This window comes from Elgaria multicarinata, chromosome 5, assembly GCF_023053635.1.
Source record: "Elgaria multicarinata webbii isolate HBS135686 ecotype San Diego chromosome 5, rElgMul1.1.pri, whole genome shotgun sequence".
Classification (NCBI taxonomy): Eukaryota; Metazoa; Chordata; class Lepidosauria; order Squamata; family Anguidae; genus Elgaria; species Elgaria multicarinata.
The window spans coordinates 44,708,271-44,827,380 of NC_086175.1; the positions used below are offsets into that span (position 1 = coordinate 44,708,271).

The 119,110-nt window shown below is 41.6% G+C and overlaps 3 protein-coding genes across 6 annotated transcripts; 1 reads left to right on the forward strand and 2 right to left on the reverse strand.

Annotated features, from left to right (window-relative positions):
- The first annotated feature begins 48,904 nt into the window (after nucleotides 1-48,904).
- On the forward strand, nucleotides 48,905-67,109 carry LOC134398754 (acetylserotonin O-methyltransferase-like). 2 transcript variants are annotated; one of them, XM_063126239.1, is made up of 9 exons: nucleotides 48,905-48,987; nucleotides 49,286-49,495; nucleotides 57,945-58,116; nucleotides 60,183-60,312; nucleotides 61,196-61,264; nucleotides 61,833-61,951; nucleotides 63,398-63,538; nucleotides 64,784-64,906; nucleotides 66,048-67,109. In XM_063126239.1, exons 2-9 carry the CDS (start codon nucleotides 49,439-49,441, stop codon nucleotides 66,254-66,256), a joined length of 1,020 nt encoding a protein of 339 aa, XP_062982309.1. In that variant the 5' UTR covers nucleotides 48,905-48,987; nucleotides 49,286-49,438; the 3' UTR covers nucleotides 66,257-67,109. The 2 variants fall into 2 exon arrangements, with proteins under 2 accessions (XP_062982309.1, XP_062982308.1); XM_063126238.1 differs by having other exon boundaries at nucleotides 48,920-48,987; nucleotides 49,269-49,495.
- Nucleotides 67,110-75,716: 8,607 nt separating this feature from the next.
- LOC134398759 (acetylserotonin O-methyltransferase-like) lies at nucleotides 75,717-97,814 on the reverse strand. 3 transcript variants are annotated; one of them, XM_063126246.1, is made up of 10 exons: nucleotides 97,735-97,814; nucleotides 93,474-93,691; nucleotides 92,959-93,185; nucleotides 89,076-89,247; nucleotides 86,401-86,530; nucleotides 84,229-84,297; nucleotides 83,543-83,661; nucleotides 81,808-81,948; nucleotides 79,912-80,034; nucleotides 75,717-75,985 (listed from the first exon to the last, which is right to left on the reverse strand). In XM_063126246.1, exons 3-10 carry the CDS (start codon nucleotides 93,013-93,015, stop codon nucleotides 75,777-75,779), a joined length of 1,020 nt encoding a protein of 339 aa, XP_062982316.1. In that variant the 5' UTR covers nucleotides 93,016-93,185; nucleotides 93,474-93,691; nucleotides 97,735-97,814; the 3' UTR covers nucleotides 75,717-75,776. The 3 variants fall into 3 exon arrangements, with proteins under 3 accessions (XP_062982316.1, XP_062982317.1, XP_062982318.1); XM_063126247.1 differs by lacking the exon at nucleotides 93,474-93,691; XM_063126248.1 differs by lacking the exon at nucleotides 93,474-93,691 and having other exon boundaries at nucleotides 97,717-97,800.
- Nucleotides 97,815-99,912: 2,098 nt separating this feature from the next.
- LOC134399590 (acetylserotonin O-methyltransferase-like) lies at nucleotides 99,913-116,606 on the reverse strand. The gene is made up of 8 exons (XM_063127673.1): nucleotides 116,499-116,606; nucleotides 113,986-114,160; nucleotides 112,544-112,673; nucleotides 111,369-111,437; nucleotides 105,315-105,433; nucleotides 105,053-105,193; nucleotides 101,343-101,465; nucleotides 99,913-100,121 (listed from the first exon to the last, which is right to left on the reverse strand). Exons 1-8 carry the CDS (start codon nucleotides 116,604-116,606, stop codon nucleotides 99,913-99,915), a joined length of 1,074 nt encoding a protein of 357 aa, XP_062983743.1.
- Between the last annotated feature and the right edge of the window lie 2,504 nt (nucleotides 116,607-119,110).

The following is a 119,110-nucleotide window of genomic DNA, read 5'->3' on the forward strand; positions in this document are numbered from 1 at the left end:
CCAATCAAACTGCCTTCGCTGTCGCTGCTGCTGCTGCTGCTCCTTCGTCCGGAGTTGTCTCCACCAAAGAAAGGAAAACGCCACCGCAAAAGCTCAATCGGCCGCAGGGGCTAAAAACAAACGCCCAGAAGAGGTGGGTATAGTAAGGCAAGAGCCTCGTGGAGCCCTAGGCAAACAGCCTCCTCTCCCGTTCGCTGCCAGACCCGCTGCCGATTTGCTCGCTGCTCTCTCTCACACACGCGCGCTGAAATGCAGCCGAAAACGAAAGAGGCTGAGGACACGTGCAGGGTTGCCTTTTATAGGCGCGTCCCTGCCCAGGCTACACAAGGCTCCCGGCTTGAGCCTTGTGAGCTTCTTCCCCTGGTGCCGCCCTGGCTACAAACCTCTGCCTCCCACCCAAACCGTTGGTTGGGCGGGAAGCGTCTTTATCTCTTTAAACACCATTTTCCACATTTTTTGAACAAATACACTTTCCCACCACATATGTAAATACGTTCCTTTTTCTTTACATCCTCTCCAACAATTTGCTGAATGCAGCTTGTTTATTTTATTTAATCTCACCGGGGTTAGATACTAGGCATGTGCTCCGCTCCGATTAGGAGCGGAGAAGCAGTAGCGAATTGGCCTGCTCCGCCTTACCCAGAGGTGGAGTAGAAGCGGACCGCGGACCCCTAGAAGCAAGGCGAAGAGAAGCGGCCATTTTTCGGAGCTCCTATTTCAGGCGGAGCGCTCCGATCGCCATCTTGAAAACATTTCGCCCATAGGATTGCATTGCGGAAAATAATTGCGGATAACTGGGTTGTTTTTGAAGCTATCGTTCTGAAAATTCTTGTGCTCAGAGAGTCGTGGATGGGGGTCATTTTGAGACTACTCTCAGCTCTCTGCGTCGTGCGGGTCGCGTGCTAGAATTTTTTAAAAATCGGGTAAACAAACGGACAGCGCGGGTCAAACAGCGGTTTTCGCCCATAGGATTGCATTGAGGAAAAGAATTGGGGATAACTGGGTTGTTTTTTAAGCTATCATTCTGAAAATTCTTGTGCACAGAGAGTCGTGGATGGGGTCATTTTGAGACTACTCTCACCTCTCTGCGTGGTGCGGGTCGCGCGCTAGAATTTTTTTAAAAATCGGCGGGAAAAATACCTTTTTCAAAGGGCTGAGGGGCAGAGTCAGCTCCCGGTCATGATGATCCCAAAGTTGGAGATGGGGATAGGCAAAACGGGTAGCTTGGGATTCTGGGAAACTTCTCTTTCTTAATCTGAACGGACTTTTCCCAGTGTTTTTTAACACAGTAGCCCCACCAAATGCACAAACACAACCTGAAATCATATAGTAAGCCAATAATAAGAGATAGAAACACAGCACTGCTACCCACCCTAACTTTGGGGAACAACTGAAAAGATGTGGTGCAAGGGGATGAGCTCCCCTAGGGCATCTCATTGTGGACGTGCCCCCACTCTCTCCTGTACTGGAAGGCCATCAGAGCCTTCCAAAGAGAGTAACCCGGTAGAGCAATGCCTATCATGAGTCGAAGTGAGCGTTCTACTTCTCTTAGTGGTGGAGCAATGCCTATTATGAGTTGAAGTGAGCGTTTACTTCTCAGAGCTGTTGGTGAAGCAATGGCTTTCATGAACTGAACTGGCAGCTGCTTCCCTCTCCCCCAGGCACGTCCCCCTATTACTGGTAAAAGACAGATATAGCCTTTTTTTTAAAAGTTCTTCTTGTTGTTTATTCAGCAACACTGCTGCTTTTAATTCCACCCCTCCTTTGTTTATTTATTTATTTATTCCATTTTATATGCATTACTGGCTTATCCTTGGCTCACTTCCTTATCCCCCCAGAAATGTCAGCTGCATGCCTACCTGCCTTCCTCCCTCCTCCCCTGCCCACCTCGCAGGGATGTTGTGTGTGTGTGGCTTTGACTCAGGGGAGAAGTCCTTCCTGCGCTCACTTGGAGTTTTGGAAGTTCCAAATTTTGCAGGTTTAAGCCCCGCCAAAAAACAGGGAATGATGGGACTGCCTTGAGTCTCGGCGTGCGTATGTATCCCTGGATAAGCTTTCATGGTGGTGAGTTTGAGGGGTTTTTTTAACGTGCAAAATTGACAGAGCTATGGAAAGGGGTGTTGGATTTTCATAAATTCCCCAAAAATCAGGGGATGATGGGACTGCTTTGAGTGTGGGCGTCCATGTGGACACATGGATAAGCTGTCCTGGTGCCGAGTTTGAGGTTTCTAACGTGCAAATTGACAGAGCTATCCCAAGGGGTGTGAACAGGGTGCCCGATTTTCAAAATTTCCCCAAAAATCAGGGGATGATGGGATTGCCTTGAAACTTGGCGTGCGTGTGGACACGTGGATAAGCTTTCATGGTGCTGAGTTTGAGGTTTCTAACATGCAAATTGACAGAGCTATCCCAAGGGGTGTGAATGGGGTGCCCAATTTTCAAAAATTCCCCAAAAATCAGGGGATGATGGGATTGCCTTGAAACTTGGCGTCCATGTGGACACATGGATAAGCTATCATGGTGCCAAGTTTGAGGTTTCTAACGTGCAAATTGACGGAGCCATCGAAAGGGGGGTTATGGGTGGTGCGTTAGAGGTTAGAGCTGCGCCAAAAATCAGGGGATGATGGGATTGTCTTGAGTCTGGGCGTCCATGTGGACACATGGATAAGCTTTCATGGTGCCGAGTTTGAGGTTTCTAACATGCAAATTGACGGAGCTATCCCAAGGGGTCTGAATGGGGTGCCCGATTTTCAAAAATTCCCCAAAAATCAGGGGATGATGGGATTGCCTTGAAACTTGGCGTGCGTGTGTATACGTCCATGAGGTGTCATGGTGCCAAATGTGAGGTTTCTAACTTGAACAGAAAAAAAGTTGTATAATTTTTTAGCTTTCAATGCAACCCTATGGGGGGAAAAAACGGAGCTCCGATCCGGATCCAGAGCTCCGAGCGGAGCAGAGCGGAAGTGGGCGGAGCGGGGGCGGGGCGAAGCGGCCCGCTCTGAAAATCGCAGATCTGCAAGTGAAGCACACCCCTATTAGATACCACCTCCATAAAATCTTGTAATAGTTCTCTTTTATGATAACTGACATACTCCTCAACACTCTATGTCTCCATATTCCCTCCCAACTCTGTTGCCCTATTTGTATCTTCAAATCCATTTCCCACACCATCTTACCCATATTTTCTGACTCCCCCTTCCCAATCAATATTCTATATATTTCACTTGTTAAACCTTTTATCATTTTATTTTCTCCTTTCTCAGTTTCTCTTTTTAAAATCATCTCCTCAAATTTCATTAATTCTCTACACCCTCCATTATCCTTTAACCATTTCTTCGTCCATTGCTCTAATTGAAAATAATTTAACCATGTTAAATTCTTCTCCTTTAACACCTCTTCTATTTCCTCTCGAGTATTCATCCTCCTTAACCAATTTTTTAATTTCATTATATCCGTCTCTATTAATATTTCCCCTAATTTATCTTTTAAATTCCCTGGAAATTTCCCTAACATTATCACTGGTGTTATGGGAGAAATACTCGGAAGTAACTCCTTTTTATATACATGCCATATTTCCCAGTGATTTTTTAGAATGGGGTTCTCTATTTCTTACCCCCATTTTTTATTATATTCTCTAAAAAATATGTTTTCCAATTTCCACTCTTTGTCCATTCCTTTTCTATCCTCTAACCAACTTAAATCTCCCACTCCTAACATACTTTCTACTACATGTCTTAATCTATTTGCTACATAATATAACTTTATATTTGGGAGTCCTAATCCTCCTTCTTTTTTTGTTAAATACCACCTTTTTTATTTATTCTAGCTTTCTTATTCCCATTGGAATAATTATTTAAAATATTTTACCAACTTTTTAACTCTTTTTCAGATATTCTTATTGGTAACATTCTAAACACAAAATTTACCTTTGGTAATATCTTCATTTTTACTAAAGCTATTCTTCCAAACCACGATAAATTTAATCCTCTATATTTTTCTAACTTATCTATAACTTCTTTTTTTAAATTAATTAAATTCTCCTTTTCTAAATCCTCTAAATCTTTTGTAATTTTAATTCCCAAATATTTAATCCTTCCCTTCCTTTTTAGTATAATTAAATAACATCATCTCTGATTTTGTCCAATTTATTCTCAATCCTGTGATTCTTCGAAATCCTTCAGATGATACTTAATTCTTTCCATTTTTTCTAATGGATTCTTAATTGTCAATAAAGTATCATCTGCGCATATTTATTTTTATTATTTTATTATTATTACAACCTACTCCCTCTATAATGTCATCTTCTCTTATCACATTTGCCAATAGTTCTATAACCAATACAAATAGGACCAGTGAGAGTGGGCATCCTTGTCTGGTCCATCGAGCCAATTGTATTTTTTCTGTAACTCCGAGATTTATCACCACTGAAGCTGTGTTTTGTGAGTATAATTGCTCAATTATACCTTTGAATCTATTTCCAAATCCTTCACTATCCCTATGGAGTTCTTTAACTTTTCCTTTTGTGTGAGTCTTGCTAGCACCTTTGAGTTTTTATTACTATTCTCAAAATACTCTCTTTTCATATAAATCAAATTCTTCTGTACTTCTTCTAAATTCTTGTTTTCTAATTCTTTCATTTTTACTTGTAATTCTAACAATATTTGTTTATTTCTGCTTTGCAAATACTCTTTTTCCAGCTTCTTGATACCTTCTTCTAATTTTTTCTGTATTCCCTCTTGTTGCCTCCTTAAATTACACGTTTCTCGAATACAGATCCCTCTAGTCACAGCCTTCATTATATCCCACACAACTGATAGTGAGCTTCCCCCATTTTCGTTAATTTCCCATATTTCCGACATTTCTTTCTGCATTCTTTCTACAACCTTATCATATTTTAAAATTCTAGTGTTTATCTTCCATCTATTTGCTTCCTTACAATCGCTCTTTACTTTGAAATCAAGGCTTACCAATGCATGGTCAGTTACTTTAATTACCCCTACTTTCATATTACTCACCTTTATTGCTAAATCCTTTGAGACAAAAATATGATCTATCCTGGAAAAAGTTTTGTGCACTGGAGAATAATACGTGAAGCCAGGATCCCCCCTACTGATTAAACACCACCCATCCACATAATCCTTCTCCTTTATCATTTTATTTAAAAATGTAATATTATTTCTTATCTCAAACCTGGTAGGGTTGGACCTATCTACCCTATTATCCATAACCATATTAAAATCTCCAGCTAAAAAAACATAACCTCTTTTAAATTCATCTATTTCCTTAAACAATTCTTTAAAAAATTCCTTTTGTCTCTCATTTGGGGCATATACATTTATTAAAGTATAATAATTACCTTCCAATTGCCCTTGTAACGTAATAAATCTCCCTTTATCATCCTTTTTACTCTTTTCCATATTAAATCCACTTTTTTTCGAGATTATTATAGCTACCCCATTTATTTTTTTTAAGTCCCAAGGGACTTTTCATAACCCCCTGACCATTTTACACTTATTTCATTCATACCCTCCTTAGCTTGATGTGTTTCCTGTAGAAAGATAAAGTCGGCCCCTTCTTTATTTAATAGTTGCTCAATTCTCTTCCTTTTAACAATTGCCCTCAGACCTTTGACATTGAGTGTTGAGATTTGTATCGTCTTATCCATATGCTTTTTGATTAGGTTCTTTTGGATCCCGTGTGCCCCCCCACGTTTGTAACAAAAACATAATTTTTAACATGTAACAACACATAAACACTACTTTGATACCCACCCCTCCCCTTCCCACCATCAAACCCCCTCCCTCTCCTTCCCTCTCCCCCCCTTTCCCCCCTTCTCTACTCCATGAGTGTAACACCCCGGTCATGGTCAACCAACCCTAAGGGGGGGGTGATGGAGCCCACTGTTCCGATACGGCAAGCCCTTTACTCATTTTATTATTATTATTATCTCCCTTTTATTAACGCTTTGTTTCCCACTTGAGCCTGGACCTTCTCCCTCTCCTTCTTCTTGCTGAGATGAAGTATCATTGTCCATCCCCAGACTTCTCAGCAGCTCCAATCCCTGCTCCAGCGATGTTACTATATGCTGTTTTCCATCTCGCGTGATTCTCAGGAACACCGGATAACCCCAAGAGTAAACAATACCCACTCGCTTAAGCTTTGCCAAAATTGGTTTTATGCTTCTCCTCCACAGAATAGTTTGCTGACAAAGATTGTTATAAATTTGGACTGGTGTTTCTTGAAACTTCAGCGTTGTTATTGATCTCAATTTCTTCATCAGTTGCTCCTTCTTATAATAATTGCCAAATTTAACCAGAATATCTCTTGGCATAGCTCTTGATCTGTTTCCAGCCACTCTATGAATTCTATCTATATATTGTTGATTTATATCTGAATCTGGAACCAGAGATTTGAACCATTCTAGAATACTGGATCTCAAATTTTCTCCTTGCATTTCTGGGAGATATTTAATTCGAATATTCCCTCTTCGTTCTTGATCTTCCAGACGAATCAGCCTCTTCTCATTCAGATCAAATTTAATATTCTGGTCAGTTAGCTGTTGTTCATTCAAATCCACTTTTTTTGATATTTGATTAATTTCTGTTTTAATCTAACATCTTTCTCTACTTTCACAACTGAAGTATGCAGATTTTCCATCTTTTTACACACATCTTCCTTTATTGATTTCATTTCTTGAAGCATTGCTTCATTATTACTTTTAATAAATTCTTTCAAATTCTTCTGCAGCTCATCAAGTGCTGATTTTGGCCCAATGCCAGCTTCTGGCACCAGCTTCTCACTCTGCTGTTGTTCACTGTTTTGTTTATTTCCCAGCCCGTTTTCTTCCCCATTACTGTTACTGGGGGTGTCAATTTTAAACAACCTGGCTGCTGAATGATCTGAGGAGTGTGGCTTTTCTCTCACCCAAGAGGGATTTTTAGATTTATTCTTTCTTTTAGGCATTAATCCTCCAGCACCCTTTTGTTTACTGGGCGGAAGCCGATCATATCACCAACGCACAACTTTACTTCGCCTCAGTAAACTTCGCCTCAGAGTTATTTATGGCTTATATCTTTATTATTTGTAGATAGTAAATAGTTACTGTCTCTACCTCTGATAACGCTGTGATTTATTTCTTGAAATTCCCTCTTTGAAGCTGCCCGGAAACTTTGAAAGTGAAACTAATCCTTCGCAGCTTGCTGAGAGATATTTCAACTTGTCCACTTACAGAAATATTTCATCATTTAGTATTAAAGACAGTACTCACATAATTGCCCATTAGAAAGAGATTTAGAAAGAGATAATTACGCTTCTCAGCTTGCTTCTCTGGAACTGAGCAAAAAGCCTATCGCTCCATGGAACTGTCAGGCTCCGCCCCCCAGGTGTCATTTGTATATATGAGGAACCTGGTGAAATTTCCTGTTCATCACAACAGTTAAAGCTGCAGGTGCCCTGCCCTCTTCTAAATCTGGTCACAGTATAGCTGCAGCCCTGTCCTCCTTTTCATATGGCCACTCTAAGTGGGTGTGGAAGCCGGCAACTGCAATCCTGGAGCCCAATGGGAGGAATACAAGGGAGGCAGAACAAAGGAGAGGTCTCACTCTGGCAGGTCTGCCTCTTTGGCCACACCCGCTCATCGAGCTGATTGGCTCAGCAGCCCCCTCCTGGGAAGGAGATGCTGCTGCTGGGTCTTAGCTGCTGCAGTGGCTGTACTACCACACCGCTCTCCACCAGGCTTTCTCCCTTTGCTGCCGGCCAGCGTGCCTCACTGTCCACTGTTCCCCGTTAAGGGAGGAACTTGGCTTGTGCTGCCACCAACACAGGGCTTGTTCCATTTATAAAATGGCCACCGCCATGTGCCCTGCCCCTTTCCAATGGTGGCTGCCAGCCAAATGCTGTATCAAGTGTGTGTGTGTGTGTGTGTGTGTGTGTGTGTGTGTGTGATTCTACCCTTTGCCTTCAGCCTGGCTGACCTGGCAAGGGGGGATAATATGTTGCTTCCTCAACAGGAGGAAACAGAAACTCATGGTCTGTTGCTGGCCTAGTTGCTCATTTGCAGCCTCATACCCTTCAGCTTCCTTTCCCCCTCAGGGCCACCTCCCTCCTCTGCTCTTTGATCTCCAAACCTCCTAGCAAACAGGCAAGTTTGCTCTTCCTACAAGAAGGCAGCTCTGTGTCTTACCCATTTGGCATTTTGAGGCCTTTTGCCTGCTCCTCCTTTGTGGGCAGGGTTGGGGGCTTGCGCCTCATCAAGCCCATCTTGTGGAACTCTTTTGCGAGCTCAGTGATCTCTTTCCCTATGGATTTACTCTTGGGGAAGTCAGCAACAGCAACTGCAATCCTGGAGATGCATGGGAGGTTTGCCTTTGGGAGCCTCAAGTTGAACTGGAGGCAGAACAAAGGAGTGACCTCACTCTGCTGGGTCCGCCTCTTTGGCCCCACCCCATCATTGTGCTGCTTGGCCCCAGCCATCATTGTGCTGCTGCTCTTTACCAGCCCTTCTCACTTCACTGCCAGCCTGCTCACCCATATGATAAACTGCTCCTTGTTAAGGGAAGGAACTTGCTTTTTAACATTTTTCTGCCTTTGTTTCCAGATCATGTTTACTGCCTCTGAGTTGGGTGTATTTGATTTGCTGAAGTCAGAGAAACTCCTGACTGCAGGAACTATTGCTGAACGTCTGGGCACCAGCCCCACTGGAATGGAGAGGCTGCTGGATGCTTGTGTGGGATTCAAGTTCCTGAGAGTGGAGAGGAAGGAGAAGGAAGGTAACCATGTAGGAAGAAGGAAGCAATTCCATTTGTTTTAACATTATGACTTAGTGGCTGAAGATGAAAGCTTTCAGTGATGTTTTCTACCAAAGTTCATCCATACCAGCAGCTTTTGTGTGTAATTTGCTGCACAAGTACTTTGATATTTGTGTTTCCTCTCCTGTCTGTTTTGTCTACCTGTGTTCCACCTTAAAGACAACATCCAATTGTTATTCTCCATTGAAGTCTTTCTTTGGTCATCCTTCAGAAACCCGTTTGGGTGTGTGTGTTAATGCTGTGAGCCCTCATCTTTTGCTCTGCCTACATCTGTGTGTAAATTAACCTTACATCACAGAAACACCATATGTCCCCAGTGACTGCCTTCAAAGGAAACTGAACTCTGGGTAAATGCTGGATCCCTTGAAAGCCTCACCACCTGAAAAATGCTTAGCAGGGCAGGGATGGGGAAAGTGGGGCCCTCTAGATGTTGAACTGCAACCCTCATTAGATCTACCCAGCATAGTTGTAGTCCCACAACATCTGCATTGGCACACATTCCCCATCCCTGTGCTTCAGGGTAAGGCTTTCACAGTGGGACTTCCTTCTGAGTTCTAGGCTTGAGTTACAAGTCCCCAATTCCAGAAGGAGGAAGCAAACTCACATAGCAAATATGCAAAGACTTATATTTGGACAAGTAACAAAACACAGGGACTCAGAGCATCTCTACATCACGCTTTTATCATGCACCTTAACTGGGGCTTCCACTTCTGGATTCTTTGCAGGATTAAGGCCAGTTCTTTTACACATGCTTATGTGTGCTTTCCGTTCCGGGATATCCTTTCTCTGCAAGTTCTGTATGTTTCACTATAAACCCTCTATATGCGCAGCAGTATAGCTATGATATAGCAGTGTTATGCAGTTACATGGAACCGTTGGAAACAGTGCATTTTCCCCTGTAAGAAAAAAGTGTTGGAATTATGGTAAAGAGCCATGGCAGAAAAATTGGCATACTAATTGAAACTAGCTAAAGTCAAAACATCAGACTTTTATAAAACATGGCAGGATTTTATTCTATATACCGATCAGGGACATACAAAGCAGTATTTTTCAAACCTTTCCTTGGATTATGGAAAAGAGACTAAATATAAGTTTGAAATACAGAAGAATTATAAAGTAAACTTTTAAGCAGCTCATGGATTCCACATATGTCTCAGACTGTAAAATAAAGCAGAAAAATATGAAGAGTTTACATGTGCTGCCCTCTGTCAATAATTTAATTCAATGTAAATTCAGTTCATTTATTTTTATTTATTATTTCCTTTCTTATTCTCTCTCTCTCTCTCTCTCTCTCTCTCTCTCTCTCTCTCTCTCTCTCTCTGTTGATTCTCCGCTGTGGCACCCCGGTTGTGGAACGAGCTCCCCAGAGAGGTCCGCTTGGCGCCTACACTGTACTGCTTTCGTCGCCAGCTGAAGACCTTTTTATTCACTCAGTATTTTAACACTTAATTTTAACTTAAATTTAAATTTTACTGTTTTAACTCTGTATTTTAATCCTATATCAACTTTGCTGTGTGGTTTTATCCTGGTTGCGCTTTTTATACTGTATTTCGTAATTGTGTTTTAAACTGTTGGGTGTTTTACTGTGGTTTTAATTTTTGTGAACCGCCCAGAGAGCTTCGGCTATTGGGCGGTATAGAAATGTAATAAATAAATAAATAAAAATAAATAAATAAATTGATTTTGTTTTTGAAAAATAATAAAATCTTTTAAGAAGAAAGCAAAAAGTCAGAATGAAGGTTTCCATGGCCACGGAGGTTGAGGACGTCAAGTAAAGGACCCACAAACTTCCTTGAGTGACCAATCACAAGTGCACTATGGAAGCCTCATATAGAGAAATGCCATAAGACAAAAATGCAGTATTTTGACAGAAGATGCTTTCCAGCTCTAGTATTAATAAATATAACTAAAATAAATGAAATGCAATAGCAGCTAATGAATATCATGCTTTGCTCCTTTACAAAGAATTGCTGGTTTGTGGGGAAAAGGTGTATTTTAGAAGGGCTTTTCATCAATCTGTTATCCTAATATTTTCTGGGGTTTTAAGCATTATATTTTGTCCCCTTCATTTTAAGGACTTTACGGAAACACAGACCTCGCTGATATGTGCCTTGCTAAAACAAGCCCGAAGTCTCAGTATAATTACATGAAGTTCTGCTCTGAATTTGCCTATCCGAGTATGCAGTACCTTCCTAATGCTGTGAGGTGAGGAGTAGAGCTGGAGCTAGTAGTCTCCATCTCATAGGACTAGGGCTGGTCATCTCCATTTCTAGGAAGCAACTAGGTTGTTCACTCTGTTCATTCATCTTATCATTGTTCTCCTGTTGTTCCCTCAAGAGTTCTTCTGACTTTTTCAGCCTATAGAAAATCAAACTTCAGTGAAGAAACAAAATAGGGGTGCAATTTAGCATTATTCTTCATGCTTTCCAAGAGGCATAGCTTTGATGAGTGTGGTGATGTATGGGACAGTGAACATATAGCAAAAAGCAACTTCACTATAGCCCTTTACATGGCTGTCATTTTGTCACGAAATTTTTTAGCAATCTTTTAACTAGAGCTGAAAAACGTTTTCATCTCTCCCTCCCTCTCTCTCTTGTTTATGATATTGATGTGTTTCCTACAAGAAAAAGTTATGGGCAGGTCCCACAATACATTTAAAATTAAAATATTTGCACAATAATGCTTAAATGAAAGTGCTAGAGCTTTAATTATATAATGTATTTTTAATACAAAAAAAGCGCTGCCCCTTTCCATTCACCATCATTTCAGCAACCTTTATTCTCTCAGTATTTTAACACTTAACGTTAACGTAAATTTAAATTTTACTGTTCTAACTCTGTATTTTAATCTTATATCAATTTTTTCTATGTGGTTTTATCCTGGTTGTGCATTTTATACTGTATTTTATATTTGTGTTTTTAAACTGTTGGTTGTTTAATTATGGTTTTAATTTTTGTGAACCGCCCAGAGAGCTTCGGCTATTGGGCGGTATAAAAATGTAATAAATAAATAAAATAAATAAATTCAATTTGGCTCCTTTGCTGCCTAATATTCATACAATTAAAACAAATGTTCTGTTCCAGGGAAGGAAAAAACCAGAGTGAATTAATACATGGCATTTCATCAAATCATATATTTGATGCCTTTTCCAGGTAAAAAAATAGCATTTTTCTCTTTTTTGTTTTTGTTTTTGTAGTGAGCAGCTCCCACCCCCAGTCTAGGGCTGGGGGCTGGGTATTGCTGTGCTTTGTAGGGTAATATGTAAGTCAGATGCTGTTTCCAGACATGCTCTGTCTGCTTCCTACCAGCCAATCAGGGTGGACTGATGTAACTCAAGGCAATTTAAATCATGTTTAAAATGCAAACCAGCTCTGTGTCTTTTTACATGTGATTTTTGTTATTAAAACTAAACATCCACAACTTTCAAGAAGCAACAGCAGTTAGGTCGGATAGAGCCATTTTCATGAGATGTAAAACTGAAATGAATGCCAATGTTTGTTTGATAGGGAAATTCAGTTCTATGAGACTGTAGATGTTGATTTAGCATGTTTATAATAACATTTAATTGTAACTCTTATTAAGTTATAAAGCAATTTCCTATTTTATTTATGGTGTTTTAAAAATAAATAAAAATCAATTTAAATAAAATAACCTATTTAGATTTAAAGATCCATTTTTTGAAATTGATTTTTATCCACCCTTTTGAATTTCTAGGTCAGAGGAAGGGTTGCAAAACTTCATTGATGGCCTGGGTGATAGTTGGAGTCTGTATGGTAAAGAAGTATTGTCTGCATTTGATCTTTCTAATTTCCCACTCGTTTGTGATGTGGGAGGTAAGTACCACACATTCTCAGAAGTCTTTCTTTATGTGGAGCTAGAGATTTTCTTGTTACATGGTTTTGGGGTTGGGCTGGTTGGCCTCATAGGTTCCCTTCCAGCCCTGTTATTCTGTGATCATCAAAGGACTGGTTAAGTGGTGATGTCTAGCCTTCGTTATCTCCTTCGTTTGTGAGAGTTACTGATTTACTAGAAAATGGCTGGAGGTTGTTCTAGAAAGGGAGAGCCATGTTGGAACAGGTGATAGAGTTAGATTTAATTAACTCTGTGATTCTAGCAGTTGATCAGGCCGGGAGAACCTGGATCTTATGAGGTGGAGACAGGAAACACAGACAATGCTTTAATGAATGAAAGGGAGGAGTTTATTGAAAGCACTACTTATGCAAAACAGAGCAAAACACCAAATACATCTGATGGTGTTCAGCTAACATCTAGTTCACCTCCAACAGCCTAACCAAATATGCTGGATAAAAAAAGTGCTCAATGACTCAACAGGACTAATATCCTGTTAGCCTTGCTGGCTGTGTCAGTCTACACAGGATACTGGCTACACAGCCTTCTAGCTACACAAACTCCCAAATTGCAAGTATGCAAGTATAACCCCTACTTTTCCTGCCTGAGCAAGGTCAGCATGGTTCTCTCACTGTCTGTTCTTGCTGCAGGGGTGTTCTCAAAGAACACCACCCAAAGAACCACAGTTACAGGTAAGCAATCTGTCCCTCATTGATGTATTTCTTTGAATCACATTAGCCCTGTTCAGAGAACACACTAAACCATGGTTAGGTGGCTAACCCTTTTGTAGTAAATGGTCAGTGTGTTTAAACCATGGTTATGTAGCTACTATGGTTAGGAATGGTTCACACGACATGCTAAGCCATAATATTTAGCTCAAAATGCTTAACCGCCATGGCTTAGTGTGTCATCTGAACAGGGCCTCTATTCAGTGTAGTCCAGTCATATGTAAACTCATAGGGGAAAATAGCTGTCAGAAATAATGGAGGCAACTAGAGTCTTCTTGCTCTACAGCAAATCAAGTTTTTAACAAGAGGGCAGAAACTATTAACCTGTCCTCTCCACTCCTATTTAGAACACTCTCCTATGGCTGTAGTCTACAATATATTCTTTTGGCTGCTTCTAATCTGGATAGTATGTCCTCACTATGTTTTGCTAGCCTACCCTTGCTCTTATATCCACTAACTCACATTCTAGACTATCAAACCCTAAGAGATATTAAGTGGTAAACTCTTCATTTTGCCCTGTCTATGAAAGCAATGTATAGCCAGTGCCACCTATCTGATGCAGTACTCTGACATGCTACACAGGAAAAATTGTAAGAAGTGTAAAATTCATAGCATATTAATTTCCCCCTCAAATTCCCCCTCTTTTTGTTCTTTCTTTAAGGAGCTGTTGGTGCCTTGGCTAAGGAATGCATTTCCTTGTATCCCAAATCTACTGTGACAATTTTTGACCTACCTGAAGTAGTAGAAAGAGTAAAGAAGCATGTTGTGTTCCCACAAGAATACCAGATTACTTTCCAAGAAGGTAAAATATACTTAGTTCTGACAATTCATTTTTTATTTTTATTTATTTATTTATGGATTTTTATGCCGCCATTCAGCCAAAAAAGGCTCTCACGGCGGCTTACAAAAGTATTTCTTGACAGTCCCTGCCCACAGGCTTACAATCTAAAAGACATGATACAAAAGGAAAGGGGATTGGGAGGGAGAAGGAGGAGGGGGAAAAGGAAAGCAAACTCAGGCACTACAATCTTAGTTGCAAAGTTCAGCAGTTACAGGTGACAGCAGGAGGGAGGGGGCTCTCAGCTGGAGCTGGACCCAGGCATGGTGGAGAGGTGCCTGGCTGCTGCTTCCTCCCTCACTGGTGGCCTCTGCAGAGACAGTTGGTAGCAGGAGGGAGGGGGCTCTCAGCTGGAGCTGGACCCAGGCATGGTGGAGAGGTGCCTGGCTGCTGCTTCCTCCCTCACTGGTGGCCTCTGCAGAGACAATTTATGGCCCCGTTTACACATTATGCTAATCCATGGTATAGGGTTTTTAATACTGTGTTGCTGTCATATGAGAACCCACCTGCGCTAACAAACCGTATACTTCGTTTTGACAATTTATGGCCTGGTTTACACATCATGCGAATCCATGGTATAGGTTTTTTTTAAATTCTGTGTTGCTGTCACGTGAGAACCCACCTTTGCTAACAAACCATCGCTTATTAAGCACAAACAACCCAGAAAGAAAAAAACATGGGCCCAGTTCCCACATAATGACAACCCATGGCTTGTTCAAAACATGGCTTGTTGAGGCCAAACACAAGTGAGCATGCTGCCTCCTGCCTGCTCACCACTTCCACTTTGAATCTGCTTTGCTAAACAACTCAGGAACATAACATTCCTGGGTTGTTAGGCATAATGTTTGAATCCAGTTGTTAGTTGTGGCATCCAAACCCACAAAAACCCAGAGTTTGAACCAGCAGATTTCAATGACCCAACTAAAACTGTTTAGGAACGCAGATGCAAACCAAAGAGGCAAGTGAGTAAGAGGCAGCACTCTGCTAATTCTTACAAGGCACCACCATTTAATATGTTGTTTTAACCACGAATTGCTGTAACATGTGATCCAGGTCAGGGTTTGTTGCTGGGTTGTTAATTCTGGATTGTTTAAACCATGGGTTGTCTCTACATGTGAACCCAGAATTGTGGGTTGTCCATGATTTGTTTTTTCCAGGCTATAGAGGCAGTGGGCAAGAGTAGTAAAAAAGAAAAGAAAGCTGCTCTACCTGCCAGTACTACAGTACTGCAAAGTCTTCTTGCTCTACAGCAAATCAAGTTTTTAACAAGAGGGCAGAAACTATTAACCTGTCCTCTCCACTCCTATTTAGAACACTCTCCTATGGCTACAGGGAGATACAGGGAGGCAGTGGGTGAAGGAAGAGGGAAACAAACAACCCCAGGACTAAGAAAACAAACAATGGTTTGTTCAATTGTCTGCCAGACAAACCCTGGCTAGGCCAGCGAACTATGGGTTAAGTAAACTATGGGTTAAGTAAACTGTGGGTTAGTGTTATATGTGAACCAGGTCTAGATAGGCTTACGTAATGCTTGGCTTACCAAGCAAGATGGCCATGCACTTGGAGCAACAGCAGACAGCAGTGTATATCTTATTATAACTGGTGATTATAGGTGAAACATTATTCTCCTGGTAAGACAATATGATTACTTTAAAAAATCTCAACCTATTTTATTTCAGGTAATTTTTTTAAAGATCCAGTTCCTGAAGCTGACCTATATCTTTTGGCTCGGATCCTGCATGACTGGGATGATGAGAAGTGTGTGCAGCTGCTAACTAAACTGTACAAGGCCTGCAAACCTGGTAGGTGTACTTCTGTAGCAGAAGCTGCAATTTGCATGCTCGGGCTCACCATATGCATTGCCTTTTAATTTACTTATAGGACCCTCATGTTTCGTGGGATTTATTTATGTATTTATTTCTAAAATGTATTACCTGCTTTTCAGTATACAAAGCTGGGTACATTAAAAATAAAAGTTATAAAATGCAATAAAATCCTACCATCAAAACATCAGTAAACAGTATAATAACAAAACACAGAAAAATACATATCAGATAAAGAGCGATTAACAAAACACAGCAACACAGATTCAGTGGCTTGGTTAGCACATAGGCTGGGTCTACACCAGACATTTATTTCAGGATGATATTGAACTCGTCCCTACTGGGCCACATGACACACAGCTGATCCCACTGTGATCTCGGCTCCACCACTCCATTATTCCGGGGTTTCGCTGACTGCTTTTGTAGTGGTTTTGCTGACTCTCTCAGTACAACCCTGAAGTTCGCGGCTGGTGTGCCCCTGCCTTTATAAAGCTGTTGCTGTTCAACATGAGCTCCTGGCTCAGCGAACAGCCAACCTGCTGTCTGGAGCATGTCCAGCAGTTTCGGAGGTTAGTGGAATGGTGCCGTCCACCATTTTTGCACATGTTTTGATTGTTCTTGGTGTGTTTTGGCGCCAATCTTGTGTTTTGTTTTTTTTAAAAAAAACCACAAATCTCTGCACAAGGGCGCATATTCAACACAGTGCTTATCCCTCCTTGTGTTGCTGTGTATTTGCACTACTGCACATCTCTGAAGCGTTATTAAAAAAATGCACACTTCTCTCAGTGTGGAGATTTCTGCAACTGCACAGTGTGAATAGAGGAGTTCTATTCTGGTTCATGAATTACACCTCCATTGAACAGACTGCTGGTATCCAATGTGGAAGGACGCGTGGGGGAGAAGATATAAGCAACAAACGATAGTGGGATTTGGTCTATAATTACTATTCAAAGCTACTTTGCTTTCATCATGGACTGCATTTATATGTTGGTGCTACTCATGTTAAATTGTATTACCTTTAACTTGAGAAATTGAAAAATTAAGTTATATTCTTCAAATTGCTATTTAAAAAGTAATGGTATCTTCTTTTTTCTAAATCAATGAAATATCTTTTGAAACAGGTGGTGGAGTGTTAGTCTCAGAAATGGTTCTCGATGAAGATAGAACTGGGCCTTTAGCAGCCCATCTATACTCCATGATGATAATGATTTTTACTGAAGGAAAAGAGCGGACCGCATCAGAGTACAATGGGCTCCTCAGTGCTGCTGGCTTCAAGGACATTCAAGTAAAGAAAGGAAGCCTCTTTGATGCCATTTTAGGAAGAAAATAATGTTGCCCCTATTTCAAGGCTAGGCAGACTTCAATGTTTAAAGACGCTAGAATAATAAAACTTTGACTGATTGATTAATTGCATTTATATCCCACCCTTCCTCCAAGGTCCTCAGCATAGCATAGACAGGACTTTTCTTTCTCTTCCATTTTATCCGGACAACAAGACAGTGACGTTGTCAGTTTTGGACAGACTTAAGAGGCCTTTCCTAACATGAGAAGCCTGCTTTATATTTTAGATGGCTTGCTCAGGATAGATAGATTATATATGTTTTTGAAATAGGCCAAAGGCTGAAGAAAAATGGGTGGTTTCCAAGACAGATGGAATTTCTGAGGAACAACAAGCACATCCCCAAGTGCACTCTCAATTTATTTAAAGACAGACAAATGGCACATAAAAGAAAAAACAAAGCAACGTTTTCATTGGTGAGAGTATTATATACTGTTACACTGTTTGCCACTGATTTTATACCAGCCTTATAATGCTAGATGAAAAGCCAGCAGCAAGATTTTACAGCTCATCAATACCCTTTATGCCATTGCAGAGTAAGTTTTGTCTAACCACACTTAAGACAAAAGACAACTGCAAGCTTTAAACAGGCCTTTTGCTTAATAAGAACATGCATCTTTTCTTCTTACAATTAAAGCAGGAAAAGTAAAGTAGGCAAAACTGAAACCAAAATATGTATTAATCATTTAGTGACTTTTCAACCAGTTATTTCTCCCTCCATACAATAGCTTCAACAAATGGCTGTTGCTTATTCCAACGTCTCTAGCCAAGGGATTTAACTTAAGCATAAACTTCACCCCTTTTCAATGAAAGTTCCAAATGTGGAATGTCATCAACTCAGGGGGAAAGTTAGTAATGATATAATTAAATTCCATGCACAGCTTTCTTTAACTTGTGGGAGAAGAAAGAGAGTGGAAAGAAAAACAAAACAACAATAGGCTGCTCCTTTCACCCTCACTGTATCACCATTATCATCCATTATTGTCATCATTATATTACCATCATCATCAATTATCAGCATCATTATTATCACCACCCACCAAGCAGCCAGCTTGCACAGTCGCTGGACATCAACAAAGGGGTTACATTGCTGCAGGCCCAGGCAGGCCCAAAAAAACCAAGCTTCGTGCGCCACACAACTGAGGTAAAGGATGAGCTGGGAACCCTGGGCTGCCCAGGCAGTGAAAACCAAGCCACATGCGCCACACAGCTGAGAATGGCTGTGCTGCTGGCCATGTACCTTCATGGTGGTGCTGCTGCAGGCCTGGTCCTGCTGCTTGCTCCGCTGCTCGTTGTCATCATCTTATTCCTCCTCACACCTGTTCTGCTGCTGCTCTTTGCACTGCTCATTCTCCCACTGCCTTGTTGCAATGGCTGGCTACTGTTTCTGCGCAGTTCAGCCAGCCAGCCGGGGACTGTTTTGTCACACTCTGGAATCACGCGAGATCTCAGCTCAGTACTGGGCTGGCCTGGGAAGTCTTGCGAGACTTTCTGGGAAAGAAGGCCAGTCCGCCAGGGAAACAAGGCCTACCGCAACCACCGGGCTGGGCACCCCCATTTTCCCAGTAAGTGGGCCCTCAGCTCCGGCTGGCCTTATTTCCCCAGAGGAATCCGGACTTCCCCAGGTGGTATGGTCAACAAAGAAGGGACTTTGCCAGCCTTCAAAATTTCTCCTCTGTCCCAACACCCACAGCTTGAAACTGGTCAGGTTATTCTGTGTGAATTGCATAAGTAGGTTATGCTTGCTATGCATTAGGGATCAATTATGTGCTTGTGGTTGCTTTGATGTTGCACGTATGACTATGTTTATGTTAATAAATGTTACATGAATAGTGCTTAAACTCAAACCCTTGTGTCAACTCTCATTTTTTATTTAAAAAGGACCTGATATCTTGGGGCTAATAACTTGTCTAACTTCCCAGCAAGGTTAGAATAAGAAAGTTAAAGTATCTGAATTCAATCACACTTAAATCATCCCAACATGCTTTAGGAACGAAAGGAGGAATGAATTGAGACAACTGTATGAAAGTGTGTGTGTGTGTGTACAGGATGAGCCAAAATGACTTTAACACAATGAACCACTTCTCTGTATATAAGGAGAGGTGAGAAAATAGCACCTGGTGGCACCCCTAAATAACCCCAAGATTTTAAATATCACAAGGCAGCTTAGGCTGAATGGGGAGTTCAGAGGCTAGGACATTATTTCATAAATGTAAACATTCCTTGTCAGTCAATCTAGAAGAATGAGCTGAAAAGAAACAGGATGGTGTAGTGTTTAGAGCAGAGCTTTCCAAACTGTGTGTCGTGACACATTTGTGTGTCGGCTGCAGTGTGTAGGTGTGTCGCGTGAACATAATGAAAAACCTCTGAGTCTGTGTGAAATAAGCAATACCAACTTGCATGCATTTTTATGCAGCAAAGGTGCCAATTAGTATAGTGCACTACCTTTATCATTGGTGCACTCCTGCACACATGGCCCCTTTAAGATATAAAACAAAATGGCCGACACGACGGGGCTTTCCTTTTCCCCGTCGCATTGATGTGTGGATAGGAGCGACAGCCAGTGCTCCTTCTAGCGCGGACTGGCCCTTCCACACGCCCAGATTTTAAGGTAGGTCTAGCAAGGCCCTTAGACAGCTTTTGGATTCGCATTTCAAAAAAGCATCCAAACATAAGTAAAAAAGCATTAAAAATTCTTCTACAGTTTTCTACTACATACATTTGTGAAGTATCCTTTTCAGCGATGACAAACTTAAAGACACTGAAACGTGCAAGTTTAAAAATGCTTGATGACGAAATGCTAGTGTCTTATCTAATATTCCACCAAATATTCAAAAGCTGTGTTCATCCCATCAACCTCATACATCTCATTAAAATGGTAAGTAGTTATTGGTGTTATTCAATTTTTAAAAAAATTCTTGCACATATTTACATATTGTTACTCATAAATGACAACAACCTTGGAAATGTATGTTATTATCTTACAAATCATATATTTTTAAAAATATAAATGAAAGGTTTTCATGAGATATGTTGTGTCCCCATACATTTCGCTATTACAATTTATGTATGTGTCTGTATCTCTTATAAGGGTTTGGTTTAACCTCCGGTTTGCTAGTAAAACTGAATTACTGTGTCGCGAAATGATGCATGTCTAAAAAGTATGTCACCAACATGAAAAGTTTGGAAAGCTTTGGTTTAGAGTGTCAAAGTCAGAGTAGGGAAACTCAGGCCTTAGCTAGATGGGGCTTTATCCTGGGGTGAACCCTGAAATCGTTTGTGACTGTCTATGCTGTTCAGCGGACCTTAAAGGAAAAATGGGATACACATGTAATCAATCATCAATCAAAGTTTTATTATTCTAGATTCCTCTAAGCATTGAAGTTTGCCCAACCCTGAAGAAGGGGCAACATTATTTTCTTCCTAAAATAGTATCATAGATGCTTCCTTTCTTTACTTGAATGTCCTTGAAACACCACCTGTTTCAAAAGACATGTCATTGATTTAACAAAGAGAAGGTATCATTACTTAATAATAATAATAATAATAATAATGAATTTATTTATTTCTTACTCGCCTCTCCCTCTGGATCGAGGAGGGGAATAACATCAAATACAAAAATACTATAAAATACATAAAACTTATTAAAAACATATAAAAACTAATACATTATTAAAATAACAGCCAGACATCTTAAAATTTGACTGGGTAATCCTGCCGGAAGAGATCAGTCTTTATAGCTTTTTTAAATTCATTTTTTTTATATATATAATTTTTTTTATTTTCTACAATACTTAAACATACACATTACATTCACATAAAAACAACAACAACAACAACATACTGCATAATGTTCAATTTTGAATACAAAATATCTTATCTTAATAACATAATCAAATAAGCTTTTTTAAATTCAGAAAGACTGTTAAGTTGGCAAATCTCTCCTGGCAGGCCATTCAAGTCTGGGAGCAGCAGAAGAGAAGGTCCTCTGGATATTATTATTATTATTATTATTATTATTATTATTATTATTATTTATAAACTGCCATCAATTTTTATGGCGCTGTACAGAATAAAATAAAACAAGACAATCTGCTATATGGCTTACAATCTAAAATCACTGTAACAGACAGGGGAGGGAGGGGAAAAACCAATAGGGGTAGGGGACATTAAAACTAAATATAGACTAGTAAGACCACACTACGGTTAAAAAGCTTTTGAGAAAAGAAATGTTTTCAAGTGAGATTTAGAAACAGAAATTAACGTCGTGGTCCGCAAATGCACTGGAAGAGAATTACAGGCATAAGGGGCAGCGAGCGAGAATGGGCAAAGACGAGTGAGAGATGTGGAAACTCTTGGGAAGGTAAGAGACATGGTGTTATTGGAGCGGAGGGCACGGGCAGGGCGATGAAGTGAAATAAGGGACAAAAGGTAGGGAGGAGACAGATCGTGACAGGCTTTAAAAGTAAGAAGAAGAAGCTTGTATTGGATTCTATAAGAGATAGGAAGCCAGTGGAGGGATTTTAAAAGTGGGGTGACATGATCAAAATGACGAGCGAAGAAAATAATCCTAGCCGCCAAATGATGAATGGAGACCAGTGGAGACAAATGAGAAGAAGGAACACCGGTCAACAAAAATTACAATAATCCAGGCGAGAAATAACCAAAGCATGAACAAGGGTCTTGGCGGAAGAGACCGATAGCAACGTTCGAATTCTAGTGATGTTGTACAAGAAAATGGATGTCAACCTAGTTTTCGCTGACTGAAGTAAATTCTTCCCAGAGGACCTAAGTGTGCGGGGCAGGTTGTATGGGAGAAGGTGATCCCTAGGTAACCTGGACCCAAACCATGTAGGGCTTTAAAGGTAATAACCAACACTTTATACTTTGTATGGAAACTATTCGGCAGCCAGTGAAGTGATTTTAAAATTGGTGTAATATGGTCACCCCTAGGTGTCCTGGTGACCAACCTGGCTGCCAATTTTCCAGACTAGGCATAAAGGTAGCTCTATGTACAGCACATTGCAGAAGTCGAGCCTTGAAGTTACCAGCACGTGCACTACCGTCTTTAAGTCTTCCAACTCTAGGAAGAGGTGCAGCTGGCATGTCAGACAAAGCTGATAGTAGGCACTGTGCCACGACACAGACTCTTTACAACAGGCCTGTCTGCGGACACTCCCTGCTCAAGCTAAGCGCCACCACTTTATGAGCCTGAGGTGAGGGACAAACACCACCTTTCTACAAACTATGTGGAGAAAGGGGTTAAACAGGAATAATTTCAGGGATAAAATAATGTGCTGTGAATTATTGTTGGATCCTGGATTGGATCTGGTTTTTATTTTTCCACTATTTTTACTATTACCTGGAGACCTGAAGAAAGTGAGGATTCAGCAGAACGTATTCTCTTAAATGTCAAAGTCTCAGCTGGACACTTATTGAATTATTGTATGGAAGCATTTTTCTGCAATTAATCAATTAGTGATTGCATCATTGTATAGGACTGCCTATATAAGTAGCTGTGTTTTTCATGTTTATTATTCCTTCAACTTACCCCATCTTGCTGTATGCTGCTATGTATTGAACGTCTGTGAGTATTTGTATATATGCTGCCATAACTAAAATTATTTCAACTGTCAGTAAAGGATTTGCTTTTAACTTACAAAGAATCCTTTGCCTCATTTTGTCTTTGCTGCGTCCTAAACTGAGAGCCACTGCTACTTCTGCTCAACTCAGGTTCAGAGTGTGATTTAAACAGGAATAATTTCAGGGATAAAATAATGTGCTGTGAATTATATGTGCTGATGGTGAATTAATGTCAGAACGGGTGTTATATGTATATAACTGCAGATGATAAATGCCAAGGAGACATGTGGGATTTTTGTGGTAGTAAAAAAAAACTGAATAAAAATTTATTTCAATGTTCACAAACTTTGTTTCATAATAAAACTTTTCAGCCCCTTGTTAAAACCTCTCACCCAATCCTTTCTGTCTTCTCATACACACTTTCCTTTCTCTCACACCTTCACTCTTGAACTTTCTTTATTATCAGGATTGTTTAATATACACCAACTGACTATCTGCAACCTGCACACAAAAGACAACCCTCTTTACCCTGATCCTCTAATTCTCCCTCGAACCAAAGTACTTAAAAAAAACCACCCTATCACCTCTGTCATTCTGTTATATATGCTCCTCCCCCTCCTAAGATATTCAATCTCCACCCACTCAGGTCAACATTCTAAACACAATAGACTTACAAATTCTAGACATACATTAGGGAACTGACTTGTGGGGTGTAACGCCACAGGCACTCCTGGCCATCGCATCTCTCTGGGCTGTCATTCGGAGCAACATTTTAACAGCACTTGAAGAGTACAATTTAATTATCCAAATATATTTCAAGTTAAAGGACATGCAGTTTAACCTGAGTGGTACTGAGATATAAGGACAGTCCGGCTTACAAGCAGAGTAGCTTTGTACGATAATTATGGACCAAATCCCACTAACGTTTGCTGCTTATATCTTCTCCCCCAGTGGCCTTCCACTTTGGATACCAGCAGTCTGTTCACCGGAGAAGTGTAACCGATGAACCAGAATGGAACTGCTCTATTTTCACCTTGCAGTTGCAGAAATCGCCACAGTGAAAGAAGTTTGGACACAGATGCTGTTGCAGCAGCTTGAATAGGGTGACCATATGGAAAGGAGGACAGGGCTCCTTTATCTTTAACAGTTGTATAAAAAAGGGAATTTCAGCATGTGTCATTTGTATGCATGAAGCATCTGGTGAAATTCCCTCATCATCACAACAGGTAAAGCTGCAGGAGCTATACTAGAGTGATCAGATACAAAAGTGGCCAGGGCTCCTGCAGCTTTAACTGTTGTGATGAAGCGGGAATTTCATCAGGTGCTGCATGAATACAAATGGCACCTGCTGAAATTCCCTTTTCTATGCAACTGTTAAAGATACAGGAGCCCGGTCCTCCTTTCCATATGGTCATCCTAAGCTTGCACCCCTTGAGCTCCTAACTCTCCTCACCCCCAACTCCCATTAAGAATCCAGGGAGTTGTAGTCCATAACATCTGGAGGGCACCAGGTTGGGGAAGGCAGTCCTAGCTTATCAGTACTTTCCTGGCTTTTAGAAATGGTGTGAAGACACATCTTTTTAATTTCACCTTTTAAATAATGTCATTTTAACATTCTTGTTTTTGTATACATTAAGGTTTTTTGTTTTAGATTGTTGTACCCTGCCTTGATTGCTTTTTAGCAAATAAAGCAGTATAAAAGTTAATAATAAATAGATAGATAACTGCCTCTTTCTATCAGAGAAAAAGGCACATGTTTTTTGGGTGAAGAAAAACATAGGAGTGCCCGACTATGGTTTTGCTGAACACCTCCTTGTGGGAGAAATTGAGAAATGTTGTACCAGTGCATAAGTAATGTCTGAATGATAATAATAATAAAAAAGCAAGACAAGTGGTCCTGAATACTCCCTTCTACTTCTCTCCCTTTCTGCAGAGGTTGTGCCGGAGCTCAGCTCTAGAATGGATTTGGAAAGAATCCATGATAGTGGATTTCAAATGTAGCTGAGTAACCACAGAAAGTCCACATATGTCATGATATGGGAAACAGGCCTTCCAGATCAGTATGAAACTATGTTTTTTCCCCCAGCTTCCTTCTAGACAAGTCTTTTATTATGCAATCACTCTGCCTCATTCATGGAACTTTACAAGCGGACTATATGACAACATCCTCCATGGTAACCCCCTCTCTTGTTCTCCCACTGCTGCTTCTGTTTTTTCTCTTACCAAAAAAAAAAAAAACGGCTAAGGAATGGAAGATAGAATAGCTGCATAATTACTTTTGATTGGTAGCATTCGGATTAAGTGTGAAAGCATACCAGAAGAACTATTACACTGTTCTGAAAGAGTTGCATTGGATTTAGGGATGTCACACGCACTACCCATCGGCCCACACTCTTTACGGCCGCCATTTATACAATGGGAAAATAAGCAATTTCCGGAGCCTCCATTGTTGCACACAGTTTTGGCTCCGGATGAGGGCAGAAGTGCTAATTAGTTGAAGTGCTAATATTGTCCTGAAATGCACTATCTCCTTTATTTCTGAAGGATTTTGTGGTTGAGGTTTAACTTTACAAATTTCCTAAAAAAGCTTCTTTCCACATGCTTCTCCTTGATTTTTTGTGGGATTTTCCTTAGTCTGTGAGTTCTATATGTTTCATTAAACAGCCACTAGATGGCAATCGCACACTTACACACAGCAATATTGCCCTTTCCAGATTTAATCCTACATTTTCCCATTTAATGAAAAAGAGATGATATTGGTCACAAAGGACAGGAGAGGCCCTGGAGGCTGATGATGTAATGTAAAGGACCTGAAAACTTCCATGAGTGACCGATCACAAGCACCCAATAAAATCCTTATATAGAGAAGCTCTTATGTGTTTCATCTCTTGCTATCCAAATATATCTGCACATTTGCCATGTTTACTTGCTTCCTCCCCCCTCAATTGGGGAATGGCAGCTCAAGCCTAGACATGCTTACTCAGAAGTAAGTTCCACCTGAAGTAAGCCTGCATGGGGCTTATTCCCTGGTAGGGGTGTACAGAGTGGGTCTTCTCCACCCCGAAATTTGGGGTGGAGCTCCATTGAGTTGATTCTCTGCCCTAATTTTGGAAAGGCTCCCCTTACTCCGCCCCATTGGATTACTCGTTGGAGAACCGGTTGTTCTGCAACGGGTTACCCGCTCTAATCAATAGAAATTAAGCAAATGCGTACAGCTCCCTCATTTTTAAAGATAAAGAGATGAAACTTGGCACAGTGGTAGCTCTTAAGTAGGGATTTCAGCATACAAAGTTGGAAGCAGATCCCTTCATGCCTTGATTTTAAGGATTTTTTATTTTCCCCCCTCAAACCATTTCCATCCCCCTTAAACACACACACACACACACACACACACGTTAATTCTCCCCTGCGCATTTATGGAGGGAGTTTTTATCCTTTACTTTGCTGATGCAGAGCTCCACTGCTGCTGGTGGAAGTTTCTACTCCAGCTTTTTCCAACCTGGTGCCCTCCAGATCTATTGGATGGAGCCCCTACCCTGCACTGGAAGCCCAGCCAGCCAATAGCAGTAATAGTTTAACTGAAATATAGAGCCTGCCTGACTCAGATGTAGAAGCTTGCTCACTCACGGTGCCAGCCCAGCAGCACTTTGGATGACTTCTATGAGTCCGAGCAGAAATGTGCAACCAAAGAGCCCTGCACTCCCTCTCCCCCCGTGGCCAGAGCCAGCAGCCAGTTAGTGTTTCCCACTCCCCCGAACACTGCAATTGGAAGAGCACACAGTCACAGACAGTGCTTTGACAATTCCTAATTTGTTAGCCACAGATTTCAATATCAATTATCAAAAATACCCCACTCCATCACCCCCATGTTCCTTATTGGGCCATACCACACACACACACACACACACACACACACACTAAATGGTTGAATAATTTCAGAGACATTAGAAGCTCCGATTGGGCACACCTCCACTCTGAAATTATTCAATGGGTTTGGAAGTGCCCAGTCTCCACTCTCGAAGATCAAATTCTCCACGGATGTTCGCGGTTACCAGATCTTTCTGGTGCAGAGCACACACCTCTACTCCTAAGCGTAGGGATAGAGAATGTGTGCCTGTTGTAAGACTGCAACGATGCTGGCTAAGCCTGATGGGAGTTGCACTCCAACAACATCTAGAGGTTCCCACTTTCCCCACCCTTCCCCTACTAAGCATGTTTCGGCATGGATGAATCTGGTAGAAAACATGGCTAAAGGCTTTCATCTTTAGCTACTAAGTCAGAACTTTAAAACAACTTGACTTGCTTCCTCCTTCCAACATGGTTACCTTCATTCTCCTTCCTCTCCACTCTCAGGAACTTGAACCCCACGCAAGCATCCAGTAGCTTCTCCATTCCAGTGGGGCTGGTGCCCAGACGTTCAGCAATAGTTTTTGCATTTAAGAATTTCGTTGATTTCAACAGATCAAATACTCCCAACTCAGAGGCAGTAAACATTATCTGTAAACAGAGGCAGAAAAATGCAAAAAAGCAGAGTTCACATAATCAACACTCATGAAGATTACTTATTTATTTTATATATCTATCCATCAGCAAATATTCTCTGGTTTTCACAGAACAGTAGAGTTGGAAGGGGCCTATAAGGTCATTGAGTCCAAACCCCTACTCAATCCAGGAATCCACATTAATGCATACGTGACAGATGGCTGTCCAGCTGCATCTTGAATGCTTTTAGTGTGGGAGAGCCCACGACCTCCCTAGGTCATTGGTTCCGTTATTGTACTGCTCTAACAGTCAGGACGTTTTTCCTGATATCCAGCTGGAATCTGGCTTCTTGTAACTTGAGCCCATTATTCCAACATTGTTATCTTTTTGGCGTCAGGTTAAGCCTTTCTTTTTCTTCCAGACATTCAACAGCATATGCTGAGTTTTAACTGACTCCAATAGCTTTGGATTGGCTTAGTGTTTTAAAAAAATGTTTTAAATATTAACTGTTTTTTATGTTTTTAAATTTTGTATATTGCTTTTTAATGTTCATTCTTTTTAATCCAATCTTTTTAATCTTTGTAAACCACCCAGAGAGCTTCAGCTATTGGGCTGTATATAAATGTAATAAATAAAATAAATAAAAATAAATAAATAAACCTTTCAAGTCCTTGAAGAGTGCTATCATGTCTCCCCTCAGTCTTCTCTTCTCAAGACTAAACATGCCCAGTTTTTTCAGTCTCTCCTCATAGGGCTTTTTTTACAGACCCCTAATCATCTGTGTTGCCCCTCCTCTGAACCCCCTCCAGCTTGTCTGCATCCTTCTTGAAGTGTGGTATCCAAAACTGGATGCAGTACTCAAGACGAGACGTAATCAGTGCCAAATAGAGAGGAACCAGTACCTAGCACGATTTGGAAGCTATATTTCTATTAATGGAGCCTAAAATAGCATTTGCTTTTTTTGCAGCCACATCAAACTGTTGGCTATTATTCATTATCATCATCATCATCATCATCTATTACATTTATATACCACCCCAAGCTGAAGCTCTCTGGGTGGCTTACAATGCTTGTGATCTACAACAATTCCAAGATCCTTCTCATTTGTAGTATTGCTGAGCCAAGTATCCCCCATCTTGAACCCTATTAAATTTCATTCTGTTGTTTTCTGCCCAGTGCTTCAGACTTTCAAGACCACTTTGAAGTTTGCTTCTGTCTTCCTGGGGGTCAAGGAAATGTGTGAATGGGCTGTTTTGTCTGTGCCCACCCTGTTTTGATGAAAGCCCTTTCTATTAGAAATTAAGTTCTATAGCAATTTGACCCAAACTGTAATCGAAAATATATTGAGTAACACTTGCTCAACCAAAAAGAAGTATTGACACATTAGTCAGAGTGTGAATCTCCCAGTAGGGACAGGAAGAGTAGTAAGCACAAAGGAATAGATGTTCCAGGATTGCAATACCCATCTACGTGTTGTTTTTCTAGTCTTAGAATTATCTGCACTCTGCACATGCATAAATGCCTTGTTTATCATTGGTTACTGTATTGCAAAACTGTATTATGATTGGTTTATTATATGAGGAAGTTCTGTTGTTGCTTCTGAGGATGCTACCCTATAAGTATCTTAGCGTTGCCTACAACTAGTGGGCAGTCCTTCAGATCTTCTATGGTTTGCCACCTTGCAGCACTGCAGGCTGCTCATAATAAAACTTTTCCAAGATGAGAGAAATTGTGTCTTGAGAGTCTTTGACTGCCACTCAGCGAACCAAGGGAACCTGCCCTTTCAGGTTCCACAATTTTGGCGACGAGAAGGGATGAGTGGTACACCGGAGACCCCCTGCTTCATGGAGATGTGACACAGGAAATCCTCCAACGTGCACACAAATGGAGCGGGTGAGTAGGTACCCTATTAAAAAAAAATCTTACTAGAGGAGGGCTTTCCTGTAGTCAACTCTCTCTGAGGCTGGAGATTTCTAGTGGTAAGTGTCATTTAAAGTCAGTGACGCCTGTTTTAGGGCATTCTCTCCCCTTGAGAGGGAATTTTTGGAGATCCAGAGAACAACAGCTGGGAAGTGAGACTTGCATAAAAAGCAAGTCAAATAATCTTGGAAACGTGGTTTATAAGACCTCGTGAGTCGAGGCAGATGAGAAAATTTGAAGTCTGTTATCCAAGAAGGACAGATGGACGTGTGTGGAACGCTCTAAGACCTAGGCATGCGGGGGTTCCTCTGACAAGGATCCTAAAAGGTGCAGTGACGCTAAACTGGTGGAGAGTAGATCGCTCCTAAAAGGTCATAGCGGTCCATAGTGGACCCTGAGAGGATAAGACCTCTATGGAGGCACCAGTCAAGACTGGGGTAGCACCCCAGCCTGGGTAGAAAACCCAGTCCAGCCAAGAAAACAGAAAAACAGAAAAATAGGGGAAAAGGGGAAAGGAACAGGAAAACAGAGGAATAAGCCTCTGAAAGAGCTCTAAAATAGTAAAACCCTAACAACAGGGACACATATAAGGAAGACACATGTAACTGAGACACTTAACATGTTTGTCTGTCTGTCTGTCTGTCTGTCTGTTTTTTCCCTACCCTAATTCCAACTATGAGCCTGGAAAATAACAGGACTCCTACATAAGTCATACCAGTGTTATGTGTTATATGTCATGTCTGAATGAGTTGCCCTGAATAAGTGGACTTCTTTCCTATTACCCTCCAATTATGAACTGTGCTGGTCAAGCTCTATCTATTGTGCCTTCCCTTGAGTAGGGACAGAGCCACTAGAGGAGCGAGAGAAGCATAGACACCCTATACTAAGCCAGTCCTTGTGTGAAAATCCTGTGTGCCTGTGCCAAAGCCCGGAAATTGCCATGTATGAAAGCCCTGTATGTGGTTTGATGGTGGTTGTGAGAACATCGCAGCTAGATTATAAGCAGAAACACTTTCAAGGCAGCCAACAAGATTATTCTGTTAAGCAAGTTACAATGGGAAGCTCTGGGTTAAAGTCAGGCTGCCCAGAAACAGCAAAAATCCTGTAAGGAAAATGTGTAAGATCTATAAGATTTGTATGTCATCTAGGTTGAAGTTAAAAAGATTAGTGACTTTGTGCAAAGAAAATTGGCCATTCTTCACCAGATATCAACCCACATTACCGTGGCCTGCCGAGGGTACATTCAAGGCTCACGCACTTGAAACATTATTTAGAAGGGGGGAAACCCTCTTAAATAGCATACTGGTTTTTGTGGAAGGATCAAATGTCCAATTTGTGAGCAGAAAGCATAATAGCCAGCTAGAAAAATAGTTTGAACATGCTAAAACAACAGTTGTGACTAGCAGCCAGTCAAGTGGCTACTACCCCTTTGCTACTGTCTCAGTATGACCACACGTTGTTCGCAGGCACATCTCACATTATGCCTGGGACGGCTGGGTTCCCAGAGGCCCCATGGCATTTGTTATGATGCCCCATAGATCCCCTGGAAGACATTCTGCCGTGTAGTATTTCAGCATCAAGGCAGCCAGCCCCTTTTCCTGTACTAGCAGCAGTTGTGGTTAGACCACCAGAAGTGGCAAGACTTCAGGCTGACGTGCCAACCCCCAGAAATGAAAGTTCTGGGTTGTTTGCTATCCCTTCGTCCATGGGAGTTCGAAGGTTAAGCATACCCGATTTGAGTAGGGCAGATCCAGATCATGGAGAACATCACTTGTCTGGACATGTGGCCCAGCCAAATGTGATGAACTACGGGGGGCGGAGCCTGACGGTTCAATGGAGCGGTAAGCCTTTTTCTCGGTTCCTGAGAAGAGACCAAGAAACGTAACTATCTCCACTTAATTGGCAAATATGTGAGTACTGTCTTTAATAATGAATAGTGAAATATCTCTGCAAGTGGACAAGATTGAAATGTTTCCCAGAGAGCTATAAGACTGTTTGTTTTTTACTTTGGTTTTTGAAATCCGCGTAACAGCTTCAAGGGAAACTTTCATGCTGTAATCACTGCATTATCGGAGGCAGAGACAGTAACTAATCACTATCTAGAAGAACTAAGATGAAAGTATTAAATGTATTAAATCATTACTGAGGCTAAGGAAGGATCAAAGAGCTGTGATTTATTGATGTGATCGACTTCCGCCCAGTAATTAGAAGAGTCTCGGGAGATTAAATGCCAAAAAGGAAAAATAAATCCAGAAATTCCATTTGGGTGAGATCCCACCCGTCAGACAAATCAGCAGCAAGATTGACAAAAGCTGATACCCCCAGTAATAGCAACGGGGAAGAAAACGGTTTGGAAAATAAACAAAACAGCGAACAACAACAAAGCCAAAAGATGGCGGCAGAAGCTGGCATTGGGCCAAAATCAGCACTTGATGAACTGCGGAACAATCTGAAAGAATTTATTAAAAGTAATAATGAAGCAATGCTTCAAGAAATGAAATCGATTAAGGAAGAAGTTTTTAAAAAGATGGAAAACTTACACACTTCAGTTGTAAAAGCTGAGAAAGATGTTAAAGAGATTAAAACAGAAATTAATCAAATATCAAAAAAGTGGATTTGAATGAACAACAGTTAACTCAGCACAATATCAAATTTGATCTGTATGAGAAGAGGCTGATTCGTCTGGAAGACAAGAAAGACGAGGAAATATTCGAATTAAATATTTTCCAGAAATACAAGGAGAAAATTTGAGATCTGTAGTATCCCTCAGGCATAGGGACCATACGGGTGAGCTTACCTGCTCAGCCTGCCACTTGCCCCTAGACTACCAGGCAATAACTTCAGAGTCTTTTCCTTGCTGGATTCCTTTATTACTAAAACCTCCTAGAACAGTGACACTCCAAAACCCTGTAGCAAGGCCCACACCACCAAGTGGCTGAAACAGAGGCCCCGCCCAGGCCTTCGATGAGGACCTGGAGACTAGCAGCTACAGGCCTCTTAAAGGTAGATACATCCACATATCATATCCCCCCTTCTCCATAAAAACAATAACTTTTGTTCAATTAAATCTTAACTCGTCAATCTCAGCTCTTCACCACTATCCCATAACATAGTCCTTAAACTTTGCTGGTAGTCTCACTTCTCGCCCACTCCGTGTCCGTTCGATTCCATCTGCTGTTCCATCTGACGAAAGCTCCAGCTCACCTTGAGGTCCTTCTGGCAAGACCACTGCCTCAGGGGATGCCAGCTCCTCTGCAACCCCTAGATCCACATTGGTTGCACCCACAGGGGAAAAGCAATCCCTCCGGAGGTGCCCCCTGTTCCTTCTATAAGTTTGACCTTGGGGAGTCAACTACATATGAGCGTGGCTCTCTTCTTTTCTGAGCTACTGATGCTGGCATCCAACCTAAAGCTGTTTTCAACCTGACCCTATCTCCTACTTGCAAAGGTGGAAGAGGTGCTGTGTGCTTGTCATAATATGCTTTCTGCTGCCTCTGTGCGCTCTCTAGTCTAGGATGGTTCAAAGAGCTGGTTCCTGATATGGATAAAACACAACATGATTGGATATAACACAACATATAACACAAAATTCACAGAGTAGCTGGAAACAGATCAAGAGCCATGCCAAGAGATATTCTGGTCAAATTCGGCAATTATTATAAGGAGCAATTGATGAAAAAATTGAGATCAATAACAACGCTGAAGTTTCAAGAAACGCCAGTCCAAATCTACAATGATCTTTGTCAGCAAACCATTCTCTGGAGGAGCAGCGTAAAACCAGTTTTGGCAGAGCTTAAGCGGGAGGGCATTGCTTACTCATGGGGTTATCCGGTGTTCCTGAGATTTACGCGAGATGGAAAACAGCACAGAGTAACATCGCTGGAGCAGGGATTGGAGCTGCTGAGAAGTCTGGGGTTGGATAGTGATACTCTATCCCAGCAAGAAGGAGGAGAGGGAGAAGGTCCAGGCCCAAGTGGGGAATAAAGCGTTAATATAAGGGAGATAATAACAATAAATTAAAAAATGAGTAGAAGGCTTGCCGTCTCAGAACTGTGGGCTTCATCACCCCACCCCCCTTAAGGTTGGTTGGCCATGACTGGAGTGTTGCACCCACGGAGCAGTAGAAGGGGGGGAAGTGGGGGAGAGAGGAGGGAGGGAGGGAGGTTGAGGGGGGAAAGGGGAGGGGGGAATTAAAAAATGTTTTTATGTCGTTATATGTTAAAATTTATGTTTTTGTTAATAATGTGGGTGTGCACAAGGGATCTAAAAGAATTCAAACAAAAAGATTATGGATAAGAAGATACGAATTTCAACACTCAATGTCAAAGGTTTGGGGGCAGTTGTTAAAAGGAAGATAATTGAGCAATTATTAAATAAAGAAGGGGCCGACTTTATCTTTCTACAGGAAACCCATCAAGCTAAGGAAGGTATGAATGAATTACTTTAAAATGGTCAGGGTATTACGAAAAGTCCCTGGGGACTTCAAAAAAAAATGGGGTTGCTATAATAATTTCGAAGAAAAGTGGATTTAATATAGAAAAGAGTAAAAAGGATGAGAAAGGGAGATATATTATGATACAAGGGCAATTGGAAGGTAATTATTATACCTTAATTAATTTATACACACTAAATGAGAGACAAAAAGAATTTTTTAAAGAATTATTTAGGGAAATAGAGGAATTCAAAAGAGGATATGTTATTTTAGCTGGAGATTTTAATATGGTTATGGATAATAGAGTAGATAGGTCCAACCCTACTTGGTTTGAAATAAGAAATATTACAATTTTAAATAAAATGATAGAAGAGAAGGATTATGTTGATGGGTGGCGTTTAACTAGAATGGGGGAACCAGGCTTCACATATTATTCTCCAGTCCACAAAACCTTTTCTAGGATAGATTATATTTTTGTCTCAAAGGATTTAGCAACAAGGGTATGTAATATGAAACTAGGGGTAATTAAAGTAACTGACCATGCATTAGTAAGTCTTGACTTTAAAGTAAAAAGAGATTATAGGGAAGCAAATAGATGGAAGATGAATACTAGGATCTTAAAATATGATAAGATTGTAGAAAAAACGCAGAAAGAAATGTCGGAAATATGGGAAATTAACGAAAATGGGGGAAGTTCACCATCAGTTGTGTGGGACACAATGAAGGCTGTGATTAGAGGGATCTGTATTCGAGAAACGTGTAATTTAAGGAGGCAACAAGAGGAAATGCAGAAAAATTTAGAAGAAGGGATTAAGAAGTTGGAAAAAGAGTATTTACAAAGTAGAAGCAAACAATTATTGATAGAATTACAAGCAAAACAGAAAGAATTAGAGAATAAGAATATAGAAGATGTACAGAAGAATTTGATTTATATGAAAAGAGAGTATTTTGAGAATAGTAATAAAAATTCAAAGGTGCTAGCGAGGCTCACACAAAAGGAAAAGTCAAAGAATTCGATAGGGATAGTGAAGGATAAATTAGGAAAGCCATGTAGTATCATGAAAGAGAAAATAAAGATATTTCAGGAATTCTATCAAGAATTATACAAAGAGAGTGACACACTTAAGATAAAGATGGAGATATATATATAGATAAATATATAAAGAAGGGTCTAATAGAAGAGGATAAAGATTTAATGGAGAAGGATATATCTCAAAGGGAAATAGAGGAAGCTATTGAGAAATTGAAAGGGGGTAAATCCCCCAGGTTAGATGGGTTGGGATCTGAATATTATAAAATATTTTTTAAAATGTTGGTACCAAAATTATTGAAATTATATAATGGAATAATAAAAGGAGAGAAGATACCACCATCATGGGAACAATAATTAATTATATTAATTCCAAAGCCGGATAAGGACTTAACAGTCCCAGATTCCTATAGACCTATTTCATTAATAAATCAGGACGCAAAAAATTTTTCAGCTATATTGGCAAGGAGGATGAAAACTTTTATAGGTAATTATATTGGGGAGGATCAGTGGCTTTGTGGCGGGTAGACAAATGTCTAACTTAGTTGGAAGCGTTTTAAACATGGTACAAGAGGTAAAAAAGATAAAGACAAAAGCAGGAATAATAGCGTTGGATATATTTAAGGCTTTTGATTGTGTGAGCTGGCAAGCACTAAAGAGGATAATAGAAAAAATGGGGTTTGGAGATAGATTTAAAGGTTTAATTGAACAATTATACTCACAAAACACAGCTTCAGTGGTGATAAACGATGGAGTCACAGAAAAGATACAACTGGCCCGAGGAACTAGACAAGGATGCCCACTCTCACCGGTCCTATTTGTATTGGTTATAGAACTATTGGCAAATGCGATAAGAGAAGATGATAACATAGAGGGAGTAGGATGTAATAAAAATAATAATAATAAATATGTTTGCAGATGACACACTGTTGACAATTAAGAATCCATTAGAAAAAATTGAAAGAATCAAGCATCATCTGAGGGATTTTGAAGAAGTTACGGGATTGAGAGTAAACTGGAAAAAATCATAGATGATGTTGCTTAACTATACTAAAAAGGAAGGGAAAGATTGGGAAAGTAAGGAGAAGAATATGAAAATTAAAGAGATGATTAAATATTTCGGAATTAAAATTACAAAAGATTTAGAGGATTTAGAAAAGGAGAACTTAAATAACTTGAAAAAAGAAGTAATAGATAAATTAGAAAAATATAAAGGATTAAATTTATCTTGGTTTGGAAGAATAGCTTTAGTAAAAATGAAGATATTACCAAAGGTAAATTTTGTGTTTAGAATGTTACCAATAAGAAAATCTGAAAAAGAGATAAAAAGTTGGCAAAATATTTTAAATAATTATTGTAATGGGAATAGGAAAGCGAGAATAAATAAAAAAAGGTGGTATTTAACACAAAAAGGAGGAGGATTAGGACTCCCAAATATAAAATTATATTATGTAGCAAATAGATTAAGACACATAGTAGAAAGTATGTTAGGAGTTGGCGATTTAAGTTGGTTAGAGGACAGAAAAGGAATGGACAAAGACTGGAAATTGGAAAATATATTTTTTAGAGAATATAATAAAAAATGGGGGGAAGAAATAGAAAAACCCCTTCTAAGAAATCATTGGAAAATATGTCGTGTATATAAAAAGGATTTACTTCCAAGTATTTCTCCAATAACACCAGTGATAATGTTAGGAAAATTTCCAGGGAATCTAAAAGACAAATTAGGGAAAATATTAATAGAGAAGGATATAATGAAATTAAAAAATTGGTTAAGGAGGATGAACACTCGAGAAGAATTAGAAGAGGTATTAAAGGAGAAGAACTTAACATGGTTAAATTATTATCAATTAGAGCAATGGACGAAGAAATGGTTAAAGGATAATGGGGAATGTAGAGAAATGACAAAATTTGAGGAGTTGATCTTAAAGAGAGTGGAGAAAGGAGAAAATAAAATGATAAAAGGTTTAACAAGTGAAATATATAGAGTATTGGTTGGGAAGGGGGAGTCAGAAAACATGGGCAAGATGGTGTGGGAAACTGACTTGAAGATACAAATAGGGCAACAGAGTTGGGAGGGAATATGGAGACAAAGAGTGTTGAGAAGTATGTCAGTGAGGATAAAAGAGAACTACTATAAGATTGTATGGAGGTGGTATTTAACCCCGGTGAGATTAAATAAAATAAATAAACTGAATTCAGCAAATTGCTGGAGAGGATGTAAAAAAAAAGGAACGTATTTACATATGTGGTGGGAATGTGAATATGTTCAAAAATTGTGGGAAATGGTGTTTAAAGAGATAAATGATATTGTTGGAATGGAGATTGAAGAGACACCTACAGTGGCATTGCTATCATTATATGGAGATTTAAAATGTAATAAAGAATTAAAAGAATTGATAGCGAATTTGCTGACAGTAGCAAGGTTGATCATATCTAGGAACTGGAAGGTACAAGGAGATTATCATGTCGAGGATTGGTATAAAGAGATTTGGGATATTGCTATAAATGATAAATTGACATGTAATATAAAAGTAAGAAGAGGGATAACAAAAACGAATGTTTTTGAGGGAATTTGGAATCAGTTCCTAGAATATGTATTATCTAAGGGGAGTGGAAAACCACCTCCAGAAGAAACAATGAGATTTTGGAAACAGGAATAGATCAGGGGGTGTGTGTGCACTTTATGTTATGGGAGGAGTTAAAAATATTAAATTAGAAATGTTATAAGGTTATGCAGTCCTATGTATTATGATTTATTTTTTATATTTTCATACTTTTTGTTGTGGTTACTGTATTACTGTATTATTGTATTATATTATAGATGTGTTTAAGTTCAATTTTAAAAAAATTAAAAATGTGATGGACTACTTGAACAGTGAGCTTGAAGGGTCTTTGAAAGACAAGTGCAAGTATTTTAAAGTAGTAGAAGTAAAGAGAGCAATAAATAAAGTGGTTCTCCAAGAAACATTTGTTCCTCCAAAAGGAGTATCCACTGTGCATAGCCTATTTGGACTTGTCCTTGCTAAAGTCCTTAACCCCAAATCCAGAGAGCCTTGATAGAAAAAGTGAGAAGTTTACTAGATTCTGGCGTTGAAAATACTCCCAGTAAATTGTTTCCTCTGCGCACTTACCCAAATGTTGTTGCCCCAAATCAAGCTCCGTTCAGAGCTTACCAGCTTTGGAATTCAGCTAATAATTAGAATTTTAAACAGAGATTACCTAGCCCTTACGGTCCAGCCAGAAAACCCTTCCCCACTGGAGAACTCACTTTAACAGAAGCAGACCTCCAGCGTGATAAGACAAGAAAGAGAAACCAGTTGTCAGATTTGTGAAAAAGGAACAAATGTGACTGCCATTTAAGATACAAAACAGTTTAAGGATGAAAGCACATCTAAAAACAAACTTGGCTGGAATGTGCTATCAACCTATACCCAGGTGATCCACAGAACACCTGGCAAATAACTGATTTGCTCCTGAATGAGCTTCTCAGTGAAATTTTAGAGAAAATTAGGACTACTATCATCAAGTACTGGAAAGCTTTGCCAGAAGCCACCCAATACTAGGATGACATGTGAGAAGAAAAAGAACAGTTGGAAACAAAGCTGTTAACTAAGCAATTGCAACAGCTTCAAACCTCTTGGGAAAAGCCCCAAAGAAGCTGAAGAGATAGACCTAAATGTTATTACTGTGGAAAGAAAGGCCATTTCCAAAACTAGTGCAGACTGAAGCAGAAAAAGGGAGGTCAAAGTAAATACTGTCCTGAGACACAAGCTCCAGAGCCAAGAGATAAGCAATCCCGAACCCCAAAGACTACACCCTCCAGTTTGGAGTGTTAGCATTTAACATGGTTAAAGTGAACTTGTGGTTGAAGTAAAACACCCCAAACCCCTACATTGAGCTTGCCAACTTACAAAAAATGTTTTCTTTTGTATTGTCATAGCTGACTGTAGTGTGATTACTCAACAGCAGCCAGTGGCATGTTTCCATATGCTTTGTCTATGAGCGAATGCCGCATCTGCTTTGCATGTAAAAAAGTTTTTATCAAATCAGAGATTGACTCAATATGAACAGATATTGCATGGAGAATCCAGATAAATTTACTACCTTGAATCCAGGTATCTTGTTTTCTTTGTAGAAGACAACATATCTGAGATCCACATGATTGAGAAGTTGAAATTTAGGAGTTAGCCACTCCCAGGCAAGACTGAAATTGCCTTGACAATACCAGATTGCAAAAGACATACCCTGAGAAAAAATTGTAACAGGAAGTATTGTGGTTTCACGCCAAGCTGACAGAAAAGAAGAAGTAAATCTTGTAATGGGGAAAGTTTTGTCCTGTCCCAGGTATGAAGCACAGAATGTTTTGTTTGTTTTGACAAGCAAAGGGCTTATCCATCAATATCCACACTAGTGTTCAACGTTCCTTCTCAATTTGCTACGTAGCTAGAAGAATCTGTAAACCTGAGAATTTCATGAAAGCTGTGGGAGGCCCAGTGGCCAATGGCCCTCTCATTGCGAAATGGCTTGAAGGAATCTTAATTTAAAAGATGTAGCTGTCAAAGAAAAGATGGGGAAGTTGAAAAATAAAGTATGGATATCTTATGATGCTAAGGCAATTGCACCCTGAGACTTAGTTGAAAATTGTGTAACATGTATGGAATTTTCAAAAGCATAAAGAAAACCTAGAGTTGCAAGTTGGTTTCATTGAATTTACTAATGTTGTAGAGAGATTTAAATGCTACTTGATTGTTGTATACACCTTTAGTAGAATGCATTTCCTATAAGGCCTGCAATAGCATGTGACTGCAGAGTCTAATGTAAAATGTCTAATAAGAGAAGCAGTTACCTTAGCTACCTTGCTAAGAATTAGAATCATAGAATCATAGAATAGCAGACTTGGAAGGGGCCTACAAGGCCATCGAGTCCAACCCCCTGCTCAATGCAGGAATCCACCCTAAAGCATCCCTGACAGATGCTTGTCCAGCTGCCTCTTGAAGGCCTCTAGTGTGGGAGAGCCCACAACCTCCCTAGGTAACTGATTCCACCGTCGCACTGCTGTAACAGTCAGGAAAACTTCCTGATGTCCAGCCGGAATCTGGCTTCCTTTAACTTGAGCCCGTTATTCCGTGTCCTGCACTCTGGGAGGATCGAGAAGAGATCCTGGCCCTCCTCTGTGTGACAACCTTTTAAGTATTTGAAGAGTGCTATCATGTCTCCCCTCAATCTTCTCTTCTCCAGGCTAAACATGCCCAGTTCTTTCAGTCTCTCTTCATAGGGCTTTGTTTCCAGACCCCTGATCTTCCTGGTTGCCCTCCTCTGAACACGCTCCAGCTTGTCTGCGTCCTTCTTGAATTGTGGAGCCCAGAACTGGATGCAATACTCTAGATGAGGCCTAACCAGGGCCGAATAGAGAGGAACCAGTACCTCACGTGATTTGGAAGCTATACTTCTATTAATGCAGCCCAAAATAGCATTGGCCTTTCTTGCAGCCATATCGCACTGTTGGCTCATATTCAGCTTGCAATCTACAACAATTCCAAGATCCTTCTCGTTTGTAGTATTGCTGAGCCAAGTATCCCCCATCTTGTAACTGTGTCTTTGCTTTCTATTTCCTAAATGTAGAACTTGGCATTTATCCCTATTAAATTTCATCCTGTTGTTTTCAGCCCAGCACTCCAGCCTATCAAGATCACTTTGAAGTTTGTTTCTGTCTTCTGGGGTATTAGCTATCCCACCCAATTTTGTGTCATCTGCAAATTTGATCAGCGTTCCCTGCACCTCCTCGTCCAAATCACTAATAAAAATGTTGAAGAGCAGGGGGCCCAGGACTGAGCCCTGCGGTACCCCACTCATTGCCTCTCCCCAGTTTGAGAAGGTTCAATTGATAAGTACTCTTTGAGTCCAATTCTGTAGCCAACTGTGAATCCACCTAATAGTTGTTCCATTGAGCCCACTTTTAGCTAGTTTGTTAATCAGAATGTCATGTGATACTTTGTCAAAAGCTTTAATGAAGTCAGGATATATGACGTCCACAGCATTCCCACGGTCCACAAGAGAGGTTACCTTATCAAAAAATAAGAACAAATTTGTCTGACAGGACTTGTTCTTGACAAATCCATGTTGGCTTCTAGTGATCACCGCATTGATTTCAAGGTGTTTACAGATTGACTTCTTTATAATCTGCTCCAGAATTTTCCCAGGGATGGATGTCAGACTGACTGGTCTGTAGTTCCCAGGTTCCTCCTTTTTGCCCTTTTTGAAGATAGGGACAACGTTAGCCCTCCTCCAGTTGTCCGACACTTCACCCATTCTCCATGATTTCGCAAAGATAATGGACAGTGGTTCTGAGAGTTCTTCCGCCAGGATGCAATTCATCAGGCCCTGGAGATTTGTGCTTGTTCAAAGTAATTAGGTGTTGCTTGACCATTCAGCTTGTACTACGTTTGCCAGGGTGGGTGGGTCATAGACCCTCTTTTGGGAGAAGACTGAGCCAAAGTAGGAATTGAACACTTCTGCCTTTTCTTGGTCATCTGTTATCATTTTGCCATCCTCATTAAGCAGTTGAACCACCATTCTAACCCAGCTGGGCTAGATTAATCCAGTAACCACAATATAACCCCATTAAAATTTTGAGGTTCAGAGATTTTCCCTGCTGATATGTGATCTTGTGGTATTGGATTAACATAATCATTTAGGTAGACATTCTGATTCTTGCACAAACCTTTTTAGGGGCTATTTTCAAAATGGTGCACAGTTTTCTTTAGATCACTAATTTTCGTCAATCACAGAAGTAACTGTCCTGTGTTTGGTATCAAATCATAGGTTTTCAGGGTCAAGGAGTTCAAAGAATATGTTATATTAATTGTCAGAGTAATCCTTCTGCCATTTTCCAAGATGGCATTGAAATGTTGTCTCATTTTATCATTTTCTCAACAAATCAATATGCACATGTGATTTTGGCTTTAAAATATAGGTTTTTGGGGTTGAACAGGTCAACAATGACATTAATTTTGATGGAAACATAGTCCTTCCACCATGTTTAAAAATGGCGCTCAAGTGTCGATTTAATTATTTACTACATTTTTATACCACCCAATAGCTGAAGCTTTCTGGGCATAGATATATGCAATCTATAGATATATGCAATCAGATATTTTTCCTTCTTGTCCAAAAGAATTCCCTGATCTGTATCACATGATGGGCATGTTCCACATTAAGGTGTGCAGGAAAACACATCAGTGGAAGTGGCATGGATGATGCCCTTATTGAAGTAGAATTTTTTGTCAGTAAAACTATGCAGTCAATACTGAATGGATGTCATTATGTTCAGCCTTTCCATAGTATGATAATAATATCAGAGGCAATACAAACACTGTTGTGGAATACTTTTTGGTGCAGAGAGGACAAATCAGTATTTTTGGAAGTCATTCAAGAGGTAAAAAAGCTGCAGAATGTACTTAACCTAACAGACCAAAAAAAACCCCTCACAAAAAGTTTGATGTGCTAAGTGGGAAGGTTGTATAACTGAGAACCAAGTTTGAAGCTTTAGTTAAAGAATGTGGAGAGAAATCTGAACTATGTAGGTACTGGGAAATCCTCCTCAAGCAAATTTCACTAGTGAAAAATTTGATTGCTGCTGATCGTAATGGTAACTTGAATCTGCATGTTGACACTGTTGAGTCTTTACTTCCCAGTTTTCGTGAGTTTGACTGCACCAATTACCTTCAGTATGGCAGCTGGTACCTGGAGAGAGTAAAGAAAGTGGAGCATAAGAACCTCTTTGTTTACCAAAAATTCATTGAAGGATATTTTGTTGTGAAGGATAAAGAGGGGAGCTTCAGTGCTGTAGCACCTGATATGAAGTTGGAGCAAACCATTCAAAGATACCAGAAAAGTTCAAAAGGTATTGTCAGGCTTTGATGTCTGATTCTCTCTCCCCACCCACCCACTCACCCCCATCTGATGATGCTCTTAAACTCACGTGTTTCTGCCAAGATGTTCACATCTGTATCCTAGGGATCAATCCTTTCTCCTTCCTTCTGGGTTCTGGTAAAGAATTTCTGTCATTTATAAATCACAACCATAATCAGCTGGTGGGCTACTCAACGTACATGGGGGTAATGTCAACATACCCAAGCGGGGCTGGCATTTGGCCAAGGGCATGAATAGAAGGGAATTTTTTGGAAGGGAATACAACCAAGGGAAATGCCAGAGGGACCCATTGCAAATTCAGTCATGATAGTGATAGCTGCATGGGCTCTCATCCTAGACTGTCCTGTCCTAGAGGGGAGGCAGAGTTCTTTTCGAGGCAACTGCCCTGCCAACCTACCAGTCAGAAAGCGAGAAGGAAATGCAGCTGGAAACCAAGCACCTTGCAGTTCCCAAAGAAACTAGTGGGGCAATGCAGAGGAAGGAAGGCCTGGGGCTGGCTAGCACCCCCATCCAGCCAGATGACATCAGCAGGTAGAGTGGCAAATCTATTGTTCATCCCACTCCTTCCCAACCTCCAAGTCTCTCCACTGGGAATAGTGCCATAGAAAACACCAGCCAACTGTTGCCTTATCCACCATTTGTCATACCCAAAAAAGCCCTCTGTTAATGATGCCATCCCACCTGAGCTCATAGCTATACATTATGTCATTTGAGCATGAAGCTGGCTTAATCAGGGCATGTGGGACAGGGGCCCTGATGGTCAAGTGCAACATCCAGTCAGCTTTTTAGGCTACATGAAACCGCTGGGAGAGATCATCCGGAGGCAGGGGGTGCGGTGCTATCAATATACCGATGACACTCAAATATATTTCTCTAGGCCTCCGACAACAGTGTCAGCTAAGGATAGTGTCTCTCCTCTGAATAAATGCTTGGAGGCGGTACTGGGCTGGATGAGGAAAAACAAACTGAAGCTGAATCCAGAAAAGATGGAGGTGCTTACTGTCAAAGGCCCCAACCTGGGTTTGGAGGTGTGTCAATCAGTTCTGGATGGGGTTACGCTCCCCCTTAAAGACTGCGTTCGCAGCTTGGGGGTGCTTCCGGATCCATCGCTCCAAATGACAGCCCAGATCGATGCAACGGCCAGGGGTGCCTACTATCAGCTTTGCTGCCTGATACACCAGCTGTGCCCCTTCCTAGAGTTAGAAGACCTAAAGATGGTAGTGCACCTGCTGGTAACTTCGAGGCTTGACTTCTGCAATGGCCTGTACATAGGGCTACCTTTGTACCTAGTCCAGAAACTTCAACTAGTTCAAAATATGGCAGCCAGGTTGGTCACCGGTACACCTAGGGGTGACCTGATTACACCAACTTTAGAATCACTTCATTGGCTGCCAATTAGTTTCCAGATGAAGTACAAAGTGTTAGTAATTACCTTCAAAGCCCTACGTGGTTTGGGTCCAGGTGACCTGCAGGATCACCTTCTCCCATACAATCTGCCCCACACACTTAGGTCTCTTGGGAAGAATTTACTACAGTCAGCCAAAACTTTTACCCAGAGGACCGTCTCTTCTGCTGCTCCCAAACTGTGGAATGGCCTGCCGGGAGAGATTTGTGGACTTAATAGTCTTGCCCAGTTTAAGAAACCCACAAAGACTGATCTCTTCCGGCAGGCCTACCCAGATGTCTTTAAGAATGTCCAATTGTTATTTTAATAACGTACCAGTTTTATATGTTTTTAACCAGTTTTATGCATTTTATTGTGATTTTGTAATTAACATTGTTCCCTGCCTTGAACCAGAGGGAGAAGTGGGTAAGAAATAAATATTCTATGCTATACCTGGTAGAGTTTTTGCACCTTTCCTTGCAATAGGCTAGCTTTGTCTCCTGGAATAGTGTTTACACCTGCACCACTGTCCAGTCTGAAAGAAAAGGGGCTTTCCAGCAACAGTGACCTCTTCACACCAGAGAGCACTCGATGCTTTTTGCTCTGCAGTCTGGCTTGCAAATACAGGGCCTGCAAACAAAGAATTAAGGTCCTGGCCTGGGGCTGAATTGCTTGCTTGCCTGTGCAAAGACAGGTTTTCCTGAACCGTTAAAACGGTTAGCCCAACATGCTGGGAAATGTCTGGGATTGTGGATGTTGCCAAACTTGTTGCAGGATTCATCTTGTGCTGAGGACTTTGCAGGAAACTTACCTTTGAGCTCCTGCATGCATTTGCCGCTCTGCAAATACAAGCCCTTGCAAATGCAAGCTGTCCTGGTATCCCACCCAGTCTGTCCCTGTTTCCCCCCTGCCAAGCTCCAGCTGTGAGCTTCCAGGTTCTTTGAGGGTGACCAAGGAGAGGAGAAAGTCATCCAGATCCAGAAGTTTAGTTACAAGGAGACAGTCTTTGTTAGAATAGTTTCAGCACATCAGGCCTATTCTACATAAAGGTGGACTAGGCTACGAAAGCTTCCTGCACAGGAGAAATCTAAACGCCCACCCCCTGGGCACAAGTTTAGTTATAGTTTAACTGGACTGGCATTGCTGCCAACTTCAGAGAGTGATCAATCATACATGTGGATTAATAACAAGGAAGCTCTTCTCACCATAAGCATCTATGCTAAGGTTATATCATGTTGTGATAAACAAGGCACAACTTGGCATTTCGTTGGCACACATAAGGCTCTTCTCTTTACCCAGATGCACTTACTAATTGGATGTAGGGGCTGGAATGTCAGCTTGTTAAGAGTTTTCCAGCCTACTCAAATAAACTTCTTGCTGTTCTCATGAGATCACTGTAACTGTGTGCTTTGACTCATCTTTCCCATAACACAAAGGAATGTACAGGCTGAAATAACAGTTTGCTAGCTTAAAGGCAGAAGCAGCCGTTCACCCAGAAGCCTTTGCAGGCATCCATGGTTTTGCAGGCCACCAGGCCATACAGTCCCAAACCCTAACAATAACTCCAACCTACAGCTTCACCCTAACCCTCAGGTGCCACTGGGACATCCCTCCAGCCTCTAAGAGTCAGTAGGCAAGCTATCCTGGTGGCCTGCTCAGTTTGTCTGGTGAGGCTAGCCCCTACCAAGCTCCCATTCCCTACTGACAGAGCCAGGACTTTCCAACCCTAACCCTAACCTGATGTTTAACTCTATAACTTACCCGGCACTGAAACTTCCCCTTAGCCTCTAAAAGTCACATGCTGCAATTTCCTGCTGTGTGCAGAGAAAAACTTGCAATAAACATGCCCGCTGAATAGGCCATGTGGTCATTGTTTACTTCATCTTACTTCCCCATGTGAAAAAACAGGAAGTATTGTGGGACAGAAGCTGGAGGGGAAATGATGGTAGGGAAACATGATATCCCCCCCCTCCCCCGATCTGATGATGCTTTTAAACTCACATGTTTCTGCCAAGATGTTCAAATCTTTATCCTAGGGATCAATCCTTTCTCCTTCCTTCCAGGTCTTGGTAAAAAAATTGTGTCATTTATAAGTCACATTCTCTTTTGGAGCACAGTGGGCCTTAAATTTGGTCATAACAACTGTGATTACTTGTTTATCAGACTCTTCAGTAAACTGAAAGGTGTTGAAAATCTCCCTGAGCTCTTCTCCAGACACATGCACAAAGAGAGCAGCCTGGAATCTTTCATCCTTTGTATCTGCACCACAAAAAATCCAATGTACTTGGAAGCTCTGCTTCCACTTTCTCCAGTTGTTAGACCCATTGCCTGCTTTCCTATGGATTCTATTTGCACTATTACTGCAATGCTGGAAACAGCCCCAGTTCTGACTCCATATCTAGGGCGACCAACTGTTAAGATTTCCCTGGATTTGTCCAGGTTTTTGTTCTCTCATGGGTGTCCGGGGATTTTCTATAATTTTCTATGTCTGAGAATAACACACTTTCACCTGTAAAGTCTCGACTGCAGTGGAAGGGAAAGCACACTTTCTGGAGGCCCTGGAAAGCACACTCCCCGCCCTGCTCCAATCAGGGCCTTAAAGGGGAAAGCTTGCCATTCCCATACATTATACAAAAGGCCCATATTGGAGCAGTGGGATGTGGGTAGGAATGACACACTTTCCCCTCCTCTGCCCCAGTTGGGGCCTTTAAGCAGCTGCCCACTCACACACCTGGAATCAACATCAAGCCTTGGGACAAAGCCTTTCAGCTCCGATCTGGGAGAAGAGGCTTACTTGGAAGTAGGGAGGTGTGGGGCAGAGGAGGGAAGGGATGCCCCCTGTGGGGGGACCCTTTGTGTATCTCCTCCCACCCCAGCATGTCCCTCCCCTATTTCCTTTCCCTTTTTGTTTGTTTGTTCTTATAACCCTATTTGTCCAAATGGGGTTATGAGAGCAAAAAACCAAACAAAATGCCCCAGTGGGGGGATCCTTGTGGGTGCCCCCGCACACTGGCATGAATGGGGATACTGGTGGTAAGTAGGTCTTCCCCATGCCTGGCACCTGCACTTCCACAGACGGTAACAGGGCACTTCCCCATCTCCCTGTAGCACTGGAAGACCTCCTAGAACTAAATTTGATGGCCAAAACAAGAAATGAAGTCCATGGAGTTTTATTATATGTGACATCTTTTGCCTGTGTGTTAACGTCAGCCATGTGGTGCAAAATATTAGCTGCCATAGATATTTGCAACAAGGTAATCCAAGCCATAAATGCAACACTGGATGTTGAAGAGGGAGAATTTTTTTAATTCTCCCCCTTAAACCCTTTTCCTGGTAGTCTGCAAGTGCGAAGGATCGATCCCTTGATCATGCTAAGCTGTGCATTTTCAAGTTTATTAAATAGAGATCTGCTGGTTCCCTTACTCAAGAGTAAATCCCACTGATTTTAACTGCATTTACATCCAATTCATATTAAAATCCCATGCATGCTTACCTTTGAGGAAACCCCATTTTAGTAAGCCTGTCTCTGTTCAATGGGGTTTACTCAAAGGTAAGCATACAGGAGATTTTAGTATGAATTGGATGTAAATGCAGTTGAAATCAATGGGATTTACACAATCCTGCAACCCTCTCCAGTTCCCGCTCCAAAGCCCCCAGGCAGGTTGAGGGGAACAGGCGTAGCCTAGGCAACAGGGAATAACCACGAGAGTACATAGGAGAGAAACAGAGTTTTCCCGAAGTGAGTTCAGTAACAAGAGAAGCTACTTCCTAGGAAAAAGCAGTGCAAGACCTGGGGCTCAGCTACATGGGCGCTTTGCCACAGGATTGCATCAGAATGGCGGCAGGTGATCTACATGATGCAGTCATCACTCTGAAGCAATCCAAGGGCAAAGCCCCCAAAGCTTCACACTACAAATAGTTGGGTACTTACCCTGACTTTTCTAGATTGGAGCAAGGCTCTGAGCCTTGTTATGAAAAAAAAAATTAAAGGGTGTGTGTGGAAATCCTGCCAGGGAGGTAGCACCCCGTTCCTCCCCCTTGTCCTCCCCAGTTAGTTGTAAATGCGATCCTTTGCTTTTACAGCTAAAACCACACACACATCAGACCCCTTTCCCCCTTGAAACACTCACTAATCACAGAAGAGGGAGTGTGGATGCTCCCAGGCGCACCTGGACTAACCATGTGAGTGTTCAGGTAGGTGGGGATGGCTGGCGCCTGGAAAGCCCACAACTGCGCTCTTTCTGATGTAGATGGTCGGAAGAAGCGTCAATGCGGTGGCATTGCGTCTCGTGTGGCCACATGCAGCATTATCATAGTCGTCAAGATGAGGGACATTGAGTGCCCCATGTCGATTACTAGGGAGGGTGAGGTGTCCAACTACCATCAACCAGTGAACTGTAGGGGGGCACAAAGGAGATCTGAGAGTGCATCTCAATGGAACAACATTGATACACTGGTGCGCAGGAGAGGAGAGGTGTAAAGATGAATGATACATAAAAGTGCATAGATATAAGGGCCCAGGCTTTCATACCCTATAGAAACGAAGGCGTATAATTTATGGGAAAACCAGGGCAAATGTGAAGGTATGATGGAGCTCTCTTTCTGCCAAGGACATTGATCATTATGCAATTGCACAAATTTTGCTTACATGGTTCCGAAATTTTTTGTAAATGATTTATTAGGTTGTCTGTTTTATCCTAAACAAGTTCCAACCCTTTTGGAGAGAGGGTTGTTCTTTTTTAAAGTTCTTTCTCAAATATTAGTAGTCAATAAAAGGAGCAAAAGCTGAGTGCAACAAACTCTGCTATTTCAGCTTCTTTCCCTGGAACTTCCACCGGTAAGCCGTTTTGTGTCCTCCATTGTCCTGAATTCTTTCTGTTTCCTAACACCTCTCCCACTGTGTCAAGATTTCTGGTTTCTCTACGTCATAGTAACTTTGCTGTACCATTTCCTTTCTATGTCCATTTTCTCTCCTAAAGTCATTTATATCTTTTTCCACCTTCCCAATTAGAGAATTTCCAACTATTTTTTTCTTTACTCCTTCTATGCTATAACGTCACGATTGCACGTTTTCCTGAAACCAGCAAGCCAGAACTTTCCTCTTTCCCCCCTTTTGAGTTATAATTTCATTTTAGAAGGGAACATTCTGGAGAGCTCTGGAGCTTTTTCAGAAAAGAAATTCTGGAGAAGCCTTTGTTGTGACAGTGAAGAGTCTGTTTCACCTCAAGAAAAAACAAGTGATTCAGCTGCTGAAGACCCCGTTGTGTCTGGCCAAACACAGAGGAAGAATGAATTCTGCCATTAAAACCTTATTTCAGCACCAGCACGGATTTATTGTTTCAAAGGTAAGGTCAGTGGGTAATGCCTGCAAATATTTGTTTTGTTCTAACACCAAGTGAGCTGGAAAATAAAGCAGAACACAAATAAAGGAATTATTTTAAATTATGCAATATAAAAAATTTCATGAAATACATCTGGACTCGATGGCCTTGTAGGCCCCTTCCAACTCTGCTATTCTATGATTCTATGATTCTATGATCTAAATTCACCTCAGAATCCATTATAAGTTTCTCCTGTTGACTTTCAAAGCTTGTCACAGTCTAGCTCCTTCCTATCTTTCTTCTCTCATCTCACATTATTGCCCCGCTCGTGCTCTTCGCTCACCGAATGTCATGTTTCTTACCTGCCCAAGGGTCTTGACTTCTCTTGCTTGGCTTTGTCCATTTTCTCTCGCTGTGTCTTATGCCTGGAATTATCTCCCAGAGCATTTGCGGATCATGAGTTCAATTACTGTTTTTAAAGCCCAGTTGAAAACTTTTCTTTTTTCTACAGCTTTTAGAATTTGACTTTGTTCTTACTTTCACACTGTTAATTTTATTGCCCCCTGTGCCTGTTTGGTGCATTCTCTTCCCTTTCTTAATGTTTTATTATGATTTTATTATAATCTAAGACGATATGACAGGGTGTTGCTGTTTTATTTTTTTACTATGTACAGCACCATGTACAATGATGGTGCTATATAAATAAATAAATAATAATAAATTATTCTCACTGCCTCACTACAGACATGTTTGCAAAAAGTTCCTTTCTCTTAGATATTCTGATGAAGTGTGGATCAATTCAAGTTCAATTATACTGATGTTCCCCTGGAAGTGGGGAACCATTTTCTACTTCCCTTCCCTCGGGGCTCCTTGCTTCTTCCTCTGCCTCACCTTGTAGCAGCAGCAGCAGCTTTCAGCCATCTCAGTGGGCCCTCTCTCTTCTACCTTTGATCCCCCACTCTGTTCCCTGTCTATTCCCCCTCTTTGTCTCTCTTAAGGGAAGGTTGGACGCGGCAGCCCCTTCCAGCACCGGCACCAACTCGGCACACCTCTCCGTGGCCCTTTCCTCAGGAACGGTCAGGGGTGGGGTGGGGTGAGTGATTTCCAGGAGAAGGGGAAGCAGTTTGAGCACTCAGAAGACCTTTGGGTTGTGGCACCAAACCAGCCACTCTCTTCACTGTGGGCCAGATGGAATTAAGTGATAGGTCAGATGTGGCCCAGGGATGTGAGGTTGCTTATTCCTACTTTATTTTATTACATTTCTAATCCTTCCAAAAGCTAATGTTCTCTGGGCAAAGTACAATAGTTATAAAGACTTTAAATAAAACCCCAACAACCATAAAACAGTTAAAAAAATAAAATACAATACAAATGTCTATTTATTTATTTACAATATTTATATACCGCTTCCCATTGAAAATTTAAAAGAATAAAGGACAATGCAAAACAACAAAAAGCAGAGGGATCAATAAAACAGCCTTAAAATCTAGAACAAAGTATGTAAAGTAGGGTGACCGTATTTTGGAAACCAAAAAGGAGGACAACATGGTCGGCCCCCAAGGGGGTGTGCCCACCCGAACATAGCCTTGGTCACATGTCTGATTTTAGAGCACACATTTAAGACAAATCTGTTCTACATAACATCTTAATGTTAAAATCACTGAAATAAAGAACAAGTGAAAGATTCAACGTATCTGAAATTAACTTCACTCACTCCTACTTTTGTAGGTTTTGCTGTACTTTGAAGCTTTTGCTATACTCTGTGTGATACATTCTCCCCTTCCCTCAAATATCTTTTCTGACTGTATCTTCACTTATTGAAAGCTGCTGTTGTTGTTAACAGGGTTTGCTACTGGCCGGCCAGATGGCTGGCTTTGTAAAATAAGCTTGTGTATAATTGTCACAAGTTTCTCTACTCTAACATTAGGGTGGGTGTTGTGGCAGTGAACACTACAATGCCCATTCACACTTCTCACTTATATACATTAGCTTCTCAAGGATTGTGTGTTGGCACCACTTTGCACATCCAGACTTTGAACTCCTGTCTACTTCCTGCACAAACACGCAACTCTGAGACCCTCTTCCTAATGCCCTGCGTTTCATGCCAGCATCATGGGGCTAAGTTACAATAGATGTCTCTGGGTTGTCTGTGCAGCCTCTGTTGTCTCTCACTCTAAGTCACTGCAGACAAACCAAAGCCTCCAGCCTCAAAAAATCTCTCTCTGTCTCTCTCTCTCTCTCTCTCTCTCTCTCTCCCCCCTCCCCAAAGCCTCCCAATGGTCCAGCTAGGCTGTACACTTGTAGCTTGGGATATTGCTTATTGCAGGTTATTGCTTCGTCACGTCGATCTGAGGCTTTTCTTGCGCCAGCCAAGAAAAGTTCCAGATGTGCGAGGAGCGGGGCTGGAGGCCATGTTCCCGCACTTCTGGGAATGTGGCCTCCAGCCCCACCCCTCGTGTCAATCTGAGGCTTTTCTTGGTCGGCGCCAGCACGCTGACAAAGAAAAGCCACAGATGTGCAACGAGAGGCAATAGGCAGGGCTGGAGACCAGGCCTTTCCCCAGTAAATTGGGGGCCCGTCTCAGGTGCCCCAGAGATCCTCGTTTTTCAGTAGATCTCCAGGGTTTTCCAGGTCCGGTCACCATAGCGGGGAAAGCCAGCAGCCTTCTGTGAAGGACAGTGGGGGCTAGGGTAACTGGTGCTCCTAACTTATGCAGGCAGAATGGCCTTCCGTAGGGCAGCTCCTCAAAGTATAGCAGCCACCCATAAGTTTAGTTGGGCCAGGTGGGGGCGGGGGAGCAGTGCACATACAGTGAGTAGTAACTCATGCCTTAGCTATTGTTGTTTGTACTTGTGAGAGCAGCGCTTATTGGGTCCAGCTGGCAAAGGGATGAGAACAAATTAGACACACAGGAATAACTGAGCAATAAATTGGACACAATGTTATTGAGTCACTTCAATAGGCTTGGCGGCAGCACAGGGCGTGGATCCTGTAATAGGCCAGCTCACTTGCTGACCAATTCCTCTTCCTAGCCAGTGGCCAGGAACACACGACAGCGTGGACTGCTACTGTGAACCTCTTTCCACCTCCTTGGACGTGGCCAGCTTGCAGCCCCCATGCTAGTCTGGTCTTGGTGCCATGTCCCCGAGATCCCTTATGGGAATCCTCACCATGGGGGAGCAGGGAGGCCAATCCCATTCCCCCTCACCAATGGATCCAACCCAATGCCTATCACACCTATGTAAATTGTGAGAAATGTTATAAAATGAAGAATCCACACAGAATATACTGATAGTCCAGATCAACATATCTTGCAATGGGGAAGGCAAAACCCTTGCACAGTCTTTGCCAATTGCTGTGCAGGTAAAATGTTAAGTATATGAAAAGAAATACTTGCTTAGTCATTAAAATTGTGTGTGTATGGCTATCTCAGGGTTAAACAGAGAAAGACTATCTGTGGGCAATTACCTTGAGATAGAGGCTGTTCTGGGAACCTTGCTAAGGTTCTAAGTTAGCCTCATCGCAGCTGTATGTAATGTAGATAAAAATTGTGTAGATCTGTATATAGTTTCTCACTTGTGTAAAATGGAACTGCTCACTGATCACTGCTTATTGATCACTGCTCTATGATCACTGCTCTCTGTGTATGCTTCAGTGTGCTGATCTGAACTGATCTGAATTGAACTGCACAGAAGCCTGAAGGAAATAAACCAGCTCTGCTGTGTAAGACCTGTGTGATGTGTGTTTGTTTCTGAGCACAAACAGAGTTCTAGAAGGAGAAAAGTTCTGGCAATAACCCAACAAAGGTTATGGGCCCAGTCCAGTCCAGTCCAGGCAAGTCTACGCCAGCCTAACCCAGGCAGAAGAACCAGAACTTGGTGGGAACGGTGCAGTATCAGAACCAGAACCAGGAGTCTGCTAAAACAGAAAACTGTTGATGAAAAAAGACATCAAGCTGAAGCCAGTACTGCAAAGTGAAGAAAAATCTCAGTCAGCTGACTCTGAAGAAGACTCTGAGCAGGAGGACGGTGAGATACCAATTCCTAAAGCAGAGAGAATGGCAAGAGCTAATATGTCTGGTTTGCATCAATTGTTAAAAAAGCTGAATGACTCTAACTATGCATTATGGTCTTACAAAATGCAAATATATCTGATTCAGGCTGAACTGTGGTATGTAGTCACAGAGGATCCACCAGATAGAGCAGATCCACAGAATGCTAAATAGTTTAAAGACGATGCAAAAGCAATGGCAGTTATTGCATTAGCTGTAGAAGACTCTCAAATTTCCTTCATTCAGTTTTTGAATACATCAAAAGAGTGCTAGAATGCGCTACAAGCTGTATATCAAAGAGAAACAGCAAGCAATAAAATAATTTTAACCCGGAAGCTGTATGGAATGAAGCTGAAACCAGAGGAGTCTATGTCAAACCATTTAAAAAGCATGAGAGAAATCTTCAATCAACTCAGGGCACGAGGGATAGAGTTTACAACTATACACCAAGTCTATGTGATTTTGTCAAGTCTTGATTCATTGTACGATGCGGTTGTCACCATGATAGAAAGTCAAGAAGAGAAAAATTTAACCCTCGAGTATGTAGCTAAAAAACTACTAGAAACCTATGAAAGAAGACAAGCTTCAAAACAACAGAGCCTTAAACATCCTGTGGCTGAATTTCAACAAAGCCATAAAACTTTTGACGTGGTGGCTGCATTAAAGGCAAAGAAATGCTTTAACTGTGGTTCCACAAGACACTTAAGGCGGGATTGCAACAAGAAGAAGAAAAAGCAGTCGACAACAAAGTAGAGAGAAGAAAACAACATGAATGAAGCTGAATCAACAAAGAAGTGTCTTCTAGCAAGAGTCAAAGAAACAATGAATCCTTAGTTTTTAGACTCTAGAGCTTCAATAAGTATAGCAAAAGACAAACTTTCATTTGTTACCTTAAAAACTTCTACTTCAGAGCAAAAGTGTGTTACCCTTGCAAATAGAACAAAAATCCAGATTTGTGGTGTGAATAATGTATATTTTGATTGTCTAAGAGTTGAACTACAAAGTGTTTTATATGTACCAGAATTAGAAACAAACCTTCTAAGTGTGTTTCAGTTAACAGAAATGGGGTATGAGGTTTGTTTTACTAAAGAAAATTGTACTATAAAACAAAGAAACAAAGTGTGTATACAAAAAATAATGAAAGAATCTTTGTATGTGATTAATACTTGTACAGAAAATGAAGTTGTAGCCAGCAAAGTCACAACAAAAACAATAGCCAATTGCAAACCACACCAAGAGTGTATCCATTTAACTCATAAAAGGTTTGGTCATGCTAACTATAAAATAATTTCTAAGATTCCAGAATTGTGTGAAAGAGTGAAAATCAAACCATGTTCTAACTATGTAGAATGTAATGTATACAGTGAAACCAAGTGTCATAAGTCAAACATTCCAAAACATAGTGAGAGAACAACAAAAAGAATTTTTGAATTAATTCATGCAGATCTTACAAGTCCTTTTGAGACAAGTCAAAGAGGAAACAGATTTTTCTTGTCTATTGTTGATAATTACAGTAGATTTAGATTTGTGTATGTGTTAAAACAGAAGAGTGAAACTTTTAGAAAGTTTAAAGCCTTTGTTAAGTAGAATAAAAATAGATTTAAAGAACCTATAGCTAATCTAAGAACGGACCAGGAAGGTGAATTTCTCAGCAACCAATTTAAAAAATTCCTCAGTGATGAGAGTATACAACTTGACCTTACTGCTCCATATTCACCATTTCAAAATAGAATTGCAGAAAAAAAAAACAGAACCTTACAGAACATGTTAAGAGCTCTATTGAAAGAGTCAAGATTGTCTAACCTGTTCTGGGCAGAAGCTTTGTCCACCTCAAATTATTTGTTAAACAGGCTTTACCACTCTGTACATGAAAAAACTCCATATGAAATGTTTTACAAAAGAAAACCTAGAGTGTCACATATACGGGTTTTTAGAAGTAAATGTTTTGCTCATGTTCAGAAAGAAAACAGACCAAGAAAACTAGCTCAAAGAGGTTTAGAATGTAAACTGTTGAGATATGATACACAAACAAAAGGCTATCGTTTGTGGTCTCCATATCACAAAAGTGTAATTGTGAGCAGAGATGTAGTTTTTCATGAACAAATGCAAAAAACAAAACAGTATGTAAGTTTGCCTGTAGAACAGAAAGCTATAGAAACAGAAGAAATTCCTGAACAATCTCAGCAAGAGAGGGAGGGGGAAGAAACTGTAAAAGAAAAAACTATGCCTATAACTATGCCAAGACGACCAAAAAAAGAACGCAAAGCTCCAATTCGTTATTCAGATGAATACCAAAGCAAACAGGTTTCTCATAGAGCTTTACTGATAGCCTATGAACCTACTTCATTTGAAGAAATTCAAAAGATAGAACCTACAGAAGCTCAGAGCTGGCATGAAGCAATATCAGAAGAAATCAGAGCAATAGAAAAAAATGAAACGTAAAAGCTAGTACCTTTACCTGAAAGCTGTAAAGCCATTACCTGTAAATGAATATTCAAAATAAAACAAAATGAGAAAAGACAGGTAAAATGTTCAATGATAAAACACAAAGAAATGCTTTAAAGCTAAGTCTCAGATTGTAACACAATTTAAACAACATGCGCAAGAAGAGGACTGTTAAGTATATGAAAAGAAATACTTGCTTAGTCATTAAAATTGTGTGTGTATGGCTATCTCAGGGTTAAACAGAGAAAGACTATCTGTGGGCAATTACCTTGAGATAGAGGCTGTTCTGGGAACCTTGCCAAGGTTCTAAGTTAGCCTCATCGCAGCTGTATGTAATGTAGATAAAAATTGTGTAGATCTGTATATAGTTTCTCACTTGTGTAAAATGGAACTGCTCACTGATCACTGCTTACTGATCACTGCTCTATGATCACTGCTCTCTGTGTATGCCTCAGTGTGCTGATCTGAACTGATCTGAATTGAACTGCACAGAAGCCTGAAGGAAATAAACCAGCTCTGCTGTGTAAGACCTGTGTGATGTGTGTTTGTTTCTGAGCACAAACAGAGTTCCAGAAGGAGAAAAGTTCTGGCAATAACCCAACATAAAATTCCTTCCCAGACTACTACTGCCACTGCAAGACATCTTACTACCAGGAGTGGGTGGGTGCTAGGGTGACCATATGAAAAGGAAGACAAGGCTCCTGTATCTTTAACAGTTGTATTGGAAAGGGAATTTCAGCAGGTGTCATTTGTATATACGGGGAACCTGGTGAAATTTCCTGTTCATCACAACAGTTAAAGCTGCAGGTGCCCTGCCCTCTTTTAAATCTGGTCACAATATAGCTGCAGCCCTGTCCTCCTTTTCATATGGCCACTCTAAGTGGGTGGGGAAGCTGGCAACTGTAATCCTGGAGCCCCAAGGGAGGAATGCAAGGGAAGCAGAACAAAGGAGAGGTCTCACTCTGGCGGGTCTGCCTCTTTGGCCACACCCCCTCATCGTGCTGATTGGCTCAGCAGCCCCCTCCTGGGAAGGAGATGCTGCTGCTGGGTCTGAGCTACCGCACCACTTTCCACCAGCCTTTCTCCCTTTGCTGCCAGCCAGCGCGCCTCTCCGTCCACTGTTCCCCATTAAGGGAGGAACTTGGCTTGTGCTGCCACCAACACAGGGCTTGTTCCATTTATAAAATGGCGACCGCCATGTGCCCTGTCCCTTTCCAATGGTGGCTGCCACATGCTGTATCAAGTGTGTGTGTGTGATTCTACCCTTTGCCTTCAGCCTGGCTGACCTGGCAAAAATTAAAAAGGGGGGATAATATGTTGCTTCCTCAACAGGAGGGAACAGAAACTCATGGTCTGTTGCTGGCCTAGTTGCTCATTTGCAGCCTCATACCCTTCAGCTTCCTTTCCCCTCAGGGCCACCTCCCTCCTCTGCGCTTTGATCGCCAAACCTCCTAGCAAACAGGCAAGTTTGCTCCGCTTCCGCTGCTCTTCCTACCCAGTGTCTTACCCATTTGGCGTTTTGAGGCCTTTTGCCTGCTCCTCCTTTGTGGGCAGGGTTGGGGGCTTGCTCCTCATCAAGCCCATCTTGTGGAACTCTTTTGCGAGCTCAGTGATCACTTTCCCCATGGATTTACTCTTGGGGAAGTCAGCAACAGCAACTGCAATCCTGGAGATGTATGGGAGGTTTGCCTTTGGGATCCTGAAGTTGAACTGGAGGCAGAACAAAGGAGTGACCTCACTGCTGGGTCCGCCTCTTTGGCCCCACCCCATCAGTGTGCTGCTTGGCCCCAGCCGTGGCTGTGCTGCTGCCATGGCTATGCTGCTGCTCTTTACCAGCCCTTCTCACTTCACCGACGGCCTACTCACCACTATGATTCACTGCTCCTTGTTAAGGGCAGGAACTTGGCTAAGTAATCTTCCTGAGTGTCAATAATGTGAACTCTTAGCTTTTCTGCATTTTTCTGCCTTTGTTTCCAGATCATGTTTACTGCCTCTGAGTTGGGTGTATTTGATTTGCTGAAGTCAGAGAAACTCCTTACTGCAGGAACTATTGCTGAACGTCTGGGCACCAGCCCCACTGGAATGGAGAGGCTGCTGGATGCTTGTGTGGGGTTCAAGTTCCTGAGAGTGGAGAGGAAGGAGAAGGAAGGTAACCGTGTAGGAAGAAGGAAGCAACTCCAGTTGTTTTAACATTCTGACTTAGTGGCTGAAGATGAAAGCTTTCAGTGATGTTTTCTACCAGAGTTCATCCATACCAGCAGCTTTTTTGTGTAATTTGCTGCACAACTACTTTGATATTTGTGTTTCCTCTCCTGTCTGTTTTGTCTACCTGTGTTCCACCTTAAAGACAACAACCAATTATTATTCTCCATTGAAGTCTTTCTTTGGTCATCCTTCAGAAACCCGTTGGGTGTGTGTGTTAATTAGGGGTGTGCGCGGACCCCCCGATCCGCCCCACGGGCCGAGCCCAGTAATGGACCAAGGGGGAGGGGGGCCTTACCTGCGTCCGTCCGCAGTCCCTCGGCTTCTTCAATTGAGCCCGTGGCTCAACCAGGAAGTCTGGGCCGCAAGTGCAACAGTGACAGCGGCATGGCCCGGTAAACCCCACTTACCTTTCTTGCGGAGCTCCAGATCGAGGCGAAGGATCCGCCTTCACCTCGATCCTCTTCACAACGCTCCGCCGGCCCCCCAATCCTCTTCGCCTCCGTCTTAAGGGTAGGCGAAGCCCCCCGCTCCACTCCTGCTTCTCCAGTTCGAGGAGAAGCGGAGCACATCCCTAGTGTTAATGCTGTGAGCCCTCATCTTTTGCTCTGCCTACATCTGTGTGTAAATTAACCTTACATCACAGAAACACCATAAGTCCCCAGTGACTGCCTTCAAAGGAAACTGAACTCTGGGTAAATGCTGGATCCCTTGAAAGCCTCACCACCCGAAACATGCTTAGCAGGGCAGGGTTGGGGAAAGTGGGGCCCTCTAGATGTTGTTGAACTGCAACCCTCATTAGATCTACCCAGCATAGTTGTAGTCCCACAACATCTGCATTGGTACACATTCCCCATCCCTGTGCTTCAGGGTAAGGCTTTCACAGTGGGACTTCCTTCTGAGTTCTAGGCTTGAGTTACAAGTCCCCAATTCCAGAAGGAGGAAGCAAACTCACATAGCAAATATGCAAAGACTTATATTTGGACAAGTGACAAAACACAGGGACTCTGAGCATCTCTACATCAGGCTTTTATCATGCACCTTAACTGGGGCTTCCGCTTCTGGATTCTTTGCAGGATTAAGACCACTTCTTTTACACATGCTTACTTGTGCTTTCCGTTCCGGGATATCCTTTTTCTGCAAGTTCTGTATGTTTCACTATAAACATTCTTAATGCGCAGCACTATAGCTATGATATAGCAGTGTTATGCAGTTACATGGAACCGCTGGAGGGCCATGCAGAGAAAACAGTGCATTTTCCCCCATAAGAAAAAAGACTTGGAATTCTAATTGAAACTAGCTAAAGTCAAAACATCAGACTTTTTATAAAACATGGCAGGATTTTATTCTATATACCTATCAGGGACATACACAGCAGTATTTGTCAAACCTTTCCTTGGATTATGTAAAAGAGACTAAATGTAAGTTTGACATACAGAAGAATTATAAAGAAAACTTTTAAGCAGCTCATGGATTCCACATATGTCTCAGATTGTAAAATAAAGCAGAAAAATATGAGGAGTTTACATGTGCTGCCCTCTGTCAATAATTTAATTCAATGTAAATTCAGTTCATTTCTTTTTATTTATTATTTCCTTTCTTATTCTTTCTCTCTCTCTCTCTCTGTTGATTTTGTTTTGGAAAAATAATAAAATCTTTTAAGAAGAAAGCAAAAAGTCAGAATTAAGGTTTCCATGGCCACGGAGGTTGAGGACATCATGTAAAGGACCCACAATCTTCCTTGAGTGACCAATCACAAGTGCACTATGGAAGCCTCTTATAGAGAAATGCCATAAGACAAAAATGCAGTATTTTTGACAGAAGATGCTTTCCAGCTCTAGTATTAATAAATATAACTAAAATAAATGAAATGCAATAGCAGCTAATGAATATCATGCTTTGCTCCTTTGCAAAGAATTGCTAAAATGTGTATTTTAGAATTTTTTTCATCAATCTGTTATCCTAATATTTTCTGGGGTTTTAAGCATCATCTTTTGTCCCCTTCGTTTTAAGGACTTTACGGAAACACAGACCTCGCTGATTTGTGCCTTGCTAAAACAAGCCCGAAGTCTCAGTATAATTACATGAAGCTCTGCTCTGAATTTTTCTATCCAAATATGCATTACCTTCCTGATGCTGTGAGGTGAGGAGTAGAGCTGGGGCTGGTAGTCTCCATCTCATAGGACTAGGGCTGGTCATCTCCATTTCCAGGAAGCAACTAGGTTGTTCATTCTGTTCGTTCATCAAATCATTGTTCTCCTGTTGTTCCCTCAAGAGTTCTTCTGTCTTTTTCAGCCTATAGAAAATCAAATTTTAATGAAGAAACAAAATAGGAGTGCAATTTAGCAATATTCTTCATGCTTTCCAAGAGGCATAGCTTTGATGAGTGCGGTGATGTATGGGACAGTGAACATATAGCAAAAAGCAACTTCACTATAGCCCTTCACATGGCTGTCATTTGTCACGCAATTTTTAAGCAATCTTTTAACTAGAGCTGAAAAACGTTTTCATCTCTCCCTCCCTCTCTCTCTTGTTTATGATATTGATATGTTTCCTACAAGAAAAAGTTATGGGCAGGTCCCACAATACATTTAAAATTAAAATATTTGCACAATAATGCTTAAATGAAAGTGCTAGAGCTTCAATTATATAATGTATTTTTAATACAAAAAATATATATAGCTGCCCCTTTCCATTCACCGTCATTTCAGCAACCTTTATTCTCCCAGTATTTTAATACTTAATGTTAACTTAAATTTAATTTTTACTGTTCTAACTCTGTATTTTAATCTTATATCAATTTTTGCTGTGTGGTTTTATCATGGTTGTGCTTTTTATACTGTATTTTATATTTGTGTTTTTAAATTGTTGTTTGTTTTATTATGGTTTTAATTTTTGTGAACCGCCCAGAGAGCTTCGGCTATTGGGCGGTATAAAAATGTAATAAATAAAATAAAATAAATAAATTCAATTTGGCACCTTTGCTGCCTAATTTTCATACAATTAAAACAAATGTTCTGTTCCAGGGAAGGAAAAAACCAGAGTGAATTAATACATGGCATTTCATCAGATCATATATTTGATGCCTTTTCCAGGTAAAAAATTAGCATTTTTCTCTATCTTTTTTGTTTTTGTTGTTTTTGTAGTGAGCAGCTCCCACCCCCAGTCTGGGGCTGGGGGCTGGGTATTGCTGTATTTTGTAGGGTAATATGTAAGTCAGATGCTGTTTCCAGACATGCTCTGTCTGCTTCCTACCAGCCAATCAGGGTGGACTGATGTAACTCAAGGCAATTTAAATCATGTTTAAAATGCAAACCAGCTCTGTGTCTTTTTACATGTGATTTTTGTTATTAAAACTGAACATCTACAACTTTCAAGAAGCAACAGCAGTTAGGTCGGATAGAGCCATTTTCATGAGATGTAAAACTGAAATGAATGCCAATGTTTGTTTGATAGGGAAATTCAGTTCTATGAGACTGTAGATGTTGATTTAGCATGTTTATAATAACATTTAATTGTAACTCTTATTAAGTTATAAAGCAATTTCCTATTTTATTTATGGTGTTATAAAAATAAATAAAATCGATTTAAATAAAATAACCTATTTAGATTTAAAGATCCATTTTTTGAAATTGATTTTTATCCACCCTTTTGAATTTCTAGGTCAGAGGAAGGGTTGCAAAATTTCATTGATGGCCTGGGTGATAGTTGGAGTCTGTATGGTAAAGAAGTATTGTCTGCATTTGATCTTTCTAATTTCCCACTCGTTTGTGATGTGGGAGGTAAGTACCACACATTCTCAGGAGTCTTTCTTTATGTGGAGCTAGAGATTTTCTTGTTACATGGTTTTGGGGTTGGGCTGGTTGGCCTCATAGGTTCCCTTCCAGCCTTGTTATTCTGTGATCATCAAAGGACTGGTTAAGTGGTGATGTCTAGCCTTCGTTATCTCCTTCGTTTGTGAGATTTACTGATTTACTAGAAAATGGCTGGAGGTTGTTCTAGAAAGGGAGAGCCATGTTGGAACAGGCGATAGAGTTAGATTTAATTAACTCTGTGATTCTAGCAGTTGATCAGGCTGGGAGAACCTGGATCTTATGAGGTGGAGACAGGAAACACAGACAATGCTTTTTTGAATGAAAGGGAGGAGTTTATTGAAAGCACTACTTATGCAAAACAGAGCAAAACACCAAATACATCTGATAGTGTTCAGCTAATATCTAGTTCACCTCCAACAGCCTAACCAAATATGCTGGATAAAAAGTGCTCAATGACTCAACAGAAGTTTTTTGTGAACCGCCCAGAGAGCTTCGGCTATTGGGCGGTATAAAAATGTAATAAATAAATAAATAAACAGAACTAATATCCTGTTAGCCTTGCTGGCTGTGTCGGTCTACACAGGATACTGACTCCACAGCCTTCTGGCTACACAAACTCCCAAATTGCAAGTATGCAAGTATTACCCCTACTTTTCCTGCCTGAGCAAGGTCAGCATGGTTCTCTCGCTGTCTGTTCTTGCTGTACGGGTGTTCTCAAAGAACCACAGTTACAGGTAAGCAATCTGTCCTTCATTGATGTATTTTTTTGAATCACATTAGCCCTGTTCAGAGAACACACTAAACCATGGTTAGGTGGCTAACCCTTTTGCAGTAAATGGTCAGTGTGTTTAAACCATGGTTATGTAGCTACTATGGTTAGGAATGGTTCACACGACATTCTAAGCCATAATATTTAGCTCAAAATGCTTAACCACCATGGCTTAGTGTGTCATCTGAACAGGGTCTCTATTCAGTGTAGTCCAGTCATAGGGGAAAACAGCTGTCAGAAATAATGGAGGCAACTAGAGTATTCTTGCTCTACGGCAAATCAAGTTTTTAACAAGAGGGCAGAAACTATTAACCTGTCCTCTCCACTCCTATTTAGAACACCCTCCTATGGCTGTAGTCTATAATATATTCTTTTGGCTGCTTCTAATCTGGATAGTATGTCCTCACTATGTTTTGCTAGCCCACCCTTGCTCTTATATCCCCTAACTCACATTCTAGACTATCAAACCCTAAGAGATATTAAGTGGTAAACTCTTCATTTTGCCCTGTCTATGAAAGTAATGTACAGCCACCTATCTGATGCAGTACTCTGACATGCTACACAGGAAAAATTGTAAGAAGTGTAAAATTCATAGCATATTAATTTCCCCCTCAAATTCCCCCTCTTTTTGTTCTTTCTTTAAGGAGCTGTTGGTGCCTTGGCTAAGGAATGCATTTCCTTGTATCCCAAATCTACTGTGACAATTTTTGACCTACCTGAAGTAGTAGAAAGAGTAAAGAAGCATGTTGTGTTCTCACAAGAATACCAGATTACTTTCCAAGAAGGTAAAATATACTTAGTTCTCACAATTTATGGCCCCGTTTAAGCATTATGCTAATCCATGGTATAGGGTTTTTAATACTGTGTTGCTGTCATATGAGAACCCACCTGCGCTAACAAACGGTATACTTCGTTTTGACAATTTATGGCCTGGTTTACACATCATGCGAATTCATGATATAGGTTTTTTAAAAAATTCTGTGTTGCTGTCACGTGAGAACCCACCTTTGCTAACAAACCATGGCTTGTTAAGCACAAACAACCCAGAAAGAAAAAAACATGGGCCCAGTTTCCACATAATGACAACCCATGGCTTGTATAAAACATGGCTTGTTGAGGCCAAACACAAGTGAGAATGCTGCCTCCTGCCTGCTCACCACTTCGAATCTGCTTTGCTAAACAACTCAGGAACATAACATTCCTGGGTTGTTAGGCATAATGTTTGAATCCAGTTGTTAGTTGTGGCATTCAAACCCACAAAAACCCAGAGTTTGAACCAACAGATTTAAATGACCCAACTAAAACTGTTTAGGAAAGCAGATGCAAACCAAAGAGGCAAGTGAGCAAGAGGCAGCACTCTGCTAATTCTCGCAAGGCACCACCATTTAATATGTTGTTTTAACCACGAATTGCTGTAACATGTGATCCAGGTCAGGGTTTGTTGCTGGGTTGTGAATTCTGGATTGTTTAAACCATGGGTTGCCTCTACATGTGAACCCAGAATTGTGGGTTGTCCATGATTTGTTTTTTCCAGGCTATAGAGGCAGTGGGCAAGAGTAGTAAAAAAGAAAAGAAAGCTGCTCTACCTGCCAGTACTACAGTACTGCAAAGTCTTTTTGCTCTACAGCAAATCAAGTTTTTAACAAGAGGGCAGAAACTATTAACCTGTCCTCTCCACTCCTATTTAGAACACTCTCCTATGGCTACAGGGAGGCAGTGGGTGAAGGAAGAGGGAAACAAACAACCCCAGGACTAAGAAAACAAACAATGGTTTGTTCAATTGTCTGCCAGACAAACCCTGGCTAGGCCAACGAACTATGGGTTAAGTAAACTATGGGTTAGTGTTATATGTGAACCAGGTCTAGATAGGCTTATGTAATGCTTGGCTTACCAAGCAAGATGGCCAAGCACTGGGAGCAACAGCAGACAGCAATGTATATCTTATTATAACTGGTGATTATAGGTGAAACATTATTCTTCTGGTAAAACAATATGCTTACTTTAAAAAATCTCAACCTATTTTATTTCAGGGGATTTTTTTAAAGATCCAGTTCCTGAAGCTAACCTATATCTTTTGGCTCGGGTCCTGCATGACTGGGGTGATGAGAAGTGTGTGCAGCTGCTAACTAAACTGTACAAGGCCTGCAAACCTGGTAGGTGTACTTATATAGCAGAAGCTGCAATTTGCATGCTCGGGCTCACCATATGCATTGCCTTTTAATTTATTTATAGGACCCTCAAGTTTCGTGGGATTTATTTATGTATTTATTTCAAAAGTGTATTACCTGCTTTTCATTATACAAAACTGGGTACATTAAAAATAAAAGTTATAAAATGCAACAAAATCCTACCATCAAAACATCAGTAAACAGTATAATAATAAAACACAGAAAAATACATATCAGATAAAGAGCGATTAACAAAACACAGCAGCACAGATTCAGTGGCTTGGTTGGCACATAGGCTGGGTCTACACCAGACATTTATTCCAGGATGATATTGAACTCGTCCCTACTGGGCCACATGACACACAGCTGATCCCACTGTGATCTCGGCTCCACCACTCCATTATTCCGGGGTTTCGCTGACTGCTTTTGTAGCGGTTTTGCTGACTCTCTCGGTACAACCCTGAAGTTCGCGGCTGGTGTGCCCCTGCCTTTACAAAGCTGTTGCTGTTCGGCATGAGCTCCTGGCTCAGCGAACAGCCAACCTGCTGTCCGGAGCACGTCCAGCAGTTTCGGAGGTGAGTGGAATGGAGCCATCCACCATTTTTGCACATGTTTTGATTGTTCTTGGTGTGTTTTGGCACCAATCTTGTGTTTTTTTTAAAAAAAAAAACCCCACAAATCTCTGCACAAGGGTGCATATTAGACACAGTGCTTATCCCTCCTTGTGTTGCTGTGTATTTGCGCTGCTGCACATCTCTCAGGCGTTATTAAAAAGTACACATTTCTCTCAGTGTGGAGATTTCTGCAACTGCACAGTGTGAATAGAGGAGTTCTATTCTGGTTCATGAATTACACCTCCATTGAACAGACTGCTGGTATCCAATGTGGAAGGACGCGTGGGGGAGAAGATATAAGCAACAAACGATAGTGGGATTTGGTCTATAATTACTATTCAAAGCTACTTTGATTTCACCATGGACTGCCTTTATATGTTGGTGCCACTCATGTTAAATTGTATTACCTTTAACTTGAGAAATTGAAAAATTAAGTTGTATTCTTCAAACTGCTATTTAAAAAGTAATGATATCTTCTTTTTTCTAAATCAATGAAATATCTTTTGAAACAGGTGGTGGAGTGTTAATCTCAGAAACAATTCTCGATGAAGATAGAACTGGGCCCTTAGTAGCCCATCTATACTCCATGACGTTAATGGTTTTTACTGAAGGAAAAATACGGACCGCATCAGAGTTCAGTGGGCTCCTCAGTGCCGCTGGCTTCAAGGACATTCAAGTAAAGAAAGGAAGCGTCTGTAATGCCATTTTAGGAAGAAAATAATGTTGCCCCTACTTCAAGGCTGGGCAGACTTCAATGTTTAAAGAAGCTAGAATAATAAAACTTTGACTGATTGATTAATTGCATTTACATCCCACCCTTCCTCCAAGGTCCTCAGCATAGCATAGACAGTACTTTTCTTTCTCTTCCATTTTATCTGGACAACAAGACAGTGACGTCAGCTTTGGACAGACTTATGAGGCCTTTCCTAACATAAGAAGCCTGCTTTATATTTTAGATGGTTTGCTCAGGATAGATAGATTATATATGTTTTTGAAATTAGGCCAAAGGCTGAAGAAAAATGGGTGGTTTCCAAGACAGATGGAATTTCTGAGGAACGACGACTGTGGAGAGAGGAACAAGTGAACTTGCCAAAAGTCCTTACAAGGTCATTGACTCAGTGAAGTTTGAGCCAATGGAGAGAGAAACATGAACAAGGACATGAACAAGGACATGAACAAGGGGGCACAGTGACCTGGGAACTGTCTTCATGATCCAGAATGAGGTTGATAACAGAAGGATGGAGCCAGAAGGAGGACCCAGAGGATGGACAAAGAAGAGCTGAGCTCATGGACCAAAATCTTATAAAAAGACCAGTCTGTACGAGAGAAAGCTGAGAAGACTGCACCATCATCAATAAGCTGACCATATTTTGGAAACCCAAAAGGAGAACAATATGGCCACCCTCAAGGAGGCGTGCCCACCCCAACATGCCCACACCAAGGCAGGGCCAACTTGACATGCCCGGACCCCAAGGGGGCGTGGCCCTGGTGACATGTCTAATTCTACACCTTATAATTAAGACAGAACTGTTCTACATAATATATTAATATTAAAATCACTGAAATAAAGAACATGTGAGACATTCAATGTATCAGAAATTAACATTTATTTTTAGTTGCTGTACATGCATGGGCTCACTATATGGAAAGGAGGACAGGGCTCCTGCATCTTTAGCTGTTGTATAGAAAAGGGAATTTCAGCAGGTGTTGTTTATATGCATGCAGCACCTGGTGAGAGTCCCTGTTCATCACAACAGTTAAAGCTGCAGGAGCTGTGATCAGATGCAAAAGAGGGCAGGACTCCTGCAGCTTTAACTGCTGAAATCCCTTTTCAATACTACTGTTAATAATACAGGAGCCCTGTCCTCCTTTTCATATGCTTATCCTATCAACATCAGCTGTCCCCACCCTGGTGCAATCCAGATGTTTTGAATTCCTATCAAATCTATAAAACAAGGCTTAAATGCATGCATGCGCACACACACGCACACACAAGCAAGCTTAAATGGAGCACTATAGTTCTGCTACTTAACATTATTTACTATATAAGAAACCCTGCACAAGAGCACATTATTACATTTCCCCAAGTGCACTCTCAATTTATTTAAAGACAGACAAACGGCACATAAAAGAAAAAACAAAGCAACGTTTTCATTGGTGAGAGTATTATATACTGTTACACTGTTTGCCACTGATTTTATACCAGCCTTATAATGCTAGATGAAAAGCCAGCAGCAAGATTTTACAGCTCATCAATACCCTTTATGCCATTGCAGAGTAAGTTTTGTCTAACCACACTTAAGACAAAAGACAACAAGCTTTAAACAGGCCTTTCGCTTAATAAGAACATGCATCTTTTCTTCTTACAATTAAAGCAGGAAAAGTAAAGTAGGCAAAACTGAAACCAAAATATGTATTAATCATTTAGTGACTTTTCAACCAGTTATTTCTCCCTCCATACAATAGCTTCAACAAATGGCTGTTGCTTATTCCAACTAAGGGTGTGCACGGACCCCCGAATCCACTTCTCTTCCAGATTCGCAACTTCCGGATCGGCTCCACTCCACCTATAGTCCGCTCCGGTTCGCTGCGAAGCTCCAGATCCGAATCGGAGTTCCGCTTCCCCCCCCCATAGACTTGCATTGAAATCCAAAAAAGCCTACTTTTTTTCTGTTAACGTTAGAAACTTCAAACTCAGCACCATGATAGCTTATCCATGTATACACATACATGCCAAGCCTCAAGCAAATCCAAGCATCCCCTGATTTTCGGGGAATTTTTTAAAATTGGACACCCCATTTTCAGAAATGGGATTTACTCCAACATTTTGACAGAAAAAATCTTTGAAGCTGGCACCCTCACAGATGCCATCTAGAGCCACATTCATGGCAAGTTTCAAGCAAATCCCATCATCCCCTGATTTTTGGCGGCGGTTTTACCTTTTAACTCACCCCAATTCAAGTACCATGCTAGAACTCCATCAATTTTCACGTTAGAAAGGTCAAATTAGGCACCATAACACCTGATCCATGTATACATATGCATGCCAAGCCTCAAGCAAATCCAAGCCTCCCCTAATTTTTTTAGGATTTTTGAAAATCAGACACTCCAGTATCTCAGGGATTTAAAGCTGCAGACAGCTCAATGGGCTTTATTCATGGCCATTTCAAAGGAAATCCCAACATGCCATGAATTGGGGAGTAGATAAACCTAAATATGAATCTTCTTCCACACTTGAAAAATTTATTTGGAACTTCAAAAAGTCTAAGTGAGCGCAGGAAGGACTTATCCCCTGAGTCAAAGCAACACACACACAAAAACATCCCTGCGAGGCGGGCACAGAGTATGACAGGCAGCACTGGGAGGAAGTATGCCAGAGGCTTGTGGGGTTGAACCACAAAGCCCATCATGTAATACATCTCCCAGGCACCAGGCGGGCAGAGAAGCAGGCAGAGATGTACGGCTATGCCAAAGATCTATGGGGAAGTCAGTCCCAGCAGGTACCCCAAAACAACAGCACCCAGGCGGAAGTGGGAAGGCAGGCATGGAGCAGACATTTCTGGGGGCACAACAAAGTGAGCCAAAGATTGTTTCAAAGCCAGTAATGCAAACCATCCCTGTGAGGCGGGAGCAGCACAGAGAGATGCCTTTTTGCATCCTATAACTAGGAGGCTAGGAGGATAAGAGTAAAGCTTTGTGATCCTTGCTTCAGAGTTGATTGACTGCATTGTGATCACAGCCATTATTAAACAACAAAAATAATAATGTTAATAATAGAAGTACTAATTAATATTAATGCCAATAATAATAACAACAACAACAATAAGGAGTTGAATGACAATGAAAGCCTGCCTGACTTCACTGAAGAAGAAAAACCAGGAGAGCTTGGGCTATGGGGTATATAAATATGTAATAAATAAATAAAGGGGGAGTGGAATTAAAAGCAGCAGTGTTGCTGAATAAACAACAAGAAGAATTTTTTTTTAAAGGCTATGTCTGTCTTTTACCAGTAAGAGGAAAGTGGACGTGCCCAGGGGGAGGGGGATATGCCAATTTGCCTGGCCCTAAGTAAGTACAAGTCTTTAAGAAGCTACCTGACACTTCAACTCATGACAGGCATTAGCTTCTATACTGTTTGTTTAAGCTTTGGAGGGTTCGGATGACCCTCCAAGGGCAGGAGTGCACTGGGCACGCTTCTCCTTCGCCTCAGGCGGAGGCGGATCTCCCCGATTCACTGTTGCTTCTCCGATTCTAAGCGAAGCGGATCACACCCCTAATTCCAACGTCTCAAGCCAAGGGATTTAACTTAAGCATAAACTTCACCCCTTTTCAATGAAAGTTCCAAATGTGGAATGTCTTCAACTCAGGGGGAAAGTTAGTAATGATATAATTAAATTCCATGCACAGCTTTCTTTAACTTGTGGGGGAAGAAAGAGAGTGGAAAGAAAAACAAAATAACAATAGGCTGCTCCTTTCACCCTCACTGTATCACCATTATCATCCATTATTGTCATCATTATATTACCATCATCATCAATTATCATCATCATTATTATCATCACCCACCAAGCAGCCAGCTTACACAGTCGCTGGACATCAACAAAGGGGTTACATTGCTGCAGGCCCAGGCAGGCCCAAAAAAACCAAGCTTCGTGCGCCACACAACTGAGGTAAAGGATGAGCTGGGAACCCTGGGCTGCCCGGGCAGTGAAAACCAAGCCACGTGCGCCACACACCTGAGGATGGCTGTGCTGCTGGCCATGTACCTTCATGGTGGTGCTGCTGCAGGCCTGGTCCTGCTGCTTGCTCCGCTGCTCGTTGTCATCATCTTATTCCTCCTCGCACCTGTTCTGCTGCTGCTCTTTGCACTGCTCATTCTCCCACTGCCTTGCTACAATGGCTGGCTACTGCTTCTGCGCAGTTCAGCCAGCCAGCCGGGGACTTTTTTGTCACAATCTGGAATCACACGAGATCTCGGCTCAGTGCTGGGCTGGCCTGGGAAGTCTTGCCAGAAGTCTTGTGAGACTTTTTGGGAAAGAAGACCAGTCCGCCAGGGAAACAAGGCCTATCGCAACCACCGGGCTGGGCACCCCCATTTTCCTAGTAAGTGGGCCCTCAGCTCCGGTTGGCCTTATTTCCCCAGAGGAGTCTGGACTTCCCCAGGTGGTATGGTCACCCTAATCACCAACAAAGAAGGGACTTTGCAATAGGGGTGTGATCCGCTTCGCTTAGAATTGGGGAAGCAACAGCGAATCGGGAGATCCGCCTCCGCCTGAGGCGAAGGAGAAGCGAATCAGGGGGCTGGAGAAGCATGGCAAAGAGAAGCGACCATAAGCGAATCGCTTCTCTTTTCGTGGAGCGCTCTGCCCGCCATTTTGGATTTTTTCACCCATTGGATTGCATTGCGGAAAAGATGTCAATAACTTTTTTGATTTTCAAGCTATCTATTTGAAACTTGGTGTGCTTAGAGAGTCGTCGGTGGGGGTCATTTTGAGCCTGTTTTCAGCACTCTGCGTGCTACAGTTTGCTTGCTATTAATTTGTTTAGAATGTTAAAAGCAGGAGGGGGTAAGGATTTTTTTAAGCGATGACAGGCAGATTCAACTCCAAGTCCTGATGAGAAGTGATCACCTCATGAAGCATCCTCCAATCCCAACGTTGGAGGGGGGACTAAGGCAGAGCCACCCTGAGACCTTTCTCCTTTTCTCTTTGTGGGTTTGGTGTTCGTGGAGAGAGGAGTTAGTTTAGTTGTTGCTGCTGCTGTGTTTGGAGTTGGAGGAGATAGATTAGGATTTAGCTTGGGTTGTGTGTGTGTGTGTTTGTTTGTTTCTGACTGTTTGCTTAGTTTGCTCTGTGTTTTTCCCTTACTTTGATTTTATATAAACTTTATTTTTCATTTTTGAAGTGTTTTTTTGTTTGTTTGGTTTCCCACCCACGCCCTTCCCCCTCTTAAAGCCTTGTTCTGTGACTGTGTTTCATCTTCCTTCTTTCTTCTATATAAAAAAAAAATACAGAAAATACCCCCAAAAAATATCCTCTCTCTCTCTCTCTCTCTCTCTCTGTGTGTGTGCGTGTGTGTGTGTGTGTCGGTGGGTGTGGGTGGGTGTGGGTGGGTGTTACTTTGGTCTGTGTGAGTGTGCTGTGGAACTCCAGCAGTCCACTCGTTGCCCTTTGGAGGGTGCTGGCTGAGGATTGATTTTTCCAGGTCATCCGACACTTCCACTTTGTACATTACTGCAATGCTATACACTTATAGTTGGATCATCCAGCAACGTTAATGCTCCAAGCCACAGTGTGGTAGACACCTGCATTATTGTCCATGCTCAAAGTAACTGCTTCAATAAACTGTGCAAAGTACCAGCTCCTTTGTGCCCACCAGCCCATGCCCGCCTCTCTGCCTGCCTGCCTGCCTGCCTGCCTGCCTGACAGCCAGCCAATGCCCACCTGCCTGGGAGCCGTCCTTGTGAGGTAGCTGGATCTGCTGGGACTGACTCCCCCAGAGATCTATGACTTACTTATGCAAGGTACCAGCTCCTCTGTGCCCGCCCATGCCCGCCTCTCTTCCTGCCTGCCAGCCCATGCCCGCCTGCCTGCCAATGCCCGCTTGCCTGGGAGCCGTCCTTCTGAGGTAGCTGGATCTGCTGGGACTGACTCCCCCAGAGATCTATAGCTTACTTGTACAAGGTACCAGCTCTTCTGTGCCCGCCCACCCATGCCCGCCTCTCTGCCTGCCCATGCCCGCCTCCCTGGGTTCCGTCCTTGTGAGGAAGTTGGATCTGCCGGGACTGACTCCCCCATAGATCTATGGCATCTCTGCCTGCCTCTCTGCCCACCTGGTGCCTGGGACCTGTACATGATGGGCTTTGTGGTTCGTGCCCACAAGCCTCTGGCATGCTTGCTCCCAGTGCTGCCTGTCCTCCTCCTCTGTGCCCGCCTCCCAGGGATGGTTTGCATTACTGCTGGCTTTGAAACAATCTTTGGCTCACTTCGTTGTGCCCCCAGAAATGTCTGCTGCCTGCCTGCCTGGCTGCTGCTATGGTGGGGCATCTGCTGGGACTGACTTCCCCATGGATCTATGGCATCTCTGCCTGTCTCTCTGCCCGCCTGGTGCCTGGGAGCTGTACTACATCATGGGCTTTGTGGTTCATGCCCACAAACCTCTGACATGCTTGCTCCCAGTGCTGCCTGTCCTCCTCCTCTGTGCCCGCCTCACTGGGATGGTTTGCAATTACTGACTTTGAAACAATCCTTGGCTCACTTCGTTGTGCCCCCAGAAATGTCTGCTGTCCGCCTACCTGGCTGCCTTCCCTCCTCCACCTGGGTGCTGTTGTGGTGGGGCATCTGCTGGGACTGACTTCCCCATAGATCTATGGCATCTCTGCCTGCCTTTCTGCCCGCCTGGTGCCTGGGACCGGTACTACATTATGGGCTTTGTGGTTCGTGCCTACAAGCCTCCGGCATGCTTGCTCCCAGTGCTGCCTGTCCTCCTCTGTGCCCGCCTTGCAGGGATGGTTTGTGTGTGTGTTGCTTTGACTCAGGGGATAAGTCCTTCCTGCGCTCACTTAGACTTTTTGAAGTTCCAAATAAATTTTTCAAGTGTGGAAGAAGATTTATATTTAGGTTTACCTACTCCCCAATTCATGGCATGTTGGGATTTCCTTTGAAATGGCCATGAATAAAGCCCATTGAGCTGTCTGCAGCTTTAAAAATCCCTGAGATACTGAGGTGTCAGATTTTCAAAAATCCCCCCAAAATTAGGGGAGGCTTGGATTTGCTTGAGGCTTGGCATGCATGTGTATACACGGATAAGCTATCATGGTGCTGAGTTTGAGGTTTCTAACATTAACAGAAAAAAAGTTGTAGGCTTTTTTGGATTTCAATGCAAGCCTATGGGGGGGGGGAAGCAGAGCTCCGATCCGGATCCAGAGCTTCGCAGCGAAGCGGAGCGGACCGTAGGTTAATCGGGGCGGAGCCGATCTGATCCGGAAGTTGCGAATCTGGAAGAGAAGCGGATCGGGGGGTCCATGCACATCCCTACTTTGCAAGCCTTCAAAATTTCTCCTCTGTCCCAACACCCACAGCTTGAAACTGGTCAGGTTATTCTGTGTGAATTGCATGAGTAGGTTATGCTTGCTATGCATTAGGGATCAATGATGTGCTTGTGGTTGCTTTGATGTGGCACGTATGACTATGTTCATGTTAATACATGTTACATGAATAGTGCTTAAACTCAAACTCTTGTGTCAACTCTCATTTTTTATTTAAAAAGGACCTGATATCTTGGGGCTAATAACTTGTCTAACTTGCCAGCAAGGTTAGAATAAGAAAGTTAAAGTATCTGAATTCAATCACACTTAAATCATCCCAACATGCTTTAGGAACGAAAGGAGGAATGAATTGAGACAACTGTATGAAAGTGTGTGTGTGTGTGTACAGGATGAGCCAAATTGACTTTAACACAATGAACCACTTCTCTGTATATAAGGAGAGGTGAGAAAATAGCACCTGGTGGCACCCCTAAATAACCCCAAGATTTTAAATATCACAAGGCAGCTTAGGCTGAATGGGGAGTTCAGAGGCTAGGACATTATTTCATAAATGTAAACATTCCTTGTCAGTCAATCTAGAAGAATGAGCTGAAAAGAAACAGGATGGTGTAGTGTTTAGAGCAGAGTATTCCAAACTGTGTGTCGTGACACATTAGTGTGTCGGCTGCAGTGTGTAGGTGTGTCACGTGAACGTAACGAGAAACCTGTGAGTCTGTGTGAAATAAGCAATACCAACTTGCATGCATTTTTACGCAGCAAAGGTGCCAATTAGTATAGTGCACTACCTTTATCGTTGGTGCGCTCCTGCACACATGGCCCCTTTAAGATATAAAACAAAATGGCCAACGCGACGGGGCTTTCCTTTACCCCGTCGCATTGACGTGTGGATAGGAGCGACAGCCCGTGCTCCTTCTAGCGCGGACTGGCCCTTCCACACGCCCAGATTTTAAGGTAGGTCTAGCAAGGCCCTTAGACAGCTTTTGGATTCGCATTTCAAAAATGCATCCAAACATAGGTAAAAAAGCATTAAAAATTCTTCTGCAGTTGTCTACTATTTGTGAAGTATCCTTTTCAACGATGACAAACTTAAAGACACTGAAACGTGCAAGTTTAAAAATGCTTGATGACGAAATGCTAGTGTCTTATCTAATATTCCACCAAATATTCAAAAGCTGTGTTCATCCCATCAACCTCATACATCTCATTAAAATGGTAAGTAGTTATTGGTGTTATTCAATTTTTAAAAAAATTCTTGCACATATTTACATATTGTTACTCATAAATGACAACAATCTTGGAAATTGTTGTCATTTATGTTGTTATTATCTTACAAATCATATATTTTTAAAAATATAAATGAAAGGTTTTCATGAGATATGTTGTGTCCCCATACATTTCGCTATTACAATTTATGTATGTGTCTGTATCTCTTATAAGGGTTTGGTTTAACCTCCGGTGTGCTAGTAAAACTGAATTACTGTGTCGCGAAATGATGCATGTCTAAAAAGTATGTCACCAACATGAAAAGTTTGGAAAGCTTTGGTTTAGAGTGTCAAAGTCAGAGTAGGGAAACTCAGGCCTTAGCTAGATAGGGCTTTATCCTGGGGTGAACCCTGAAATCGTCCCTGTGCATCCACATGACACACAGGGGATCTCGGGATCAGGGATATAGCCCTACACTTTGGGCCTGCTTTTTCGGCTGAGCCCGAGATCACGGAACATGTGGCCTGTTGCCACGGTTTGATTACTCACGCGGAGCCAGGAGCTGTGCCCATCGGGGGTAGGGTGGGGGAGCAGGAATTTAAATTGTTTTTTAAAAAAGATTTACCTTTTGCACACGAGCGTTCGTGTGCTCCGGTCACTTTTAAAAAAATGGTGGGTGCGATGCCTCTCCTCCTGAGGTCGTCACGCCTCATGTGTAAACAGAGGAGAGATCTCGCAATAATCACATCACAGGATCTTCCCTCCTCCGTCGCATGATAAGAGGTAGGTCTAGGGTTAGCTTCAAATCCCCACTCAGCCTAAGCTACCACACAGCCTTGTTGCCAGGACAAAATGTGTGTGACTGTCTATGCTATTCAGAGGACCTTAAAGGAAAAATGGGATACACATGTAAGCAATCATCAATCAAAGTTTTATTATTCTAGATTCCTCTAAGCATTGAAGTCTGCCCAACCCTGAAGAAGGGGCAACATTATTTTCTTCCTAAAATAGTATCATAGATGCTTCCTTTCTTTGCTTGAATGTCCTTGAAGCCAGCGGCACTGAGGAGCCCATTGAACTCTGATGCGGTCCGTACTTTTCCTTCAGTAAAAACCATTAGCAGCATGGACTGTAGGTGGACTTCTGAAGGGCCAGTTTTATCTTCATTGAGAATTGGTTCCGAGATTAACACTCCACCACCTGTTTCAAAAGACATGTCATTGATTTAGCAAAGAGAAGGTATCATTACTTAATAATAATAATAATAATAATAATAATGAATGTATTTATTTCTTACTCGCCTCTCCCTCTGGATCGAGGAGGGGAACAACATCAAATACAAAAATACTATAAAATACATGAAACTTATTAAAAACATATAAAAACTAATACATTATTAAAATAACAGCCAGACATCTTAAAATTTGACTGGGTAATCCTGCCGGAAGAGATCAGTCTTTATAGCTTTTTTAAATTCAGAAAGACTGTTAAGTTGGCAAATCTCTCCTGGCAGGCCATTCAAGTCTGGGAGCAGCAGAAGAGAAGGTCCTCTGGGTATTATTATTATTATTATTATTAATAATAATAATAATAATAATTTATAAAGCGCCATCAATTTTCATGGCGCTGTACAGAATAAAACAAAACAAGACAATCTGCTATATGGCTTACAATCTAAAATCACCGTAACAGACAGGGAAGGGAGGGGGGAAAGCAATAGGGGTAGGGGACATTAAAACTAAATATAGACTAGTAAGACCATGCTACGGTTAAAAAGCTTTTGAGAAAAGAAATGTTTTCAAGTGAGATTTAAAAACAGAAATTGACATCGTGGTCCGCAAATGCTCTGGAAGAGAATTCCAGGCATAGGGGGGCAGCGAGCGAGAATGGGCGAAGACGAGTGAGAGATGTGGAAACTCTTGGGCAGGTAAGAGACATGGTGTTATTGGAGCGGAGGGCACGGGCAGGGCGATGAAGTGAAATAAGGGACGAAAAGTAAGGAGGAGCCAGATCATGACAGGCTTTAAAAGTAAGTAAGTAAGAAGAAGCTTGTATTGGATTCTACAAGAGATAAGAAGCCAGTGGAGGGATTTTAAAAGTGGGGTGACATGATCAAAATGATGAGCCAAGAAAATAATCCTAGCCGCCAAATGATGAATGGAGACCAGTGGAGACAAATGAGAAGAAGGAACACCGGTCAACAAAAGATTACAATAATCCAGGAGAGAAATAACCAAAGCATGAACAAGGGTCTTGGCAGAAGAGACCAATAGGAACGGTCGAATTCTAGTGATGTTGTACAAGAAAATGGATGTCAACCTAGTTTTCGCTGACTGAAGTAAATTCTTCCCAGAAGACCTAAGTGTGCGGGGCAGGTTGTATGGGAGAAGGTGAGGGAACTGACTTGTGGGGTGTAACGCCACAGGCACTCCTGGCCATCACATCTCTCTAGGCTGTCATTTGGAGCAACATTTTAACAGCACTTGAAGAGTACAACTTAATTATCCAAATATATTTCAAGTTAAAGGACATGCAGTTTAACCTAAGTGGTACTGAGATATAAGGACAGTCCGTGTTACAAGCAGAGTAGTTTTGCACGGTAATTATGGACCAAATCCCACTAACGTTTGCTGCTTATATCTTCTCCCCCAGCGGCCTTCCACTTTGGATACCAGCAGTCTGTTCACCGGAGAAGTGTAAACGATGAACCAGAATGGAACTGCTCTATTTTCACCGTGCAATTGCAGAAATGGTCACAGTGAAAGAAGTTTGGACACAGACGCTGTTGCAGCAGCTTGAATAGGGTGACCATATGGAAAGGAGGACAGGTAAAGCTGCAGGAGCTAAACTAGAGTGATCAGATACAAAAGTGGCCAGGGCTCCTGCAGCTTTAACTGTTGTGATGAAGTGGGAATTTCACCAGGTGCTGCATGAATACAAATGGCACCTGCTGAAATTCCCTTTTCTATACAACTGTTAAAGATACAGGAGCCCGGTCCTCCTTTCCATATGGTCACCCTAAGGTTGCAGCCCTTGAGCTCCTCACCCTCCTCACCCTCAACTCCCATCAAGAATCCAGGGAGTTGTAGTCCATAACATCTGGAGGGCACCAGGTTGGGGAAGGCAGTCCTAGCTTATCAGTACTTTCCTGGCTTTTAGAAATGGTGTGAAGACACATCTTTTTAATTTCACCTTTTAAATAATGTCATTTTAACATTCTTGTTTTTGTATACATTAAGGTTTTTTGTTTTAGATTGTTGTACCCTGCCTTGATTGCTTTTTAGCAAATAAAGCAGTATAAAAGTTAATAATAAATAGATAGATAACTGCCTCTTTCTATCAGAGAAAAAGGCACATGTTTTTGGGTGAAGAAAAACATAGGAGTACCCGACTATGGTTTTGCTGAACACCTCCTTGTGGGAGAAATTGAGAAATGTTGTACCCAGTGCATAAGTAATGTCTGAATGATAATAATAAAAAAGCAAGACATGTGGTCCTGAATACTCCCTTCTACTTCTCTCCCTTTCTGCAGAGGTTGCGCCGGAGCTCAGCTCTAGAATGGATTTGGAAAGAATCCATGATAGTGGATTTCAAATGTAGCTGAGTAACCACAGAAAGTCCACATATGTCATGAAATGGGAAACAGGCCTTCCAGATCAGCATGAAACTATGGTTTTTTCCAGCTTCCTTCTAGACAAGTCTTTTATTATGCAATCACTCTGCCTCATTCATGGAACTTTACAAGCGGACTATATGACAACGTCCTCCATGGTAACCCCCTCTCTTGTTCTCCCACTGCTGCTTCTGTTTTTTCCTCTTACCAAAAAAAAAATGGTTAAGGAATGAAAGATAGAATAGCTGCATAATTACTTTTGATTGGTAGCATTAGGATTAAGTGTGAAAGCATACCAGAAGAACTATTACACTGTTCTGAAAGAGTTTAGGGATGTCACACGCACTACCCATCGCCCCATACTCTTTACGGCCGCAATAAGTAAGTAATTTCTGGAGCCTCCATTGTTGCGCACAGTTGGGGCTCCGGATGAGGGCAGAAGAGTTCGTGATGATGTAGGACACATGCTAAGTCTCAAAAGAAGCTCCCCTGGTGCCACAAACAGGGGCAGGTGGTGGGACGAACTTCCGATTGATTGGATGTAGGTGAGTCTGTCCATCCCGAATTTGATGCCAATACACAATCAAGCCTTTGACAGACCTGTTAACGTATAATGCTAACCCATGGTTTATTTAACCCAGGGTTTGTCTGGCAGACAATTGAACAAACCATGTTTTGTTTTCCTAATCGTTTCCCTCTCCCTTCCTGTATCCCAAATGCGTTTGCCATGCTATGGTGCAGGCATGTAGAGCAGATTTCTTTTTTAATTCAGCCTGCTTTTTACTGACCTGGTTTACATAAAATGCTAACCCATGGTTTATTTAATACAGAATTTATTACCCTAAACGGGATATGTCTGGCAGACATTCGAAAAAACTATGGTTTGTTTTCTCAATCCCTGGGCTGTTTGTTTCCTTCACCCTTCACCCACTCCCTTCCTGTATCCCAAATGTTTTTGCAGCGCTATAGTGCAGGCATGTAGAACAGCTTGTTTTAAAAATCTCTCTTGCCTGCTGCTTCTTTAGCCTGGTCTAACAGCCTATGAACAACCTATGATTCAGGGTTCTCAAGTACCAATAACCCATCGTATAAATAACACAGAATTAGCAATGCAACAACAAAACATGTGTTCTCTTTCTGGGCTGATCATGATTGACAAATCATGTTTTATACAAGCACCTGCATTAACCCATTCTATGGGTTAACATTATGTATGAACCAGGCTATTGAATCTGTGTTGCTGTGTTTTGTTAATCTTTTTAACTGATATGAGCTCTTCCCTTTTTCTTTTTCTTACTTTATTGGTTACTAATGTTTTAATGGTATGAGTTTATTATGGTTTATAACAGTTATTTGTATTATACCTACTTTGGATTATTTATAATGAAAAGTGGGTAATAAATCTTATAAAGAAGTACATAAATAATATCTAGATCCTTGAGGCTCTCATGAAGAAATTAAAAGGTAAGGCCAAGGTTGCAAATTGCAGCTTCTGCGTTAAAAGTACACCTACCAGGTCTGCAGGCCTTGTGCAGTTTGGTTAGCAGTTGCGCACACGTCTCATCATCCCAGTCATACAGTACCCTACTCAAAATATATAGGTCAGCTTCAGGAACTGGATCTTTAAAAAAATCCCCTGTAATAAAATATATTGAGATCCATTTTAATTAAGCATATGGTCTTACCAAATTAATAATTAGTTATACCGATAATCACCAATTATAATAAGTTATGCACTACTGTACAAGGACCTATTAGGTCCTTCTTTTGTTATCTACTGTATGTATGGCCATCTTGCTTGTTCAGGCAAGCATTATATAAGCCTGTGTAGGCCTTGTTCCACATAACACTAATCCATGGTTTATTTAACCCATGCTTTGTTTCTTTAGCCAGAGTTTGTCCGGCAGACAATCAAACAAACCATGGCTTCTTTTCTCACTTTCTGGCTTGTTTGTTTCCCTAATTGTTTGCTCCCTCCCTGTATCCCAGAAGCCTTTCAAGCACTGTATTGGTGGCGTGTAGAGGAGCTTCCCCTCCCCCCGCCACTATTTTCGCCCAATGCCTCTGCAGCCTGACAGATCTACTCATAAACAACCCATGTCTCTGGGTTCACATGTAATCACAATACATGGTTTAAATAACACAGAGCTCACAACCCCACAACTGACCGTGAACTGATTCACATGTAACCCCTTGAATTGGTGGGGCAACATGGGAACTAGCTAGCGTGCTGCCTCCTGCCCACTTGACACTTCAACTTTGCATTCCACTTTTCTGGAATGTTAGTCGGGACATCCAAACCCGGCACTCTAGGTTGTTGAAGGTTAATCAACCCAGAATTTGAACCCAACAACAAACCATGGTTCAAACTCTGGTTCAAATGTCACGATTGTAAAGGTAGAGCAAGGGCACAAACAACTTTTCCCTGCTCTTTCACCACCACCACCTTCCCAGAGGCCCTTAATTGGGGAACCTCTATGGTAGGGCACCAGTACTCTGGCTCTATATCACTGGATTTAGCATGGAACCCACAAAGCAAGACATTAACAGCTCACAGTATTGTGATAGAAGACTTTATTAAGACTAAGGGCAGGGTATATATGGGAAGAATAACTACAACCATCTAATAAGCATGCATAGCATAAAACCCAGTAATCCGTTAAAAAATAAGAAACCTAACTAAAACTACTTACTCCTAAGTAGGGCCTTGCCATTGACACCTCCATGCCTCTCGAGAAGGAACAAGACAAACGCCCTTGGGGAGGGGCCCACCTATATACCTTTTTCTCCTTATTCCAAATTCGCCTCCCTCCTCCCCTTGGCGTCAAACGGGTGCTTGCTTTCACACCTGCCAGCTGCATTATCCTTCCTCCTGCCAATCGTGATAGTTTACGACCTTGGTGGAGGTAACGACCCCCCCTTCCTGGCACCAAGGTCTTGCTATCTTGTCCTTCTCCCCCTTCCAGATGGCCCGCTGAAGCCCTGTTCCCTTTAAAACTTCATGCATAAAAATATTGTGTTAAAACTACCCTCTTCCCACTACTTCACCTATTCTATCCTCCACCCAGCACAGTCTATCTGCTCTCCTTCACAACGACTAACAACTGGGTTTGAACATCATGCCTAACCACCCAGGAATTATGTGTTCCTGTGTTGTTTAGCAAAGTGGAAGTAGTGAGCAGGTGAGAAGCAGCACTCTCACTTGCAATTGGCCCCAATAACCCATGATTTAAACAGTCCATGGGTTGCCATTACATGGGAACTGGGCACATACATTCTCTTTCTGAGTTCTTTGTGGTTAGCACGGCTGGGTATGCTCATCACACCAACCCAGAATTCAACAACCCATACCATAGGTTAGCATTATGTTTGAACCTAGCCATAGAATTTGAGAACAAATTGTATTTACCTTCCTTGAAAGCAATCCGGCATTCTTCTGAGGACACAAAACGCTTCTTTGCTCTTTCTACTACTTCAGGTAGGTCTAAGATTGTCACAGTAGATTTGGGATACAAGGAAATGCATTCCTTAGCCAATGTACCACCAGCTCCTTAAAGAGAGAATAAAATGCAAACAGAGAATTTGAGGGGAAATTCATATGCTATGAATTTTACACTTCTTCAAAACATTCCTGTGTAAAATTTCAGGGTAGTGCATCAGATTGGTGGTTCTCCATTAATTTCATAGGCAGGGCAAAATGAAGTATTTACCACTTAGTATCTCTGACAATTTGTTAGTCCAGAATGTGAATTTCCAATTATAAGGGGATAAAAGAGCAAGGTTGTGCTAGCAAAACATAGGCCTTAGCTAGACCTAAGTTTTATCCCGGGATCGTCCCGGTGTCATCCCTGTTCATGTAATTGACACACAGGATATCCCGGGAGCAGGCAGGGACGACCCCGGGACGATCCCAGGATAAACCTTAGGTCTAGCTAAGGCCATAGTGAACCCATACTATCCACTTTAGAAGGAGCCAAAAAAAGAATGTATTCTAAGCTAAAGGCATAGGGGAGTGTGCTGAATAGGAGTGGTGAGGACAGATTAATAGTTTCTGGCTTTTTGTTAAAAATTTCAACTGCTGTAAAGCAAGAGGACTCTAGTTGCCTCCATTATTTCTAAGAGCAATTTCCCCCTATGTGTTTGCATATGATTGGACTAAATTGAGCCACAGTGGTTAAGAAATTTGAGCTAAACATTATGGCTTAGTGTGTCATGTGAACTATATGACTTAGTATGTCGTGTGAATCATGCCTAACCATGGTGGCTACATAACCATGGTTTAAACATGTCCACTAACCATTTGCTGCAAAAGGGTTAGTGGCCTTACCATGGTTTAGTGTGTTGTCTGAACAGGCCAGCATCCTCTTACAGCCAGTGCTTAAAGCAGATTGAGATGTCAACGCGCTTCTTTTCAGGCTGCTTACAACTCCATACAAAATTATCTAAACCAGATTGGAGCATTCATCCTGCCAGCCTTTTCCAACCTGCTGCCCTCCAGATATGTTGGGCTGCACTTGCATCAGTCCCAGCCAGATTTTGCATTTTGTAATATTTACATTTATTTGTAAATGTACAGGTTGAGTACAGGTGGAGGTACAGCATAAAATATTCCCACAGACTGTTTAGTCTCAGTTTAGTCTCACCTCTAAACTGCAGTCTTTTCACACACAGAGAACTTGACAATGTCATCTCCAAACAAGGAAGGGGATGGGTGGGGAAAGAGGGACTAGCCCCTTTCTCCAACATAGCTCTCCCTTTCCAGAACAGTCACTGGCCATTTTCTAGTCATTGTAAGCCATCCAGAATAGTAATCAGTAAACCTCACAGCACAGGAGATACCCCAGACTAGACTTGGGCAGGATCTACACTACTGCTTTACAACGTCTTATAACCGCAGTGTCAACTGTCAGGGCCCAGGACACACTCCATATACAGTTTTCAAACCATTTTCAAAGTGTTTTATCCTGCTTGGTGTAGATCTAGCCCTGTTTTTGACCACTTAACCAGTCCTACTTTGACAATCACAGAGAATCACAGGGCTGGAAGGAAACCTTCAAGGTTATCCAGCCCAACCCTAAATCCATGTAACAAGATAATCTCAAAGTCCAAGTAGAAGAAGACACCTTAGAATGTGTGGCACTTACCTCCCACATCACAAACGAGTGGGAAATTAGAAAGATCAAATGCAGACATCACTTCTCTACCATGCAGACTCCAAGCATCATCCATGGCAGTACTGAATCTTTGCGAGTCTTCCTCTGATCTAGAAATTCAAAATGACATTTGCAATAGGGTGGATACAAATCAGTGACTTAAAAACAACACAATTTTTCAAAATTACTTTGGATTTTCTTAAAAAAAAATTAAAAAAAAAAACCACCATAAATAAAATACCAAATTCCTGCATAACTTCATAATTTAGTTACAGCTTAATGCACATCATAAACATGCTAAACCTACACTTATAGCCTCAAAAAATTGAAGTTACCTGCCAATCAAACGTGGGCATTCTTTTCAGTTTTTCATCTCATGAAAATGGCTTTATTCAAACTAACTGCTGTTACTTTTTGAAAGTTCTGGGCCTTCATTTTCTCTAACAAAAATAATATGTACAAAGAAACAGAGCTGGTTTGCATTTTAATCATGATTTAAATCACCTTGATTTAAATCAATCCACCCTGATTGGCAGGTAGGAAGCAGAGAGATGATGTCCGCAAACGGTGTCTGACTTACACCTGGCCCTACAAAACATACCCCAAAAATCCAGCACAAAATCCAGTTGCTCTGCTCACTAAAAAAAATAAAAAATACAGAAAAATACTATTTTTACCTGGAAAGGATATCAAATATATGGTTTGACGAAATGCCATGTATTAATTCACTCTGGTTTTTTCCTTCCCTGAAACAGAACATTTGTTTTAAATGCATGAAAATTAGGCAGCAAAAGTGACAAATTCAATGTCAACTCTTTTCTGTCCCCCCACCACCACACTATATTAATATACTTTCCCTAAAGTTAGATGTATTGTTTTCAAAATTCACTCTCAAATCACCGGTTCTCAGGTAGGAGGGGGTAAAACGTTTTTTTTTAATCCAAGGGCAGACTTTCAATCAGGGACTGTGCATTCCAGCAGTGGTTGAGGGTGAAAGTGAACCAGGGAGGGGGCAAAATGTCATTATTACCTACTTTAAGTAAATAGTGGAGACTGCAAGATGTGGCCTCCAAGCACAGTTCAAGGCATGTCTACTCAGAAGTAAATCCCATTGGCCACACAGAAAGTCAAACCAAAAATAAAAGTCAGCCCCTCACAGAGAAGTAACCCGCCATGCAGCTTATATACCCATAGCTCAAAGAGAAAATACCAAGGTTAATTCATGACCCAGGCTAGATCTACACTACTGCTTTACAGTGGTATTGAAGTGCACTGATAACTGTTTGGCCCATTACGCATTCCATATGCTGCATGCACAGTGTTATTTCCTGCTTTTCATTCCACATTATCGAAAACACCACAACAAATGTTACCAGGTGTCCAACGAGGTGCTAATGTGCAATAGGGATATAGGGTTACCATGATGGGATCGTTATGATACAACACAAGGTGTAGATTTGACCCTAGCGGAAGCACCAGCTGAACACGATTCTATAAAACTGCATTGGAGCTCCGGAGATTAACAAAGAGCCCCAACGCAGCAACAACGAAGGCAATAGAAACCTCTAGACCACACCGAAGTGCTCAGGAAAGGCAGAGGGCTTTCCAGGAAGGTTGTCTGAGGTCAAGAGAAGCTGAAATAAATGGGCAAACCACAGATTGCAACCCAGAAACCAGTTCAAGGTAGTAACAACAACAACAAGAGATTGAAGTTCAGATGAAAAAGTGGCCTACAAAGTACAACCTGCCAAGATCTCCAGTCTAAAGAACTTGGCAGGTCATGCTGGGGAGCCTTATGGGCCCTTTTTCTACAGTCAAACCAATTCACCTTGAAATCAAAGACACTTGCAGTGCAATTCTATACAGAATGTAAGTTTCTCTAAGTTGTACAACTATTAGTTGTTATGCTTTATTATGTTCTACCACGTAATAAAGTAGTCTGTTCTTCTTGGTGGATATGTCATAGCCAAAGTAGTGGGGATGGGGAAGGCCCAATTCACCCGAGCAGCCATTGTTTAAAAATCCTTTTTCTCTGAGCAATTTCCCCCCACAAAATAGATTACTTAATTTGCATTGCAGCACTTATCCATTGAAGTGTGATTGCCTGATTACATGAAATGTCAAAAAACGTAGGACAGTATATAACTGTGTCATTCCACTAGCACAAATGACACTGCTCTAGCAGAAGCTGTTTCCCTAACTATGAGCAAGAGGAAAATCCACCTGAAATTGCATTTGCACAAGTGTGGTTGTGCATTATGCTTGGGCAACTACTTTTGTACTCGTAACCAGTTGCCCAACCAAACATTGTGGAAATGATGGTGAATGGAAAGTTCCCAGCTATTTTAAAAAAATGACATAATTAGAGATCTTAACCCTTTTGTTTCAACATAATTGTGGAAATTCTTCAATTTTAAATATATTGTGGGAACTGCCCACATTTTTTTTCTTATGGGATGGCATAGCAATGTCATAAATAAATGAGTGAGAGAGAGAGAGAGAGAGAGAGAGAGATGCATGTTTCAGCACTAATTAAAAGACTGATTAAAAATGGGGTGATGACCACTAGAATGTTTGTAGTGGAGGTGTGTCCTTTGCTATAAATTCACTGTCCAGTACATCACCACACTCATCAAAACTATGTCTCTAGTAAAGCCTGAAGAGTAGCACTAATCCACACCTGCAGAGACTGTGGTACTATTCTGTTCCTTCCCCCCAAAAGTGGAACTACTGAGGGAACACAGGAGAACAATGATTTGATGAGTGAACAAACTAGTTGCTTCCAGGAAATACAGCCTACCAGCCTCAGCATCATGACACAGTTTAATGCAGTAGTTTCTACTCCCTACCTCACAGCATTAAGAAGGTAAGGCATATTCGGATAGAAGTATTCAGAGCTCAACTTCATGAAATGATACTGAGAGTTCGGGCTTGATTTAGCAAGGCACAAATTAGCCAGGTCTGTGTTTCCGTAAAGTCCTTAAAATGAAGAGGACAAAAGATGATGCTGTAAAACCCATAAACCAGCAATTCTTTGCAAAGGAGAAAAGCATAATATTAAGTAATTATTATTGTGTTCCATTTATGTATGTCATATTTTCTAAAACTGGAGCTCAGAAGCGTCTTCTATCAAGATAATGTCAATTTCTTTTAGAGTTTCTCTACTGCATGCTTTTATTCTGCAGCTTTACCAGGAGCTTCTGATTCTGGATTCTTTGCGGGATCAAGATCAGCTTTTTTTCACATGCTTCCCATTGATTTTTTGTGGGTTTTTCCTTAGTCTGCAAGTTCTATGTTTCATTAAACAGCCACTAGATGGCAATCGCACACTTACACACAGCAATATTGCCCTTTCCAGATTTAATCCTACATTTTCCCATTTAATGAAAAAGACATGATATTGATCACAAAGGACAGGAGAGGCCCTGGAGGCTGATGATGTAATGTAAAGGACCTGCAAACTTCTATGAGTGACCGATCACAAGCACCCAATAAAATCCTTACATAGAGAAGCTCTTAGTCTCTGTGTTTTCTGTCTTGCTATCCAAATATAACTCTCTGCACATTTGCCATGTTTACTTGCTTCCTCCTCCCTCAATTGGGGAATGGCAGCTCAAGCCTAGACATGCTTACTCAGAAGTAAGTTCCACCTGAAGTAAGCCTGCGTGGGGCTTACTTCCTAGTAGGGGTGTACAGAGCGGGTCTTCTGCACCCCGAAATTTGGGGCAGAGCTCCGTTGAGGTGATTCTCTGCCCTAATTTTGGAATGGCTCCCCTTACTCCATCCCATTGGATTAGAGAACTGGTTGTTTTCAGATAGCCACTCTAGTCAATGGAAATTAATCAAATGCTTGCAGTTCCCTCATTTTTAAAGATAAAGAGATGAAACTTGGCACACTGATAGCTCTTAAGTAGGGATTTAGGTATACAAAGTTGGAAGCAGATCCCTTTGTGCCTTGATTTTTAAGGATTTTTTTTATTTTTCTCAAACCATTTCCACCACCCCCTTAAACACACACACACACACACACACACACACACACACACACACACACACGTGTACACATTAATTCTCCCCTGCATATTTATGGAGGGAGTAGTTATCCTTTACTTTGCTGATGCAGAGCTCCACTGTTGCTGGTGGAAGTTTCTACTCCAGGCTTTTCCAACCTGGTGCCCTCCAGATTTATTGAATGGAGCCCCTACCCTGCACTGGAAGCCCAGCCAGCCAATAGCAGTAATAGTTTAACTGATATAAAGAGCCTGACTGACTCAGGTGTAGAAGCTTGCTCACTCATGGTGCCAGCCCAGCAGCCCTTTGGATGACTTCTATGAGTCCGATCAGAAATGCACAACCAAAGAGCCCTGCACTCCTCCTCCCACCATGGCCAGAGCCAGCAGCCAGTTATTTATTTATTTATTTATTTACATTTATATACCGCCCCATAGCCGAAGCTCTCTGGGCGGTTTACAAAAGTTAAAAATAGTAAACGTTAAAAATATACAAATGTTAAACCATCAAAAACATAAAAACAACAGTATCCATTTAAAAACAACAGTTCGGGGGGCGGGGCTGTTAAAAACAAACTTAGCATTGTTAAATGCTGTTAAATGCCTGGGAGAAGAGAAAAGTCTTGACATGGCACCTGAAAGATAACAGGGTTGGCGCCAGGCTTCCACAGTCGGGGGATCACCACCGAAAAGGCCCTCTCCCTTCTTGCCATCCTCCGAGCATCCCTCGGAGTAGGCACTCGGAGGAGGACCTTAGATGTTGAGCGCAGTGTACGGGTAGGCTCATGTTGGGAGAGGTGTTCCATCAGGTATTGTGGTCCCAAGCCATGTAGGGCTTTATAGGTTAAAACCAGCACCTTGAATTGGGCTCGGAAACATATAAACAGCCAATGCAAGCAGGCCAGAATCGGTGTTATGTGTTCAAACTGCCTTGTTCCAGTCTGTTAGTGTTTCCCACTCCCCCGAACACTGCAATTGGAGGAGCACATGGTCACAGACAGTGCTTTGGCAATTCCTAATTGGTTAGCCACAGATGTCAATATCAATTATCAAAAATACCCAACCCCAAGTTCCTCATTGGGGCACACCACACGCACACACTAAATGATTGAATAATTTCAGAGGCATTAGAAGCTCCGATTGGGCACACCTCCACTTTGAAATTATTCGATGGGTTTGGAAGCGCCCAGTCTCCACTCTCGAAGATCAAATGCTCCATGGATGTTCGCAGGTACCAGATCTTTCTGGTGCAGAGCGCACACCCCTACTCCTAAGCATAGGGATAGAGAATGTGTGCCATGGTTGTAGGACTGCAATGATGCTGGCTAGGCCTGATGGGAGTTGCACTACATCCAGAGGATCCCACTTTCCCCACCCTGTCCCTATTAAGCATGTTTGGGCATGGATGAACTCTGGTAGAAAACATGGATAAAGGCTTTCATCTTTAGCTACTAAGTCAGAACTTTAAAACAACTTGACTTGCTTCCTCCTTCCAACGCGATTGCCTTGATTACCTTCGTTCTCCTTCCTCTCCACTCTCAGGAACTTGAACCCCACGCAAGCATCCAGTAGCTTCTCCATTCCAGTGGGGCTGGTGCCCAGACGTTCAGCAATAGTTTTTGCATTTAAGAGTTTTGCTGATTTCAGCAGATCAAATACTCCTAACTCAGTGGCAGTAAACATTATCTGTAAACAGAGGCAGAAAAATACAAAAAAGCAGAGTTCACATAATCAACACTCATGAAGATTACTTATTTATTTTATATATCTATCCATCAGCAAATATTCTCTGGGTGGCATAGAACAGTAGAGTAGGAAGGGGCGTATAAGGTCATTGAGTCCAACCCCCTACTCAATCCAGGAATCCACATTAATGCATACGTGACAGATGGCTGTCCAGCTGCATCTTGAATGCTTTTAGTGTGGGAGAGCCCATGACCTCCCTAGGTTATTGGTTCCGTTATTGTACTGCTTTAACAGTCAGGATGTTTTTCCTAATATCCAGATGGAATCTGGCTTCCTGTAACTTGAGCCCATTATTCCGTGTCCTGCACTCTGGGATGATTGAGAAGAGATCCTGGCCCTCCTCTGCGTGACAGGTTCATAGCTTGGGGGTTCTCCTAGAACTATCGCTGCCACTTGAGGCCCAGGTGGCCTTGGTGGAACGGAGTGCATTCTACCAGCTTTGATTGATGCCCCCATCTGGACAGGGATAACCTGGGTTCAGTTGTCTATGCTCTGGTAAACTCCAAGTTAGATTACTGCAATGCACTCTACATGCAGCTGCCTTTGAAGATGGTTCAGAAGCTGCAGCTTGTGCAAAATGCAGCGGCCAGATTGGTAACAAGGACCAGAAGGTTCAAGCATATAAGACCAACTCTGGCCCGCTTGCATTGGCTGCTTGTACGTTTCCGAGCCCAATTCAAGGTGTTGGTTTTAACCTATAAAGTCTTACATGGTTTGGGACCACAATACCTGACGGAATGCCTCTTCCAACATGAACCTACCCATATACTACGATCAACATCTAAAGCCTTCCTCCATGTGCCTACTCCGAGGGAAGCTCGGAGGGCAGCAACAAGGGAGAGGGCCTTTTCTGTGGTGGCCCCCAATTATGGAATGATCTCCCGATGAAGCCCTGGTGCCAACATTGTTTTCTTTTCAGCATCAATGTTCCTTTTCTCCCAGGCATTCAACAGTATATGTTGAGTTTTAATTGGATTGGCTGAGTGTTTTGAAAAAATGTTTTAAATGTTAACTGTTTTTTTATGTTTTTATGTTTTTAAATTTTGTATATTGATTTTTAATTTTCAGTTTTTTTAATCCAATCTTTGTAATCTTTGTAAACTGCCCAGAGAGCTTCAGCTATGGGACGGTATATAAATGTAATAAATAAAAATAAATAAATAAAACCTTTCAAGTCCTTGAAGAGTGCTATCATGTCTCTCCTCAGTCTTCTCTTCTCCAGGGCAGGATCTATACTACTGCTTTAAAGCGCTTTAGAACAGTTTTGACAACTGTTGGGGCCCAGGACACACTGCATATACAGTTGTCAAAACTGTTATAAAGCGCTTTAAAGCAGTAGTGTAGTTCCGGCCCAGTTTTTTCAGTCTCTCCTCATAGGGCTTTGTTTACAGACCCCTAATCATCTGTGTTGCCCTCCTCTGAACCCCCTCCAGCTTGTCTGCATCCTTCTTGAAGTGTGGTATCCAAAACTGGATGCAGTACTTAAGACAAGGCCTAATCAGTGCCGAATAGACATCTCCTTTAAACATGCTGTCTCCCTTTATATTTTATGTGTTCCCTTTTGTTCCAATAGTCCTTCCCCAAATTTCAGCCTGCAAAGGAAGAATTACAGGGCCATTAATAGAAATATAGCTTCCAAATTGTGCTAGGTACTGGTTCCAAATATGTCCATTATAAAGCAGCAAGAATAATCTAGATGAAATGTCATTTTTATGAAAGCTTTTATATTGCACAATTTGAAATACTTACTTTATTTGCAGTCTGCTTTATTTCCTATGACAATTGGTGTCAGAACAGAAATAAACAAACATTCAAAACACACAAAAATTAACAAGGGAAGAAAATGTTAAACGAACAAGCATGTCCAGAAAAGACAGAAATTTTTGATTCCACACATCCATTAACAAACTAAAACTCTGAAAGTCCTTGAAAGTTTTCATATTTGCAGGCATTACCCATGGATAGGGTTGTCTGTCATGGGGAAATCTATTTTGGGGCCCAAAAGATATCCAAGATGTACCCAGCTCAGCTTGCATTTGTGGGACAAGCCGCTGAACAGTTCCTGAAAACTGGGGGCCATCTTCACGACACCAGGTTGGCACCACCTCCCTCTGAACCCCCGTGTTTTATTATTATTATTATTATTATTATTATTATTATTATTATTATTATTTATTTATATAGCACCATCAATGTACATGGTGCTGTACAGAGTAAAACAGTAAATAGCAAGACCCTGCCGCATAGGCTTACATTCTAATTTCCCTCTTCTGGGGTGGCATCAGGTAATCCTAACACCAAAGAGGGAGCATGGGGTTTCTGGGCAGCCATCCGGGTACCGCAGCAAACCCCGCCCTCTTCCTGGTGGAAGGCGACCAATCACCTCTTGTCTTCCACCAGGCACCACCCCCAGATTGACAACAGATGGCGGAAATGCCATATTGACATCCCTTTGATTGAAAAAGTAAAGGTAAATCCCTGACCTGCAGCTTCGTGGAAAACCACGGCGGTGGCTGCAAAGCTGTGCCTGCATCATCTAACTGATGCAGCGCAGTTCCGCAGCCACTGTGGGACTGTCCCCACATACAGTTCGCCTCCTGGGTTTGGGCGGGAGGGCAAATGGTGACACTGAACAGCATTGGCAAGGGTACCACTAACATGGAGAGCATGAGTGGTTTGTACACAGAGGCGGGTTTAACAGTAGGAGTCCCAAGAAAGTGAGAAGGAGCCATTTGTTCACAGTGGTGGGATCGCTCCGCATGCACACAGTGGTGGCCAGTGGCAGCAGGAGTCCCCACTGCTGCTGCCACCACCACCACATTGCGCAAATGCTTCTTCCCCTCCCAGGACCAAGAGAGGGAGAAGAAACCATTTGAGTAGAGCAGTGTTGCTGTGCACGAATCTCTCCTTCTCTTCCTGGGGCATGGGAGTAGAAAGAAAAAATGAAACACAGCATGATCCCCGAGGTGGAGAAGCCATTTGCACACCGTGGCAGGGTCACACTGTGTGAGTCTCTCCTTCTCATCCCAGGAAGAGAGAGACTCGAGCATAGCAACTCCACCACTGTGTAAACAATGGAGAATGACAGAGGAGTACCGCTCACCTTCCTGCTTCCAGTGCCACCACCTGCTGCTGCTGCTGCTGCCTCCGCCACCATGCACAAAGTCCTCACGCTCTCTTTGCTGATACTGGCAAGGAGAGCACGAGGGCTTTGTGCATGGTGATGGAGGCCGGCAGCAGCGGCCGGAGTTCCCACCACCCACTGCTGCCCACACTGCCACCACCATGGACAAGTGGTTCTGGTCCGACATCCACCAGCTGGTCCAACTACCCTGCACCGAGTTGGGCCATATGGAGGATTTTCTGCCTTTGCACAGCAACACGACAGCAGGGCTTGGAGGATGAGAAGGGAATGGCGCTCCCCTCTCATGCTCCATTTTGCGCAGAGTGGGGTGCTGTGCATGAGTCTCTCTTTCTCCTCCCTTTCATCCTCCTTCCCCTGCTGCTACATAGCCATGTGAAGGTGGAAAATCCGCCAGCTGGCTCGACTCAGTGTGGGCCCTGTTGGGCCAATTGGCAGACTTTGGAATCCAGTGAGGGGGTTGAGCCAGCAAAAATGGATTCCCCACCATCCCTACCCACAGACTTCACCTGTGAAATGATGAATCCATGCTGGTGTTGAAATACGGTTTTAACAATAGAGTTCATTCTTCTTCAGTGCTGTGCCAGACACGCTGGGGCCTTCGACAGTTGAATCGCTTGTTTTTGCTTGAGGTGAAACAGACTCTTCAATGCCACCACAAAGGCCTCTCTGCAATTTCACTTCTGAAAAAGCTCCAGAGCAATCCAGAATGTTCCCTTCTAAAATGAAATTATATCTGAAAAGGGGGAAAGAGAAAAGTTCTGGCTTGTTGGTTTCAGGAAAACGTGCAATAGTGACATTATAGTATAGAACGAGCAAAGAAAATAATAACTGGAAGTCCTCAAACTGGGAAGATGGGAAAGGATGGTACTAAGGGAGAAAATGAACAATTTGTAGTTTGCCAAAGAGGGGAAATGGGACAGCAGAGTTACTGGGAATAAGAGAAACCAGAAATCTTGACAGAGTGAGAGAGATGTTGGGGAACAGAGATTTGGGGAGAATGGAAGGACACAAGACTACTTACTGTGCCAGGTGGCAGGGAAAGAAATCAAACAACCCAATGGCAGGCTTTGTTCCATTCAGCTTTTACTTCACCTTTTATACTGGTGTTTGAGGAAGAACCCTTTTTAATAGGGTTGGAGTTTGTCCATAAGCCAATCTACATGTGTAATTTAATACGGAGGGAAAGATCTTCAGGTTTGTTCAGGACACACGACATCATGGCTACCCTGCTGCTTCCTCCTGTAAAAAGTGCATTTTCTGAAAGTCGTTTTAGTGTGGATTTTATCTTAAATGCAGCTCCTGTGCATTTCATCTGCCGTGTGCCCCATTCACTCCAATTAAATCCTGCATGCTGGGCGTGCCTAGGGAAGTGTCTAATAATAATATAATAATAATATATTTATTTATTTATTTATTTGTTACCTGCCTCTCCCTCTGGATCGAGGCGGGGTACAACACAAATAAAAACACTATAAAATACATGAAACTAATTCAAATGTTTAAAACCAGTGCATCATTAAAAGCAGCACACCATTAAAAAAAAGCATCTTAAAATTCAGCTGGGTAGGCCTGATGGAAGAGATCAGTCTTTATGGCTTTCTTAAATTCTGGAAGACTTTTAAGTTGATGAATCTCTCCCGGCAAGCCATTCCACAAACTGAGAGCGGCAGAAGAAAAGTTCCTCTGGGTAATAGTTGTCAGCCTTGTTTTTGTTGGCTGGAGTAAATTCTTCCCAAGAGGACCTGAGTGTGTGGGGTGGATTGTATGGGAGAAGGTGATCCCGCAGGTAGCCTGGACCCAAACCATGTAGGGCTTTAGAGGTGATAACCAACACTTTATACTTTCCCTGGAAACTAATTGGCAGCCAGTGAAGGGATTTTAAAACTGGTGCGATGTGGTCAACCCTAGGTGTACCGGTGACCAACCTGGCTGCCATATTTTGAATTAGTTGAAGTTTTCGGATTAGGCACAAAGGTAGCCCTATGTAGAGCGCATTGCAGAAGTCGAGCCTCAAAGTTACCAGCGCGTGCACAACTGTCTTTAGGTCTTCTAACTCTAGGAAGGGGCACAGTTGGCGTATCAGCCGAAGCTGATAATAGGCACTCCTGGCCGTTGCATCTCTCTGGGCTGTCATTTGGAGCGATGGATCTAGAAGCACCCCCAAGCTGGGAATGTAGTCTTTCAGGGGGAGTGTAACCCCATCCAGAACTGGTTGACATACCTCCAAACCCAGGTTATGACCTTTGACAGCAAGCACTTCTGTCTTGTCTGGATTCAGCTTCAGTTTGTTATTCCTCATCCAGCCCATTACCGCCTCTAAGCATTCATTCAGAGGAGACACACTATCCTTAGTTGATGCTTTTGTTGAAGGCATAGAATAATATATTTGGGTAATATATTACTGATAGCACCCTGCCCCATGCCTCCGGATGATCTCTCCCAGCGGTTTCATGTAAATATTAAATAGCATTGGGGAAAGGATGGCACCTTGTGGTACACCACATGGCAAGTCCTTCTTTGAGGAGCAGCTATCCCCAAGCATCACCATCTGGAACCTGCCTGAGAAATAGGACCGGAACCACTGAAGCACAGTGCCCCGGATTCCCAATCCCCTTAGGTGATCCAGAAGGATACCATGGTCGATGGCATCGAAAGCCACTGAGAGGTCCAAAAGTACTAGCAGGGACACACTCCCCCTGTCAATACTCAGGCGTAGATCTACGCCTGGTCGGGAGACAGGAGGTGGGAGAATAGCCCTTTGTGTGCAGAGGTGAGAACATGCCGAAGAGGTGCTATTAGGTGCCATTCTGCCTCCTCCTGCCCTCCTCATTGCTTTCGTGAGCAGCCTGCCCCCCACCTCTGTAGCATTTATTCCTATTGAGAAAATGGGAGTCTGCCACCCCACCCCACACAGGGCTGCTTTCCCATTAGGGGCTTGACTCATCCCAATGGTGCATGAGAGAGTAGAAGTGTGGGGTTAAACTATGGGGGCTTAATTCAGTGCTTCCAAACTTCCCTGAGCAGGGAACAAGCCCAAAATCTGCTCAGTAGCGTCTATGTCTTCGATGACATTCAGTGCAAGTGGCAGGACTCAGGGATGTCGCGACCCCTCGAAACGGCTAATTATGCATAGTATTGCACCCTTGGTGACTGAAAATATAGGACGGTTTTTGAGTGTAGGGGTAATGAGTATTTGTGTGGTTTTGATTTAGCTAATGCCCCTCCTGAACTGTGTTTTTAGATTCTATGGCAAGAATGGATGGCTGAATTATATGATTTTATTCTTTTGAACAGCTTTTGTTTGTTTTTGTTGTTTTGCTAGAACTAATCTTATAGTTATGATTCTCCTGTCAACAGAAAGGATTCCACCCCCACCCACCCCAAAAAGGGGCTGCTCGCTATGGACTCATCTCAGCATAATTCAGGTACCACTGTGTAGATGCCACCAGAAGAATAACATTTCACACAACTGGGGGTGGGTGAGTGTCTACATGAGAACAGAATGAGAATTGCATTGGGCTATGATCCAGATTTTAATGAAATCGACTTTCATCCATCAGCAGCACATGAAGCAAGAAAAGTGGAGTAAGCAGTATCTTAAAAAAAATGCTTTTTAATGGTTAGAGTGCAGTTGAAATCTCCTTACTTTGGGATCACACACACAATCACTTCCTTAACTTTGGGACACAATACACAATTGAAATATTTCAATCCCTCTTTTCTGTCCATCAAAGATATTCAAAGCACCTTCCAAAATTAATGTACAAATAAAACCACAACCACACCACTACCACCCAAAACTGATAAGGTTGTGTTTAACCTTGTCCGTAGGTGATGCATATGGTGAGTGCTGGCTTGCTCTGTTTGATGCTTAATTCATCATGCTTAATGACATGGCCAGGGCCCACCCCATGAGCTCACCAGCGGCTTGCTCACTAGCCTCTCTCAGGTTGTAAACTGCAGTTTTGGCCACTTCTGCTATATAAGTAAATATACAAGTAGGGCTGTGTTCTGCTTCTCTTCGGTTCGGAGAAGCAGGAGCGAGGTGGCCTGATTCGTCTCCGGAAAAGGTGGAGGCAAAGAGAGTCGGGGGGGAGCTGCGGATCGAGGCGAAGAATATTGCCTCAATCCGGAGCTCTGGACGCAGGTAAGTGGTGGGGGAGGGACTCATCTGGCACCGGCACCGCAGTCCTTGCGGCACCAGCGATGGAACCAGGTAAGGGGGCAGGGAGGCTTACCTGCATCCGTTGCAGGCTTCAATTGAGGCCCCAGTTGAAGCCAGAATTGAAGGCTGAGTCCTCATCCGGCTTCAAGCCGGGGCCTCAATTGAAGCCCGCGATGGACACAGGTAAGGGGCCGGGGGGTTGGCCTACCTGGTGCCACCATCCATGCGGCAGCGGCAGAGCCGGGTAAGAGGGGAGGGGGGAGGGAGGCTTACTTGCATCCGTCGCGGGCTTCAATTGAGGCCCCAGTTGAAGACAGAAGTGAAAGCTGAGGCCTCTTCTGGCTTCAAGCCGGGGCCTCAATTGAAGCCCACAACAACGGACACAGGTAAGGGGGTGGTGGCTTACCTGGTGCCGCCAGCGGCGGCACCATCCATGCGGTGTATGGTGGCAAAGCCAGATCTCGCTCCGCGGAGCAGGGGAGCAGCGGAGCAGCACAAAGAGGATCGGGCCTGATCAAGATTTTCTGGATCAGGCCACGAAGAGGATTGGGGGGTCCGTTCATAGCCCTATATACAAGGTTTGCAGGCGTTGTGCAGTTTGGTTAGCAGCTGCACACACTTTTTTTATCAACCTAGGGGGTGTCTTCACAGTGCCAGGTTGGAGCTGCATCCTTTGAAGCCCCCACACTTTCCCTCCCCAGGGATGGTGTCGGGTAATCCCCACACCAAGAAGGGAGCACAAGGTTTTTGGGTGGCCATCTGGGGATTAGAGCCACCCCTGCCCCCTTCCAGGTGAAAAGCGACCAATCACAGATCGCCTTTCAGCAAGGAACTGCTTGGCCTTGCCTCCACTGAGACTCTGGAGCAAGGCAAGGGCTGTCTTGATGCCATCTTGCGTGTCCTCGCCTCACTCCGGAGAAAAATGTTGACTTACACTCAGGGTAAGTCAACACGGTGTAACATCCTGGCTGTTTTGCCAAATGCAAAAGAGTTCTTTTAGGATGCAGAAGCAATAGCAACACAAGTGGGTAGAAGTCTAAAGATTTATTAACTAGCAAGCTAAAGATTACAGCTAAACATACAAGGTGAATAAACAAACCTGAGCAAGATTTTTTACCTCCCGTTCTGTTGTTGGTAGCCCCAGGAAGAAAACTCCAGTCGGCTGATTACGCAGCACCTCCACAGTCTCAATCTGCGCTGCAGCTCAGAACAAGTGGGACTTTGGAAGGATTTTTATACTTGATTTCTCCTGGAACTACGTGGTGTTTTTCACAGCACCATAGCTGAGGTGATGGCCGAAACCTCAGTATCATGCTGGTCATCTCTAAGATAAGCTAAATTACATGGACAGCAGGCAACGTAATAAATCAAGAGACCCTCCCGCATTCCAAAGTCATGCCATCCAGAGTTGCAACCTGACCTTGAGAAACAGAATATCAAGCCAAGTAGTTTGAAGGCTTTTAACCCTTTGAGATACCTGATTATGAAGATTCAGTCATGAAAGAAGCAGTTGTAGCATGTCACATCTATCTCCTCTATATTACAATAGTCTTCCAGTAGATTTCCTCTCCACTCACCCCTTGACATGTGCAATGTCTTCTTCATGCTCTATCCTAGTCTCTTTGCCAAACAATAGATTGCACATTGGCTTACAGTTGCTTAACCTTAACATATAAGATACATAATAATAAAAAATAATACAGTAATCAAAAGGTTACATACAATAGAGTAATCTTATGTCATTTACAATCAATGCAAGGCATATGCAAGAAATATTATAGGGTGACCCTAGGAGAAGGAGGACAGGACTTCTGTATCTTTAACAGTTGTGTAGAGAAGGGAATTTCAGCAGGTGTCATTTGTATGCATGCAGCACCTGGTGAAATTCCCTCCTCATCACAACAGTTAAAGCTGCAGGAGCCCTGCCCTCTTTCGTATCTGGACATGGTAGGCATACAAATGACACCTACTGAAATTCCCTTTTCTATACAACCGTTAAAGATACAGGAGCCTGGTCCTCATTTTCATATGGTCACCCTAAAATACTAGGCTAATTTCAGGATAAAGGTATCGCTTTTTCTTTTTTTTTTCTTTTTTCTTTTTTCAGTCTTCTTCCAATGCTGCTCACTATAGGCAGAATATTTGCTTCATAGTCACTTGCAGATCAATGCATGCACCAGAATTAGAAAGCCTATTTCTTCCACTCAGTGCTCATAAGAAACAGTAAGAAGCACAGTTAATATCTGCTTTGCACTTAATAACATCTCATTATAACTATCACATTACAGAGTCTTGCTTTGCTCCTAACAGCTTATTTACAGGCAACCATCCAACATCTGGCTGTGGGTTGGGTTAGGGTTATTTTAGAGGCCTGCCCCAATATAACTTTTCCATTCCACACCATCTGCAGGGACATGTGTTGGCATTACTCCCTTCATCTCAATTTGTCAACATTAAGACAGATTGGTGAAGTGGCATTGGCCATAAGAACCTAGTAAATGGCTCCTGGTCCTTTACTAAGAACGTCCGCTATCTGATCAGGCTTATCTGGATAGGCTTCATCCCACCAGCCTTACATTGTGCCCCTGCAGCGAATTCTATGCAATGGACTCAAATTGCAATGTGAAGTCCTTCCTATCAATTAAAGATGTGTTGGATCATAAGAAGCGTCTTCGTAGTGTTTGGGCCACAACAATTGTCTGGCTACAGAGCTGTGCAGCAAGAGTGGTCACAACAACTGCCACTCTGCTCTTCACTGGCTTACCGCTTAGGAACACATTAAAGCAACCAAGCCAGCTGTGTAGAGGAGACTGGCTATGAGGGTTGGTCCTGATCCTGCAAATTCCCAAGGTGTTATAGGCATCTCCCCCTTTTTTGGTGCACCTGCGATTTTTGCAGCTGTCGCAGTTAGCGCACTGCATTTTCATAGTGCATCAGGTGCCTCCTTAGTACAGGAGGCTGCCTATGAGGTCATGATCCTGTAAACCCCCAAGGTTTTCTAGCAACTTCCCCCTTTTTGATCCATTTGGAGGAGGATTGATGCTCCTCCAGAGTAAATGCACAGGGGAGGTTGATAGTGGATCGGGTGCCTCCTGACTGGGGCAGTCTGTGCATGAAGTTTTGTCCCGATCCTGCAAACATCCAGCACTTCAGAGGTGAAACAGAGCCTCTGCTGGAAAGACTGCAGCAAGACAAGGGGCGTGGGGTGAGTCAAATTACACACAGTAGCTTAATAATTCGGCAGGTTTGAAATCCTTTGAAATCTGCATTGAGCAGAAATTAAGCAGAAGTAACTTTATTTTCTTCCTAGAATAGCATCATACAGCCACCCTTTCTTTACTTGAATCTCCTTGAAGCCAGCTGCACTGAAGAGCACTTTGTATTCTGATGCAGTCCGTTCTTTTCCTTCATTATGAAGCAGCATCACAATGGATTGTAGGTGGCCTAATAAAGGCCCGCTTCTGTCCTCATTGAGGATTATTTCCACCACTAACACTCCACCACCTGTTTGAAAAGATATTTCATTAGAAAAGATATAACCACTTATTTCAACAGAAATTAATTTTTCCAAGCAATCCAAGACTAGAAGCTCAGGGTAAAGAGCAATGTGGTTTAGGCAAAATGGCCTGATAAATAATGAGAAAGGTCTATGGTGCAAGCAAAGAGTCTTTGAATGATAATTAATGAACTGTTTCTTTTTCATCATCATCATCATCATGATGATGTTTCCATTTAAACCAGTGGTCTATTCAGTGCAGAAATGTAGTATGTGAGCCAGGAACATGCACAGTGCAATGACAGCAGTTCCCACAACCACAAAACTTAGATTGTAAATGTTGCTGCGGATGTGTGCCTCCAGTTCCCAGCTTCCAGATATGGCCCAAGACATGGGTGCAGTTGGGGTAGATGAAAAAGGTCCATTGTATCAGAGCCTGGAAGGATGCAAACCCATTACTTTATGAAGAAAGAAAAAATAGCCTAAATTGTGGATCCTACATGAGGATGCTTTTGAAAATTTGTTTTCCTCTTTTTATTCTAGTATATGAAGTGTCCAGATCTTATACAAATTACACAAACCATATATTATTCTAGTATATGAGAAGCATCCAAAATCAAAGGAAGCCTTCCTATGGGACATGATCTCTAAAGATGTACATCCTGGACTTTCTCAGTTTTGTTTTAATTTTCTGCATCCAGTGAGAATGAGGCAGTGAGCTGGAGTAGCAGACTGTCAAGAGGAAAGAGGAGCAAGTACCAAAATTATCACGGACACTGATATCACAAGGTCAGTGTGAACGAGCATAGCTGCAAGAACTTACAGGCCCCAAAATACATGTGGGAGTTGCTATCCCTACCAACCTAAGCCTAGTTGGTGGCCCCTTCTGGTCTCTTGGACAAGTCTTGCCTTACGTAGATGGGGTCTCTATGCTAAGCTCAAAGTCCCTGATCACATACACAAATACTTCCCTAACTTTGGGCCAAACTAAACAGTCCATCAAGTAAGTTCATGGCACAACTAAAAAATAAAATACAAATAAAACTATGGCACACACAAACAGTTCCTTTACTTTGGGCCAAACTACACAGTATTCCTAACCCAAAACTAATACAATTGTTCTCAAATCTTACTGTATGCAATGCATATAGTAAGGACTGGTTTGTTCTCTTGTTTGTCACAGTTTGCACATTCAGCTTTCACTACTTCTACTATGTAAGTACACCTACCAGGTTTGCAGACCTTGTGCAGTTTGGTTAGCAACTGCACACACTTTTCATCATCCAAGAAATGCAGGACCCGAGCCAAAATATACAGGTCAGCTTCAGGAATTGGATCTTTAAAAAAATCCCCTGTAACAAAATAGGTTGGGATCAGTTTAATTCATCATAACATGTAAGGAATAACTAGCTGTGCTCTGGCTTTCAGAAATCACTGTTTATTCTGCTGGTGCTAGTAGTGTGTGCCTGCCTTGCTTAAGGGCACAAGTTCATGTAGGTCAAGAAGGAACAGAAATAAATGAGGGAGCATTGGGGTGTAGCAATGTGAGGAGAAAACAGCAATAATATCATGATGGGCAGAGGATAACAAGTGATAGAGGGCATCTAAGAAAGAATGGGAGTGGAATTCAGGGGCTATTCTTTTGAGAGGATGGCAGACGTGTGTATTGTTCTCAGTGTATTGTTCTCAGGTGTGTATTGTTCTCATGGTGAGAAAACACAGCCTTCTAATCTAAACCCCTGGGGGGGGGGGAAATATGATATAGGTTTTCAATAAGCAAGAAATCTTGAGGAAAAACAAACAAAAATTACTCCTGCCCTCGAAGTTGTTTTTGGCAAAAGATTCATACAGTTGCAGGCTTGATGTGAAATGTTTTTCTAGTTCAGGATTGGGCAAACTATGGCCTTGGGGCTGCAAATAGCCCTCGGCCTAATTTCAAAACACCTCTTCATGCCATCAGTTCAGACCTGTGGCAAGAGCGATCTCTCCTTTCCCGTGCAGCCCACTGCATAAGAATGAAGAGAAAGAAAGAGAAAAGGCCCAACCCAGCCACTTTTGGCTATGGCCTTACCCACTGATGGCTTTGGCCCACCTACTGCAAACACGTGGCACCCACAGAGGGAATGTGGCCCTTGACAGAATAAATGTCCATTCCTGCTGTAATTCAATTAGACTGACTACAGTCCTAAATAGTTTGAGGATTGCAAACCACTTTTTACCAGTTGTTTGGTTGGTTGTGGATTGGTTACATTGTTTTGATGCTTACAACAATTTTAAATACGGTTGCATTCCTAAGTAGATGAGCTTGGCAGTAACTTGTGCTGTAATGAATAGGAGTTTTCTACAAATAAACGTTATCTACAAATACATTTTTGCTAATTTTAATCCCGAGCTTTGTCTTCTTGATATAAACAACCTTTACTAGTTAGAAGAATTAGATGTTTGATGGATGTCTGCAAGGACAAATTACTATTGATTAAAATGATGTAATGGACAAGAATTAGATCACATGCATAATTTTGCAATGTGACAATTATAAAGCAGAATGTACATCCTAAGAAATAATCATCACTGTTGTGGGGAATATCTATGGGGGAATAGCAGGGTAGTGAATATTTCATGTCTAACCAAGACATCTTGTTATTCTTTTTTATGTCTAACCAAGACATCTTGTTATTCTTTCCCCTCCCCCCTTCTGCATCCAGTTCTCACTGGATGCAGAAAATTTATCTACCATAAATAGCACCTCAGAACAAAATGCAACTGATACAAAGGAGCATACTGCCCCCAATACTGGAAGCAATATATAGCCATCACTATTAGCCATTGATTGCTTTATCTTCCATTTATTTGTCTAAACTGATGCAGAAACTGTGTAATTAGCTTAGACAAATTAATGGAAGATAAAGGCTATCAATGGCTACTAGTCCTGATGGCTTTTTATTACTTCCAGTATTAGGGCAGTATGCCTGTGTACACCTGTTGCTGGGGATCATGGGAAGGGAGGTTGCTGTTGCACTCACATCCTGCTTGTGGGCTTCCCAACACACCTTTGGTTTCATCCTTCATGGTGTCGTATTCATTGCCTGTTCCCTCTGGCATGCACATGTGCTGGTAAGCTGACACCAGACACTCACATCAGCAAGACTTCTGTTATTGAAAAACTCACACAGTTTCCAAAACACACTTAAAGCTGAATGATGTTTAGAAAGCTTTAGACTCCTTTTCTGATACAATCTTTAAGACAAACACTCAGAGGAGGAGGAGGGGTTAGGGTACACTACCATCTGATTTGAGCTTCTCCAGACGCCGCATACACTGGCACCTCAAGAGACATGACCAATCACCTAAAACAAAATCTCAGAGAAAGGTTGCTCTGAACCACCGGAACCACGCAAGGAAGATCAGTTGTGCACTTATCAATCTCAGCCTGCCACAGCTCAGCTGACCCTAGTTACCATGATCTTAGAGAAGGTTAAACTTCAGGCACAGATGCCCCATCATTCTGCTAAGGACTGGCAACTCCCTGCCAACTGAGTCTAACCACACACACACACACAATCCACAGCAAATGCAAATCTAAGTCTATGAAAATCTTCACAGTACTTTTCATGGCAAAGTTCTATGATATAGAGTGACCATATGAAAAGGAGGACAGGGCTCCTGTATCTTTAACAGTTGCATAGAAAAGGGAATTTCAGCAGGTGTCATTTGTATGCATGTTGCACCTGGTGAAATTTCCTCTTCATCACAACAGTTAAAGCTGCAGGAGCTATACTGCAGCTATACTGTGACCAGATTTAAAAGAGGACAGGACACCTGCAGCTTTAACTGTTGTGATGAAGAGGAAATTTCACCAGGTTCCCCATATATACAAATGACACCTGCTGAAATTCCCTTTTCAATACAACGGTTAAAGATACAGGAGCCCTGTCCTCCTTTTCATCTGGTCACCCTATACGATATCTAAAGTCCAAATAGCAAAGCATCTATGTGCAGAGTGCTTTCAAAGTCCCAATCAGAGATAGAATCTAAAGCAGAAAGGAAGTCAGGCACTGCATCAAGAGATGAAACCTAGCAAAGCTTTTTCAGCTTTGCACCAGCATTTAAAGCCTATTCAAAGCTACTTGAAAGACAGGTCCTCTGACCTGTAAGCTATGCCTATGTTCCAATAGGGTGAGACAGCACAACCTACCAAGGTGATGCTACAATCTGAGTGACAGCTTCTAAGGGTTGCCTCCTCGTTTCCAAACACTCTCAAGTTCCTAGAGAACCAGCAGCTTCAAAACCGCAACAGAGAGTGAGCAAGCTAGATCTCATGGGAACTTCTTACAAAGATAAGCTTACAGAGACATCTGACATTCTCAAACTATTTCCTAATAAATCTACCTACTAGGTACAAGGCTGGCCTTGTACCTATACCTGACACATGGCTCTTCTTATGTTCCTATATTTTAACCTCTTTGTCATAAATGCAAGGGTAACTTAAGTCACCCATTACTACCACACTTCCTTGTTTGGATGCCCCCCCCCCCTATTTTATTCTCTATTTCATGGTCACATAAGAAGCTGCCTTATATTGAGTCAGACCAGTGGTCTATCTAGCCCAGTATTGTTGACACTGATTAGCAGCAGCTGTCCAGGGTTTCAGGCAGGATTCTTTTCATTACCCTACCTGGGGGAAGCTGGGAATCGAACCTGGGACCTTCTGCATGCAAAGCATGTGCTCTATCACACTGGACCATGGCCCTTCCCTGAATGTTTTGGTCAGGAGATGATAGCATGTCCCCAGTACTAAATTGCTTTTGGAATCTGGTGTCATCACCCACAGCAATTCTGAGGAGGAGTCTGTCCCTTTAAAGGTTTCCAATTTGCTTGACATGTTGCCCTCTTTGGCATACAGAATGACTTCGCCTCCAGTACACCCTTGTACATTTACCCTCATGGAAAGTAATCCGGTGTTCTTCGGAACATACAAAATGCTTCTTTGCTGATTCCACTGCTTCAGGGAGGTCTAAAATTGTCACAGTGCAATTAGGATAGGATGAAATGCATGTCCTAGCCAAGGCACCACCAGCTCCTTAAAGGGAAAACCAAGAAGAAAAAATTAAAAAGGGAAATTCCATGCATCTCAAAACTTCTTCAAAACACTCCTATGCAAGCCAACAAAGGAAGACAACATAGTTTTTTGTACTACTTACCCCCTAGATCACAGATGACTGAGAAAGGAGAAAGATCAAATGCAGTAATCACATCTGTACCGCACAGGTGCCATGTGGAATCCATGCTGTTCAAGCACGTCCTCTTTTTCTCCTCTGATCTATCAATTCAAGATGACATTGGCAGATAAGTCAAAAGGGTACCCGTAAAAAGAGTCTGATTTGTTTTGTGTATCTACTGTAGTTGGAGAGAGCAGTTTCAAAAGTCCCTGAGAAGTAGCCCATGACGCCAGTGGAAGAAAATATGAGATTTTGGAAGCAGGAATAGATCCCGAGGTGGAGGGTGCACTTATATGTTTAGGATGATTATATATGTAATGATAGGATAGGTTATAGTTAATATTTATCTTATATATGTATTCAACATTTATTCAAAATGTATGTAGTATGTTGTGTTGTTGTTCTTTTTTGTAAGATGTTTATTTTGTGTTTTAATATATATATATATATATATATATATATATATATATATATAAAAAGAAGTAGCCCATGACGGTGGCACCCTATTCCATTTTAAACTTCTAAACATAATAAATTTTATGATTTTAATTGTTGTGAACTGTCCAGAGAGCTTTGACTATTGGGTTGTATAGAAATGTAATAAATAAATGAATGAATAAGTCAGGGAGAAGGTAGATGTGGATCTACTAGAAGATCTCTGGATGATTTGGGTGGAAGAACTGTGAGTTCTGTTCATTTCCCATACTCGAAACAAATTCCTGGTCTCAGAATTCTTTTGATTTGATTTGATTTATTACATGTATGCACCACCCCATAGCCGAAGCTCTCTGGGCGGTTTACAAAAGTTAAAAACAGCGTACATTAAAAAGTGTACAAAATTTAAAAATACACTGTATTCCTTTCATCGCCAGCTGAAGAGCTTTTTATTCTCTCAGTATTTTAACAACTAATTTTAACTTACATTTAAATTTTACTGTTTAATTCTGCATTTTAATCTTATATCAATTTCTGCTGTGTGGTTTTATCCTGGTTGTGCTTTTTATATTGTATTTTGTAGTTGTGTTTTTAGATTGTTGGTTGTTTTATTTATTTATTTATTTATTACATTTCTATAAGGTTTGGGAGCAGTAGTTAAAAGGAAAAGGATTGAGCAATTATTAAACAAAGAAGATTCTGACTTTATCTTTCTGCAGGAAACACACCAGGGGAAGGACGGGACGAATGAAATTCGATTGAAATGGTCAGTGTTATATGAAAAGTCTTTGGGGACTTCAAAAAAAATGGGGTGGCTATAATAATATCAAAGAGAAGCAGATTTGATATAGAGGAGATACAAAAGGATGAGAAAGGTAGATATATAATGATAAAAGGACAAATGGAAGGAAATTATTATACACTAATTAATGTTTATGCCCCAAATGAGAGACAAAAAGAATTTTATAAAGAATTATTTAGGGAAATAGAAGATTTCAAAAAAGGGTGTGTTATCTTAGCTGGAGATTTTAACATGGTGATGGATAATAGGATGGATAGGTCTAACCCCACTAGACTTGAAAAGAGAAATAATATTACAATTTTAAATAAAATGATAAAAGAAAAAGATTATATTGACGGGTGGCAGTTGGTCAGAGGTGGGGAGCCTGGCTATTCCTATTATTCTCCAGTTCATAAACCTTATTCCAGAATAGATTATATTTTTGTCTCGAAAGAATTGGCAACTAAGGTTTGTAATATGAAACTAGGGGTAATTAAAGTAACAGATCATGCATTAGTAAGTTTAGATTTTACAATTAAAAGAGATTATAGAGAAGCGAAAAGGTGGAAGTTGAATACTAGGAATTTAAAATATGACCTGGTTGTGGAGAAAATGCAGAAAGAATTGTCAGAAATATGGGAAATTAATGAAAAGGGAGGAATTTCAACGTCAATTGCGTGGGATACAATGAAAGCTGTGACTAGAGGGATTTGTATTAGATAAATGTGTACTTTAAAGAGGCAACAAGATGCAATACAGGAAAAGTTAGAGGAGGAAATTAAGAAGTTGGAGAAAGAATATTTACAAAGTAGGAATAAACAAATATTAATACAAGTGCAAGCAAAGAAAAAGGAATTAGAAAATATAAATCTAGAAGAAGTACAGAAAAAAATAATTTATTTGAAAAGAGTGTTTTTTGAGAATAGTAATAAAAACTCTAAAGTGCTGGCGAGGCTCACACAAAAAGAAAAATCAAAGAATTCAATTGGAATAGTAAAAGATAAGTTGGGGAAATTATGTTGTACTATGAAAGGGAAAATAAAAGTATTTCAGGAATTTTATCAGGAGTTGTATAAAGAAAGGGATGCAAATAAGATGAGGATGGAGGAATATATAGATAGGTATATAAAGAGGGGATTGATAAGGGAGGATAGAGAATTAATGGAAAGGGTTATATCTCAAAGTGAAATTGAGGAAGCTATTGAGAAATTGAAAGGGGGTAAATCTCCCGGGTTAGATGGGTTGGGATCTGAGTATTATAAAACTTTTTTAAAAATGCTGGTACCAAAATTATTGAAATTATATAATGGAATAATAGGAGGAGAGAAGATACCGCCATCATGGGATCAATCATTAATTATATTAATTCCAAAATCAGATAAGGACTTGACAATCCCCGATTCTTATAGACCTATCTCCTTAATAAATCAGGATGCAAAAATTTTCTCATCTATTTTGGCAAGGAAGATGAATACTTTCATAGGGAATTATATTGGAGAGGATCAGTGTGGTTTTGTTGCAGGAAGACAAATGCATAATTTAGTTGGAAGAGTTATAAATATGACGCAGGAGGTAAAGAAATTAAAGATAAAAGCGGGAATAATAGCGCTGGATATATTTAAGGCGTTTGATTGTGTGAGCTGGCAAGCACTAAAGAGGGTAATAACAAGATTGGGATTTGGAGATAGATTTAAAAGGCATAATAGAACAATTATACTCTCAAAACACAGCTTCAATTGTAATAAATGATGGGATTACAGAAAACTGGCCAGAGGAACTAGGCAAGGTTGCCCACTCTCGCTGGTTCTATTTGTACTGGTTATGGAATTGTTGGCAAATGCGATAAGAGAGGATGGGATTATAGAAGGAGTAGGTTTGAAAAAGGAAGTAAAATTAAAGATGTTTGCAGATGATACGTTGTTAACCATTAAGGATCCACTTGAGATAATGGAAAGAATTAAACAACATTTGAAAGAGTTTGAAGAAGTTACGGGATTAAGAATAAATTGGTTAAAATCAGAAATGGTGACATTTAACTATACAAAAAAAGAAGTGAAAGATTGGGAAGGTAAGGAAGAGAAAATGAGAGTTAAAGAACAGATTAAATACTTGGGAATTAAAATTACCAAAAATTTAGAGGATTTAGAAAAGGAGAATTTATATAAGTTGAAAAAAGATGTTATAGATAAAATAGAAAAATATAAAAGGTTAAATTTATAGTGGTTTGGGAGAATAGCTTTAGTAAAAATGAAAATAGTATCAAAGCTTAATTTTGTATTTAGAATGTTACCAATAAGAATATCGGAAAAAGAGATAAAAAGTTGGCAGAATATTATAAATAATTATTGTAATGGAGGTAGGAAAGCGAGAATAAATAAAAAGTGGTGGTACTTAGCACAGAAGAAAGGAGGATTGGGAATCCCCAATATAAAGGCATATTATACAGCCAATAGGTTAAGACATATAGTAGAAGGTATTATAGGAGTAGGGGAATTAGGTTGGTTGGAGGATGGAGTAAGAATGGATAAAGAATGGCAATTGGAAAATTTATTTTTAAGAGAGTGTAGTAAAAAGAGGGGGGAAGAAATAGAAAACCGTCTATTGAAAAACCATTGGGAAATTTAGCGATTACATAAAAAGGAGTTATTTTCAAGTATATCTCCATTAACACCTGTGATAATGTTAAGGAATTTTCCTGGGAACTTATAAGAGAGACTGAGTAAAATTTTAATAGAGAAAAAAATAATGAGGTTAAAAGATTGGTTGAGAGAGGCGAATACTGGTGGGAAATTAGAAGAGGTGTTCAAGGGGGAGAATTTAACTTGGTTAAATTATCAGCAATTGGAGCAATGGACGAAAAAATGGGTAAGAGATAATGGGGAATGTAGTAAAATGACGAAATTCGAAGAGTTGATTTTAAAGAAAGAAATTGAGAAAGGAGAAAATAAAAGGATAAAAGGTTTAACAAGTGAAATATATAGAATATTGGTTGAAAAGGGGGAGATAGAAAAAATGGGGAAGGTGGTTTGGGAAACCAATTTGAGGGTGCAGATAGGGCAGCAGAGTTGGGAGGGAATATGGAGACAAAGGGTGTTGAGAAATATGTCTGTGAGAATAAAAGAAAATTATTATAAAATTGTATGGAGGTGGTATCTGACCCCGGTGAGATTAAATAGAATAAATAAGACGAATTCAGCAAATTGTTGGAGAGGATGTGGGGGGAAAGGAACGTATTTGCATATGTGGTGGGAATGCGAATTTGTGCAAAAATTTTGGAAAATGGTGTTTATTGAGATAAAAAAAATGTTGGAATAGAGATTGAAGAGACACCTACAGTTGCATTACTATCATTATATTGAAATTTAAAGTGTAATAAAGAGACTAAAGAATTGATAACAAATTTGTTGACAGCAGTAAGGTTAATCATATCTAGGAACTGGAAGGTTCAAGGAGACTATCATATTGAAGAGTGGTATAAGGAAATATGGGATATAGCTATCAATGATAAATTGACATGCAATATAAAGTTAAGAAAAGGTATAACAAATGTAAATGAATTTGAGGGAATTTGGAAACAGTTCCTTGAATATGTATTCTCTAAGGGGGGTGGAAAACCACCACCAGAAGAAACAATGAGATTTTGTAAGCAGGAATAGATCCCGAAGGGTGGAGGGGAGCACTTATGTTATGTTATGTGATTATGTAAAAATGATAATTATAAATGTTTTGATTTATGTGTTTTAATTAGTATTATGTTGTTGTATTTTAAGATGTGAAACTAATAAAAATTAAAAAAGAAAAAAAAGAAAATGGTTTGAAAACTGTATGTGGAGCATGTCCTGGGCCCCAACAGTTGTCACTACTCTTATAAACCGTTTAACAGCAGTAGTGTAGATCCTGGCTAAGAGCCTTTTGCACAGGCTCCAGGTCATGAATCTCAAGTGTCCAGTACAAACCAAAGTCAAACCTGCAGCAAGCCTGAAGTTAATGCTCTAATGCATATTCCAGGCTTCTCCATCAACGATAGCTCGATCATTTTATTTCAAAGGAAGGACTTAATCTTCATACACAAATGGATGTGCAAACAGATTAAGTTCCTCTGCTAAAGCCAATAATATTTCTGTGTCCAGATCTCTGGATCATGGTAAATTACGGTGTAGCTGAATATAAAGACTGACAAGGCCCTGGGAAAAGCAGTGATACTTCAGTACTGGGCAATATTGCAGTGCCCCATAGGCAAAGCAGGAAAGTCCTCCGCAACTAGTCCACATGATAGCCCTGCATTCAGAGAATCTGATTTATTTATTTATTTATTTATTTATTTATGTATTTATATCCCACCTTTTTTTCCTCTTAAGGAACCCAAGGTGGTATACATAATCCTCCTCCTCCTCTCCATTTTATCCTCACAACAACAACCCTGTGAGGTAGGTTGGGCTGAGAGTCTGTGACTGGCCCAAAGTCACCCAGTGGGTTTCCATGACTGAGTGGGTACTAGAACCCGGATCTCCCGACTCCCAGTCCAACACTTTAGCCACTATACCACACTGGCTCTCAGATATATTTTTAAAAAAAATCAGATATTTTAAAAAATAAAATAAAAAGGAGCATGTTGTAAAAATGTCCCTGCATGCCATCAAAAGAAGAAGTTGAAAAAATATAATATCCACAAAGGGGAGGGGGGACGACAAGCCTCTCCCCACCAAGCGTGTGTCTACAATTCATATGCTTCATACAATTCTAGGAGAAAAGTTTAATGAGGAGCGACCATATTTCATCCACTGTCTCAAATGATGAAATGCAAAATATGTTACTTTTACCTATAAAGAGCGTCAAAAAACTCTTCTCCTTGACTGCCAAATGTTTTCAAAGTCTGTTTTTTTCCTTCCCTGAAAAACAAAACCTGTTTTAATGTTGTGAAAACTAGGCAACCTAACTACCAAATTCAACTTTCAAATTTTCTATATCCTCCCGTCTCCTCAGTAAAGAACATACTACCACAATTACATGTATATTACACGTTCAGATTGTGTAAAATCACCACCATAAAAGAGTCAAGCCAGTCCCAGGTTTAACTGACTTACAGACTCTGGTCTCAGAACTTTTTATAAAGTTATTCTCCTTAAGGAGTAAGTAAAAAAGTACAACCAGTATTTGATCATACCAACAAAAGAGGCCCATGTTCTCTTGCTGATGTAGACAACGATGTTGCCTGTGGCTCTTTTTCCTCCTGCTTTCCAGCCATTTATATGCACTTGAATCCCCTGAGCCATTGGACTAGCAAATTTGGATTTAGGATGGGATACATGATGAATGCTCCAGTGCAATGTCATCAAAGCTGTTGCGTGGCACAAGGAACGAAAGAGAAGCTACCGCTTTGTGACAAACTGAGACAAATGCAAACCAGTGAATTCTGAATTCTGTAATGATAAGTATCTTTTTTGGGGGGTGCTCTCTCCACAGGTTTGGTGCAGGACAATGGAATTGATGTTGGGATGTGATATGCTGTCTGCCTCCACCTATGCTCTGCTTGTATGTATGTGAATAAGCCCAAATATTATAAAAAATGCGATACATTTCTAGAGATCTCCTCATCCAAATAAAATCAAGCACAGGAAAGTGTTTTCCCTGAAACTTCTCAGCACTCAAAGAAGTGAAGAATTGATTACAATGCCTACTGCTTCTTTGAAATACTTTCTCAGCCAACAACAATCTTGCAAATAAGCACAGCATCTTGCATTCAGTGACCAGGGCCATAGCTAGACCTAAGGTTTATCCCTGGATCGTCCAGGGGTCAAACCTGTTCATCTAGGTGACACACAGGGGATCCAGTGCTCAGGCAGGGGTGAACCATGGATGATCCCAGGATAAACCTTAGGTCTAGCTGTGGCCCAGATGACATGTTAGTTTTCCTCATCTTCTGTAGGCAGGCCTGCATTTCGCTACAGATAATACTTTTCTACTTAAGTGCATGGGCCCCACCCCCTCTTCTCACCTCACAACATCTGTCAAGTTTCGCAAATTTGGACCGACGACATCAAAGAAGAACTTCATGTAATAATACTGAGACTTTGGACTCGATTCAGCAAGATAGAGATTGGAAATATCCATGTTTCCATAAAGAGCTTGTAGGAGGAAAAAAGAAATCAATATTATTACACCTTTCTTCAAAATGTTTTTCTCCCTAATTTTAAATACATGAATAAAATGTCTGATGCAACACAGAAGACAAAACTCAGAATTTTAAGCCAACTTAGGTGAAAACATATTGGTACAGTCATATTGACCACAGGTTCTATCTCAAGGAGTGACAGATCAAAGTAGCAGTGCAGTAACTTGTGCAAATAACTGTTGGTTTGGACACAATTCTTTGAAGAAGGCTAAAGACTTCTCTTTCAGCTATCGGTATTTATATGGAAATGTTTGGAACAGCTGACATTGTATCTTCCTTCCAATACAGAATGAATGCACAACCTTTTTGGCTCCCAGAGCTGCACTGGAGAGTCTTTTGGGGTGAACACTCACATTCAACTCTCTCTGACACACACTACTCAATCACTCTGTGCTTTCTTGAATACATTCTAATAGTGTAATACCTTCAGTTTAATACAATGGCAAGCAACTTGTGCTGCATTCCCTTTAGGTTACCTGGCAAGGGATGGGGTGCGTCTTTGTCCTCACTTTATCCCCACTCACATTCACATCCACTTACTTCTCCCCCACTCACTTACATATACACACACCTACTCACTCACAGTTTTAGCACATCCCCTCTCTAGGGGCTCATCTACATCAAGCAGGATATTCCACTACGAAAGCAGTACGAAAGCAGTATATAAAAGGCAGGAACCATACTACTGCTTTATAGTGGTATTGAAGTGCATTGACAACTGTTGGAGCCCATGACACATCTACACCAAGCAAGATATAACACTATGAAAGTGGTATGAAAGCATTATATGGTATGTATCATGGTCCCCAACAGTTGTCAGTGCACTTCAATACTGCTATAAAGCAGCAGTGTGGCTCCTGCCTTTTATATACCGCTTTCATACCACTTTCATAGTGGAATATCCTGCTTGGTGTAGAGGAGCCCTTAGCCATAGTCCCAAAACAAGGGGATGGGAATGATCTAGGAATGAGATCTGAGGTTCCTGCCACAGAAACCTTGTTCCTAGAGCATCCTTGGAACATGCCAGGAAGAAGGCAAGAACCTTTATGCATGGCTTCCAAGGACAATCCAGGAATCAGCCTTCTACAGAAGCTCCTATAGAGCACATTCCTAGAGCATTTTCCTTCCCCCCCTTTTTTTATTTTGTTGGGGAAATTGGGGGGCTTGGAGATTTGTCTGTGGCCTGCAGGCTACCCTTTTTGCACCCCTGCAATAAATTTATTTTATTTATCTGCAATATTTATTTATTACAAATAAACAGTTACCTATGTTGTCTTTCCTCTCCATTTTTAATAGCTTTAGACCCACACAGGCCTCCAACAGCCTCTCCATTCCAGTGGTGCTGGTGCCCAGACGTTCAGCAATAGTAGCTGAAGTCAGGAGTCCTTCTGACTTCAGCAGCAGATCAAATATTCCCAACTCACAGGCCGTAGACACAATCTGGAAACAAAGGCAGAAAAGTGCAGAAGAAGAAGAAGAAGAAGAAGAAGAAGAAGAAGAAGAAGAAGAAGAAGAAGAAGAAGAAGAATTTATTTATTTATTTAATTACATTTATATACCGCCCCACAGCCGAAGCTCTCTGGGCGGTTTACAACATTTGCTACCGTTAAGTGCAAACGGGACCTTAGTCTGGATCCAAACCAATAATTATATATAATTTTCAAGGATGGATGAAGCTTTACTGATTGATAGAAGACAATCTGTCACAGTGCTGAGATGAAAAAGCAAAACTCCTATTTCCTATAAAAAGGTGTTCATAGTTCATCATATTTTTTGCTTAGTATTAGGAACTTTGTGTGTGCGCACACACATTTAGCTTTCATTTCCTTCTGTTTGTGTCTTCGTTTCTTTTTTCTATATTTTATGTTGTTAGATAACTATAATTCTATAATTATATGTCACAAACATATTTTTCTTTTTGTATGATGATGACGACAATTTTCTGTAAAAAGGCGTAATTCATTATGTTATCTCAGCTGGTAAAGAGAAGTTGTTTTCGAAGAAGAAGAAGAAGAAGAAGAAGAAGAAGGAGGAGGAGGAGGAGGAGGAGGAGGAGGAGGAGGAGGAGGAGGAGGAGGAGAAGGAGAAGAAGAAGAAGAAGAAGAAGAAGAAGAAGAAGAAGAAGAAGAAGAAGAAGAAGAAGAAGAAGAAGAAGAAGAAGAAGAAGAAGAAGAAGAAGAGAGCTCAGGCAAACAACACTTACAAAACTTATTAAAGGAAGGCAGGATATTTAAGGAAAATTCTTTGGAAACACAAAATACATAATTGAAATACAATTATTTCAGTTGTTAGGCACCTTTACCTGTACAACAGGAAATGGGCAATAAGTACATTACGTAATCTTTAATAATTGAATGACAAGCTCCTTTCGAAGTGTGGCAGCTGATGTCAGGCTCTTTTTAAAACAACATGTGACATTGGCTTATGGTGCCACAATGTCAGTTCATGTCCAAATGTGCTCTTCAGCGGGGGATCTACACTGCTACTTTAAAGCACTTTAAAGCACTTTGAAAATGTTTTGAAAACTGTATATTCAGTGTGTCCTGGGCCCCAACAGTTGTCAAAACTGTTATAAAGCACTTTAAAGCAGTAGCGTAGATTCCCCCCCACCCCAGGCCTACCGAATGATACCACTGCAAACTGACAGCCATTCTACACAAAGGGCAGAAGGCAATGGGGAAATACGTTCCAGGCATTTTCTCTTCAGCATGGTGCTGGAGGCTTGGCTGGAGGCAGATACCTGTTACAGGGGCGGCCTGCAATGTGTTCCTGCCCTACCTCCACAACCCTCATTTGATCCAATTTGAAACAGGAATCACATGAAGGATCCAGTATTCTTCCTCCAATTTCCCGTGCACAAAATCACTCAGGAAGCCCTGCTTTGGCTATACCTGACAAAAGCCCCGGGTGGGTGTGCAGTGGCACAGAGTCGCTTATATGACACAGAAGCCACTGCACAGGCATCCCAAGGCTTTTCCCTGAAGCTCTGAAGCAAAAAAGTTGGGGATTTAACCCAACTTTTTTTGTCTAGAGCAGAGCAAAGATGGTACATCACCATCTGTTGCTGCTGCTCCGGGGTCACGTCAGAGGCATGGCAGGGCAAATGGCGACCCCTGATTGGTTGCCATTAACCCGGGCACGGGGTAGGGCGTGAGCTGGCTAGCTGAATGGCCACCATAATGCCCCTGCTTTACCTCTATGGGGAGAAGAGTCTCCCTTTTGCTGGAGGGAAGGTTCTCCCTTCCCCTGGCTTCTGTCCCCAGGGAAAAAGCCAGGGAGAGATGGCAGCGGTGGCAGCAGTGGTGGAGACTCCCCCCTCACATCATCCATATAAACCCCGTGCTCACTCCATTGAGTGGCGATAACGGGGTGCAACCCTGCAGGAATGAAAGCACAGGCGTTTGGGGTATTGTGGTGCCAACTCGACACCGTAAAGATAACACCTTATGCAATAATGGCTTGAAAGTATATCTGGACTGCTTTAGGGTTTTATATTGGAAGCAGAGTATTAAGACAAATAAAATGCACAGATGCACCAAGTTTCCCAGATATGCAAGAGGAACGTGTTTTGATAGGTGCAATGGAACTAGGTAAGTGCAATGGAACTTGTTTTCATAGGATACACTTCAATAGGTGCATCAAAAGGAAAAGCAATATTTTCCAACATGACCTCCATGGAGCAGCAACAGGGGAAGACTAAATTCTAATGAAAGTTTCTTAAGAGAACAGCAGTATTTTTTTTATCATAACACACATCCATTAACACCCTGAGACATACCTGAGAGATGAGACATCCATGCCGGTACTGAAATAAGAGATTAAAGTTTTCAAAATCTTCTGTAGAATTTATTGTTCTTTCAGTATCACTTTGCTGATTTGCTGCCATTCTGTGTTACTCCAAAGAAGAATGGAAATTGCTTCTTTCTTGGAGGACAAAGCTTTTATAGCACCCATAATCAGGGGGAGAGGTCAGTTTACGTATGCAAACTCTGTTTTTTCACATAAGCCTGGGAGGCTTTTTTGTAGGGGGTTTCTTTCTTTCTGTTTGTTTGTGGGTTGTTGTTTTTTACAATTTTTAGTGTCAAGGGACTCTTTGTTGCAAATCACAATGCATCTTGTACTGTTCAAAGGTGAAATGAGTGGGTCAAGAACAGGGGATGGTGTTGGTATTTCCTAAGAGTCAGGGCTGGCCCAAGACATTTTACTACCTGACTTGGAACAACAAATGGTGCCCACCCACCCCTGTCATGTCAAGATGTACGTGGTACTTATTTTGGAACCTGGAACAGAAAATCCCACAAGCGCCACTCTTCCACCATGGCAGTAAAAGTACAATAAAAGTACAGGTTGGGGAAGGCTGGCTATGCTGGCTGGGGCTGATGGGGGTTGTAGTGCCAGCGCACCTGGACACTTGCAGGTTGGGGAAGGCGGGCTATGCTGGCTGGGGCTGATGGGGGTTGTAGTGCCAGAACACCTGGACACTTGCAGGTTGGAGAAGGTTGGCCATGTGGGTGAGGGCGATGAGGGTTGTGGTACCAGCGCACCTAAAGGCCTTCAGGTTGGGGAAGGCTGGCTATGCTGGCGGGGGGTGATGGAGGTTGTAGTGCCAGTGCACCTGGACACTTGCGGGTTGGGGAAGGCTGGCCATGTAGGTGAGGGCGATGGGGGTTGTGGTACCAGCACACCTAAAGGCCTTCAGGTTGGGGAAGGCTCGCTATGCTGGCTGGGGCTGATGGGGGTTGTAGTGCCGGCGCACCTGGACACTTGCAGGTTGGGGAAGGCTGGACATGTTGCCTAGGAGATGGGATTTATAGTCACAACATATTAGATTGTAAGCCTATGCGGCAGGGCCTTGCTATTTACTGTTTTACTCTGTACAGCACCATGTACATTGATGGTGCTATATAAATAAATAAATAAATAAATAATAATAATAATAATAATAATAATAATAATAATAATAATAACAATAAATGAAATAATTTGGAAATTTGCATCTCTTTCATGACATCCAAAATTGAGGGCAGCCAACTAACACTCACTGAATATGCATTCTAGTCAATGAAGCACTTACATTTGTTTTTCAGAAGAGAGTTTGGTGGTGCCAATGTGTGTCTGGGACACACACACACACACACACACACACAGAGAGAGAGAGAGAGAGAGAGAGAATCCAGCAATCCTTGCTTTAGTCTCAGTGTTTTCAATGCTGTTCCTCACCAATTGAGATGTGTGTGGGGTAGAAGACAATATGTGCATACCATTGAGCAACAGGATTTCTAAACAACTCTAAATATGTGCAGAGTACTTCTGGCATACCATTGAGCAACAGGATTTCTAAGAGTCAACAACCTAGTAGATGTGTTTGGCCACTTGTGTACTCATGCACACATGCATCAAACACACCTCTCCCAATTCCGCAGGGATCGCAAGTCCTGGCTGGGGTGGGGGGGACTGTGCCAGGTTGGTGCTGCTTCCCTCCGAAAACTGGAGCTTTCCTTTTCCTGGGTTGGCGTCAGGTAATCCTGATGCTGAAGAAGGGGGGTTTCCTGAAGCTACTTGGGTACCAGAGCCACCCCCGCCCTCTTTCTGATATAGCAGTATAAAAATATAATCATATATTAAGCAAATTAATAAATTAATAAATATAACACTGTTGTGCTCGCTTTAGTGTTCCATATTATGTTCCCTTCAGAATTAAAGAAAATAATTAACTTACCTGTATTCTGGGAGCTCTCTAAAGTCACAGGTGTGTATGTAATTAAGTCCTTTGATGCTCCTTCTATTTTGAAGGTTTTTGTATTAAGGTTTAGCTTGCAAATGTATTTCTCATTTCAGCTTTTTCAGTGGAGGGGGGGAAAGCTTAGAAAATTCTATGGGTAAAGATTTAGAAGACTTAAAACCTATAATGAGTGGTTGGGCTGAGAGTCTGGGACTGGCCCAAAGTCATCGAGCTTCCAGTCCCCAGGCTGAGGCAGACAAGAACCCAGGTCTCTCCAGTCCCAGTCCAACACTCTAACCACTACACTACACTGACTCTCATCTCATCTCTGTACATGATTTGATTATTTTGTTCTTGTGGTTTGCTTTTATGATTGTTACCTGCCCTGAGGGCATTTAGCAGTTGGGTGGCAAGCAAACAGATGAAATAAGTAAGTAAGTAAATAAACAACCATCATTCTAATAAACACGACAACTGTAATGATTGAATTATAACAAACATTTCTGTTCAACAAATTACATTTTGCTGTTTATTTGCAATTATACCATTTCTATAATTACATGGGTCCTTCTAATATTTTTGTGTGGTACAGAAAAACATTATAAACACAAGGATGCTGTGCAGTATTCAGTGACATGGGCAAGAAGCAATTGTCTCAGTTTGCATGT

Bases quoted from the DNA above. Each gene is read 5' to 3' on its own strand.
- LOC134398759 (XM_063126247.1), bottom strand. From the start codon at position 93,015: ATGAACTCTATTGTTAAAACCGTATTTCAACACCAGCATGGATTCATC. The intron at 80,035-81,807 runs GTAAATACAATT...ATTTTATTACAG, and splicing joins CCGGATTGCTTTCAAGGAAG to GGGATTTTTTTAAAGATCCA. The intron at 75,986-79,911 runs GTAGGTGTACTT...CTTTTGAAACAG, and splicing joins GCACAAGGCCTGCAGACCTG to GTGGTGGAGTGTTAATCTCG.
- LOC134399590 (XM_063127673.1), bottom strand. From the start codon at position 116,606: ATGGCAGCAAATCAGCAAAGTGATACTGAAAGAACAATAAATTCTACA. The intron at 105,434-111,368 runs GTAAAAGTAACA...TTGAATTGATAG, and splicing joins TTTTTTGACGCTCTTTATAG to ATCAGAGGAGAAAAAGAGGA. The intron at 105,194-105,314 runs GTAAGTAGTACA...TTTCCCTTTAAG, and splicing joins AGTCATCTGTGATCTAGGGG to GAGCTGGTGGTGCCTTGGCT.
- LOC134398754 (XM_063126239.1), top strand. From the start codon at position 49,439: ATGAATTCTGCCATTAAAACCTTATTTCAGCACCAGCACGGATTTATT. The intron at 58,117-60,182 runs GTAACCGTGTAG...CTTCGTTTTAAG, and splicing joins GGAGAGGAAGGAGAAGGAAG to GACTTTACGGAAACACAGAC. The intron at 61,265-61,832 runs GTAAAAAATTAG...TTGAATTTCTAG, and splicing joins ATATTTGATGCCTTTTCCAG to GTCAGAGGAAGGGTTGCAAA.